The following is a 144,179-nucleotide window of genomic DNA, read 5'->3' on the forward strand; positions in this document are numbered from 1 at the left end:
GCAACGAAGCCTGTGTGTGGACCTTGTGGGCAGACTGTGTTTCACTCAAAGTAACTTCAGGTGCTGCTTCTGTCAGGAGATTTCTGTTTCTCTCTGCCCTGCTTGAGCAGTCTGAGGGAAGGGCCGATCAAGTAGAAGATCGGAATAGCAAAGATTTCACTATTTTACCATGAGCACTGGGCAGAGCCTGTCCACAGTGCGCTCCGACACTCACACTACTTTCTCGGTGTAATAATTTAACCCGCTCCCTGAGCTCGGGGTGTGAGCGGCCCGCGTCCCCCCGGGGTTCATGAACCCGCTCCCCGAGCTCGGGGTGTGAGCGGCCCGCGTCCCCCCGGGGTTCATGAACCCGCTCCCTGAGCTCGGGGTGTGAGCGACCCGCGTCCCCCCGGGGTTCATGAACCCGCTCCCTGAGCTCTCTCATCTGATGTGTTAGCGGTTGCGGCCAAGGTCCGCGCATGCTCAGCTCACACTGCCCGGGTGATTGACGGGAGCTCCGGACCAATAGGAAGAGCGGGGCGGGGCTGGAGGACCGAGCGGGCGGCGGGGCCTCCAACCAATCGGAGTGTGTGAGGGGCGGGGCTTGACCTTTAAGCCTGAACAACAGTGCGGAAGGCCTAGGGTGGAAGACCCAGAAGAGAGTGTCCTAGGCGGGAGGCCCAGCACGGAGAACCCCAGGCAGGAGGCCTAGGGCGGAGCGGCTGGTCGACAGAAGCGGAGTCGGGAGATGCTGTGAGTGAGCATGCTGCACGGTTTCTAAAGGTCGAAGAACGGTCTTGGGCCCGAATGAGTTCCAGCGGCCCCGTCTGTGCTCCATCTGGTGGCAGCTGTGAGGCTTTGTTTCGGTGATGGGATCGGGTTTGTGCGCCGCCATTTGGTGGAGGAAAGACAGACTGTTCCCATCTATAGTATGGTGCTTGAACAGCCATAAGATGGGAAAAGAGAACGGGATAAAAGTAAAAAAGGAAAATAAAAGACAAAACAAGGTATATCGGCAAGGAATAACGAATGTCTTGATGGCTGGGTCCTGTGAGTGATAACAGCGAGAAGGGAATTTGAGTAGTCGTTTTCTTCTTTTACGGGATTTGAGTAAGTGGTCGGTTTCTTTTCTGTGGAAAGGTTGAAGACTGTGGATAAGGATTATGACATTATATGGTTAGATAACATCAAGTGAAGACGAAGAGTTATTAGAGTGCCAATAGGACTGGCATTGAACTAGTATTACTTGTTTTTGAAGAAGTTTCGGGTTCTGGTTAAAAGTAGTTTACTTGAAGTCTTAAGTGATTTTTTGATATGGTTGTGGGATTTTCTATATTGTGTTATTTAGTGTTAAAGCCTTCCTTGAACGAACGAACGCTCTAGTGAACGCACGCATGCGGATACAAATATATGCACGCATACACAATGGAACTTACGTTCGACCGAATGAAGGGCCCGCTCCCCAGGATGGGGGTCACTCGGTGAGCGTGAGGCCTGCCGGACGGATGAACGAATGCACACAGGTAGACAAATGATACGCACGCTGACACATTGGAACTTACGGTCGACCGGATGAAGGGCCCTCGCTCCCCAGGTTAAAGTCGGCTTGGTGAGCGTGAAGCCTGCCGGACAGATGAACGAACACATAGGCATGCACGCAGATAGAAATGGCACACATGTACGCAGTCATGCACATGGAACTTGCGCTTGAGCGGACGAATGGAGGAATGAATGAGTGAATGAACAATGCCAGTTGGACTGGCGTGTACGGATTCTTGGTTTATTAAATAGTTGCAGTTTGTACTGTAAACATTTTTTAAAAAAAGAAAAAAAATGAACCCTGGGGTGACGCGGGCTGCACACGCCCCGAGTGCGGCCCCAGGCCCCATTATTAAAACAGTCAACATTATCCGCTTCACAAACACCCGGGGTGGGCCTCAGGCCCCAAACAAGAGCCTCCGGGCCGGGCGTTTGCCCCGAGCGGGGCGGCAGCTGCGGGGCTTTCTCCCGGTGACAGGCCTGGGGTAACGGCCGCCATCTTGAGAGGCTCAGGGGTTAGCAGGGCGCATACGCGGCCCCCTTGGCCAGGAACCAGGAGGACTCACAGTGATGGCTTTTGTAAACTCCTTTTACAGGCTGTGAGAAGGGCAGCATTTACACACTGCAAAATCAAACCAAACATCACATCAAGATTTGACAGTCACTCCATTCATCAGGACCCAAATATCATCAGCCTGTGAATGTGGAAGGAGAAATGTTTGCCTGTTCTGTCTGTGGGAAAAGATTTCAAACATCAGTGTGATTGGAAAAGCACTGAGACACACATACCCAAGTGAGTGTGTTCCAGTGCACTGACTGTGGAAAGAGCTTTAACCAGTTACACAGCCTGAAAAAACATCGCATCATTCACAGCGGGGAGAAACCGTACACGTGTTCTGTATGAGGACGAGGCTTCAACTGATCGTCCAACCTGGAGAGACACAAGGACACCCGCACCATGGAGAAACTGTGGAAATGTGAGGACTGTGGGAAGGGATTCAATTACCCATCTGAGTTTGAAAACTCCTCGACGCAGTCACACCGGGGAGAGGCCGTTCGCCTGCTCCGTGTGTGGGAAGGGATTCACTAAGTCATCCCACCTGCTGACACACCAACTTGTTCACCTTGATAGAGCTTTTAAATGTGCTGACTGTGAGAAGAGCTTTAAAAGCGCAAAGGATCTGCTGACACACCAACGGGTTCACACTGGGGCGAGGCCATTCACCTGCTCTGTGTGGTAAAGGATTCACTCTATCATCCAGTCTCAAGGCCCACCAACGCACTCACAGCGGAGAGAGGCTGTTCACCTGCTCTGTGTGTGGGAAGGGATTCACTACTTCATCCAACCTGCTGACACACCAACGGGTTCACACTAGGGAGAATCCGTTCACCTGCTCCGTGTGTGGGAAGAGATTCACTCGATCATCTTACCTGGTGAGACACCAGCAAGTTCATAAGTGACTGTAGGGGTAGGATTCTGCTGTTAATCACATCCTATGTTTGTTTCTACCAATGTTATTAACCCCTATAACTGGGCTGTGTTATGTTTGTTATTTCTCCAAGATAAGGGACTAATTGATGTCCATTTTAGGGCCTTTTCTCCTTTTTGAACTCTAGATTAGTTCAGTTCTCATACCTTCGGTTACTCTCATGGACAAGTCCCAGCTCCCCATACCTTCCAGAGTGCCTCTCCTAGCCTTGGTATCCAGGGAAGGTATCGGTAACACACCCGGGATCACTAAACACAAAACCCAGTCTGTTAATCACTTTCAGCTACTGGACTTAGTGTGTGCCCCCCCAGCATCTCTCTCTCCTTCGATCTGTGAATAGAGCATCACGCCTCAGAACCTGGTTTTAAATTTATTCAGCAAATCTATTTACCAGAAGCTCGCAGGGTGATGAGGCAGTGTTGAGGTGCTGCTGTACCAGCCTTGGCTCAGTGGGCAGCACTCTCGCCTCTGAGTCAGAAGGTTGTGGGTTCAAGTCCCACCCTAGAGACTTGAGCACAAGAATCTCGGCTGACACTCCTGTGCAGTACTGAGGGAGTGTTGCACTGTCGGAAGTGCCGTCTTTCGGATGAAACATTAAACCGAGGCCCTGTCTGCGCTCTCGGGTGGAAAAGATCCCATGGCACTATTGAGAAGGAGAGCAGGGGAGTGATTTCTGGTGTCCTGGCCAATATTTATCACTAAAATAAAACAGATGACCTGGTCATTATCACATTGCTGTTTGTGGGAGCTTGCTGTGCACAAATTAGCTGCCACGTTTTCTACATTACAACAGTGACTATGCTTCAAAAGTACTTGATTGGTTGTGAAGTGTTTTGGGGCATCCTGAGGTCATGAAAGAGGCTGTATAAATGCAAGTCTCATCTTTACGTGTGTGAGTGGAATAGATAGGCGTTGCTGCGTCCGCAAACGAGACTCCAGGATGGTGTGTTGCCTTCTGAAGGCTTTGTGTCTTAATGCGAGGAGCATTCGTAATAAGGTGGATGAATTGGCTGTGCAAATAGAGGTAAACTAATATGATTTGGTTGGGATTACGGAAACGTGGCTCAAGGATGGCCAAGGCTGGGAACTCAACATCCAGGGGTATTCGATATTCAGGTAAGCTAGGCAAAAAGGAAAGGGAAATAACAACAGAAAATGCTGGAAAAACTCAGCAGGTCAGGCAACATCCGTGGAGAGAAATTTGAGTTGACGTTTCGGGTTTGACCCTTCTTCAAAACAGGGTTTTCTTCAAAGAAGGGTCAAACCTGAAACGTCAACTCAAATTTCTCTCCATGGATGTTGCCTGGCCTGCTGAGTTTTTCCAGCATTTTCTGTTGTTATTTTGGATTTCCAACATCTGCAGTATTTTGCTATCGTAAAAAGGAAAGGGAGGTGGGGTAGCATTACTGGTTAAAGAAGGGATTAACACAATTGTAAGGAAGGACATTAGCTCTGATGATGTGGAATCTGTATGGGTAGAATTGAGAAATACTAAGGGGCAGAAAACGTTAGTGGGAGTGGTATACAGACCTCCAAACAGTAATGCGGAGGTCAGGGATGCCATTAAAAGGGAAATGAAAGAAGCGTGCAATAAGGGCACAGCAGTCATCATGGGTGACTTTAAGCTACATAGAGATTGGGCTAACCAAATTAGTAACGATACTGTGGAGGAGGAATTCCTGGAGTGTTTACGGGATGGTTTCCTGGACCATTATGTCGAGGAACCAACTGGAGATCAGGCCATCTTAGACTGGGTATTATGTAACGAGAAAGGATTATTTAGCAATCTTGTTGTACGAGGCCCCTTGGGTCGGAGCGATTTATAATATGATCGAATTCTTCATTAAGATGGAGAATGAAGTAGTTGACTGAGACTAGGATCCTAAATTTAAATAAAGGAAACTACGATGGTCTGAGGCGCGAGTTGGGTAGGATTGATTGGGGAATGTCACTCAAAGGGTTGACTGTGGATAGGCAATGGCAAACATTCAAAGACCGAATGGATGAACTACAGAATTTGTTCATCCCAGTTTCGCATTAAAATAAAACAAAAAAGGTGACTCAACCGTGGCTAACAAGGGAAATTAGGGATAGCATAAGATCCAAGGAGAGGACATACAAATTGGCCAGAAAAAGTAATAATCCTTAGGATTGGGAGCAGTTTAGGAGTCAACAAAGGAGGACAAAGGGATTAATTAAGAAGGGGAAAATAGAATATGAGAGTAAGCTTGCAGGGAACATAAAAACTGACTGTAAAAGCTTTTATAGATATGTGAAGAGAAAAAGATTGAAGTCAAGCATAGGTCCCTTGCAGTCAGAATCAGGGGAATTTATAATGGGGAACAAAGAAATGGCAGACCAACTAAATACATATTTTGGTTCTGTCTTCACAAAGGAGGACACAAAAAACCTCCCAGAGATGCCGGGGAACATAAGGTCTGATGAAAGGGTGGAACTGAAAGAAATCAGTATTTGTAGGGAAATGGTGTTAGGAAAATTGATGGGACTGAAGGCCGATAAATCCCCAGGGCCTGATAATCTACATCCTAGGGTACTTAAGGAAGTGGCCCTAGAAATAGTAGATGCATTGCTGATCATCTTCCAACATTCAATGGAACAGTACCCATAGATTGGAGGGTAGCTAATATTACCCCACTATTCAAAAAAGGTGGTAGAGAGAAAACAGGGAATTACAGACCAGTAAGCCTGACATCGGTAGTGGGGGAAATACTAGAGTCCATTATAAAAGATGTAATAGCAGAGCACTTGGAAAACAGTGACAGGATCGGACAAAGTCAACATGGATTCACAAAAGGTACATCATGCTTGACTAATCTACTGGAATTTTTTGAGGATGTAACTGGTAAAATAGATAAGGGAGAGCCAGTGGATGTGGCATATCTAGACTTTCAGAAGGCCTTCGTTAAGGTCCCGCATAAGAGATTAGCGTGTAAAGTTAAGGCACATGGGATTGGGGGCAAGGTATTGACTTGGATAGAGAACTGGTTGGCAGACAGAAAGCAAAGAGTTGGAATAAAGAGGTCTTTTTCTGAATGGCAGGCAGTGACTTGTGGGGTACTGCTGGGATCGGTCCTAGGACCCCAGCTATTCACAAAATATATATATGATCTGGACAAGGGAACTAGATGTAATATCTCCAAATTTGCAGATGACACAAAGCTGGGTGGGCGTGTGTGCTGTGAGGAGGATGTCGAGAAACTCCAGGATGATTTGGACAGGTTGGGTGATTGGGCAGAAGCATGGCAGATGCAGTATAATGTGGATAAATGTGAGGTTGTCCACTTTGGTGGCAAAAACAGGAAGGCAGATTATTATCTAAATGGCAATAGATTGGGAGAAGGGGAAGTGCAACAAGACCTGGGCGTCATTGTGCACCAGTCGCTGAAGGTAAGCATGCAGATGCAGCAGGCGGTTAAGAAGGCAAATGGTATGTTGGCCTTTGTAGCGAGAGGGTTTGAGTACAGGAACAAGGATGTCTTGCTGCAGTTGTACAGGGCCTTGGTGAGACCACATCTTGAGTATTGTGTGCAGTTTTGGTCGCCATATCTGAGGAAGGATGTGCTTGCCATGGAAGGAGTTCAGGTAAGATTCACCAGGCTGATACCTGGGATGGCAGGAATGACTTATGAGGAGAGATTGGGTCGATTGGGCTTGTACTCGCTGGAGTTTAGAAGAATGAGAGGGGATCTCATTGAAACTTATAAAATTCTGACAGGACTGGACAGACTAGATGCAGGAAGGATGTTCCCGATGGTCGGGGAGTCCAGAACCAGGGGACACAGTCTAAGGATAAAGGGTAGGCCATTTAGGACAGAGATGAGGAGGAATTTCTTCACCCAGAGAGTGGTGAACCTGTGGAACGCTCTACCACAGAAGGCGGTGGAGGCCAGTTCATTAAATATATTCAAGAAGGAGTTGGATATATTTCTTAAGGATAAAGGGATATGGGGAGAAAGCAGGGACCGGGTACTGAATTTGGATGATTAGCCATGATCGCACTGAATGGCGGAGCAGGCTCGAGGGGCCAAATGGCCTACTCCTCCTATCTTCTATGTTTCTATGTTACAGGCTGGAGAGAGGAATAATTCAATCTGACACCGAGCTGTGTGATTGGTTCAGTCTCCACTAATATTGACTGTCAGAAATACCCAAGAAGCAGTTTTTGACCAATATCGGCTCCCACAGGGATGAGGAATTCACAGAGTTACAGAGAGTCTGCAGCACAGAAACAGGCCATTCGGCCCAACTGGTCCGTGCCGGTGTTTCTGCTCCACACGAGCCTCCTCCTGCTCCTCTTCATCCAAACTTATCAGCAGATCCTTCTATTCCTTTCTCCCTCGTGTACTTATCGAGCTTCCCCTGTAATGTATCCGTGCTATTCACCTCAACCACTCCATGTGGTAGCGAGTCCCACATTCTCACCACTCTCTGGGTAAAGAATTCCACATTGAATTTATTGGTGACTCTCTTATATTTATGGCCCCTAGTTTTGGATTCCCCCACAGAAGGAAACCTCTTCTCTCCGTCCACCCTATCGAACCTCTTCACAGTTTTAAAGACCTCTATCAGGTCGAGAGAAAAGAGCCCCGGCCTGTCCAGTCTTTCCTGATAAGTACATCCTCTCAGTTCTGGTATAACCCTGTGAATCTTTTTTGCACAGACTCCAGTGCCTTTATATCCTCTTTATAATATGGAGACCAGAACTGTGCAGAGTTCTCCAAGTGTGGTCTAACCAAGGTTCGACACAAGTTTAACAGAACTTCTCTACTTTTCAATTCTATCCCTCTAGAAATGAAGCCCAGTGCTTGGTTTGCTATTTTTAAAGGCCTTATTAAGCTACTCGTCAGAAAACCCCGGGTAAGATACACCCAGCGAGCCCACTCTGAACCCAGTTTGCTGCTCCCTCTGTGCCCAGCACTGCCTGCACCCCCGGCGCACGGAAGTGGAATTTCAAAAGAAGGAAGGAATCTGTCAGCATTTGAAAGGCTTTTAGAAAGAATTCAAGGTGTTTCAGAGAGTTGGGATCTTTCTCTACTCTCGGGGAGTTAGATATCAGCCTTTCTCCTGTGAATATCGAGCTGCCTTATAGGGCCGTGATCATCTTTGAAAGAGCTGCCAATTAATCCCATTCCCCGGCCCTTTCCCCATAGCCCCACAAACTTTTCCTTTAAGTAGATCCAATTCCCTTTTGAAAGTTACTATTGAATCTGCGTCCACCCCCTTTCAGACAGTGCATTCCAGATCACAACAACTCACGGAGTGAAAAATGTCTCATCTGCCCTCTGGCTTTTTGTCCATTATTTGTTGAGACGTGTTTACTTGTTAAATATAGTTTGAGTGGAATTAAATTTAAAACCAGGTTTGCAGGCATGATTCTCTATTCACACATCGAAGGTGAGAGAGATGCTGTGGGGCACACACTAAGCCCAGTAGCTGAAAGTGATTAACAGACTGGGTTTTGTGTTTAGTGATCCCGGGTGTGTTACCGAGACCTTCCCTGGATACCAAGGCTAGGAGAGGCACTCTGGAATGTATGGGGAGTTGGGACTTGTCCATGAGAGAAACCGAAGGTATGAGAACTGAAATAATCTAGAGTTAGAAAGGAGAAAAGGCCCTAAAATGGAGCAGTCAGTAGCAGGACATCAATTCATCTCTTATCTTGGAGAAATCAAATACTCTACACACTGTGTTTGAAACAAAGGTGATTTATTTGACATATTAAACTCCAACCCAGTTATGGGGGTTATTAACATCAGCAGAAACAAACCCCAACTATCAGAATGAACATGGTTCAGTCCTGGATGTGATTAACAGCAGAATCCAACCCCTGCAGTCACTTGTGAACTCGGTGTCTCTCCAGGTTGGACGATCAGTTGAAGCCTTGTCCACACACACAACACATGTACGGTTTCTCCCAGCTGCGAACGGTGCAATGTTTTTTCAGGCTGTGGAACTGGTTAAAGCTCTTTCCACAGTCAGTGCACTGGAACACTCTCACTCGGGTGTCTGTGTCTTGGTGCTTTTCCAGTCACACTGATGTTTGAAATCTTTTCACAGACAAACATTTCTCCTTCCACATTCAAAGGCTGATAATATTCAGGTCCTGATGAATCGAGTGACTGTCAGATCTTGATGTGATGTTTGGTTTGAGTTTCATAAGAACATAAGAAATCGGAGCAAGAATAGGCCATTCGGCCCCTCGAGCCTGCTCCACCAGTCAATAAGATCCTGGCTGATCTTCTACCTCGTCTCCACTTTCCTGCACTATCCCCATATCCCTTGATGCCCTTAATATTCAAAAATCTGTTGATCTCTGTTTTGAATATACTCAACGACTGAGCCTCCACAGCCCTCTGGGGTAGAGAATTCCAAAGATTCACCAGCCTCCGAGAGAAGAAATGTCTCTTCAACTCAGTCCTAAATGGCCGACCCTTATTCTGAGACTGTGACCCCTGGTTCTAGATTCCCCAACCAGGGGAAACATCCTCCCTGCATCTACCCTGTCAAGCCCTGAGAGAGTTTTGTGTGTTTCAGTAAGATCACCTCTCATTCTTCTAAACTCTAGTGAATATAGACCTAGTCTACTCAATCTCTCCTCATAGGACAATATCCCCATCCCAGGAACCAGTCTGGTGAACCTTTGTTGCACTCCCTCTATGGCAAGTATATCCTTCCTTAGGTAAGGAGACCAAAACTGTACACAATACTCCAGGTGTGGTCTCACCAGGGCCCTATATAATTGCAGTAAGATGTCTTTACTCTTATACTCAAATCCTCCTGTAATAAAGGCCAATGTTTCCAGTTTGCATATTTTCCCATATTTCTAATAACCTGTAAAAGGAGTTTACAAAAGTCAGCCCTGTAAGTACAGGATAGAAATTCAGAACATTCTTCCCTGTCCTGTTCCCCAAAACTGTAAATTCTGTATTGCCTGCTCTTTGTGGCGATGGGCTTACAGTTGGGGGTGAGGTTAGCAAACAGTGGGGGGGGGGGGTGACTCTGAGTGTGGAGAGGTTGCACCTGGTGCGCGGCGGGCAATTTGGAAGCTGCTGGCTGCGGACTGTGAGTGGGGGGAGGGGTCCACCGTACGCCATCGTAACACTTTTAAGGTGGCACTGAAAATCTAACCCCAGTAGAACGGCAGCGCAGAGGTGGGGCAGGACCAGAAGTTTAAAATTATCGTACACAGTCCCGTCTACTAAGAGTGTCACCACGCAGTAGCCGCCAATGTCCGCCGACTGGGACTCGGAGGCCATAGCAATCCGCTGGTGCGCAGGCAGGACTGGGAGAGAGCAACGCCGCACCGTGTTGGGGTGGATGAAGCTCTCCGTGCTCCCAGAGTCAAAAAGGCAGATTGTTTCGTGACCATTTACCTTAATGTCCATTGTGGACCGGGCCAGTTGGTGCGGTCTCGCTTGGTCCAGCGTAACGGAGGCCAGCGTAGGGGTCGGTGTGTCGCTGCGGGTATCCGATGAGGCGGTGTTGGGGGCCTGCTGCGTCCCGGCTGGCGTCGCCAATGATCCCCATGTGGCTGGAGGCGTCCAAAATGGCTGCTGTTCCGGTGGTTCGCACATGGCTGGGGAGGCCCAAGATGGCGGCCCAGCACGGCCCACACGCGGCGCTGCTGGGGTTCGGGGTGGCTTTGGCCCTGCAGACGCTGGCGTAGTGTCCCTTCTTCCCGCAGTGCGCTCTGGGGTGTTTGGCCTGGCCACAGAAGTAGCATTTTTGGCCTTGGGACACTGCTGCGGTAGTTGGGCCGTGGCTGGGGTGGCACGGCGCTATGAGACGGTCCTACCGTGTCCCAGGCTGTCGTTCCCCGCGGCGTCCACGGTGCAGGGGAGTAGGCATCCATGCCCCGGTAGGCTGCGTCCAATGATAGTGCGAGTTCAGAGGCCTTGTTGAGGTCGAGGTCACTCTGCTCCAACAGTCGCTGTCGGGTGTAATTGGACCTGTGGCCCGCTACAAAAGCGTCCCGGATAAGTTCCTCTGTACACGGCGGCCTTTACATCCTTACAACCACAGGCCCGGCCAAGCACAGACAGTGGCTGAAGGTATTCCTCGGTCGATTCCCCAGGTTGTTGTTTACGACTCCCCAGGAGGTGCCTGGCGTACACCTCGTTCACTGGGCGCGTGTACTGGTCCTTGAGGAGCTTGATAGCAGCCGTGTACGAGGTCACGTCCTGGATGACCGAGTACGCTCGGTGGTTCACTTTGGAGGTCAGGACATCCAGTTTGTCCTCATCCGATTGACCGTTGCAGCGGAGGCGATCAGGAATTTTTCAAAGCACCTAAGCCAGTGAGCAAACTTGGTGGATGCGTCCGCCTCCCGATGGTGTAAGTCCAGGCATGCTGGTGTGAGGATCTACTCCATTATAAAAAATCTTGTTAATAAAATTGATGCGCTATCAATTACTCAAAAGACTGAGGTTAAGCGAGTAACTAACAGGCTTTTATTAACAAGAGAATGAAAGTGTGCCTCGAGTGGTCGACCAGTCCAGAATATCGAGGGACTGTGGAGCAGTCACCTTTATACCTGGACTCGTGGGAGGAGTCAGCCGAGGCATGTACAGACATGTACACAGTGGAATACAAACTGGTTTACCACACTTACTAACCCCGATAATTGGCTGGAGATTAATATTCTTTAAATATTTAAAAGAAATATTTGCTTGAAACGGAGTGTTTCGAATATTTGATTTCTCCATGATAAGAGACTAATTTAATGTTCTGTTACCGACTTACATTTTTCGGCCTTTTCTTACTCTATTATTTCAGTTCTCATCTCTTTTGCCTTCTACTACATCAAACCCCAAGCTTGTTCCGTTTGAGTACATGGCTTGTGGGTGTCATAGACTGAACTGCAGTGTCTCACTTACACTCATCTGAAATTTCTTTGAACCACCGCTTTACAGAACTATCTTGCATAAGATTAGAAATAGAAACATAGAAGATAGGAGCAGGAGTAGGCCATTCGGCCCCTCGAGCCAGCTCCACCATTTAATGAGATCATGGCTGATCATCCAAATTCAGTACCCTGTCCCTGCTTTCTCCCCAGATCCCTTTAGCCTTAAATATTTCTAACTCCTTCTTGAATATATTTAATGAATTGGCCTCAACTGCCTTCTGTGGCAGAGAATTCCACAGGTTCACCACTCTGGGCAAAGAAATTCCTCCTCATCTCTGTCCTAAGTGGCTTACCCTTTATCTTTAGACTGTGACCCCTGGTTCTGGACTCCCCCACCATCGGGAACATCCTGCATCTAGTCTGTCAAGTCCTGTTAGAATTTTATAAGTTTCAATGAGATCCCCTCTCATTCTTCCAAACTCCAACAAATATAAGCCCAATTGCTCCTCCTAAGTCATTCCTGCCATCCCAGGCATCAGTCTGGTGAATCTTCGCTGAACTCCTTCCATGGCAAGGACATCCTTCCTCAGATAAGGCAACCAAAACTGCACACAATACTCAAGATGTGGTCTCACCAAGGCCCTGTACAACTGCAGCAAGACATCCTTGCTCCTATACGTGAATCCTCTCGCTATGAAGGCCAACATACCATTTGCCTTCTTAACCGCCTGCTGCACCTGCATGCTTACCTTCAGCGACTGGTGCACAAGGACATCCAGGTCTCGTTGCACTTCCCCTTCTCCCAATCTATTGCCGTTCAGATAATCTGCCTTCCTGTTTTTGCCACTGATATACCTATCAATTCATCCAATGAAAAGCGACGAGTTAAGAAAGTAACTATAGGTTTTTATTGGCTAAATAACAGAGCCCACCCTCGTGGGTGATCGGATACAACAAGGAGGAATGCCAGCCAGTCGACTACCTTTATACCTGGGCAGGTAGGTGAAGTCATGGGCGGAGTCAGCAGTGGTCAGCCCAGGTATAGCAGCGTGACAAGAGGCGACCTCGTATAGTGATACAACAGTGTGAACAGTGATAACCATAGAGTAACGATATAACAGTGATAACTATAGTGTAACGATAGTGAACGATAAAAGTGGTTTACCACATTCACCCCTTGTTTAGATTGGAGTCCGGCGGGGTGAAGTGTACTACCAGTTCTAGTATGTCAGTCTGTCCGGAGGCCTCGTAAGCCTTTCTGATCGTCGCAGCGGCGGTGTTGCATTATCCGGTGTTAATGCTGGTGTCTGCGTGGTCGGCGAAGGCTCGTGGGGTTCCGGCATGCCGTCTACCTGGGCTGGAATTGGGGGGGGTGGTGGGGGGGGTGAAGGTGGTGTCTCCGGAGTGCCCGAGGGTGCGAGGTCTCGTAAGGAGACTGTGTCCTCCCACCCGTCTGGGTATGCCACATAGGCGTACTGGGGGTTGGCGTGCAGGAGGTGCACCCTCTCGACCAGGGGGTCTGTTTTATGGGCCCTCACGTGCTTTCGCAGCAAGACGGGCCCCGGAGAGGTCAGCCAGGTTGGTAGCGTGGTTCCCGTAGTCGACTTCCTGGGGAAAGCAAACATTCGTTCATGGGGGGTGGCGTTGATGGCAGTGCAAAGTAGTGACCAGGTGGAATGCAGCGCTGCCGGGAGGACTTCCTGCCAGCGGGAGGTTGGGAGGCCCTTAGACTTTAAGGCTAAGAGGACGGCCTTCCATACCGTCGCGTTCTCTCTTTCCACCTGGCCGTTCCCTCGGGGGTTGTAGCTGGTGGTCCTGCTTGCAGCAATACCTCTCGCTAGTAGGAACTGACGGAGTTCCTCGCTCATGAAGGAGGAGCCCCGGTCACCATGTATATAGTTTGGGAACCCGAACAAGGCGAAGAGGTCGTTCAGGCATTTAATGACCGTGGTACTGGTCATGTCTGGGCAGGGGAAGGCAAAGGGGAAACGGGAGTACTCCTCAACAATGTTGAGGAAGTACACATTACGGTCAGAGGACGGGAGGGGCCCCTTAAAGTCAATGCTCAGGCGCTCGAAGGGGCGGGTGGCCTTGATCAGGCTTGCTCTGTCCGGCCTAAAGAAGTGCGGTTTGCACTCGGCACAGGTCTGGCAGTTCCTGGTCATGGTCCTGACCTCCTCGATGGAGTAGGGCAGGTTGCGGGCCTTAATGAAGTGGTAAAGTCTGGTGACCCCGGGGTGGCAGAGGTCGTTGTGGAGGGTCTGAAGTCTATCACTTTGCACGCTGGCGCATGTAATTCATGACAGAGCATCGGGGGGTTCGTTCAGCTTACCTGGCCGGTACAAGATATCATAATCATAGGTGGAGAGCTCGATTCTCCACCTCAAGATCTTGTCATTCTTGATTTTGCCCCTCAGCTTGTTATTAAACATAAAAGCGACCGAACGTTGGTCGGTAAGGAGGGTAAATCGTTTGCCTGCCAGGTAGTGCCTCCAGCGTCGTACCGCCTCCACAATCGCCTGGGCCTCCTTCTCGACCGACGAGTGTCGGATCTCGGGGGTCCTGTAGGGTCCTTGAAGGCCACCGGTCTCCCCTCCTGGTTAAGGGTGGCGGCTAGGGCGAAGTCGGATGCATCGCTCTCGACTTGGAAGGGGATGGACTCGTCCACTGCGTGCATTGTGGCCTTGGCAATGTCTCCCTTAATGAGGGAGAAGGCTGCGCACGCTTCCTCCGTAAGGGGGAAGGATGTGGACTTCATGAGGGGTCTGGCTTTGTCCACATAATTGGGCACCCATTGGGCATAGTAGGCGAAGAGCCCCAGGGTTCTCTTCAGTGCCTTTGGACAGTGGGGGAGGGGTAGCTCCATGAGGGGGCGCATTCTTTCGGGGTCGGGGCCGATGACTCCGTTCTCTACTACACAGCCGAGGATGGCAAGGCGTTAAACACACATTTATCCTTATTGTAGGTGAGGTTCAGCCGTTGGGCCGTACGGAGGAATCTCTCCAGATTAACATCGTGGTCCTGCCGGTCGCGGCCGCAGATGGTGACGTTATCTAGATAGGGAAACGTGGCGTGCAGCCCGTTCTGGTCAACCATCCGGTCCATCTCCCTTTGGAAGACCGAAACCCCGTTGGTGACGCCGAAGGGAACCCTAAGGAAGTGGTAGAGGCGGCCGTTCGCCTCGAAGGCTGTATACTGGCGGTCCTCAGGGCGGATAGGGAGTTGGTGATAGGCCGACTTGAGGTCGATGGTGGAGAATACCCGGTACTGCGCAATCTGATTGACCATATCAGATATGCGGGGAAGGGGGTATGCGTCCAGCTGGGTGTACCTGTTTATGGTCTGGCTGTCGTCGATGACCAGGCGGTTTTTATTGCCGGTCTTAACGACCACGACCTGGGCACGCCAGGGGCTGCTGCTCCCCTCGATGATGCCCTCCTTCAGGAGACGCTGCACCTCAGAGCTAATGAAAGCTCTGTCCCCGGCGCTGTACCGCCTGCTCTTGGTAGCGACGGGTTTGCAGTCGGGGGTGAGGTTAGCGAACAAGGAAGGTGGTGGGACCTTGAGGGTGGATAGGCCGCAGGTGTTACGCGGTGGGTGGTTTAAAATCTGCTGGTTGTCGACTGTGAGTGGGGGGAGGGGTCCGCCATATGCTAGCGTGACGCTTTGGAGGTGGGATTGGAAGTCTAGGCCTAGTAGGACGGCAGCGCATAGCTGGGGCAGGACGAGGAGTTTAAAATTTTTATACTCCGTACCCTTAACCGACAGGGTCACAACACAGTAGCCGCTGATGTCTGTGGCGTGTGACCTCGATGCCATCGAGATCCGGTTGCGCGTTGGCAGGACAGGGAGGGAGTAGTAGCTCACCGTGTCTGGGTGGATGAAGCTTTCCGTGCTTCCGCTGTCGAACAGACAGGTCGTGGCGTGGCCGTTTACTTTGATGTCCATCATCGACTTGGACAGGTGATGCGGGCGGGCCTGGTCCAGTGTGACGAAGGCTAGTGTATAGCTGAGCGAGTTGTTGTAGTCTGCGGTTGAGGCGGTAGTCGGGTCTAGAGGCACGATGGCGGTCGGGCGTGGTGGGTAAAATGGCGTCTCCCACGAGGTTGGACAAAATGGCGGAGAAGATGGCTGCCCCCATAACTCACATGAGGCACTGCTGGTGTCGGTTGCCTGTATCAAAGATGGCCACCCCATGACTCACGTGGGGATGCTGGCCTCTGTTGCCTTGAAGGAAGATGGCCGCCCCCACAGCTCGCATGAGGCACTGCTGGCCTCTGATGATCCACCTCTGCAGGCCTTAGCGAAGTGGCCTTTCTTCATGCAGTTTGAGCAGGTAGAGTTCCTGGCTGGGCAGCGCGACCTCTGGTGTTTCGCTTGGCCGCAGAAGAAGCAGCCGGCGGCCCGATCGCGGGGGTCCGATGTCGGAGCTGGTACCGGGGGTGGCGGTCTCGATCGGGTCCGGGACGCTGAGGTAGGTCCCAGGGGGGTTGCTGCGGGGGGTATCGCGGTCGGGGTCGGTCCCAAGTCCCAGGGTCGCGAGTTACAGTACCTTGAGTATGCCTCGAGGTCCCGATGGGCCACCTCTAGAGAGAGAGCGAGGGCTGCAGCTTTGTCCAGGTCGAGGTCCCTTGCTTCCAGTAGTCTTTGCCGTGAGTAGTCGGACCGCAGGCCTTTCACGAAGGCATCGCGCACATTGTCTTCAGTATTTTCTGCCGCCGTTACCGCTTTAAAGTTACAGTCTCTGCCGAGTGCTTTTAGCACCCGTAAAAATTCCTCCACGGGCTCTCCTGGCTGTTGCGGGCGGGATCTTAGGAGGTGTCTGGTATACATGGAATTTACCGGGGTTTGGTACTGTCTTTTCAGCCGGTTGATGGCGTCCTCGTATGTTTTAAGGTCCCGGATGAGTGCGAATACTTTAGGGCTCACTTGGGCGTTCAGAACTCTTAGCATGGATTTCTGAGGCACGCCGGATTCTCCCAGGTAGGCTTCGAAGCCGCTCAGCCAGTGTTCGAAGTCGAGGGCTGAGTTTGCTGCCTGTGGGTTTAGGTCCAGGTACGGTGGTCTGAGGGCTCGCAGCCAGGCCGGCTGCTGTGGCTGTTGTAGCTGGGCGTCTGGCTGGTCGTTTGGCTGGTCGTTTGACTGCTCAAGTGTCGACATTTTAAAATTTAGCCAATAAAATTGATATACCTATCAATTCATCCAATGAAAAGCGACGAGTTAAGAAAGTAACTATAGGTTTTTATTGGCTAAATAACAGAGCCCACCCTCGTGGGTGATCGGATACAACAAGGAGGAATGCCAGCCAGTCGACTACCTTTATACCTGGGCAGGTAGGTGGAGTCATGGGCGGAGTCAGCAGTGGTCAGCCCAGGTATAGCAGCGTGACAAGAGGCGACCTCGTATAGTGATACAACAGTGTGAACAGTGATAACCATAGAGTAACGATATAACAGTGATAACTATAGTGTAACGATAGTGAACGATAAAAGTGGTTTACCACAGCCACCAAAGTGGATAACCTCGCATTTATCCACATAAAACTGCATCTGCCCAATCACCCAGCCTGTCCAAATCATACTGGAGTCTCTCGGCATCCTCCTCACAGCACACACGCCCACCCAGCTTTGTGTCGTCTGCAAACTTGGAGATATTACATCTAGTTCCCTTGTCTAGATCATTAATATATAGTGTGAATAGCTGGGGTCCTAGCATCGATCCCTGCGGTACCCCACGAGTCACTGCCTGCCACTCGGTAAAAGACCCATTTATTCCAACTCTTTGCTTCCTGTCTGCCAACCACATCTTTATCCAAGCCAGTACCTGACTGCCAATCCCATGTTATTTAACTTTACACGCTAATCTCTTATGCAGGACCTTATCAAAAGCCTTCTGAAAGTCCAAATACACCACATCCACTGGTTCTCCCTTATCTATTCTACCAGTTACATCCTCAAAAAATTCCAGTAGATTAGTCAAGCACGATTTACCTTTTGTAAATCCATGTTGACTTTGTCCGATCCTGTCAATGTTTTTCAAATGCTCTGCTATTACATCTTTTATAATGGACTCTAGCATTTTCCCCACTACCAATGTCAGGCTTACCGGTCTATAATTCCCCATTTTCTCTCTACCACCTTTTTTGAATAGTGGGGTTACATTAGCTACTCTCCAATCCATGGGAACTGTTCCAGAGTCTATAGAATTTTGGAAGATGACCAGCAATGCATCTACTATTTCTCGGGCCACTTCCTTAAGTACCCTAGGATGTAGATTATCAAGCCCTGGGGATTTATCGGCCTTCAATCCCGTCAATTTCCCTAACACCATTTCCCTACAAATACTGATTTCATTCAGTTCCTCCCTCTCATTAGACCCTATGTTCCCTGACATCTCAGAGGTTATTTGTGTCCTCTTTTGTGAAGACAGAACCAAAGTATGTATTTAATTGGTCTGCCATTTCTTTGTTCCCCATTATAAATTCCCCTGATTCTGACTGCAAGGGACCTACGCTTGACTTCACCAATCTTTTTCTCTTCACATATCTATAAAAGCTTTTACAGTCAGTATTTATGTTCCCTGCAAGCTTACACTCATATTCAATTTTCCCCCTCTTAATTAATCCCTTTGTCCTCCTTTGCTGAATCCTAAACTGCTCCCAATCCTCAGGTTTGCTGCTTTTTCTGGCCAATTTATATGTCTTCTCCTTGGATCTTATGCTAGCCATGGTTGAGTCACCTTTTTTTGTTTTATTTTTATGCCAAACAGGGATGAACAAATTCTGTAGTTCATCCATGCAATCTTTAAATGTTTGCCATTGCCTATCCACCGTCAACCCTTTACGTAATGTTCCCCAATCCATCCTAGCCAACTCGCGCCTCATACCATCGTAGTTTCCTTTATTTAAATTCAGGACCCTATTCTCTGAGTCAAATATTTCACTCTCCATCTTAATGAAGAATTCGATCATATTATGATCGCTTCGCCCCAAAGGGCCTCGCACAACAACATTGCTAATTAATCCTTTCTCATTACATAATACCCAGTCTAAGATGGCCTGATCTCTAGTTGGTTCCTCGACATAATGGTCCAGGAAACCATCCCGTATACACTCCAGGAATTCCTCCTCCACAGTATTGTTACTAATTTGGTTAGCCCAATCTATATGTAGATTAAAGTCACCCATGATGACTGCTGTGCCCTTATTGCACACGTCTCTAATTTCCTTTTTAATGCCATCCCCAACCTCCGCATTACTGTTTGGGGGTCTGTATACAACTCCCACTAGCGTTTTCTGCCCCTTGGTATTTCTCAGTTTTACCCATACAGATTGCACATCATCAGAGCTAATATCCTTCCTTACTGTTGTGTTAATCTCTTTAACCAGCAATGCTACCCCACCTCCTTTTCCTTTTTGCCTATCTTTCCTGAATATTGAATATCCCTGGATGTTGAATTCCCAGCCTTGGTCACCCTGGAGCCATGTCTCCGTAATCCCAATTATATCATATCCGTTTACATCTATTTGTGCAGCTAATTCATCCACCTTATTACGAATGCTCCTCACATTAAGACACAGAGTCTTCAGGCTTGTTTTTTAACACTCTTAGACCTTTTAGAATTATTATTTACTGTAGCCATGTTTGATTTAAACCCTTGATTTCTCTGACTGCCACTTTTGCTTTTCTCCTTCCTGTCTTTTGCTTCTATCCTTGCTTCCCTTTCCTCGGTCTCCCTGCACAGGTTCCCAACCCCCCTGCCATTTTAGTTTAAACCCTCCCCAACAGCACTAGCAAACACTCCCCCTAGGACATCGGTCCCGGTCGTGCCCAGGTGCAAACTGTCCAGTTTGTACTGGTCCCACCTCCCCCAGAACCGGTTCCAATGTCCCAGGAATTTGAATCCCTCCCCCTTATACCATTCCTCTCGCCACGTATTCATCTGAAATATCCTTCTATTTCTACTCTGCTAGCACGTGGCACTGGTAGCAAACCTGAGATTACTACCTTTTGAGGTCCTATTTTTTAATTTACCTCCTAACTCCCTATATTCAACTTTAAGAACCTCATCCTGGATTTTACCTATATCGTTGATACCTATATGCACCACGACAACTGACTGTTCACCCTCCCCCTCCAGAATGCCCTGCAGCCGCTCCGAGACATCCTTGACCCTTGCACCAGGGAGGCAACGTACCATCCTGGAGTCTCGTTTGCGGCTGCAGAAATGCCTATCTATTCCCCTTACAATAGAATCCCCTATTACTATAGCTCTCCCACTCTTTTTCCTCCCGTTCTGTGCAGCAGAACCACCCACGGTGCCAGGATGTTGGCTGCTGCTGCCTTCCCTCCGATAAGCCATCTCCCTCAACAATATCCGAAGTGGTATATCTGTTTGAGAGGGGGCTGGCCACAGGGGACCCCTGCACTACCTGCCTGCGCCTACTACTCTGCCTGGTGGTCACCCATTCTCTTCCTGCTTGTGCAGCCTTTACCTGCAGTGTGACCAACTGATTAAACGTGATATCCTTGACATCCTTAGCATCGCAAATGCTCCAGTATGTATCCATTCGCAGCTCCAGCGCCGCAATGCCGTCTGCCCGTAGCTGCAGCTGGACACACTTCCCGCACACATGGTCGTCAGGGACACAGGATGTGTCCCTGATTTCCCACATAGTGCAGGAGGAGCATGCCACGAGGCCGAGCTGTGCTGTCATGACTTACCCTTCAATTAATTTAAATTAAATCAAATCAATACCACCAATTACACTACAATTAAATGATATACTCAAGGGCCCTTGGTTACTAGCACTCCCCGATACACAATAGAGACCTTAGAAACTATAACCACAAAAATTAAGACCGTCTAAACTTTATAAACTATTAACCTTAACTGTAAAACTATGGAGTAGTATAAATACTCACCTGGCCGTACTCACCCAATCAGCTGCTTCCTCTTGCCCGAGTCACTCTTTGAATCGTGGCGTGGCTCTGGAACGCCACCGCCGGTCTGCGAGATTGACTGGCCTTTGAGGAAAAAACCCACGAAAGTGAGTTTAAATACTCACTACTCTCCTGTTGCTCCCAACACCGGCCTCTTCCTATAGGGTGAAAAGTTAGGAAAAACAAAGGCGAAGCAAAGGGAGCTCCTCCTTCCACTCCTTACCTAACCCTGACTCACCCAACTCGCAGCACTCTGGTGAAACCAAAATCAGTTATTTTCTGTATCATTTATCACGTTTTTGGATCCGATTTTAGTAGAACGCCTCCACACATACTGCATATGACAATCTTTGAAATGTTCTGATCTTTGCTGATTTTAATGGTCTCGTTGATTTAATCTCTTGTTACTAACATATCTTGCACTATTTCTTTAATTGAGGTAATTGTTTCAAATACTTCCTTTATCAGGTCTTTAGTTCCTCCATTGATCTGTCAATCCTTGGTTAGGGGTTAGTGGTTGGGGTTAGTGGTTATTGGTTAGTGGTTGGGGCTAGTGGTTATTGGTTAGGATTGGGGTTAGTGGTTGGGGCTAGTGGTTATTGGTTAGGATTGAGGGTCAGTGGTTGGGGCTAGTGGTTATTGGTTAGGATTGAGGGTTAGTGGTTGGGGGTAGTCAATAGGATGTTGGCCTTGGGAGTTAGGGATTAGTGATAGAAACCACTAATGACAACGCCAGCGTCCTTTTTCATTTAATTTTTTTAACCTTGCGCAGATGAGTCACGAAACAGCCTCATGAATTGTTCATTCAAGGAATCTTCCTTCTGGCCCGAGTCCAATTTTACCCCTTTCACAGTTCTACATTTCTCACAGAACAAGATATCAGCGACAAGAAAGGCGGATCCAGGTGTTGTGCAGCTTACATCCAAACATCAGCCTGCCTGAAAAGGGTTTCTGACAACTTGTCATCAGGCCCCACCAGTTGCCATCTGATTCCACCAGCACATCTTCAACCATTACCCACCATTCACCATCATGACCATTCCACATACTGAGGCTCTCTGATTCCCATTTTATAGTCTGTGTAAGTGGTCCCTGGATTTGGTGTCACAATGTAAGTGGTCCCTGGATTTGGCCTCGGGGAGGAAGCTCACTGTCTCCACCTCCCCATTCCAGTCCTTCATTCAGCAGCTTCTGATCTTTTTCTGGGCTCTCTTTTCCCAGCCTTGGTGTTATGCTCCTTTTTAATGCAGGCGAAGTGGGACCTCTCCCCACCGAGCCCCCTCTGCTGCTCCATTTCCCTGCTGCACCTTTTGTGCTCGGGTATTTCCCATTGAGCTGCAGAGAAGAGCCGAGGACCCGCTGCAGAGTGAGTGAAGGGGACTGAAAGACAGGCACGGGCTGAGCGCTCAAACACCCTGGGGAAAGAGAGCGCGAAAAAGTCAGGCTGTGATTGGAGGATCAGTGAACACGTGCGGGAGAGGCAGAACTCAGTGCTCACCCCAACTCCTCTTTCACCCCTACTCTCCAACCCGCCTCACCCCAACTCCTCTTTCACCCCTACTCTCCAACCCCTTCACCCCAACTCCTCTTTCACCCCTACTCTCCAACCCCCTCACCCCAACTCCACTTTCACCCCTACTCTCCAACCCCTCACCCCAACTCCACTTTCACCCCTACTCTCCAACCCCTCACCCCAACTCCACTTTCACTCCTACTCTCCAAACTCCCTCACCCCAACTCCTCTTTCGCCCCGACTCTCCCGCCCCTGCTCTCGCGCGCCCCCCCCCCCCCCCGCTCTCGCGCCCCGCCCCGAGTCTCCCGTATTTACAAATGATTTTAGAGGCTCTTTGAGTTGGGATCTTTCTTTATTCTGTCCACTCGAGGAGTGTCATTACAGACTTTCTCCTGTGAATATAGAGCTGGAGTATTGGGCAGTGATGTGTTTACTTGTTCATTTTGTTGACTTTAAAAATTGAGTCTTGTGGTTTCAGACACCAGATAATCAAGCTCACAACAACAGATTGTCTTTCACTGACTTTATTAACAGCAGTGCAAAGATACAGACAGAGTATAGTTACCTGATCCGGAAAACAGAGGTAATACAGTGGATTCGGAGCTCTCTTCTCCCCAGGTCTGTTCTAACAAGCTGCGACTACACTGGCGATATTTATGTTTAACTTGTTTACTACATCATTGACCTGGCCCTGCCCAAACCATAACCACAAGGATATCTGTGCATTGTTCTGACTGTGACCACAAGGCTGTGTCACTAACTCACACTCGCACTCGCACTCGCACTCACTTTACACATCCCCTTTCTACACAATTGCAGCCGACATGAGCAAGGACGTGACATCAAAGGTGAGAGAGCTGCTGTGGGTCACACGCTAAGCCCAATAGCTGACAGATTAACAGACTGAGTTTTGTGTTTAGTGATCCCGGGCGTGTTACCGATACCTTCCCCGGATACCAAGGCTGGGAGAGGCACTCTGGAATGTATGGGGAGCTGGGACTTGTCCATGAGAGTAACCGAAGGTATGAGAACTGAAATAATCTATATTTAGACAGGAGAAAAGGCCCAAAAATGGAGCAGTCGGTAACAGGACATCAATTAGTCTCTTGGCTTGGAGAAAACAAATATTTGACAGTGTATTTGAAACAAAGCTGATTTATTTGACAGGAATCAAAATATTAAACTCCAGCCCAGTTATAGGGTTATTAACATCAGCAGAAACAAACCCCAACTGTCAGAATGAACATGGTTGAGTCCTGGATGTGATTAACAGCAGCAATAACAGCAGAATCCAACCCCGCAGTCACTTGTGACCTCGCTGGTGTTTCAGCAGGTTGGACGAACGAGTGAATCCCTTCCCACACACAGAGCAGGTGAACGGCCCCTCCCCAGTGTGAATATGCCGGTGTCAGAAGGTGGGATGAACGAGTGAATCCCTTCCCACATGTGGAGCAGGTGAATGGCCTCTCCCCAGTGTGAGTGCGTTGGTGTTTCAGCAGATCCCTTCTGCTTTTAAAGCTCTGCTCACAGTCAGAACAATTAAATGGTCTCTTCTCGGTGTGAACAAGGTGATGTGCAGCGAGGGTGGATGACTGAGCGAATCCCTTCCCAAACACAGAGCAGGTGAACGGCCTCTCCCCAATGTGAGTGCGTTGGTGTTGCATCAGATACTTTCTGCTTTTAAAGCTCTGCTCACAGTCAGCACATTCAAATGGTCTCTTATTAGAGTGAACAAGTTGGTGTGCAGTGAGGCTGGAGGAGTTCGTGAATCCCTTCCCACACACTGAGCAGGTGAATGGCCTCTCCCCAGTGTGACTGCGTCGATGAGTTTCCAGCTCAGATGGGTAATTGAATCCCTTCCCACAGTCCCCACATTTCCACGGTTTCTCCATGGTGCGAGTGTCCTTGTGTCTCTCCAGGTTGGATGATCAGTTGAAGCCTCATCCACACACACAACACGTGTACAGTTTCTCCCCACTGTGAACGGTGCGATGTTTTTTCAGGCTGTGTAACTGGTTAAAGCTCTTTCTACAGTCCGTGCACTGGAATACTCTCACTCGGGTGTGTGGGTCTCGGTGCTTCTCCAGTCACACTGATGTTTGAAATCTTTCCCCTCAGACAGACCAGAGAAACGTTTCTCCTTCCACATTCAAAGGCCGATGATATTCGGGTCCTGATGAATGGAGTGACTCTGTCAGATCTTGACATGATGTTTGGTTTGAGTTTCCCATCTGCAAATCCTCCCCTTCTAACACCCTGTAAAAGGAGTTTACAAAAGTCATCACTAAGTACAGGATAGAAATTCAGAACAGACAATTCTAGTTTCTATGGAACATTCTTTCCTCTCTTGTTCCCCGAAAGCTATAAATCCCCGTCCCACACACGCTCCCTCCTCCCTGTGCTAAAATCCAAGCCCATCGCACCATCTCCAAATTTTTTCCTGAGCTTCCAGTTTTCTTCCTCCTCCTGAAGGTGCTGACTCTGGCTGGGTTCAGTTTTACACTCACTGGTTCCCCTCCCTCTCCTCCCCTGAAGGTGCTGACTCTGGCTGGGTTCAGTTCTACACTCACTGGTTCCCCACCTTTCGAATTGCTTCGGGCACTTTATTAAACACACACACAACAGAAGCACTTTAATCTGATGGGAAATCACTGACTCACGAGCAGCCAGCGGTGTGGAGCCTCCTGAGAGTCCGGCCCCTTTACAGCCAGTATTTACAGGAGCTGGAGCACGGCAAAGAGTCTCATTGAAATTAGTGATATATTTATTCACACAAACCAAGCCCCAAAATAATGAATAATTTCTCCTTTATTTACAGACGACCCCTGACCATCACCATTTCTTCTCCATTTACAGGTGCTCCCTGATCACTTACCATTTCTCCTCCATTTACAGACTGCCAAGGTCCGCGCATGCTCAGCTCGCCATCTGTTGTTCAGGTTTAAAGGTCAATCCCCGCCCCTCACACACTCGATTGGTTGGAGGACCCGCTGCACGCTTGGTCCTCCAGCCCCGCCCCGCTCTTCCTATTGGTCCGGAGCTCCCGTCCATCACGTGTGAGCTGAGCATGCGCGGACCTTGTCAGCAGCCGCTGACACATCAGGTGAGAGAGCTCAGGGAGCGGGTTCATGAACCCCGGGGAGACGCGGGCCGCTCACACCCCGAGCTCGGAGCGGGGTCATGAACCCCGGGGGGACGCGGGCTGCTCACACCCAGAGTGTGGCCCCAGGCCACGTTATTAAAACACTCAACATTATCCGCCCGGCGCTTCCCGGTTTCTCCCGATTCGCTCAGCAAAGGGGCCCCGCGCCAAACTCCGGGACAGACAGGAAGTCGGGGAGCGTCTGTAAATGGAGGAGAAATTATTCATCATTTTGCTTGGTTTGTGTGAATAAATATATCACTGATTTGAATTAGACTTCTCTCTGCCCCAACTCCTGTAAATACTGGCTGGAAAGGGGCCGGACTCTCGGGACGCTCCACACCACTGGCTGCTCGTGTGTCCGTGATCTCCCATCAGATTAATGTGCATCTGCTGTGTGTGTGTTTAACGAAGTGTCCAAAGCAATTCAAAAGGTGGGGAACCAGTGAGTGTAGAACTGAACCAAGCCAGAGTCAGCACCTTTAGGAGATGGAGAGAAGTTGACTGAAAGGAAAAATGTTGGCGATGGTGCGATGGGTTTGGATTTCAGCACAGGGAGGAGGGAGAGTGTGTGGGACGGGGATTTATAGCTTTGGGGAAACGAGAGGAAAGAATGTTCCATAGAAACTTGAGTTGTCTGTTCTGAATTTCTATCCTGTACTTAGTGATGACTTTTGTAAACTCCTTTTACAGGGTATTAGAAGGGGAGGATTTGCAGACGGGAAACTCAAACCAGTCATCAGGTCAAAATCTGACAGTCACTCGATTCATCTGCACCTGAATATCATCGGCCTGTAAATGTGGAAGGAGAAATGTTTGCCAGTTCTGTCTGTGGGAAAAGATTTCAAACATTAGTGTGACTGGAAAAGCACCGAGACACACACACCCGAGTGAGAGTGTTCCAGTGCACTGACTGTGGAAAGAGCTTTAACCAGTTACACAGCCTGAAAAAACATCGCACCGTTCACAGCGGGGAGAAACCGTACACGTGTTCTGTGTGTGGACGAAGCTTCAACCGATCGTCCAACCTGGAGAGACACAAGGACATCCGCACAACGGAGAAACCGTGGAAATGTGGGGACTGTGGGAAGGGATTCAATTACCCATCCCAGTTGGAAACTCATTGGCGCAGTCACACTGGGGAGAGGCCGTTCACCTGCTCCGTATGTGAGAAGGGCTTCACTAAGTTGAGATGCCAAAAATAGTGGGGAACCAAGGGGTTAATGAGAGTGAGAAACTTAAAGTAATTAATATCAGTCACGAAAAAGTACTTGAGAAAGTAATGGGACTAAAAGCCGACAAATGCCCTGGACCTGACGGCCTACATCCGAGGGTTCTTAAAGAGGAGGCCGTGGAGATGGTGGATGCATTGGTCGTGATCTTCCAAAATTCACTAGATTCTGGAAAGGTCCTCGTGGAATGGAAGGTAGAGTGGATACAGAGAGAATGTTTCCACTTGTGGGGAAGAGGAGAACTCGAGGCCATCAATATAAGATAGACACCAAGAAATCCAATAGGGAATTCAGGAGAAACTTCTTTACCCAGAGAGTGGTGAGAATGTGGAACTCGCTACCACAGGGAGTGGTTGAAGCGAACAGTATCGATGCATTTAAGGGGAGGCTGGACAAGCAGATGAGGGAGAAGGGAATAGAGGGTTATGGTGATAGATTTAGATGAGGAAAGATGGGAGGAGGCTCGAGTGGAGCATAAAAGCTGGCATGGACTGGTTGGGCCGAATGGCCTGTTTCTGTGCCGTATATCCGGTGTAATCCTGTGTAATTCTAACAGTCTCAGTTTTGCAATTTTCAATTCACTATTCCCTGTAACCCGATTGTTAAAATCTGAGCCAGTGTGTTGAGACAAAGAGCCTTGTGTCCAATAAAGGGAATAAAGGCCACTGACCAGTCACCATTTCTCCTCCATTTACAGACGCTCCCTGACCGGTCGCCATTTCTCCTCCATTTACAGACGCTCCCTGACCGGTCGCCATTTCTCCTCCATTTACAGACGCTCCCTGACCGGTCGCCATTTCTCCTCCATTTACAGACGCTCCCTGACCGGTCGCCATTTCTCCTCCATTTACAGACGCTCCCTGACTTCCTGTCTGTCCCGGAGTTTGGTGCGGGGGCCCCTTTGCTGAGGGAACAGGCGGGTGGATAATGTTCACTGTTTTTATAATCGGGCCTGGGGCCGCACTCGGTGCAGTGAGGAAGGAAATGCAGTGGGTGTTGTGGAGATGGATTGTCAAAAGGTGTTTGATAAGGTGACGGACGGGAGGCTTGTTGATCAAATTAAGGCTCACTGTATTCAAGGGAGTGGGGCAGCGTGGATAGGAAGTTGGGTAAAGGGCAGAAAACAGAGTAGTGGTTAATGGATGTTCTTCAGACTGGAGATGTGTGAGGTAATAGATTTAGGAGGAAGAAAAACATTGGAAATGTACATGAAATGGTAAAACTTTGAAAGGAGTGGAGGAGCAGAGAGACTTAGGGTGTAAGATTCTAGCTAATGCCTCGTCTTATTAACTTGCAGGTTCAAACACTCCCAGGGCAGGTACAACACGGGTTAGATACAGAGTAAAGCTCCCTCTACACTGTCCCATCAAACACTCCCAGGGCAAGTACAGCACGGGTTACAGTCCGAGTAAAGATCCCTCTGTGATTCTGCAATTATTTATACAGGAGATCCCCAGTACCCACATTCCTGATTATCCAGCAGAATTTTCACAGGGATAAACCCTGCAAGAGACTTCACTGCATTGACACTAATCTCCTGTGTGATATACTCACTGGAGTTTAGAAGAATGAGAGGTGATCTCATGGAATCATACAAGATTCTGATGGGGATTGACAGGGTAGATGCTGAGAGGTTGTTTCCCCTGGCTGGACTGTCTAGAACTAGGACTCATAGTCTCAGTATAAAGGGTCGGCCATTTAAGACTGAGATGTGGAGGAATTTCTTCACTCAGAGGGTTGTGAATCTTTGGAATTCTCTGCCCCAGAGGGCTGTGAATGCTGAGTCTTTGAGTATATTCAAGGCTGAGATAGATAGATTGTTGGACTCTAGGGGAATCAAGGGATATGGAGATAAGAACATAAGAAATAGGAGCAGGAGTAGGCCAATCGGCCCCTCGAGCCTGCTCCGCCATTCAATAAGATCATGGCTGATCTGATCCTAACCGCCAATCCACTATCACAGAACCATCTCCTGAATCTAACACAATTAGACACACGAAATAGGAGCAGGATCAGGCTACATGGCCCCTGGGCCCGCTCCGCTACCCACAGGGCCATGACCGATCCGAACCTAGACTCATGTCCAAATTCCTGCCCGCTCCCCATAACCCTTAATTCCCTTTACTTCTAGGAAACTGTCTATTTCTGTTTTAAATTTATGTAATGATGTACCTTCTACAGCTTTTTGGGGCAGCATATTCCATGGACCTACCACCCTCTGAGTGAAGTAGTTCCTCCTCATCTCAGTTTTGAAAGAGCAGCCCCTTATTCTAAGACTATGCCCCCTAGTTCTTGTTTCACCCATCATCGGGAACATCCTCCCCGCATCCACCCGATCCAACCCCTTCACAATCTTCAATGTTTCAATAAGATCGCCTCTCATTCTTCTGAACTCCAATGAGTAGAGTCCCAATCTACTCAACCTCTCCTCATATGTCCATCCCCTCATCCCCGGGATTAACCGAGTGAACCTTCTTTGTACTGACTCGAGAGCAAGTATGTCCTTTCTTAAGTATGGACATAAAACTGTATGCAGTATTCCAGGTGCGGTCTCACCAATACCTTGTACAACTGAAGCAATACCTCCCTATTTTTATATTCTATCCCCCTAGCAATGAAAGCCAACATTCCATTGGCCTTCTTAATCACTTGCTGCACCTGCATACTAACCTTTTGAGTTTCGTGCACCAGGGCCCCCAGATCCCTTTGTACTTCAGTACTTTCCAGTTTCTTGCCATTAAGATAATAACTTGCTCTACGATTTTTTTCTGCCGAAGTGCATAACCTCACACTTTCCAGCATTGTATTCCATCTGCCAAATCTCTGCCCACTTACTTAGCCTGTCGATGTCCCCTTGCAGGTTTTTTATGTCCTCCTCACTCACTACTTTCCCTCCCATCTTAGTATCATCTGCAAACTTTGATATGTTACACTCGGTCCCCTCCTCCAAATCGTTAATATAGATTGTAAAGAGTTGGGGACCCAGCACTGACCCCTGCGGAACACCACTAGTTACTGATTGCCAGTCTGAGAATGAACCATTTATCCCAACTCTCTGCCTGCTGTTAGACAGCCAATCCTCTATCCATGCCAGAATATTACCCCCAATCCCGTGATTTTTTATCTTAAGCAATAATCTTTTGTGTGGCACCTTGTCAAATGCCTTTTGGAAGTCTAAATACACTACGTCCACTGGTTCCCCTTTATCCACCCTATATGTTACTTCCTCAAAGAACTCCAGCAAATTTGTTAAACATGACTTCCCCTTCATAAAATCATGCTGACTTTGTCCTATTAAATTATGATTATCCAAATGTCCTGTTACTGTCTCCTTAATAATGGACTCCAAAATTTTACGGGATTGGGCGGGAAAGTGGAGTTAGAAACATAGAAGATAGGAGCAGGAGTTGGCTATTCGGCTCCTCGAGCCTGTTCCACCATTCAATGAGATCATGGCTGATCATCCAAACTCAGTACCCTATCCCTGCCTTCTCCCCATATCCCTTGATCCCTTTAGCCTTTAAGCAATATATCTAACTCCTTCTTGAATATATTTAATGAATTGGTTTCTGTGGTAGAGAATTCCACAGGTTCACCACTCTGGGTGAAGAAATTCCTCCTCATCTCTGTCCTAAATGGCTTACCCCTTATCTTTAGACTGTGACCCCTGGTTCTGGACTCCCCTGCCATCGGGAACATCCTTCCTGCATCTAGTCTGTCTAGTTCTGTTAGAATTTTATAAGTTTCAATGAGATCCCCTCTCATTCTTCTAAACTCCAGCGAGTATAAGCCCAATCGACCCAATTTCTCCTCATACTTCATTCCTGCCATCCCAGGTATCAGTCTGGTGAATCTTCGCTGCACTCCCTCCGTGGCAAGAACATCCTTCCTCAGATAAGGCGACCAAAACTGCACACAATACTCAAGGTGTCGTCTCACCAAGGCCCTGTACAACTGCAGTAAGACATCCTTGTTCCTGTACTCAAACCCTCTCGCTACGAAGGCCAACATACCATTTGCCGCCTTAACCGCCTGCTGCACCTGCATGTTTACCTTCAGCGACTGGTGCACAAGGACACCCAGCTCTCATTGCACTTTCCCTTCTCCCAATCTATTGCTGTTCAGATAATAATCTGCCTTCCTGTTTTTGCCACCAAAGTGGATAACCTCGCATTTATCCACATTATACTGCATCTGCCAATCACCTAACCTGTCCAAACCATACTGGAGTTTCTGGGCATCCTTCTCACAGCACACACGCCCACCCAGCTTTGTGGCGTCTGCAAACTTGGAGATATTACATCTAGTTCCCTCGTCCAGATCATTAATATATATTGTGACTAGCTGGGGTCCTAGGACCAATCCCTGCGGTACCCCACTAGTCACTGCCTGCCACTCGGAAAAAGACCCATTTATTCCAACTCTTTGCTTCCTGTCTGCTAACCAGTTCTCTATCCAAGTCAGTACCTTGCCCCAATCCCATGTGCCTTAACTTTACAGGCTAATCTCTTCTGCAGGACCTTATTGAAAGCTTTCTGAAAGTCCAAATACACCACATCCACTGGTTCTCCCTTATCTATTCTACCAGTTACATCCTCAAAAAATTCCAGATTAGTCAAGCATGAGTTGAGGTCGATGATCAGCCATGATCTTATTGAAGGCTTGAGGGGCCCAATGGCCCACTCCTGCTCCTATTTCTTATGTTCTTAACCCCACAGTCACTGACACCAATCTCCTCCTGTCTGATATAAACCAGCCCCACAGTCACATACACCAATCTCCAGTGTATGTCAGACTGAAGTTGTTTACAATCCTGATGAGCTTTTACGCTATTCCTAGTTGAGTTCGAGATCTCCAATGAAACACTCCACACAACTTCATCCCCCTGAGCACAGGCTTTATTTTAATATGTAGATTCTACAGTAATACAACTCCTATACTAAATCAGTGCAAAATATTTACATGGGAGATTCTAAGAAGGACTATTTATTGTAATATTTACAATATTAGTTATATATAATAATCTAACAAGCTGTATCCATGAATTCAGACTTTGATCATTGCCAAGCCTGAGAGGCACGAAAGGATGTTCGACTCTTTTAAAATGCCAATTAGAATGACATTGTCATCAATCGATGTCACATTACCGAGAGGGCCCCCTTTTTTAAAGGGGCACAAACAATCAACTCCAAATTATAATTAAATCAGATCTGAATACTGTTGCTGATGTTGACAATTGACTCCAGTCCCTCCGATGCCCACCGGTCATGGAAGGCCTCCAGCGTCCCGGCGGACACCACGTGCTCCCTCTCCAGGGACAGCCCGAAGGATGTTCCACCTTGGCTGTAGCCGTCAGCTTTCTTCTTCTCGGGGTGCTCTCTGACCTGAGCTGCAAACTGTTCCTGTATTTAAAGCCCAATCAGGTACAGCCCATGTGACCCTGGTTACCTCGGCCAATTAAACCATTGAGCTGAAAGACATTCATCAAACAAAGCATTCCATTGGATGGCTGTTTAGGGTTCATCGAGTAACCGCTTCCTGTTCATTGGAGCTACGAGGAATCTGCGAGTCAGAACAATGTCAGAGTTTGCTTTTACTGGGGCATTTCAAGAAACAAATGGCCTTCACAGTTCGGCTCAGTCCACACAGGCAGAGTTCTCAGCTCTGCTGGTTCTGTTCACACGAGGTCTGTTTCAGCTTAAAAGGGATAATTAGAGCCTGTTCTGTCTGAGGTGATTACAAGCTAATAGTTCACTAGACATGGGTCTTTAATACAAAGTTTACTCATATTAAACATACATGTACATAAAACTAGGAAGACTTTACTTTTATGACTCTATTTCATATTAAATCTGATCTAATAAAACCCAGCTTTCTTACCGTCCACTCCTGGAGGCCCCACTCCCTGAGCCTACAACCTTCAGCAGGGTCAGTGCTGGAGTTCCACAGCAGGAGTGATCCCAGAGTAACTGTCGGGATCGCATCCCCGTGGATGTTCCGGTCATGTATTTTTAGTTATCCTGGTGTCTAATACACACATCAATAAAACAGGGAATTCCTGGAAACAAGCTGCAAGTCCTTCTTTATCTAGCGATCAAATGTCTGTTGTATAATTGTACCAGCAGTTAACAGGCTCCTGTGAACTCCTCCCTCTGCTATTTTAATGTAGGCTTTAACCAATTTATTTTAAACGGGTTTATATTAAATGGGTTAATGCCTGCCTTAAAATAGTAGACTCAGGACTGTCACACAATCATGTTAAATCTTCGTGGAATAATTACCTGTGATTTTTAGACTGGAAACTTAAACCTGCCGTGTCACTTTCAGTCAGGAGCAGATCGCAGTTTGACACCAATCTCTGATTTGACAGCACGTTTCCAGCGTTCACCGTTGTTCTTCCTGACTCTTGTAAAGGAGCCTTCTGTTCTGTGCCTAGGAGCTCTGAATCATGGAAGAGAGCGGCTGGGACACAGTTCTTACACGCCTCAAGATTAACTCACACGGGGACTTTGCTGTCAGTGAAGAGAGACGATAAAGACCAAAGTGCCGTTTGCCCCTCTCGGTGTGGCCCTGAAGGACTGTGTCCAGGCTGAAGTTCTGTTCCCGCCGTACGATCCTCCCCCAGATTGTCCTTTCTGAGCTCCAGCCAGGTGATGCTAAACACTCAGGTGGGAAAGAGAAAATCTATAACAATGTGTTTTAAACAAAGCTGATTATTTGACATTTATAAAAGAAAGACTTGCATTTCTATAGCGCCTGTCACGACCTCAGGACATCCCAAAGCACTTACAGGCAATGAAGTACTTTTGAAGTGGAGTCACGGTTGTAATGTGGCAGCCAATTTGCATACAACAAACTCCCACAAACAGCAACATGATAATGACCAGGTAATCTTATTTTTTTTGGTATGTTGATTGAAGGATAAATATTGACCAGGACACCGGGGATAACTCCCCTGCTCCTCTTCGAAATAGTGCCATGGGATATTTTACATCCACCTGAGAGCGCAGACGGGGCCTCAGTTTAACGTCTCCAGAATATTAAATTCCAGCCCAGTTATAGGGTTATTAACATCAGCAGAAACAAACCCCAACTGTCAGAATGAACACGGTTCAGTCCTGGATGTGATTAACAGCAGCAATAACAGCAGAATCCAACCTCTGCAGTCACATGTGAACTCGCTGGTGTCTCAGCAGGTTGGATGAATCAGTGAATCTCTTCCCACACACAAAGTGAATGGCCTCTCCCCAGTGTGAACATGCTGGTGTTTCAGTAGTTGGGATGAATGGGCGAATCCTTTCCCACACATGGAGCAGGTGAATGGCCTCTCCCCAGTGTGAACTCGCTGGTGTGTCAGCAGATCCTTTTTGCTTTTAAAGCACTTCTCGCAGTCAGAACATTTAAAAGGTCTCTCATCAGTGTGAACAAGCTGGTGTTTAGTAAGCTGGGATGACTGAGCGAATCCCTTCCCACACACGGAGCAGGTGAACAGCCTCTCCCCTGTGTGGGTGCGCTGGTGTACAGTGAGGTCAGATGATCGCCTGAACCCAGTCCCACAGTGAGAGCACCTGAACGGTCTCTCATCAGTGTGAACACGTTGATGACACGTCAGTTCCCTGGAACTTTTATAGCACTTCGCACAGTCCGGGCATTTAAAAGGTCTCTTGTCAGTGTGAACTCGCCGGTGTTTCAGCAGGGCAGAGGAATGAGTGCATCCCTTCCCACACTCGGGGCAGGTGAACAGTGTCTCCCCGGTGTGACTGCGTCGATGAATTTCCAGCTCAAACGGGTAACTGAATCCTTTCCCACAGTCTCCACATTTACACGGTTTCTCCCCAGTGTGACTGCGCTTGTGTCTCGACAGGCCAGATGATCGACTGAAGCCTCGTCCACATTGAGAACACGTGTACGGTTTCTCCCCGCTGTGAACGGTGCTTTTTGCTTCCATGCTCAAATCTGATGATATTCAGGTCCCAATGAATCAAGTGACTATGTCAGATCTTGATGTGATGTTTTATTTGAGTTTCCCGTCTTCAAATTCTCCCCTTCTAATACGTGTAAAATGAATTTAAAACGGGAAAAGGGAGCGTGAGAGAGAACACACAAAAACACAAAGGCAAGTTGTGAAATTGAGCTCGATGAATCTGGTCATTTGTGGGGTCGGCACCAGAAAAAAGTGACCATGAAAGCTGCCGGATTGTCGTAAAATCCCAACTGATTCACTGATGTCCTTCAGGGAAGGGAACCTGCCACCTGGTCTGGGCCTACACATGACTCTGGCCTCTATGGGAGGAGAGAGAGAGAGAGAGAGGTGGGAGGGGTCAAAGGAGAGAGACTTTATACATCTGCAGCTCGACAACAACTTTGACAAAAACTCCCAAACCCGCAACCTCCAGCTCGTAGAAGGACAAGGGAAGCAGGTACATGGGAACACAATCACCACCAAGTTCCCCTCCGAGTCACTCACCATCCTGACTTGGACAAATATCACCGTTCGTTGCTGAGTCAAAATCTGGTAACACCTGGCATTGTGGGAGTATCTTCACCACACGGACTGCAGCCGTTCAAGAAGGCGGCCCACCTTCTCAACGGGACACTGGGGATTGGCAAAATATGCTGGCCTTGCTAGCGATGCCCATATCCCAAGAATTAATTTTTAAAATCTGTATGTAAAACGGATTAAAAGCCTTTACAGAAATAATTGTTCCTAAAACAATACTCTTTTACACTGTGCGAACAGTGTCTGCTTAGCAACCTAATCTCCCCCAGAATCCACCTCCCTTGACAGTCCCACATTGGAAATTGTTGGGTCCTCCTGGGCTCAGAAGTACTGGGTGTTAAACCCAGCAGCTTCTCCTCCATCTCCACTCCAGCTCAAACTGAAGCAACAAAAAGACCTGCACAGGCGGCCAGGAACCGACTTCCGTCAGCCTGCAATAAATCTCTTCCCGACAGCCGCTGACTAATGGCGGCCACAGCACCCACAATTCCCCGCACCCCAGAAACCGCTCTGATTCTGATTGAGTTTTTTGATGAGGTAACAGAGAGGGTTGATGAGGGCAATGCACTTAATGTGGTGTACATGGATTTCAAAAAGGCGTTTGATAAAGTGCCACATAATAGGCTTGCCAGCAAAGTTGAAGCCCATGGAATAAAAGGGACAGTGGCAGCATAGATACGAAATTGGCTAAGTGACAGAAAACAGAGAGTAGTGGTGAACGGTTGTTTTTTGGACTGGAGGAAGGTACACAGTGGTGTTCCCCAGGGGTCGGTACTAGGACCACTGCTTTACTTGATATATATTAATGACTTAGACTTGGGTGTACAGGACACAATTTCAAAATTTGCAGATGACACAAAACTTGGAAGTATAGTGAACAGTGGGGAGGATAGTGATAGACTTCAAGAAGACATAGACAGGCTGGTGGAATGGGCGGACAGGTGGCAGATAAAATTTAACGCAGAAAAGTGCGAAGTGGTACATTTTGGTAGGAAGAACGAGGAGAGGTAATATAAACTAAAGGGTACAATCCTAAAGTGGGTGCATGAACAGAGAGACCTGGGGGTATGTGTGCACAAATCGTTGAAGGTGGCAGGGCAGGTTGAGAAAGCGGTTAAAAAAGCATACCGGATCCTGGGCTTTATAAATAGAGGCTGTAGGGGTTGTTGGTTGGGTGGTCGGTTTGGCCCGGGCCTGACCCAGTGGACGTTTTCGAGGCGTCCCCACACTCTCACTCAGTTCTGACACTGGGATCCTACCAGGCAGCTGATGCGCAGAATAACAGTGCCGATGGATTGGAGGGTAGCTAACGTTACCCCACTATTCAAAAAGGGGGGTAGGGAAAAAGCAGGTAATTACAGACCTGTAAGCCTTACATCAGTTGTGGGCAAAATGCTGGAGTCCATCATTAAGGATGAAATAGCGGAGCACTTAGCAAATGGGGACAGGATAGGACAGAGTCAACATGGATTTACAAAGGGTAAATCGTGCTTGACTAATCTATTGGAATTTTTTGAGGGAGTAACTGGTAGAATAGATGGGGGAGAGCCAGTAGATGTGGTGTACCTGGACTTCCAAAAGGCCTTCGATAAGGTCCCACATAAAAGATTAGCATGGAAAATTGAGGCTCATGGGATAAAGGGGAAAGTTTTGGCGTGGATAGGGAACTGGCTGTCAGATAGAAAACAGAGAGTTGGAATAAACGGCTCATTTTCTGAATGGCAGGCAGTAACAAGTGGGGTACCACAGGGATCTGTCCTGGGCCCCCAGCTGTTCACAATTTACATTAATGACCTGGATCAGGGAGTCGGATGCAGCATTTCCAAATTTGCAGACGACACTAAACTAGGAGGGGGGGTGGGCTCAGAGGAAGAGACCAGGAAGCTCCAGAGCGATTTGGACAGACTGGGCGATTGGGCGGATAAATGGCAGATGCACTATAATGTGGACAAGTGCGAAGTTATCCACCTTGGGTGCAGGAACGGGAGGGCAAATTATTATTTAAATGGCAATAGATTGGGAGAGGGGGAAGTACAGAGAGACCTGGGTGTTCTTGTACACCAGTCACTGAAGGCGAGCATGCAGGTGCAACAGGCGGTCAAGAAGGCAAACGGTATGCTGGCCTTCATAGCAAAAGGGTTAGAATACAGGAACAGGGATACCTTGCTGCAGCTGTACAGGGCACTGGTGAGACCACACCTCGAGTACTGTGTACAGTTTTGGTCGCCTCATCTGAGGAAGGATGTTCTTGCCATGGAGGGGGTGCAGCGGCGATTCACCAGGCTGATACCAGGAATGGCGGGAATGACCTATGAGGAGAGACTATGTAGTTTAGGGATGTACACACTGGAGTTTAGAAGATTGAGAGGGGACCTCATAGAAGTGTATAAAATTCTGACAGGTCTAGACAGACTGGATGCAGAAGGAATGTTTCCCTTGGCGGGTGAGAACAGAACTAGAGGACATAATTTAAGGATAAGGGCTAAACCATTTAGGACAGAGATGAGGGGGAATTTCTTCACTCAGAGAGTGGTGAACCTGTGGAACTCATTGCCACAGAGGGCAGTGTACGCCAGCTCATTAAATATATTTAAGAGGGAATTAGATATATTTCTACGGGCAAAAGGGGTTAAGGGTTACGGAGAGAAGGCGGGGACGGGATACTGAATTAAAGGATCAGCCATGATCTCATCGAATGGCGGAGCAGGCACGAAGGGCCGAATGGCCTACTCCTGCTCCTATCTTCTATGTATCTATGTATCTATGAGACAGGCAAGCAGGTGAAAGGTTAAAATAATAACAGTTTTATTGAGAGAAAAATAAAACAAAACAAGCAAGCAGAGAAATTAATTGGTTCAACGATACTAAACCAAGGCTACAGCTCTATACACTTTAAAAAGAGAAAAAAAAGGAATACTATATATTCAAAACAGCGGGCACGCGAGTGCGGGAAGGAGTACGACACATCGAGGGGTATCACACATTAACACTCCCCTTAGCCTTATCCCCACCTCCTACACTATCCCTAACCTAGGTCGAACTAAAGGGGGGTCAGACTCTCATGCTCACCCAACGCATTGGAACAAAGGCCTTTAGGTTGTCCTGGGACTGCAGCTTTAGTTGGTCTGGCCTGGTAAAGTTCAGTGTGCACTGGCCACACACTCTCCCGTCAGTCAGGTAGTGGATCTTCCTCCTTGGCTGGGCGAAAAGGCTTCCCTCCTGGGTCGGGCTGCGCCATTTAGCGAGGCCCGCACTGGGCTCCGGTCTGTACCGGGATGGTGCACTCCGTCCCGTGTCTTCCTGGTTCCACTCTGAATCCCTGCCTGAGGTGGTGGGCACGGGGGGGGGGGAACAGTCAGGTTTAAAGCAGGAGGCAGTATGGACCGGGAGCTTCGCCTGCTTACCAAAGCATAGGCCTGCTGCGCATAGCCTTCCCCATCTTGGAGACTGCTTCTCCCAGTAGAGTCCTTGAAGTTTCCCTTTTGCAGCGAAGTCCCAGGATGAAATCGAAGTGAAGTGTAGAAGCTGTCTCTCCCGAAGTGTGTTCCAAGTCGAAGTGTCTCCAACTGCACTTTCTGTCTGCTTACTAAAAACAGTTATACTCTCTCGATCTGCCTTGCCTCCCCCAGATCGAGAGGTGTCCCAGGTTACTTCGTTAACTGTAAATGGCTGCAAAACGGCCGATTTCCCACTAACGGCCTTATCACCAGCCCTCATTGTTTTTGGTTTCAGTCACACAATGGTGTCTCTGGTGCCTAGTTCTCTAAAACGGTTTCTGATATGATTGGATCTGTTAGGATGGGCCCAATGATGGTTTTAACTAGCTTAACCCTGATTGCAGTGCAACCAGGTTCATTGTTCTTACCGGCCTACTGGCGACTTGCTATTACATATTCAATTCCATGTCTGGCCTGGAATCCACATAGGGACTGTGGAATTCCAGGCCCTGTCTCCAGTCTTGTTGCTGGGGAGAAAATTGACTCGCTTCCAGCAGCTTTCTGGTCACGTGTCCCAGAACTCCATTTTGTACGTTTAAAAAGTGGCCAACTTTGTTTGATTTGGAAAGCATGCGAGGTGGGGGAATTTTGCAAACTCCCGACAAGGCATAGAGTCAAAAAGCAAGGAAGTTATGATGAATCTTTATAAAACACTGGTTCGGCCTCAACTGGAGCATTGTGTCCAATTCTGGGCACCGCACTTTATGAAGGATGTGAAGGCCTTAGAGAGGGTGCAGAAAAGATTGACAAGAATGGTTCCAGGGATGAGGGACTTTAGTTACGTGGATAGACTGGAGAAGCTGGGGTGGTTCTCCTTAGAGCAGAGAAGGTTGAGAGGAGATTTGATAGAGGTGTTCAAAATCATGAGGGGTCTAGACAGAGTAGATAGAGAGAAACTGTTCCCATTGGCGGAAGGGTCGAGAACCAGAGGACACAGATTTAAGAAGATTGGCAGAAGAACCAAAGGCGACATGAGGAAAAACTTTTTTACGCAGCGAGTGGTTAGGATCTGGAATGCACTGCCTGAAAGGGTGGTGGAGGCAGATTCAATCACAGCTTTCAAAAGGGAATTGGATAAATACCTGAAGTAAAGAAATGTGCAGGGTTACGGGGAAAGGGCGGGGAGTGGGACTAGCTGAAGTGGTCTTGCAGAGAGCCGGCACGGGCTCGACGGGCCGAATGGCCTCCTTCTGTGCTGTAACCATTCTATGATTCTATAAAATATTAGAAAGTTTGTGCCACAGAAGCACAGGGTTTATCTGCTTTTATTGATGAATTTATAAAGCCTCTATTAAAACCTGAGCCAGTGTGTTGTGAGACAAAGAGCCTTGTGTCCAATAAGGGGAATAAAAGCCCACAGCCTCCCCTGGCCCGGGCCCTGAACAAGGGACTGGAGAAACTCGCTGCCCTGCGGATCAGACAATCAGCCGGCGCTAGTCCCGCACCTCGGGCTCCCCGATTGGTTGGAGGACCTGCCGCTGGCTCGCTCCTCCAGCCCCGCCCCGCTCGCTCCCTATTGGTCAGAAGCTCCCGTCAATCAGGCCGCGGGCCCGGATCACGTGTCCCCGAGGAGATCACGTGCACCGTCCAACTGACGCCGCTCGGTCCGGGGCCTCACAGACTCTCAGGTTTTTCTATTTCTCTTTATTCTCTCCCGAACCACCCCTCACCCCACCACCCACCCCGCCCCGCGCGATTCTCCACCCAATCGGAGCGGAGAAAACTCACTTTGCGTCACCGATCGCGACTCTGTAACCGATACTAAGGCTTTTCCCCGGAATGCCCCGCGCTGACTCCGTCCGACAGGGTCCCAGTGCACAGGCGCAGCTCCGAGTGGGGGAGGGGGGTTGGTCTCCTCTGGGCATGCGCGGTTGTTACCCTTGGTGACCGGGAGGGGGCGTTGTGGCAGACTCGGCGCAAACCGCCGTCCCGCGTGCGCATGCGCGGACTCCTGACTGTCAATCAACCATCAGCCAGAAGAGGTCGCTGGTGAGACCAGTGAAGAAAGAAAGACTTGCATTTCTATAGCGCCTTTCACCACCACCGCACGACCCAAAGTGCTTTACAGCCAATGAAGTACTTTTTGAAGTGTAGTCACTGTTGTAATGTAGGAAACATGGCAGTCAGTTAGCGCACAGCAAGCTCCCACAAACAGCAATGTGATAATGACCAGATAGTCGATCTTTTTGTTATGTTACTTGAGGGATACACATTGGCTAGGACACCGGGGATAATTCCCCTGCTCTTTCCCACATTACAACAGTGACTACACCTCAAAAGTGCTTCATTGGCTGTAAAGTACTTCAAGACATCTGGTGGTCATGAAAGGCACTATATAAATGCAAGTCTTTCTTTCTCGAAATAGTGTCATGGGATCTTTTATATCCACCTGAGAGAGCAGATGGGGCCTCAGTTTAACATCTCATCCAAAAGACGGCACCTCCGACAGTGCCGCACTCCCTCAGCACTGCACTGGAGTGCCAGCCTGGATTTTTGTGCTCAAGTCTCTGGAGTGGGACTTGAACCCACAACTTTCTGACTCAGAGGTGAGAGCGCTACCAACTGAGCCACAGCTGACACTAAAGAACAAGCAGTTCTGACGAAAGGTCATTGACCTGAAACGTTAACTCTGTTTCTCTCTCCACAGATGCTGCCTGACCTGCTGATTCATCAGGACCTGAATATCATCGGCCTTTGCACATGGAAGGAGAAAGCAGCAATCGCAGCGATGACAAACCGCACACGTGTTCGGTGTGTGGACGTGGATTCAGCCGATTGCCTGACCTGGCGAGACACGTGCGCCGTCACACTGGGGAGAAACCGGGTAAAGGTGGGGACGGCGGGAAGGGATTCAGTTCCCCGTCTGCAATAGAAGTTCAACGGCGCAGTCACACCAGGGACAGTCCGTTCACCTGCTCCGTGTGTGGAAAGGGATTTGTTCGTTCATTCAACCTGCAAACACACCAACGAGTTCACACTGACGAGAGACCATTTCAGTGTTCTGACTGTGGGAAGAGCTTTAAAAGCCCCGGGGATCTGACGCGACACCAGCTTGTTCACACTGACGAGAGAGCATTTCAGTGTTCTGACTGTGGGAAGAGCTTTAAGAGCCTCTGGGAGCTGAAGCGACACCAGCAAGTTCACACTGGGGAGAGACCATTTAGCTGTTCTGACTGTGGGAAGAGCTTTAATATCCCCCAGGAGCTCAAGCGACACCAGCGAGTTCACACTGGGGAGAGGCCGTTCACCTGCTCCGTGTGTGGGAAGGGATTCACTCAGTCATCCAACCTGCAGAGACACCAGCGCCTCCACACTGGGGAGAGGATATTCATCTGCCCCGAATGTGGGAAGGGATTCACTGTTTCATCCACCCTGCAGACACACCAGCGAGTTTACACTGATGAGAGATCCTTTAAATGTTCTGACTGTGGGGAAAAGCTTTAAAAACTCCGAGCGTTAAAGTCGCCAAGGAGGATCAGCTTGTCGCCCGTTGGGACTCGGGTCAGGGATTGTTCGAGGCTGGAGTAGAATTCCTCTTTGGTCTTGTCTGGGGCTTCCAATGTTGGGGCGTACGCACTGATGACCGTAGCACACTTGTTCCGGGCTGGGGTGAGCCGAAGAGTCATGAGGCGCTCATTTATACCGCTAGGAGAGTCTCTGAGATGCCCAACCAGTTCATTTTTTATGGCGAAGCCTACCCCATGGAGGCGGCATTCTTCTTTAGGTTTGCCTTTCCAGAAGAAGGTGTAGCCACCACCTTGCTCCTTGAGCTGGCCTTCCCCTGCCCGCCGGGTCTCACTTAGGGCAGCGATGTCAATGTCGAAACGACTGAGCTCCCGGGCAACGATAGCAGTATGGTGTTCCGGTCTGTCACTGTTGGGGTTGTGATGCGCTATCAATTACTGAGAAAGACTGGAAGTTAAGAGAGTAAGAAACAGGCTTTTATTAGCTAAAGAACGAAGGCATGCCTCTAGTGGTCGACCGGTCCTGAATGCCTGGGGAACTGCAGAGCAGCCGCCTTTATACCAGGGCATATGGGTGGAGCCAGGGGCGGAGCCAGCTGAGGCATGCACAGACAGGTACAACAATGGGCAAGAGTGAACAACAGTGATGTGAACAACAGTGGAGTGAACAACAGTGGTTTACCACATTCACCCCTTGCTTAAAAAATGAGTCCGACGGGGTGAAGTGTATTAAAAGTTCGTATAATTAAGTCTTTTTGGGGGTCTTGTATGCCGTCGTGATCGTCGTGGCGATGGCTGAGGTGGTGCAGCTTCCGACGCCGAGTCCCGCGTGGGCCGGAGCACTGGCGTGTCGTCCTCATGAGTGTTCAGTTGGTTGGTGATCAATGACGGGTCACGGGGCCACGGCGTGCCGTCTACAGGGGTTAGGTATGGGTCCGTTGCCGCCGGTGCATTGTGGGTAGCGGTGAAGGGCAATGGTAGTGGGTAGTGGGTGATGTTGGTTTCAGGGGCCCCCGAGGGTGCGAGGTCTCGTATGGAGACTGTGTCCTCCCGCCCATCCGGGTACGCAACGTAGGCATACTGAGGGTTGGCGTGGAGGAGATTGACCCTCTCAACCAGGGGGGCCGTTTTATGCGTCCTCATGTGCTTCCGAAGTAGGACGGGCCCTGGAGACATCAGCCATGGTGGTAGCGAGGTCCTCGATGTGGACTTCCTAGGGAAGACGAAAATTTTTTCATGAGGGGTGGCGTTAGTGGTAGTACAGAGCAGTGACCGAATGGAGTGGAGCGCATCGGGGAGGACATCCTGCCAGCGGGAGGTTGGAAGGCCCTTAGATTTTAAGGCTAGCAGGGCGGCCTTCCAAACTGTCGCGTTCTCTCTTTCTACCTGTCCGTTCCCCCGGGGGTTGTAGCTGGTGGTCCTGCTCGTGGCAATACCTCTCACGAGCAGGTACTGGCGGAGTTCGTCGCTCATAAACGATGAGCCCCGGTCGCTATGGATATAGCTGGGGAAACCGAACAAGGCGAAGAGGTCGTTCAGGCATTTAATGACCGTAGCACTGGTCATGTCTGGGCAGGGGATGGCAAACGGAAAACGGGAGTACTCGTCGATGATAGTGAGGAAGTACGCGTTGCGGTCAGAGGAGGGGAGGGGCCCTTTAAAATCGACGCTCAGGCGCTCAAAGGGGCGAGTGGCTTTTATCAGGTGTGCTCTGTCTGGCCTATAAAAGTGCAGTTTGCACTCGGCACAGACTTGGCAGTTCCTGGTCATGGTCCTGACCTCCCCGATGGAGTAAGGCAGGTTGCGGGCCTTGATGAAATGGAAGAACCTGGTGACCCCCGGGTGGCAGAGGTCATTGTGGAGGGCCCGCAGTCTATCAACCTGTGCGTTGGCACATGTACCTCGCGATAGAGCATCCGGGGGCTCATTGAGTTTCCCGGGCCGGTGCACGATATCGTAATTGTAGGTGGAAAGTTCAATTCTCCACCTCAAAATCTTGTCGTTTTTGATTTTGCCCCTCTGCTTGTTATTAAACATAAAAGCAACTGAACGCTGGTCAGTGAGTAGGGTGAATCGTTTTCCGGCCAGGTAATGCCTCCAATGTCGCACAGCATCCACAATGGCCTGGGCCTCCTTTTCGACAGAGGAGTGTCTGATTTCGGAGCCTTGGAGGGTTCGTGAAAAGAAGGCCACGGGCCTTCCCGCCTGGTTAAGGGTAGCGGCCAGGGCAAAGTCGGACGCATCGCTCTCCACCTGGAAGGGGATGGACTCGTCCACCGCGTGCATGGTGGCTTTAGCAATGTCCTCTTTGATACAGTGGAAGGCTAAGCAGGCCTCTGCCGCCAGGGGAAAAGAGGTGGACTTGATAAGTGGACGGGCTTTGTCCGCATAATTAGGGACCCACTGGGCGTAGTAGGAGAAAAATCCCAGGCATCTCTTCAGGGCCTTGAGGCAGTGGGGCAGGGGAAGGTCCATAAGGGGACGCATCCGGTCGGGGTCGGGGCCGATGACTCCGTGTTCCACAACACAGCCTAGGATAGCGAGGCGGGTTGTGCGGAATATGCACTTCTCCTTGTTATACGTAAGGTTTAGGAGTTGGGCAGTGCGGAGGAATTTGTCGAGGTTGGCGTCATGATCCTGCAGGTCATGGCCGCAGATGGTCACATTGTCCAGGTAGGGAAAAGTGGCCTGCAACGCATTCTGGTCAACCATCCGGTCCATCTCCCTTTGGAAAACGGAGACCCCGTTGGTGACGCCGAAGGGAACCCGATGGAAGTGGTAGAGGTGGCCGTTTACCTCGAAGGCAGTATACTGGCGGTCCTCATAGCGGATAGGGAGTTGGTGATATGCTGACTTAAGGTCAATGGTGCAGAATATGCGGTATTGTGCGATCTGATTGACCATATCAGATATGCGGGGGAGGGGGTATGCGTCCAGTTGGGTATATCGGTTAATTGTTTGGCTGTAGTCAATGACCAGGCGCTGCTTCTCGCCGGTCTTGACGACCACAACCTGGGCTCGCCAGGGGCTGGTGCTAGCTTCAATAATCCCCTCCTTCAGGAGCCGCTCCACCTCAGATTTAATAAAAACTCTGTCACCAGCGCTGTATCGCCTGCTTTTGGTGGCGATGGGCTTACAGTCGTGGGCGAGGTTAGCGAACAACGGGGGGGGGGGTGACTTTAAGCGTGGAGAGGCTGCAAAAGGTGCGCGGCGGGCAATTTGAAAACTGCTGGTTGCAGACTGTGAGTGGGGGAAGGGGTCCACCGTACGCCATCGTGACACTCTTAAGGTGGCACTGAAAATCCAACCCCAGTAGAACGGCAGTGCAGAGATGGGGCAGGACAAGCAGTTTAAAGTTTCTGTATTCTGTGCCCCTCACCGAAAGGGTCACCACGCAGTAGCCGCCGACGTCCGCTGAATGGGACTTGGAGGCCATAGAGACCCGGTGGCGCGCTGGCAGGACGGGGAGAGAGTAACGCCGCACCGTGTCGGGGTGGATAAAGCTCTCCATGCTCCCGCAATCGAAAAGGCAGGTCGTGGCGCGGCCGTTTACCTTAATGTCCATCATGGACCTGGCTAGTTGGTGAGGTCTAGATTGGTCCAGTGTAACGGAGGCCAGCGTAGGGTCAGGCGTGTCGCTGCAGTCATCAGGTGAGGCGGTGGGTGAGTCGGGGGCCCGTTGCAAAAATGGCGGCCGGAACGGATCACCCACGGTCGATGGTGTCCAAGATGGCGGCGCCCATGATCCACACGCGGCTGGAGGCGTACAAGATGGCGTCCAAGATGGCAGCGTCCAAGATGGCGACCCGCTCGATCCACACGCGGCACTGCTGGAGTTTGGGGTAGGTTTAGCCTTGCAGACACTGGCGTAGTGCCCTTTCTTCCCACAACCAGAGCAAGTAGTGTTTTTCGCCAGGCAGCGCGCTCTGGGGTGTTTGGCTTGGCCACAGAAGTAACACTTCGGGCCCCGGGACATCGCTGCAGAAGTTGGGCCGTTGGCGGGATGTGACAGGGGTGGCGCGGCGCAGGGTGGCGGTCCTACCGTGTCCCAGGATGGCGGCGCCCGCGCCATCCACGATGCGGCTGCGCGGTCAGGGGAGTAGGCGTCCATATTCCGGTGGGCCACGTCTAGCGAGAGTGCGAGGGCCGTGGCCTTCTTCAGGTCGAGTTCGCCCTGCTCCAACAGTCTCTGCCGGGTGTAGTTGGACCTGAGGCCCGCGATGAAGGCGTCCCGGACAAGTTGCTCCGTGTACACCACGGCCGACACCTCTTTACATTTGCAGGCCCGGCCGAGCACCTTCAGCGCCTGTAGGTATACCTCCATCGATTCCCCGGGTTGCTGTTTGCAGGACCCCAGGAGGTGTCTGGCGTAAACCTCATTTACCGGGCGTGCGTACTGTTCTTTAAGGAGGTCAAGAGCACCCTTGTAGGTAGTCGCATCTTGGATGAGCGAATAAGCTTGGTGGTTCACCTTGGAGGTCAGAATTTTTAGTTTGTCGTCATCGTTTTGAACAGTGTCGACGGAGGCTTCTATGTAAAATTCGAAGCATAGCAGCCAGTGTGCGAACTTGGTAGATGAATCCGCCTCTTGAGGGTCTAGTTCCAGGCCTGCTGGTTTGAGGATTTGCTCCATCAAAAAAGTTTAGCTAATAAAATTGATGCGCTATCAATTACTGAGAAAGACTGGAAGTTAAGAGAGTAAGAAACAGGCTTTTATTAGCTAAAGAACGAAGGCATGCCTCTAGTGGTCGACCGGTCCTGAATGCCTGGGGAACTGCAGAGCAGCCGCCTTTATACCAGGGCATATGGGTGGAGCCAGGGGCGGAGCCAGCTGAGGCATGCACAGACAGGTACAACAATGGGCAAGAGTGAACAACAGTGAAGTGAACAACAGTGGAGTGAACAACAGTGGTTTACCACATTCACCCCTTGCTTAAAAAATGAGTCCGACGGGGTGAAGTGTATTAAAAGTTCGTATAGGAGATCCAGGAGCCAATAAGCCGCAAGCGCAAGGCATTCCTGATCTGGAAACAGTAACATACCTCGAGAGTAAGAAAGCAGCTCTACAGACGCCTGAAGGCCGAGATCCAACAAAAAACTCGTGACCTAAAGAACAGGTGGTGGGTGGAGAAAGCGCAGGAGATCCAGCAGCTAGCCGACAACCACGACGTGCGTGGATTCTTTAGCGCAGTCAGGATCATCTACAGCCCAAGCACCCAAGGCCCTTCCCCACTGCGGGCCAAGAACGGAGAGGTACTCATCAAGGACAGAGAGGCAGTCAGCGCCTGCTGGAAGAAGCACTTCGAAGATCTCCTTAACCACGACTCTCTCTTCAATGCGAGTGTCCTCAACTCCATCCCACAGCATGCTACTCACCACCTTCTCAGTACAACCCCAGTCCGGCATGAGGTTGAAAAGGCCATCTGACAACTGAAGAACAACAAGGCCTCAGGAGCAGATGGATTCCCCACCGAGGCACTAAAGCATGGCAGAGAAGCACTACTGGTGCGAATTCATGAAGTCATTTCTCTTATCTGGAAGGAGGAGAGCATGCCAGGGGATCTCAGAGATGCCGTAATTGTGACCATCTTCAAGAAAGTTGACAAGTCCGATCGCGGTAATTACAGAGGAGTTTCCCTGCTGTCTGCCACAGGGAAAGTCGTCGCAAGAATCCTCCTCAATCGCCTTCTCCCAGTGGCCGAAGAGCTCCTCCCAGAGTCGCAATGCGGATTCCGCCCACTAAGGGGCACAATGGAAATGATCTTCACCGCACGTCAATTACAAGAGAAATGCAGGGAACAGCACCAGCCACTGTACATGGCCGCCTTTGACCTCACAAAGGCCTTCGACACTGTCAACCGTGAGGGATTATGGAGCGTCCTCCTCAAATTCAGCTGCCCTCAAAAGTTTGTCACCATCCTCCGCCTGATCCTGACCAACGGTTCCACCACAGACCCAATTCACGTACGAACCGAGGTCAAGAAAGGCTGTGTCATCGCACCAATGCTCTTCTCGATCTTCCTTGCTGCAATGCTCCATCTCACCCTCAGTAAGCTCCCCACTGGAGTGGAGCTAATCTACAGAACAAACGGGGAACCTCCGTCGCCTCCATTCCAGATCCAAGGTCATCCTATCCTCTGTCGTCAAATTACAGTATGCAGACAACGCTTGCATCTGCACTCACTCGGAGGTCGAACTCTAAACCATCGTCAACACCTTCACTGAAGCATACGAGAGCATGGGCCTTACACTAAACATCCATAAGACGAAGGTCCTCTACCAACCTGCCCCCGCCACACAGTACTGCCCCCCGATTATCAAAATCCACGACAAGGCCTTCGACAACGTGGACCATTTTCCATACCTCAGGAACCTACTGTCAACAAGGGCAGACGTCGATGACGAAGTCCAACACAGCCTTCAGTGTGCCAGAGCAGCCTTCGGTCGCCTGAGGAAGAGAGTGTTTGAAGACCAGGACCTCAAACCCAGCACTAAGCTCATGGTCTACAGAGCAGCAGTGATATCCGCCCTGCTTTATGCCTCAGAGACATGGACCATGTACAGCAGGCACCTCAAAGCACTAGAGAGGTACCACCAATGCTGCTTCTGCAAGATCCTGCAAATCCATTGGCAGGATAGGCGCACCAACGTCAGTGTTCTCGCTCAGGCCAACATCCCCAGCATCGAAGCTTTGACCACGCTCGATCTGCTCCGATGGACGGGTCACATCGTCTGCATGCCCGATACGAGACTCCCAAAACAAGTGCTCTACTCGGAGCTCCGACGCGGCAAGAGAGCCCCAGGTGGGCAGAGGAAATGCTTCAAGGACACCCGCAAAGCCTCCTTGAAAAAGTGCAACATCCCCACCGACACCTGGGAATCCCTGGCCCAAGACCACACAAAGTGGAGGAGAAGCATCCGGGAAGGCGCCGAACACCTCAAGTCTGTTCGCCAGGAGCAAGCGGAAGCCAAGCGCAGGCAGCGCAAGGAGCGCACATCAACCCAAGCACCCCACCCACCCGTCTCTTCGACCACCGTCTGCCCCACCTGTGACAGAGACTGTGGTCCCACAGTGGACTCATCAGTCACCTGCGAACTCATTTTTACTGTGGAAGCAAGTCATCCTCGGTTCCGAGGGACTGTCTAAGAAGAAGAAGAAAAGCTCCGGGGAGTTGAAGCGACACCAACACCTACACACTGGGGAGAGGCAATTCACCTGCTCCGTGTGTGGGAAGGGATTCGCTCGGTCCTCCAACCCGCTGTCACATCAGCGAGTTCACACTGGAGAGAGACCATTCACCTGCTCCATGTGTGGGAAGGGATTCACTCAGTCATCCAACCTCCTGTCACACCAGCTTGTTCACACTGACGAGAGACCCTTTAAATGTTCTGACTGTGGGAAGAGCTTTAAAAGCTCGAAGAGCCTTAAGAGACACCAGCGTCTTCACATTGATCATAGAATCTAACAGCACAGAAGGAGGTGATTCGGCCCATCGTGTTTGTGCCGGCTCTTTGAAAGAGCTGTCCAATTTAGTCCCAAACCCCAGCTTTATCCCCAGAACTCTACAAACTAGTCCTCTTCAAGTACATGTCCAATTACTGTTTGAAAGTTCCTGTGGAACCTGATTCCAGCATCCTTTCAGATAGTGCGTTCAGATCTTAACAACTCTCTGTGTGAAAACAATTCTCCTCATTTCCCCTCTAGTTCTTTTAGCAACTATTTTAAATCTGTGACCTTTGGTTACCGACCCACTTGCCAGAGTGAACAGTTTCTCCCTACTTGCTCGATCAAAACCCCTCATCATTTTGAACACCTCTATTAGGTTTCCTCTTAACCTTCTCTGCTCTAAGGGGAACAATCCCAGCTTCTCCAATCTCTCCACATAACTGAAGTCCCTCATCCCTGGTGCCATCCTGGTCAACCTCCTCTGTACCCTCTCCAAGGCCTTGACATCCTTCCTAAAGTGTGGTGCCCAGAACTGTACACAAGACTCCAGCTGAGGCCAAAACCCTGCAGCTGTACAAAACCCTGGTTAGACCACACCTGGAGTACTGTGAGCAGTTCTGGGCCCCACACCTTAGGAAGGATATATTGGCCTTGGAGGGAGTGCAGCGTAGGTTTACCAGAATGGTACCCGGACTTCAAGGGTTAAGTTACGGGGAGAGATTACACAAATTAGGGTTGTATTCCCTGGAATTTAGAAGGTTAAGGTGTGATCTGATGGAAGTTTTCAGGATATTAAGGGGAACAGATAGGGTAGATAGAGAGAAACTATTTCCGCTGGTTGGGGATTCTAGGACTGGGGGCATAGTCTAAAAATTAGAGCCAGACCTTTCAGGAGTGAAATTAGGAAACACTTCGACACACAAAGGGTGGTAGAAATTTGGAACTCTCTTCCGCAAATGGCAATTGATGCGAGATCAATTGTTAATTTTAAATCTGAGATTGATAGGTTTTTGTTAACCAAAGCTATTAAGGGATATGGGCCAAAGGCGGGTGTATGGAGTTAGGTCACAGATCAGCCATGATCTCATTGATTGGCGGAACAGGCTCGAGGGGCTGAATGGTCTCCTCCTGTCCTATGTTCCTAGTGATTTGTAAAGGTTTAGTGTAACTTCCTTGTTTTTGTATTCAATGGCCCTATTTACAAAGCCAAGTATCCCATACGCTTTCTGAACCACCTCACCAACTTGCCGTGGCACTTTCAAATATTTGTGAATATGGACCCCCCGGTTCCTCTTCTCTTGCACCCCCTCAAAATAGTCCCATTTCGATTATACGGCCTCTCCCTGTTGTTTCTCCCAAAGTGCATCACTTCACACTTATCATTTAATTTCATCTGCCTTGTGTCTGCTCATTTCACAGTCTGTCTCTCTCCTCCTGAAGTCTGCTACTACTATACTCACTATTTACTACATTGCCAAGTTTTGTATCATCCGTAAACTTTGAAATTGTACACCTATACCCAAGTCCAGGTCAGTTATATATAACAAGAAAAGCAATGGTCCTAATCCTGACCTCTGGGGGACCCCACTGCATACTTCCCTCCAGTCAGAAAAACATCCCTCAGCACTGCTCACTGTCTCCTCTCCCTTAGCCAATTATATACCCAAATTACCATCAGTCCTTTAATTCCCTCTGCTTCTATTTTCTGAGTAAGTCTCTTGTGTGGTACTTTATCAAATGCCTTTTGAAAGTCCATATATACAACATCTGCTGCACTACCTTCATCAACCCTCTGTTACTTCATCAAAGAACTCAATCAGGTTAGTCAGACACGATTTACCTTTAACAAATCCATACTGGCTGTCCCTTATTAACCCATGCTTCTCCAAGTGAGAATTAATTTTGTCCTTGACAATGGTCTCTAGTCGTTCACCCATCACTGACATTAGACTGATTGGCCTGTAGTTACCAGGTTTATCTCTCTCCCCTTTTTTAAACAGGGTGTAACATTTGCAATCCTCCAGTCTTCTGGCACCACTCCCATATATCTGAGGGAGATTGAAAGATTGTGGTCAGAGCTTCTGCTATCTCCACCCTAGCTTCCCTCAGCAACCTAGGATGCATCCCATCTGGACCGGGTGACTTGTTAACTTTGAGTGATGACAACCTATTTAGCACCTCCATTCTATCCATTTTTATCCAATTTCTCTACTCCCCCCTCCTCTACTGCGACATTAACTTCATCCTCTTCTTTTGTGGAGACAGATGCTAAGTACTCATTCAGTACCTCAGCCATGCCCTCTGCCTCCGTATGATGAGCTCCTATTTGGTCCCTAATCGGCCCCACCATTCCTTTAACTATCCTTTAACTTTTCATATGTTTATAAAAGATTTTTGGGTTCCCTTTTACGTTACCCACTAATCTTTTCTCGTATTCTCTCCCTTGTGTCAACTGTGTCTCAGTGGGCAGCACTCTCTAGGTGGGAGGGGCTAGGAGTGAGCCAGGTGTGACTGGTTGCCTAATTGCAGCTGGGTGTTGGAGGGAGTTTTGTAAAAAGTTGGTGGAGGGTTTTGTTGTGTTGTTTTCAGGTTTTAGGGCCTTTTTGGCCCACAAAAAACAGCCAGATGGCGGCTGAGGGGTCCGGAGCACTGGGCCCCTCAGAGGACAATATTGCCGAGATGAATTTTATTAGGGAAGAAACTGTGGTGGGAAGGGGGAAAAAAAGGCCCAAAGATTTGGGCCGGGACCTCAGGAGGTTTGGTAAAGAAAATACGGTGGTGGTGCAATGTGAAGATAAGAAGATTCGAGCCTGGGATATAATCCAGGTGTTCATGAGGACTGTGGTGAAGGAAGCTGTTTTGCCTGCCGACCAAAACCAAATGTGGGATTTGAGTTGACGGTCAGTGGCCGTGAGGAGGTGGAAAAACTGCTGCTCAGTCTGAAAGTTGGGGAGAAATTCTTGGAGGTGACTGCTATATTCAGAGGAGGTGGCGGTTTCATTTTTGAACTTGCCTGTGTACATCGAGGACGAAGTGCTGAGCAAAAAGTTGGAGTCGTGGGACATTAAAATCTGTTCCGAAATAAAGAGGAGGTACTATCCGGGAACACGGGTAGCAGACGGAACCCGGTATGTAAAGGTGCGGTTCCCAGAGGGGGTGAGGTCTTTGCCGTACAGTATGAAGTTCGAGACACTGGAAGGAGTGCAGTACTTTTGTGTGCTGCACGATAACCAAGTAAAGGTGTGTTACTGTTGTCTGGGACATGACCATCTCGTAAGAAACTGTCCTGATTTGTATTGTTATAATTGCGGTGAGTTGGGACATATCGCGCGGAGCTGCAAGGCGAAGAGCTGTGGGGGGTGTCGTAAAGGCCCCACCCGCTGTGAGTGTGTGGCAGAAGGGAGCGAAATGAGTGATGAGGAGATGGGAGAAGGAGCAGGAGAGGAGTGTAGAACAGCCGGAGGTGCGGTGCAGTCGGAGGACACAGCCGGTAAAATGAAGGAAAAAGGAGCACAGGAAGAGGCAGAGGATGGTGGAGCGGAGATCGAGATGGAGATGGCGGAAAACACGGCGAGTGCTATGGAGGAGAACAAAGACAGCAGCGGGCAGCGAGGGTCGAGTGCAGACTCGAGCCTTAGTGCAGTTCAGCTCCCCCTGGGGAGTCTGGTGTCTGCGGGGGGAGAGGAGGCAGGAGCGGGGTGTGTGGTGGAAGTGAGTGCCCTGGGGAGAGGCGGGGAGTTGGATATTTTGGTGAGCGGGAGGGGGCAGGGTTGGGCAGAGGGTGCAAGAGGCAGGAGCCTTAAAGGGACAGCAGAATGGGATCGGCAAGATAGAGACGTCAGAAGGGAACAATTTAGGTGCGCCATTGTCCCATGGAGTGAGGGAACAAGGTGCAAGGGTCAGAGGTGGAGATGTGGTTGAAGGGGGCGGCACAGTGGGAGAAACTGCGATAGCAGGAAGACTATGGGAGATGAAGTATCTGACGGGAAGCAAGATTATGTATCTGACGGGGAGCAGGCACAGGGGGTTGCAGAAGAGCTTGAGTGTGAGGAATTAGAGGGGGACAGAGATATGGAAGTCGGGGATGGGGTGGCATCATGTGGAAAGGGAAAGGTTAGTGAGGGGCAGAAGGAGGGAGAAAGGGCAGCTCCTGGGTCCAAACTTAAGGCAAGGAAGAGGCTGAAACAGCAGGGAGCGGTCAAACAGGAGGGGAAAAAGAGCCGGAGGCTGCAGGAAAAAGCAACAGCTGCCTGAAAAGTTGAGAAGGAGCATGAGAGGAGGGAAGAGCCAGAGATTAAATGATGGGGAGATTATTGGGCATACTTCCCTTCTTGGGAGATTATTGGGCATACTTCCCTTCTTTGGAGCCATGATTACATTGGTCTCAATTAATGTGAACGGACTGAGGGGTGGGAAGAAATTGCAGCAGTTGTTGCAGGGTTTTAAAGCCACGGACTTGTGTCTGCAAGAAACCTTTTGGGATGAGGATATTCTAGAAAGAGTTCAGAAGGTTTGGAAGGGAGAGGTGTTTGCAAGTTGTGCAAATAATAACCGTAGAGGGGTGGCTGTTTTGGTGAGTCCGTCCATAGAAGAGAACGTTGCTTTGGTGGACAAGGACACTGAGGGGAGATTTTTATGGCTAAGGGTAAAAATGGAGGGATTTAATTGCGATCTCTTTAATATCTATGCACCGAATGACCATTGCAAGCGTCGCGAGTTTTTTCGGGGGTTATTCACTGAAGCAGCAGAGGTGGAAAATCCTTGTATAGTGGGGGATTTTAATGTATTTTTATCTTGGATGGACATTTCAGCCCAGATGACCTTTAAAGATGATAACTCCAGAGGGATGAATGTAAAAATGATGGCAAATTTAAATTTGAGAGACTTATGGAGGGACCGGAACCCCATAAAAAGGGAGTTCTCCAGAACTGTTTAGGTGGGTGATGTTTTAAAACAGAGCCGAATAGATTTTGTGTTAATGCAGGAAGGGTTAAGTTCAGAGGTGATGGAAATTTATTATAAAGAAGTATTTTTTAGTGATCACTCGGCTTTGGTTCTTAGAATTAGGAACAGCAGAGTTAAGATCGGTTCAGGGGTGTGGATTTTAAACAATCAATACCTGAAGGAAAGTGCTTATAAAGAAGGGATTATAAATATAATAAAGAATGCTCAGAAGGAACCTTTGTTCTTGAAAGAAAGAAGAATTTGGTGGGACAATTTCAAATATGAGGTAAAAGTTTTTTTGGTACGTTATGGGAAAAAGAAGGTGGCAGCTAACCGGCGTCGAGAAGAGAATATAAGCAAAAGGTTTACGGATGTCTGTGAAGCAGTTGACGGAGGGGATAAGGGAGCTGAGACTAAGTTCCGGGTGCTAAAGGAAGAGTGGGAATTATTGCAAGCTGAAAAATGCAAAGGGGCCATTCTCCATGCAAAGGCTAGAGATGCATTGGAGGGCGAAAGATGCACTAGATATTTTCTAGAGCAAGAGAAGCTGCGACAGAGATTATCGTTAATTGAAGAGTTGAAGGTTGGGGAGAAGATCATTCATGAAAGTGAGGAGATTTTGGAGGCGGCTAGCAGCTTTTATCAAGAGCTATATACAAAAGAAGACATTTCCAATTTGGAGATGGAGAAGGTTACTGCTTTTATTGAAAAGGGTTTAAAGGAGGATGAGAGAAGCATATGTGATAAAGAAGTAGGATTAGCAGAAATAAAAATAGCAATAAGTGGAATGAAGGTGGGGAAAAGCCCAGGGTCCGATGGACTAAGTGTAGAATTTTATAAGGAATTTTTCGAGATTTTAAGTCCATTGCTCTTAGAAGTTTTTAAGGAAATTAAAATTGTGGGAAGCCTGACCCCATCTATGAGGAGAGGTATCATAAGCTTAGCTTATAAAAATAGAGGATAGACGGGATCTGAAGAATTGGAGGCCCATCACACTATTAAATGTGGATTATAAGATCTTGGCAAGGGTTATGGCAAATCGTTTGAAGGAGGTGTTACCGGAGATAGTTTGGCCCCCTCAGTCCTATGGAGTCATAGGCCGGGACATCGCAGACTCTGTGGTCTCAATCCGAGATGCGATAGAGCTCATGGAAGAGAGTGGGAGGGAGGGTTATGTATTAAAGATAGATCAAGAGAAAGCCTTTGATAGGGTCTCTCATGAGTTTTTATTGAAGGTTTTGGAAGCATTTGGGTTCAAGGAAAATTTTATTCAGTGTATAAGGATTTTTTATTCAAACATATTTAGCTGTGTTAAATGTAATGGTTTTTTATCTAAGTATTTTCCGATACAGAGATCAGTGAGACAGGGTTGTCCCCTGTCCCCATTGCTGTACACATTGGTAGCAGAACCATTAGGTTACATGATGCGAAAGAAACAAGGTGTAGTTGGGATTGTGGTACCCAGTTCTGGGCTGGTGTCGGTGATGCACCAATATGCAGATGACACAACCTTAACATTGAGAAATGGGGAGTCAGTGAGGAAAGCTATGGAGGTAGTGGAGGAATATTGTAGAGCTTCAGGAGCCAGAGTGAATTATAGTAAGTCTCAATGCCTGGTTGCAGGGAGGGGTAGGGGGGAATGGTTGGGGGAATGTCCCTTTAAAGTGGTGGAGGTTTTGGAAGTTCTGGGGGTGCTTATGGGGTGCAAGACAGACAGGGAAGAAGTGGATCGATTAAATTGGGAACCGAAGGTTATGAAAATTAAAAAGATTTTGGGAAGATGGGAAAGAAGGTGGTTGAAAGTGCAAGGAAGAGCGACAGTGGTGTCTGCTCTCCTGCTATCTAAGCTATGGTACTTATTGACGGTGGAGGATATTCCTGAGTGGGCAGAAAAGTCCATCCGAGAGGCTTGTGTGAGGTTTTTATGGGAAGGGACACCAGCCTTGGTGGCTTACAATACCATCATTGGACGGAGAAATCAGGGAGGACTCAATTTCCCAGATATTGATTTGAAGAAAAAATCCTTTAGAATCAAATGGGTGAAGAGATTTCTTCAGAAGTCAAATACAAGTTTTTGGAAGAGTTGTTTTGAGCATTTTTTAAAACGAAGTGGGATAGGAGGGCAGGGGATATTGTATATGGAATACAATAATATGTTTTTGAAATCGATTAAACTTCTCCCTAGGTTTTATAAGGGGGTTGTTGAGACTTGGGCTCAATTTTTAAAAAGTGTGCAGTTTATGCCTAAGGGGGCTGAGGAATTTTTAGAACAGCCCTTATTTTTGAACAGGTGGGTCAACATCGAAGGAGAGGTTTTATTTAATCAAGCTTTTATAAAAGCTGGGATTATATCTGAAAGATGTATTGTACGAGGTGATTCCAGGTTGGTTGCCGGAAGCGATAGTGAGGGACATGGTGTGGGAGGAAGATCAGGAGGTAGAAGGAAAAGCAATAGGAATCATGTATAATAAGATTGTGAGGGCAATGCCACAGGATTGGATGGAAGAAATAAATGCGGAAATCTCCAAAGGAAGTAAAATGCGTCCTGCTTTTCCAAGCTTTGTACTGGAGAAAGGGGGAGAGTTAGTCCAATTTGACAACTGTAATACTCGAGATTTCTATGAGGTATTCAGAGAATGGAGATTCAAGACACCTGCTGGTCAGGAGTTTTGGCAGGGTATATACCCACAGCTGGACTTCAACAGGATTTGGAAGGGAGTGTGGGCGAATTTTAAATGCCCAGAATGGATTGAACTAGATTTCAAATTGGCTCATAACCAGATTTTTACCATGACGGTCTTGTGCAAGATTGGACGAGTGGAGGCGGCAACTTGCCCAATGTGTGGGACACAGGATGAGACTCTGTCCCATTTACTGGTGTTATGTCCGCAATTAAATGACTTTAAGTACTATGTTCGACAGTTGTGTGAAGCTTTTTTGCTGGGTGGGGACCGAACGGCAAGAAGGGGAATCCCGTGGGACTCAATTTTGAGATGGGGATTGCAGGAGAGTCTGCCCGAGTCTAGCGGAGCGGCAATTAATTTAATGTTCAGTTTGGCTAGATTCGTGATTGTGCAAAGAAGGAATGCTCTGTTTTTTAAGGGGAGGAGAATCAATCTAAGAGTATTTTAAATATAAGCTAAAAGATCATTATAAGGCTCTGTGGATGTTTTATTCAGAAAGGAATTTAAGGACAGTATTTTACAACCAATTTTTAAAGTACAATCGGTTAATATATGTTACAGGTGACAAATTAAACTTCAGGTTTTGATGTTAAAATGTGGTGGCAGAATGGCTGTGCAGAGCGGTGGAATTGATTTGTATCATACAATGTAGTGATCACGATGTTGTAAATGTTTTTAATGTTCAATAAAGTATAATAATTAAAAAAAAGTGGGTAGCACACTTGCCTCTGAGTCAGAAGGTTGTGGGTTCTAGTCCCACTCCAGGGACTTGAGCACATAAAGCTAGGCTGACACTCCAGTGCAGCGCTGAGGGAGTGCTGCACTGTCTGAGGTGCTGTCTTTCTGATGAGACTTTAAACCGAGGCCCCGTCTGCTCTCCCAGGTGGATGTAAAAGATCCCATGGCACTATTTTGAAGAAGAGTAGGGGAGTTATCCCCGGTGTCCTGGCCAATATTTATCCCTCAACCAACATAACAAAAACATTGCTGTTTGTGGGAGCTTGCTGTGTGCAAATTGGCTGTCGTGTTTCCCACATTACAACAGTGATTACACTCCAAAAGTACTTCATTGGCTGTAAAGAGCTTTGAGATGTCTGGTGGTCGTGAAAGGCGCTATATAAATGCAAGTCTTTCTTTCATATATCCTTTTTCAATTTCCCCCCACTCTCTCTATTCTCCTGGCTTTTGACTGTATTCTGTACCTGACATTTGTCGCAAACCTCCGTTTTCTGTTTAATTCTAACCTCGATATCCTTTGTCATCCAGGGAGCTCGAGCTTTGAACGCCCCATCTTTCCTCCTTATGGGAATATGCTTGGTTTGTACCCGGTGTCAAATTTTGTTTTATAACGTGAAGTGTGTTGGGACATTTTACTACATTAAAGTTGTTGTTATTGTCTGAAACTAACAAATTCCACAGTATTTTTACTCCCAAATATTAAATATTTTGTTCCACGAGGTTTATCTGCTTTTATTCATGAATTTTAAAAGCCTATAGTAAAACCTGAGCCAGTGTGTTGTGAGACAAAGAGCCTTGTGTCCAACAAGGGGAATAAAGGCCCACAGCCTCCCCTGACCCCGGACCCTGAACAAGGGACTGGAGAAACTCGCTGCCCTGCGGATCAGACAATCAGCCGGCGCTAGTCCCGCCCCTCGGGCTCCCCGATTGGTTGGAGGACCAGCTGCCGGCTCGCTCCTCCAGTCCTGACCCGCTCCCTCGCTATTCGTAGAAAGCTCCCGTCAATCAGGCCGTGGCCCCGGGTCACATGTCCAGGAGGAGATGACGTCACTGAGGCCGCGTGCCCCTATCACGTGTCCTTGAGGAAGTCTGACCCGCTCCGTGAGGCTGAAACCGCTCCGTTCGCTTCCCGGGACGCTCGGACTCCCAGGTTTGTGTTTACCGTCATTTATTTCCCCGTCTTTCCGCTCGTCCATCCAGCTGAAAAAACTCGCTTTCCGCCGGTAATTCCGACTCTTCAACCGTTAACGACCGTTACCCAGAGTGTAGCCCCTGAGCATGCGCACTAGCAGCTGGTCCTGGGACTCTGCTCCTGAGCATGCGCACTAGCAGCTGGTCCTGGGACTGCTGAGTTTTTCCAGCGTTTTCTGTTCTTATTTTGGATTTCCAGCATCCGCAGTATTTTGCTATCGAGAGAGCTCAGGGAGCGGGTTCACGAACCCCGGGGGGACGCGGGCTGCTCACACCCCGAGCTCAGGGAGCAGGTTAATAAACCCCGGGGGACGCGGGCTGCTAACACCCCGAGCTCAGGGAGCAGGTTCATTAACCCCGGGGGGGACGCGGGCTGCTCACACCCTGAGTGCGGCCCCAGGCCCCATTACTAAAACACTCAACATTATCTGCTTCACAAACACCCGGGGTGGGCCTCAGGCCCCGAACAAGAGCCTCCGGGCCAGGCGTTTGACCCGAGTGGGGCGGCAGCTGCGGGGCTTTCTCCCGGTGACAGGCCCGGGGTAACGGCTGCCATCTTGAGAGGCTCAGGGGGCAGCAGGGCGCATGCTCGGCCCCGTTAGCCAGGAACCAGGAGGAGAGAATCTTGTCAATTTCTATCCTGGACTCAGTGATGGCTTTTGTAAACTCCTTTTACAGGCTGTGAGAAGGGCAGCATTTACACACTGCAAAATCACACCAACAACAACTTACCTTTATATAGCACCTTTAAAATATCACAGTAGGGCAGTCAGACAATAATTGGCACACATACTTTGCTTGTGGTCCAGTGCACTGACACAAAGTTCCTTCACAACTGTAACAATTTTATTACGGTTGCTGTGAAGGCTGAGCTCACTCTGCTCGTACACCTGGTCTCCAAAGGAGGCAAAACAGGATTAATGCTGCCGAGCTCCGCTCTCCATGTCTCTCCATGGCTGAAGGGTCTGTAACCCTGTCAGGGGCGCCCCTGCCACAGGACTCAATATCCACCACTGGTGCACTGTGTCTGCAGTATGTACAGTCTACAAGATGACCACAGTCAGGCCTTGTGGAGTCAAGGGCCAGGCAGCAGAATGGATGAAAAGATCGCAACAAACTTCCCTTAACTCCAACCCTCTGATTTCTGTTATGTAGCCATCTTTCCATCCATTCTGCTGCCTGGCCCTTCACTCCACACGGCCTGACCTTGGTCATCTTGTTGATCTTACATACTGTTTATGGATAGCAAGCTGGTCAGAAAACGGAGAGTAGGGGTTGGGAGTAGCTACTCAGACTGGCAAAAGGCGGGAAGTGGTGATCCACAGGGATCGGTGCTGGGATCACTGTTGTTCATAAACGATTTGGACTCGGGAATCAGAAGTACAATTTCAAAGTTTGTCAATAACACCAAATTGGGAGGTAGAGTTAATACTGAGGAAGACAAAACGCAAGAAGACATTAATAAATTTCAGAATGGGCGTGTAATTGGCAAATGAATTTCACTATAGATCAGTGTGAGGTGGTGTGTTTTGGTGAGAAGAATAAGGAGGCCACGCACTACTTGGACAAGGGGGTGAAATTGGGTTGCTTTGCGCCTCCCGCGATATTCAGCGGGAGGTTAGCGGCGGCGGTAGCCAGTAGTACCCCGCGGCACTGCACCGCCGGCAATGACGTCATCGCCATGCGCAGCACCCCGGCTGCAACCTTGGGTTGTGACCCCTGACCTGTCGCCAGACGATATGTCCAACAGGGTCAGGGGTCGATCCTGCAGCCACGGCGGTGCCACTTAAAGGGCAGGTGTCGGGCGGCAACTTTTTATTTTGGCCGACTGCCAGCACCTGCCCCCTTCCCCTTCTTTGGGGTGTCGGCCGCGATCGCTCAGCCCAGCGCTCCTCTTGATCCGACACCCCGCTCCCCGGTGGTCCAGCAGGGCCCCGGTGTGCGCAGTGCTAGGCCCCTCCCCTTTAATCAGGGAGAGAGGTCTGCTATGACACGGTGCTATGTGCCGATGGGCGTAGCGCTGTTGCACGAAGTGCCGCGAAATTTACTGGTAGCGCCTCAAGAGGGAGGGGAGCGCTTCCAGTAGCACCCCGCCTCCTGCCTGGGGCGCTACCACTGAATTTAATGTGAAGGGCGCTAACTTTTTCGGGGCGCTATAATTAGCCCCGGCGACGTTAGTGACTCAAAGTGGGCGCCACCGAATTTCCCCCCTAAGAGTCTAAATGGGCTGGAGGAGCAGAGGGATCCAGGGATACAGATACACAAATCACTAAAAGTAGCGACACAGGTTAATAAGGCCATTAAAAAAAAAAGCACTGGGGTACATTCCTAAAGGAGCCTTCTATGTGCCTAGGAGCTCTGAACGATGGCAGAGAGCGGCTGGGACACGTTTCTCATACGCCTCGAGATTAACCCACACGGAGCCTTTGCTGTCAGTGAAGAGAGACGAGAAAGACCAAAATGCCATTTGCCCCTCTCAGTGTGGCCCTGAAGGACTGTGTCCAGGCTGAAGTTCTGTTCCCGCCGTATGATCCTCCCCCAGATTGTCCTTTCTGAGCTCCAACCAGGTGATGCTAAACACTCAGGTGGGAAAGACAAAAATCTACAACAATGTGTTTAAAACAAAGCTGGTTTATTTGACATCTATCCAGAATATTAAAACTCCAGCCCAGTTATAGGAGTTATTAACATCAGCAGAAACAAACCCCAACTGTCAGAATGAACATGGTTCAGTCCTGGATGTGATTAACAGCGGCAGTAACAGCAGAATCCAACCCCTGCAATCACTTGCGAACTCGCTAGTGTTTCAGCAGGGTGGATGACTGAGTGAATCCCTTCCCACATGTGGAGCAGGTGAACGGACTCTCTCCCGTATGGGTGCGCTGGTATACAGTGAGTTCAGATGATCGCCTGACCCCAGTCCCGCAGTGAGAGCACCTGAACGGTCTCTCGTCAGTGTGAACACATTGATGGCACGTCAGTTCCCCGGAACTTTTATAGCACTTCCCACAGTCCGGGCATTTAAAAGGTCTCTCATCAGTGTGAGCGCGCTGATGATTCAGCAGGTTGGAACTGAGTGAATCCTTTCCCACACTCGGAGCAGGTGAACGGCCTCTCCCCAGTGTGAACTCGCTGGTGTATCAGTAGGTGGGATGAATTAGTGAAACCCTTCCCACACTCAGAGCAGGTGAACGGCCTCTCCCCGGTATGACTGCGCTTGTGTGTCGATAGGCCAGAGGATCAGTTGAAGCCTCATCCACACACACAACACGTGTACGGTTTCTCCCCGCTGTGAACGGTGCTTTTTGCTTCCATGTTCAGAGGCCGATGATATTCAGATCCGATGAGTCGAGTGACTCTGTCAGATCTTGACGTGATGTTTGGTTTGAGCTTACCGTTTGTAAATCCTCACCTTCTAATGCCCTGTAAAATTAATTTAAAACAGGGAGCATGAGAGAGAACCCACAAGAAAACAAAGGCAGGTTGTGAAATTGAGCTCAATGAATCTGGTCATTTGTGGGGCCGGCACTAGAAAAAAGTGACCATGAAAGCTGCCGAATTATCATAAAAACCCAACTGGTTCACTGATGTCCTTCAGGGAAGGGAATCTGCCACCTGGTCTGGGCCTACACAAGACTCTGACCTCTATGGGAGGAGAGAGAGAGAGAGGTGGGAGGGGGAGGGGGCGAAGGAAAGGAACTTTATACATCTGCAACTCGACCAGAACTTTGACACAACATCCCAAACCTTCACCACCTAGAAGGACAAGGGCAGCTGTTGCATGGGAGCACCATCATCTCCAAGATCCCCTCCAAGTCACACACCATCCTGACTTAGACATATTCATCGTTGCTGGGTCAAAATCCTGGAACTCCTTACCGAACAACATTGTGGGAATACCTTCACCACACAGAGTGCAGCAGTTCAAGAGGAAGGCGCACCAAACCCTTTTCAACAGGAAACTGGGGATTGGCAATATATAGGCCAAGGCTGGGAACTCAACATCCAGGGCTGGGAACTCAACATCCAGGGGCAAAAAGGAAAGGGAGGTGGGGTAGCATTGCTGGTTAAAGAAGGGATTAACACAATTGTATGGAAGGATATTAGCTCTGATGATGTGGAATCTGTATGGGTAGAACTGAGAAATACCAAGGGGCAGAAAACGTTAGTGGGAGTGGTATATACACCTCCAAACAGTAATGTGGAGGTTGGGGATGGCATTAAAAGGGAAATTAGAGAAGCGTGCAATAAGGGCACAGCAGTCATCATGGGTGACTTTAATCTACATATAGATTGGGCTAACAAAATTAGTAACAATACTATGGAGGAGGAATTCCTGGAGTGTTTACGGTATGGTTTCCTGGGCCAATATGTCGAGGAACCAAGTAGAGATCAGGCCATCTTAGACTGGGTATTATGTAACAAGAAAGGATTAATTAGCAATCTTGTTGTACGAGGCCCCTTGGGTCGGAGCGATCATAATATGATAGAATTCTTCATTAAGATGGAGAATGAAGCCGTTGACTCAGACGAGGGTCCTGAATTTAAATAAAGGAAACTACGATGGTCTGAGGCGTGAGTTGGATAGGATTGATTGGGGAATGTCACTCAAAGGGTTGACGGTGGATAGGCAATGGCAAACATTCAAAGACCGAATGGATGAACTACAGAATTTGTTCATCCCAGTTGGCATAAAAGTAAAACAAAAAAGGTGACTCAACCGTGGCTAACAATGGAAATTAGGGATAGCATAAGATCCAAGGAGAGGACATATAAATTGGCCAAAAAAAGCAGTAAACCTGAGGATTGGGAGCAGTTTAGCATTCAACAAAGGAGTACAAAGGGATTAATTAAGAAGGGGAAAATAGAATATGAGAGTAAGCTTGCAGAGAACATAAAAACTGACTAAAAGCTTTTATAGATATGTGTAGAGAAAAAGATTGGTGAAGTCAAGCATAGGTCCCTTGCAGTCAGAATCAGGGGAATTTATAATGGGGAACAAAGAAATGGCAGGCCAATTAAATACATATTTTGGTTCTGTCTTCACAATGGAGGACACAAATAACCTCCCAGAAATGTCGGGGAACATAGGGTGTGATGAAAGGGTGGAACTGAAAGAAATCAGTATTTGTAGGGAAATGGTGTTAGGGAAATTGACGGGATTGAAGGCCGATAAATCCCCAGGGCCTGATAATCTACATCCTAGGGTACTTAAGGAAGTGGCCCGAGAAATAGTAGATGCATTGCTGATCATCTTCCAAAATTCTATAGATCCTGGAACAGTTCCTGTTGTGTCCGTGTGTTAATAGAGACACTGAAGACAGGAGTTGGTTTCACAGGTGTTTACTGAACAAAGTCTGGAGGGGAACTAACTGATACAACACAATATACAGGCTTATATAGCCCAAGTGGCCATTACCGGAATTACAGTACACAGGGGGCACTTAAAGGCACATACACTACAATTCCTCCCCTTTTAGCCAACCAGTACATAATATTTTAAGTAATCATTAATTAAATGTTACAAGAAAAATAATCTACACATTGCTGCAGTTAATCAATTATAAGTCAGTCTCTCTGGAGGCTTCCTGACTCGGTCCAGAAAACGCCTCGGTGGTGCAGTAGTTTCTGGTGGTGTAGTAGGTTCTTTTGGCAAGGCTGATTCGGCTTGAATGCCAGTGTCGGGTTCATCGGATTCCAGTATCACCGGATCGGAGGTAGATACTATGGGTATCTCTACTTCATCATTAGGCGTATAGAGTTGTGGCGCAGGTTGTCCCTTTTCGGATGACTCTATGATTTGGTCAGTATGGCGCCTTATTATGCTTTCTCCGATGTCCACGGTATACATCAGTGGTCCTAGTTGTGTGCAGATAGTTCCAGGCTGCCATTTCTCGGTACGGTAGTCCCGGGCCAAAACTTGTTGACCTATCTGGAAGGTTCTAGTTGGCCTTTCATTCATGCCTTGAAATTGCCGGTTCTCCACGTCCCTTCTGATGTTTGGCTTGATCAAATTCAGCCGGCATCTTAGGCTTCTATTGAAGAACATCATGGCGGGAGTTTGGTTTGTAACCATATGTGTTGCATTCCTGTATGCGAACAAGAAGTTATCCACCTTGTGCTGAAGTTTTATGTCTTCATTACCCATGGCCTTTATGGCCTTCTTGAAAGTCTGGACAAACCTTTCAGCCAATCCATTGGTGGCAGGATGGTATGGGGCGGACGTGTAGTGCTTACCCCATTGTTTTTTTAAGAACTTCCTGAATACTTCGGACACAAATTGCGGTCCATTATCAGAACAGATCTGTTCCGGCAGCCCATTCCTGGCAAATATGGTCCTTAATACTGTGATTTTTTTTCCGTGGTGGTGGAGGACATCTTTATTACCTCCGGCCACTTGGAGTGTGCATCCACCGCGATTAAGAACATTGAGTCCATAAATGGACCAGCAAAGTCGATGTGTACCCTTTGCCAGGGAGATGAGGGCCACTCCCATGGATGTAGAGGGGCTTGTGGTGGAGCGTTTTGGACCTTCTGGCATCCTAGACAGCTCTTGGTCATTTCTTCGATGTCTCCATCGATACCTGGCCACCATACAAACGCCCTGGCTAGGTTCTTCATTTTCACTCCACCCAGATGCCGCTCGTGAAGTTCCTTTAGAACTTTATCCTGGAGTTTGGGTGGAATCACCACTCTGGATCCACACATTAAGGTTCCTCGGCACACTGACAACTGTTCTCTTCTTTGCGAGAATGCTGGCAACAGTGGTTCACCATGTGCTGGCCATCCCTTCACTGTTAAATCGTAGACTCGTGAGAGAGTCGGTTCATTTCTAGTTTCCCTTTCAATGGCAGAATTTGTTACTGGTAGACATTGGACTATGGTAGAGTGGAAAATCTCCACTGGGTCTACGGTAGGTGCTTCTTCTACCATTGGCAATGGTAGGCGCGATAAACTGTTAGCATTCCCATGCTGTTTTGATCCTTTGTATTCGATGTTATATTGGTGTGCCCTAGAAAAAGGGACCACCTCTGTAGCCTTTGCGCTGTTATAATGGGAACACCCTTTTTAGGGTTGAATATGGAGATGAGGGGTTGATGGTCAGTTAACAAGGTAAATTTTTGTCCGTGTAGGTAATGGTTGAATTTCTTCACTCCCCATACCAGGCTGAGTGCTTCCCTGTCGATTTGGGCATAGTTACGCTCAGGTGAGTTCAATGAGCGTGACGCAAAAGCTATCGGCCGTTCCGAGCCATCAGGGAATTTATGCAATAATACTGCTCCTACGCCGTAAGGGGATGCATCGCACGCCAGTCTGATTGGCAGTGATGGGTTGTAATGAGCCAAAACTTCCTTGGACGTGATTAAGTCTTTGCATTTATGGAAGGCACGTTTACAGTCTTCGCTCCATTTCCAAATTACTCCTGTTTGTAGCAGTTCATTAAGAGGGTGCAGAAGAGTTGATAAGTTCGGTAAAAATTTATGATAGTCATTTATTAATCCCAGGAACGACCTTAATTGTGAAACATTTTCAGGTGCTGGGGCTTTTATGACTGCTTCAATTTTTTCAGGTGACTTATGCAACCCTTCCTTATTAATTATGTGGCCACAATATGATATTTGATTCTGGAAAAATTTTCACTTGGGGCGATTTGCTCGTAGGCCCCGTTCTCTCAGCCTAGTGAGCACCTGCTCCAAATTGGCAAGGTGCTCGTTGTCGTTTTCTCCTGTTACAAGGATGTTGGCTAGGTAGCATTGAGTCCCCGGAATCCCTTGGAGGACTTGCTCCATAGCTCTTTGCCAGATAGCAGGAGTGGATGCTACTCCGAAAACCAGTCGATTGTACTGGTACAGGCCTTTGTGTGTATTTATCGTGAGATACTTTTTAGAGGCCTCTTCAACCTCCATCTGTAGATATGCCTGTGCCATGTCAATTTTGGTGAAACGTTTCCCTCCGGATAGTGAGGCGAAAATATCTTCTATCCTCGGAAGAGGATACTGTACCGTGTGAAGGACCGGGTTTACAGTCACCTTGAAGTCTCCACAGATGCGAATTTTTCTCTGTTCTTCAGATTTATCATTATTCAACGTTTTCTTCATGACTGGGATGATGGGTGTTGCCCACTCACTCCAATCTATTTTGGATAATACGCCTGCCTTTTCCAAATTCTCCAGCTCTGCCTCGACTGCTGGACGAATTGCGTATGGCACCGGTCTTGCCTTAAAAAACTTGGGAATTGCCGCATCTTCTACTTTTATTGAGGCACTGATGCCTTTCAAGGTTCCTAGTTTCTCTTGAAACACTTCTTTGGCGTTGGCCAAGATGTCTTTTAATTGTTCAGGTATGACGCCATCATCGTTTTTTTCCTTACTGGTCACCGTCAGTGCCTGAATGGAGTGCCAGTCTAAACGTATTTTCCTGATCCATTCACGTCCCAACAGCGGTGGACTGCAATCTTGTAGAACGTATAAATACAACTTTTGTATTTCCTTGCCGTTGTATACAACAGGCACCCTTATTTTTCCTTTGGGGTATACTTTCTGCCCCGTATATGTTTTCAAGATAATGGATGTGTCTTTTAAAGGTATATGCGGAAATAGCCGCTCGTAATCCCGTCGATTTATGATGGTCAGAGCTGATCCTGTATCTAGCTCCATTTTAACTGCGGACCCTGCTATCGTGAGGGTAACCCAAATGGTCTGGTAATCTTCTTTGGCAATTACATTATGTAATTTGAGACAGCTTAGTCTCTTGTTTTCGGAGTCGCTATCGCTCTTCTGGTCTTCAGAGCTACTGCCCGTCATCATTTGTACCTTTCTGTACTTTATTGATTTTTTTTTCCTGTCCGTGGATTTTTTTTTTCCAGATCGGCATACTCGTGCAATGTGTCCAATCTTTCCGCATTGCCTGCATGCTTTGTCCTTGAACCAGCAGTACCTCTGGTCATGGGTGGATCTGCCGCAGCGATAACATCTCTCGAAACCCTGTGTCATTTCATGGGTGCCGAAGTCCTGTGTCTTTTGTTGTATCTCTGCAGCTCCTCTTGCGGCTGCTTCATATGATACAGCCATACTGAAAGCCTTGTCCAGTGTTAAATCTTTCTCAGAAAGCAGCCTTTTCTGTGTTCCTTCACTTAGGAGACCGCAGGCGAATTTGTCTCGAAGATAATCTGCCAGTCCTGCCCCGAATTGGCAGTGCTTTGATAGCTTTCTTAATTCGGTGAGGTAATCAGCGTTACTTTCATTCTTGTGTTGATTCCTCTTGAAGAATTTGAATCGTTCCGCTATCAGCAGCGGTGTTGGGTTTAAGTGCTCCTGTAGGGTATCAACAATTTCTTTAAAATTCTTGTCCTTTGGTTTGGCTGGAGTGATTAAGTTTCGTAACAGCCTGTATGTCTTTGCGCCCATTAGATTTAGAAGTACTGACTCATTTTTTTCATTTTCTATTCCATTTGCGGTGCAATATACCTCCACTCTTTCCACATATGTGGTCCAATCCTCTATATCATTATCAAAAGCATCAATATTGCCAGACTTAGGCATCCTGGAAAGAAACCTTGATGTCCTTGAGGTGCTGCCGAATTTCAGGTAAGTCCGTTTCCAATTCGTCGCCACTGTTGTGTCCGTGTGTTAATAGAGACACTGAAGACAGGAGTTGGTTTCACAGGTGTTTACTGAACAAAGTCTGGAGGGGAACTAACTGATACAACACAATATACAGGCTTATATAGCCCGAGTGGCCATTACCGGCATTACAGTACACAGGGGGCTCTTAAAGGCACATACACTACAGTTCCCATGGATTGGAGGGTAGCTAATGTTACCCCACTATTCAAAAAAGGTGGTAGAGAGAAAACGGGGAATTACGGACCGGTAAGCCTGACATCAGTAGTGGGGAAAATGCTAGAGTCCATTATAAAAGATGTAATAGCAGAGCACTTGGAAAACAGTGACAGGATCGGACAAAGTCAACATGGATTTACAAAAGGTAAATCGTGCTTGGCTAATCTACTGGAATTTTTTGAGGATGTAACTGGTAAAATAGATAAGGGAGAACCAGTGGATGTGGTGTATTTGGACTTTCAGAAGGCTTTCGATAAGGTCCCGCATAAGAGATTAGCGTGTAAAGTTAAGGCACATGGGATTGGGGGCAAGGTATTGACTTCGACAGAGAACTGGTTGGCAGACAGAAAGCAAAGAGTTGGAATAAACGGGTCTTTTTCCGAGTGGCAGGCAGTGACTAGTGGGGTACCGCAGGGATCAGTCCTTGGACCCCAGCTATTCATAATATATATTAATGATCTAGACAAGGGAACTAGATGTAATATCTCCAAGTTTGCAGACGAGACAAAGCTGGGTGGGCGTGTGTGCTGTGAGGAGGATGCCGAGAAACTCCAGGATGATTTGGACAGGTTGGGTGATTGGGCAGAAGCATGGCAGGTGCAACATAATGTGGATAAATGTGAGGTTATCCACTTTGGTGGCAAAAACAGGAAGGCAGATTATTATCTGAATGGCAGTAGATTGGGAGAAGGGGAAGTGCAACGAGACCTGGGTGTCCTTGTGCACCAGTCGCTGAAGGTAAGCATGCAGGTGCAGCAGGCGGTTAAGAAAGCAAATGGTATGTTGGCCTTCATAGCGAGAGGGTTTGGGTACAAGAACAAGGATGTTTTGCTGCAGTTGTACAGGGCCTTGGTGAGACCACATCTTGAGTATTGTGTGCAGTTTTGGTCGCCTTTTCTGAGGAAGGATATTCTTGCCATGGAAGGAGTTCAGCGAAGATTCACCAGGCTGATACCTGGGATGGCAGGAATGACGTATGAGGAGAGATTGGGACGATTGGGCTTGTACTCGCTGGAGTTTAGAAGAATGAGAGGGGATCTCATTGAAACTTACAAAATTCTGGCAGGACTGGACAGACTAGATGCAGGGAGGATGTTCCCGATGGTCGGGGAATCCAGGACCAGGGGTCACAGTCTAAGGATAAGGGGTAGGCCTTTTAGGACAGAAATGAGGAGGAATTTCTTCACCCAGAGAGTGGTGAACCTGTGGAATTCTCTACCACAGAAGGCAGTAGAGGCCAATTCATTAAATATATTCAAGAAGGAGTTGGATATATTTCTTAAGGCTAAAGGGATCAAGGGGTATGGGGAGAAAGCAGGGACCGGGTACTGAACTTGGATGATCAGCCATAATCGCATTGAATGGCGGAGCAGGCTAGAGGGGCCGAATGGCCTACTCCTGCTCCTATCTTCTATGTTTCTATGTTAGTAGTGGTGAACAGTTGTTTCTCGGACTGGAGGAAGGTACACAGTGGTGTTCCCCAGGGGTCGGCACTAGGACCACTGCTTTTCTTGATATATATTAATGACTTAGACTTGGGTGTACAGGGCACAATTTCAAAATTTTCAGCTGACACAAAACTTTGAAGTATAGTGATCAGTGGGGAGGATAGTGATTGACTTCAAGAGGACATAGACAGGCTGGTGGAATGGGCGGACACATGGCAGATAAAATTTAACGCAGAAAAGTGCGAAGTGACACATTTTGGTAGGAAGAACGAGGAGAGGTAATATAAACTAAAGGGTACAATCCTAAAGTGGGTGCATGAACAGAGAGACCTGGGGGTATGTGTGCACAAATCATTGAAGGTGGCAGGGCAGGTTGAGAAAGCGGTTAAAAAAGCATACCGGATCCTGGGCTTTATAAATAGAGGCATAGAGTCCAAAAGCAAGGAAGTTATGATGAACCTTTATAAAACACTGGTTCGGCCTCAACTGGAGTAATGTGTCCAGTTCTGGGCACCGCACTTTAGGAAGGATGTGAGGCCTTAGAGAGGGTGCAGAAAAGATTTACAAGAATGGTTCCAGGGCTGAGGGACTTCAGTTACGTGAATAGACTGGAGAAGCTGGGGTTGTTCTCCTTAGAGCAGAGAAGGTTGAGAGGAGATTTGATGGAGGTGTTCAAAATCATGAGGGTTCTAGACAGAGTAGATAGAGAGAAACTGTTCCCATTGACGGAAGGGTCGAGAACCAGAGGACACAGATTTAAAGTGATTGGCAGAAGAATGCACTGCCTGAAAGGGTGGTGGACGCAGATTCAATCACGGCGTTAAAAAGAGAATTGGATAAGTATCTGAAGGAAAGAAATTTGCAGGGTTACGGGGAAAGGGCGGGGAGTGGGACTCGCTGAAGTGATCTTGCAGAGAGCCGGCACAGGCTCGACGGGCCAAATGGCCTCCTTCTGTGCTGTAACCATTCTATGATTCTATAAAATATTAGAAAGTTTGTGCCACAGAAGCATGGGGTTTATCTGCTTTTATTCATGAATTTAACAAGTCTCTATTAAAACCTGAGGCAGTGTGTTGTGAGACAAAAAGCCTTGTGTCCAATAAGGGGAATAAAGGCCCACAGCCTCCCCTGGCCCCGGGCCCTGAACAAGGGACTGGAGAAACTCGCTGCCCTGCGGATCAGACAATCAGCCGGCGCTGGTCTCGCCCCTCGGGCTCCCTGATTGGTTGGAGGACCCGCCGCCGGCTCGCTCCTCCAGCCCCGCCCCGCTCGCTCCCTATTGGTTGGAAGCTCCCGTCAATCAGGCCGCGGGCCCGAGTCAAGTGTCCCCGAGGAGATCACGTGCTCCATCCAACTGATGCCGCTCGGTCCGGGGCCTCGCGGAATATTTCTCTTTATTCTCTCCCGATCCACCCCTCCCCCCCCCACCCCGCGCGATTCTCCACCCAATCGGAGCGGAGAAAACTCGCTTTGCGTCATCGATCGCGACTCTGTAACTGACACCAAGGCCTTTCCCCGGAATGCCCCGCGTCGACTCCGTCCGACAGGATCCGAGTGCGCAGGCGCAGCTCCGAGTGGGGGAGGTGGTTTGGTCTCCTCTGGGCATGCGCGGTTATTACCCTTGGTGACCGGGAGTCGCTGTGCCGGACTCAGCCCAAACTGCCGACCCGCGTGTACATGCGTGGACTCTCGCTGTTAATCCTCCTCAGTCCCTGGGGATTGAGGATGACGTTTCCACTAACAATGAGTTCTCAGGTGACTGATGAGTCCAGTGTGGGACCTACAGTCTCTGTCACAGGTGGGGCAGACGGTGGTTGAAGGGGCGGGTGGGTGGGGTGCTTGGGTTGACGTGTGCTCCTTGCGCTGCCTGCGCTTGGCTTCTGCTTACTCCCGGCGAAGAGACTCGAGGTGTTCGGCACCTTCCCGGATACTTCTCCTCCACTTTGTGCGGTCTTGGGCCAGGGATTCCCAGGTGTCGGTGGGGATGTTACACTTTTTCAAGGAGGCTTTGAGGGTGTCCTTGAAGCGTTTCCTCTGCCCACCTGGGGCTCTCTTGCCGTGCCGGAGCTCCAAGTAGAGCACTTGTTCTGGGAGTCTCGTATCGGGCATGCGGACAGTGTGACCCGTCCATCGGAGCTGGACACGGAGCCAAGCTGTCAATCAGCCATCAGCCAGATGTGTCTCAATGCGAGGAGCATTGGTAATAAGGTGGATGAATAAGCTGTGCAAATAGATGTAAACGGATATGATATAATTGGAATTATGGAGACATGGCTCCAGGGTGACCAAGGCTGGGAATTCAACATCCAGGGGTATTCAATATTCAGGAAAGACAGGCAAAAAGGAAAAGGAGGTGGGTAGCATTGCTGGTTAAAGAGGAGAATAACACAATAGTAAAGAAGGATATTAGCTCTGATGATATGGAATCTGTATGGGTAGTGCTGAGAAATACCATGGGGCAGAAAACGTTAGTGGGAGTTGTATACAGGCCCCCAAACAGTAATGCTAAGGTTGGGGATGGCATTAAATGGGAAATTGGAGACGCGTGCAATAAGGGCACAGCAGTTATCATGGGTGACTTTAATCTACATATAGATTGGGCTAACCAAATTAGCAACAATACTGTGGAGGAGGAATTCCTGGAGTGTATACGGGATGGTTTCCTGGACCAATATGTCGAGGAACCAACTAGAGATCAGGCCATCTTAGACTGGGTATTGTGAAATGAGAAACGATTAATTAGCAATCTTGTTGTGCGAGGTCCCTTGGGGCGGAGCGATCATAATATGATAGAATTCTTCATTAAGATGGAGAGTGAAGTATTTGACTCAGAGACATGGGTCCTGAATTTAAATAAAGGAAACTATGATGGTATGTGGCGCGAGTTGGCTAGGATGGATTGGGGAACGTTACTTAAAGGGTTGATGGTGGCTAGGCAATGGCAAACATTTAAAGATCGCATGGATGAACTGCAGAATTTGTTCATCCCTGTTTGGCATAAAAATAAATCAAAAAAGGTGACTCAACTGTGGCTAACAAAGGAAATTAGAGTTTGCATAAGATCCATGGAGAGGACATATAAATTGGCCAGAAAAAGCAGCAAACCTGAGGATAGGGAGCAGTTCAGGATTCAGCAAAGGAGGACAAAGGGATTAATTAAGAGGGGGGAAATAGAGTATGAGAGTAAGCTTCTGGGGAACATAATAACTGACTGTTAAAGCTTCTATAGATAAGTGAAGAGAAAAAGATTGGTGAAGTCAAGCGTAGCTCCCTTGCAGTCAGAATCAGGGGAATTTATAATGGGGAACAAAGAAATGGCAGTCCAATTAAATACATACTTTGTTTCTGTCTTCACAAAGGAGGACACAAATAACCTCCCAGAGATGTCGGGGAACATAGGGTCTAATTAGAGGGAGGAACTGAATGAAATCAGTATTTGTAGGGAAATGGTGTTAGGGAAATTGACGGGATTGAAGGCCGATAAATCCCCAGGGCCTGATAATCTACATCCTAGGGTACTTATGGAAGTGGCCCTAGAAATAGTAGATGCATTACTGGTCATCTTCCAAAATTCTATAGACTCTGGAACAGTTCCCATGGATTGGAGAGTAGCTAATGTTACCCCACTGTTCAAAAAAGGTGGTAGAGTGAATACGGGGAATTATAGACCGATAAGCCTGACATCAATAGTGGGGAAAATGCTGGAGTCCATTATCAAAGATGTAATAGCAGAGCACTTGGAAAACATTGACAGGATTGGACAAAGTCAACATGGATTTACAAAAGGTAAATCGTGCTCGACTAATCTACTGGAATTTTTTGAGGATGTATCTGGCAGAATAGATAAGGGAGAACCAGTGGATGTGGTGTATTTGGACTTTCAGAAGGCTTTCGATAAGGTCCCGCATAAGAGATTAGCATGTAAAGTTAAGGCACATGGGATTGGGGGCAAGGTATTGACTTGGATAGAGAACTGGTTGGCAGACAGAAAGCAAAGAGTTGGAATAAACGGGTCTTTTTCCGAGTGGCAGGCAGTGACTAATGGGGTACCACAGGGATCAGTCCTTGGACCCCAGCTGTTCACAATATATATTAATGATCTAGACAAGGGAACTAGATGTAATATCTCCAAGTTTGCAGATGACATAAAGCTGGGTGGGCGTGTGTGCTGTGAGGAGGATGCCGAGAAACTCCAGTATAATTTGCACAGGTTGGGTGATTGGGCAGATGCATGGCAGATGCAATATAATGTGGATAAATGTGAGGTTATCCACTTTGGTGGCAAAAGCAGGAAGGCAGATTATTATCTGAACAGCAGTAGATTGGGAGAAGGGGAATTGCAATGAGACCTGGGTGTCCTTGTGCACCAGTCGCTGAAGGTAAGCATGCAGGTGCAGCAGGTGGTTAAGAAGGCAAATGGTATGTTGGCCTTCATAGCGTGAGGATTCGAGTACAGGAGCAAGGATGTCTTGCTGCAATTGTACAGGGCCTTGGTGAGACCACACCTTGAGTATTGTGTGCAGTTTTGGTCGCCTTACCTGAGGAAGGATGTTCTTGCCATGGAAGGAGTTCAGCGAAGATTCACCAGGCTGATACCTGGGATGGCAGGAATGATGTATGAGGAGCGATTGGGTCGATTGGGCTTGTACTCGCTGGAGTTTAGAAGAATGAGAGGTGATCTCATTGAAACTTATAAAATTCTGACAGGACTGGACAGACTAGATGCAGGAAGGATGTTCCCGATGGTCGGGGAGTCCAGAACCAGGGGTCACAGTCTAAGGATAAGGGGTAAGCCATTTAGGACAGAGGTGAGGAGGAATTTCTTCACCCAGAGAGTGGTGAACCTGTGGAATTCTCTACCACAGAGGGCGGTGGAGGCCAGTTCATTAAATATATTCAAGAAGGAGTTAGATGTGTTTTTTAAGGCTAAAGGGATCAAGGGATATGGGGAGAAGGCGGGGACAGGGTACTGAATTTGGATGACCAGCCATGATCTCATTGAATGGCGGAGCAGGCTCGAGGGGCCGAATGGCCTACTCCTGCTCCTATCTTCTATGTTTCTATAAGAGGTCGCTGGTGAGACCAGTGAAGAAAGAAAGACTTGCATTTATAGAGCGCCTTTCACCACCACCGGACGTCCCAAAGTGCTTTACAGCCCATGAACTACTTTTGAAGTGTAGCCACTGTTGTAATGTACGAAACACAGCAGCCAATTAGCGCACAGCAGGCTCCCACAAACAGCAATCTGATAATGACCAGATTATCTATGTTTTTTGTTATGTTGATTGAGGGATAAACACATTGGCTAGGACACTAGGGATAACTCCCCTGCTCTTATTCAAAATAGTGCCATAGAATTGTATACGTCCACCTGAGAGAGCAAGTCTCTTATGTGGTACTTTTGAAAGTCCATATATATAAAACATCTACTGCACTACCTTCATCAACCCTCTGTTACTTCATCAAAGAACTCAATCAGGTTAGTCAGACACGATTTACCTTTAACAAATCCGTACTGGCTGCCTTATTAACCCATGCTTCTCCAAGTGAGAATTAATTTTGTCCTTGACAATGGTCTCTAGTCGTTCACGCACCACTGACATTAGACTGATTGGCCTGTAGTTACCAGGTTTATCCCTCTCCCCTTTTTTAAACAGGGGTGTAACATTTGCAATTCTCCAGTCCTCTGGCACCACTCCCATATATCTGAGGGAGATTGAAAGATTGTGGTCGGAGCTTCTGCTATCTCCACCCTAACTTCCCTCAGCAATCTAGGATGCATCGCATCTGGACCGGGTGACTTGTTAACTTTGAGTGACAACCTATTGAGCACCTCCTTTCTATCCATTTTTATCCAATTTCTCTACTCCCCCCTCCTCTACTGCGACATTAAATTCATCCTCTTTTGTGAAGACAGATGCTAAGTACTCATTCAGTACCTCAGCCACGTCCTCTGCCTCCGTGTGATCATAATACAGTCAAGCAGAGTCAGCATGGTTTTATGAAAGGGAAATCACGTTGACAAATTTGCTGGAGTTCTTTGAGGATGTAACGAGCAGGGTGGATAAAGGGGAACCAGTGGATGTGGTGCATTTGGATTTCCAGAAGGCATTCGCTAAGGTGCCACATAAAAGGTTACTGCACACGATAAGAGCTCACGGGGTTGGGGGTAATATATTAGCATGGATAGAGGATTGGCTAACTAACAGAAAACAGAGAGTCGGGATAAATGGGTCATTTTCAGATTGGCAAAATGTAAGAAAAATTTAAAAAAGCAAATTATTATTTAAATAAATGGGGAAAGATTACAAAATGCTGCAGTACAGAGGGACCTGGGGGTCCTTGTTCATGAAACACAAAAAGTTAGCATGCAGGTACAGCAAGTAATCAGGAAGGCAAATGAAATGTTGGCCTTTATTGTAAGGGGGTTGGAGTATAAAAGCAGGGAAATCCTGCTACAACTGTACAGGGTATTGGTGAGACCACACCTGGAGTACTGCGTACAGTTTTGGTCTCCTTATTTAAGGAGGGATATACTTGCATTGGAGGCAGTTCAGAGACGATTCACGAGGTTGACTCCGGAGATGAAAGGGTTGACTTATGAAGAAAGGTTGAGCAGGTTGGGCCTATACTCATTGGAGTTTAGAAGAATGAGAGGTGATCTTATTGAAACATATAAGATACTGAGGGGCTCGACAAGGTAGATGCGGAGAGGAAGTTTCCCCTCGTGGGGAAATCTAGAACTCGGGGGCATAGTTTCAGAATAAAGGGTCGCCCTTTTAGAACTGAGATGAGGAGGAATTTCTTCTCTCAGAGGGTTGTAAATCTGTGGAGTTCTCTGCCCCAGAGAGCTGTGGAGGCGGGGTCATTGAATACATTTAAGGTGGAGATAGACAGATTTTTGACCAATAAGGGAGTGATGGGTTATGGGAAGCGGGCAGGGAAATGGAGCTGAGCCCAAGATCAGATCAGCCATGATCTCATTAAATGGCAGAGCAGGCTCGAGGGGCCAAATGGCCGACTCCTGCTCCTATTTCTTATGTTCTTATGATGAGCCCCGCTAATCGGCCCCACCATTCCTTTAACTATCCTTTTACTTTTCATGTGTTTATAGAAGATTTTTGGGTTCTCTTTTATGTTATCCCCTAATCTTTTTTCATATTGTCTCTTTGCCCTTCTTATATCCTGTTTCATTTTCCCCCGCACTCTCTGTATTCTGCCTGGTTTTTGACTGTATTCTGTACCTGACATTTGTTGTAAACCTCCTTTTTCTGTTTTATTTTAACCTCCATATCCTTTCTCATCGGGAGCTCTAGCTTTGAATGGCCCATCTTTCCTCCTTATGGGAATATGCTTGGTTTGTACCCGAACTATCTCAGCCCTGAAGGCCTGCCATTGGTCATTCACTGTTTTCCTGGACAATCTTTGTTTCCAGTCCACCTGTGCTCGATCCTTTCTCAAATCACTGAAATTGGCTCTCTTCCAGCTGGGTATTTTCACCGTTGATTTTTCTTTGTCCCTTTCCATAACTACTTTAAACCTACTGATATTGTGATCACTGTTAACCAGATCCCTCCTGCCCCAGAACGATGAGAGACCCTTTAAATGTTCTGACTGTGCAAAGAGGTTTCAGAGTTCATCCAACCTGCTGAGTCACCAGCGAGTTCACACAGATCTTCAAAGAAAGGAAGATGTTTTAGAAAGGCTGGCGACACTAAAAGTTCGCAGCCGTCTCTGAGTAGTGTCCCTTTAATTACAATCTCGCAAAACAAGGAGAATCACTGTTCCTTTAACTACCACAAATCCCTGTGTGGAGGAGAGGGGGAGATACAGTCTGTCCCAGTAACTCGCAGAACAGAATTAACGACCCTGTCCCATAAGGGCTTGTCCCTCCCCCACTCCCTCTTTTTCCTCAAGTGTCTCATTCTTAAAACTCTCATTCTTGTTTTCAAATCCCTCCGTGGCCTCGCCCCTCCCTATCCCTGTAATTTCTTTCAGCCCCTACAACCATCCGAGATATCTGCGCTCCTCTAATTCTGCCCTCTTGAGCATCCCCGATTTTAATCGCTCCACCATTGGCGGCCGTGCGTTCAGTTGCCTGGGCCCTAAGCTCTGGAATTCCTTCCCTAAACCTCTCCATCTCTCCACCTCTCTCTCCTTCTTTAAGATGCTCCTTAAAACCTACTTCTTTGACCAAGTTTTTGGTCATCTGTCCGAATATCTCCTTATGTGGCTCGGTGTCAATTTTTGTTTTACAACGATCCTGTGAAGAGCCTTGGGATGTTTTACTACATTAAAGGCGCTTTATAAATACAAGTGGTTGTTGTTGTTTCATGAAACTAATAATAAATTCCCCAGAGGGAAGAAAAAACTTGTACTTTTACTCCCAAATATTAAAAAGTTTATTCTTCAGAAGCATCCAGGTTTATCTGCTTTTATTTATGAACTTAAAAAGTCTCTATTAAAACCTGAGCCAGTGTGTTGTGAGACAAAGAGCCTTGTGTCCAATAAGGGGAATAAAGGCCCACAGCCTCCCCTGGCCCCGGGCCCTGAACTTGTTCTCACATTGAACAACTTCTCCTTTGAGTCCACTCATTTCCTCCAAATCAAAGGTGTTGCTATGGGTACCCGCATGGGTCCCAGCTATGCCTGCCTTTTCATGGGATATGTGGAACACTCTTTGTTCCAGTCCTACTCGGGTCTCCTCCCTCACCTCTTTTTCCGGTACATTGAAGACTGTATCGGTGCCGTTTCCTGCTCTTGCCCTGAACTAGACAATTTCATTCACTTTGCCTCCAATTTCCACCCTTCCCTCACCTTCACATGGTCCATCTCTGACTCTTCCCTTCCCTTCCTCGACTTCTTCGTCTCCATCTCTGGGGATTGGTTATTGACCAACATTCACTACAAGCCCACTGACTCCCACAGCTACCTGGACTACACTTCCTCCCACCCCGCCTCCTGTAAGGACTCTATTCCATTCTCCCAGTTTCTCCGTCTCCACGGCACCTGCTCCGACGATGCCACCTTCCACACCAGTGCTTTTGACATGTCTTCCTTTTTTCCTCAACCGAGGATTCCCCTCTACCGTGGCTGACACAGCCCTCGACCGTGTCCGTTCTATCTCCCACACTTCTGCCCTCACCCCTGCCCCTCCCTCCCGGAACCACGAAAGGGTTCCCCTTGTCCTCACCTTTCACCCCACCAGCCTCCACACTCAACGGATCATCCTCCGCCATTTCCGCCACCTCCAAAGTGATCCCACCACCAAACGTATCTTCCCCTCCCCTCCCCTTTCAGGAGTCCATAGGGACCGCTCCCTCCGAGACACCCTAGTCCACTCCTCTATCACCCCCAGCACCCCTTCCCCATCGCCTGGCACCTTCCTGTACAAGCGCAGGAGATGTAACACCTGCCCTTGTACCTCCCCCCTTCCCACTGTCCAGGGCCCCAAACACCCCTTCCAGGTGAAACAGCGATTTACTTGTACTTCTTGCAATCTAGTATACTGTATTCGCTGCTCACGATGTGGTCGTCTCTACATTGGGGAGACCAAACGCAGATTGGGTGACCACTTTGCGGAACACCTCCGTTCAGTCCGTAAGGGTGACCCCGAGCTTCTGGTCGCCTGTCATTTTAATTCACCACCCCATTCCCACTCAGACCTCACTGTACTCGGGCTCTTGCATTGTTCCACGGAAGCTCACCGTAAACTTGAGGAACAGCACCTCATCTTCTGATTAGACACTTTACAGCCTTCCGGACTCAATATCGAGTTCAACAATTTCAGATCATAACCTCAGCCCCTATTACATTTTTACTTATATTTTTTATCCACACCTTTGTTTTGGTTTTCCCCCCCCCCCTTTCCTTTTTGTTCTCTCTCTCCCACATGGCAGCTGTCTCCCATTCTGCCAGAACATTTCACACCTAATCTAGAGCTGTCTTTTGTCTCCACTAGTCCTATCACCATCTCGTCTCGTTTTGAATACCTCTTAATGTCGCTTATTCTCTTTTGTTTTCTCCCAGCCTGGCCTCTTAATCTATTTCATTCCCTGTGCTTCTTTAGTCTTGACAAAGGGTTTTCACCCGAAATGTTGACTCTATTTTCTCTCCACGGATGTTGCCTGGCCTGCTGAGTTTTTCCAGCATTTTCTGTTGTTATTTCGGATTTCCAGCATCTGCAGTATTTTGCTATCGTACAAGGGACTGGAGAAACTCGCTGCCCTGCGGATCAGACAATCAGCCGGCGCTAGTCCCGCCCCTAGGGCTCCTTGATTGGTTGGAGGACCCGCCGCCGGCTCGATCCTCTAGCCCCACCCCGCTCGCTCCCTATTGGTCGGAAGCTCCAGTCAATCAGGCCATGGGCCCAGGTCACGTGTCCTTCACCGACTTTACAAAGAAAGCCTCGCATGATCGCCGGGCGGAGCTGCAGGTCGGCGGGAGCGGGATCGGGAGATTTTAATTCACCGCACCACTCCCACTCAGACCTCACCGTCCTCGGCCTCTTGCATTGTTCCACGGAAGCTCACCGTAAACTCGAGGAACAGCACCTCATCTTCCGATTAGACACTTTACAGCCTTCCGGACTCGAGCCATATGGTATGTTGGCTTTCGTAGCGAGAGGGTTTGAGTACAGGAACAAGGGCGTCTTGCTGCAGTTGTACAGGGCCTTGGTGAGACCACATCTTGAGTATTGTGTGCAGTTTTGGTCGCCTTATCTGAGGAAGGATGTTCTTGCCATGGAAGGAGTTCAGCGAAGATTCACCAGACTGATACCTGGGATGGCAAGAATGATGTATGAGGAGAGATTGGGACGATTGGGCTTGTACTCGCTGGAGTTTAGAAGAATGAGAGGGGATCTCATTGAAACTTATAAAATTCTGACCGGACTGGACAGACTAGATGCAGGAAGGATGTTCCCGATGGTCGGGGAGTCTAGAACCAGGGGTCACAGTCTAAGGATAAGGGGTAAGCCATTTAGGACAGAAATGAGGAGGAATTTCTTCACCCAGAGAGTGGTGAACCTGTGGAATTCTCTACCACAGAAGGCAGTAGAGGCCAATTCATTAAATATATTCAAGAAGGAGTTGGATATATTTCTTAAGGCTAAAGTGATCAAGGGGTATGGGGAGAAAGCAGGGACCGGGTACTGAACTTGGATGATCAGCCATGATCGCATTGAATGGCGGAGCAGGCTCGAGGGGCTGAAAGGCCTACTCCTGCTCCTATCTTCTATTAATAAACTGTGGGTAGGCCGCGCCGCAGGGTTTATAAAGTTGGAGAACGGCCTCAGGCCCGAATGAGGTCCAGCAGCCAAATGTGTTCTACCGGACGGCAGCTGTGAGGCTTTTTCTCGGTGACAGGCCCGGGTTAGGCGCTGCCATCTTAGTGGAGGAAAGACAGACCTGTTCCCCCTGCTGCACGGCGCATGTGCGGCCATCTTCGTACAGGAACAGGGAGTGGGCGGGACTTCAGGGTCCCAGTGATCAGGAGGGACCATCATTGACTTATTGATTTTATTCTAACTCTCCACACAGCGGGTGGAGAACTGAACCCAACCAGAGTAGAGGGAGGGGGAAAACTGGGAGTGGAGGAAAGAAATGTTGGAGATGGTGCGATGGGTTTGGATTTCAGCACAGGGAGGAGGGAGAGTGTGCGGGATGGGGATTTACAGCTTTGGGGGAACAAGAGAGGAAAGAATGTTCCATAGAAACTAGAATTTTCTGTTCTGAATTTCTATCCTGTACTTACAGTGATGACTTTTGTAAACTCCTTTTACAGGGTATTAGAAGGGGAGGATTTACAGACAGGAAACTCAAACCAAACATCACAACAAGATCTGACAGAGTCACTCCATTCATCGGGACCTGAATATCATCGGCCTTTTGCTCTGTTCTGTCTGTGGGAAAAGATTTCAAACACCGACTGGTAAAGCACCGAGACACACACACCCGAGTGAGAATGTTCCAGTGCACTGACTGTGGAAAGAGCTTGAACCAGTTACACGGCCAGAAAAAACATCGCACCATTCACAGCGGGGAGAAACCATACACGTGTTGTGTGTGTGGACGAGGCTTCAACTGATCGTCCAACCTGGAGGGACACAAGGACACCCACACCACGAAGAAACCGTGGAAATGTGGGGACTGTGGAAAGGGATTCCGTTGCCCATCCTACCTAGAAACTCATCGACGCAGTCACACCGGGGAGAGGCCGTTCACCTGCTCCACGTGTGGGAAGGGATTCACTCACTCATCCTACCTGATCAGACATCAGCGAGTTCACACTGGAGAGAAACCGTTTTCCTGCTCCGTGTGTGGAAATGGATTCACTCATTCATCCACACTGCTGAGACACCAGCGAGTTCACACTGGGGAGAGGCCATTCACCTGCTCCGTGTGTGGGAAGAGATTCACTCAGTCATCCACCCTGCGGAAACACCAGCTTGTTCACTCTGATAAGAAACCTTTTAAATGTTCTAAGTGTGAACTGAGCTTTAAAAGTGCAAGTCGTCTGCTGAGACACCAACGCACTCACACTGGGGAGAGGCCGTTCACCTGCTCCGAGTGTGGGAAGAGATTCACTCAGTCATCCAACCTGCTGACACACCAGCGAGTTCACACTGACGAGAGACATTTTAAATGCTCGGACTGCGGGAAGTGCTATAAAAGTTCCAGGGAACTGACATTCCATCAACGTGTTCACACTGATGAGAGACCGTTCAGGTGCTCTCACTGCGGGACTGGGTTCAGGCGATCATCTGAACTCACTGTACACCAGCGCACTCACACTGGGGAGAGGCCGTTCACCTGCTCCGTGTGTGGGATGGGATTCACTGATTCATCCAACCTGCTGAAACACCAGCGAGTTCACACTGACAAGAGACCTTTTAAATGCCTGGACTGTGGGAAGTGCTATAAAAGTTCTGGGGAACTGATGCGCCATCAATGTGTTCACACTGACGAGAGACCATTCAGGTGCTCTCACTGCGGGACTGGTTCAGGCAATCATCTGAACTCACTGTGCACCAGCGCACCCACACTGGGGAGCGGCCGTTCACCTGCTCTGAGTGTGGGAAGGGATTCACTCAGTCATCCCACCTCACTGATCATCAACTTGTTCACACTGATAAGAGACCTTTTATATGTTCTGAATGTGAGAAGAGCTTTAAAAGCAAAAGGAAACTGATACAACATGAACGCACTCACACTGGGGATTGGCCGTTCACCTGCTCCGTGTGTGGGAAGGGATTCGCTCACTCATCCACCCTGCTGAGACACCAGCGAGTTCACAAGTCTGCAGGGGTTTGATTCTGCTGTTATTGCTGCTGTTAATCAAATCTAGGACTGAACCATGTTCATTCTGACAGTTGGGGTTTATTTCTCATGATGTTAATGACCCCTATAACTGGGCTGGAGTTTAATATTCTGGATATGTGTCAAATAAATCAGCTTTGTTTTCAATGCATTTTTGTAGATTTTTGTCTTTCCCACCTGAGTGTTTAGCATCACCTGGCTGGAGCTCAGAAAGGACAATCTGGGGGAGGATCGTACGGCAGGAACAGCACTTCAGCCTGGACACAGTCCTTCAGGGCCACACTGAGAGGGGCAAATGGCGCTTTGGTCTTTCTCGTCTCTCTTCACTGATAGCAAAGTCCCCATGCGGGTAATCTTGAGGCCTGTAAGAAATGTGTCCCAGCCGCTCTCTTCCATGGTCCAGAGTTCCTAGGCACGGAACAGAAGGCTCCTTTACAACTGTGTTTAGAGTCAGGAAGAACGGCGAATGCTGGAACTGTGCTGTCAAATCAGAGATTGGTGTCAAACTGCGATCAGTTCCTGACTGAAACTGAAACATAGTGGGAGTGGTATATAGACCTCCAAACAGTAATAGAGGTTGGGGATGTCATTAAAAGGGAAATTAAAGAAGCGTGCAATAAGGGCACAGCAGTCATCATGGGTGACTTTAATCTACATATAGATTGGGCTAACCAAATTAGTAACAATACTGTGGAGGAGGAATTCCTGGAGTGTTTACAGGATGGTTTCCTGGACCAATATGTCGAGGAACCAACCAGAGATCAGGCCATCTTAGACTGGGTATTATGCAACGAGAAAGGATTAATTAGCAATCTTGTTGTACGAGGCCCCTTGGGTCGGAGCGATCATAATATGATCGAATTCTTCATTAAGATGGAGAATGAAGTAGTTGACTCAGAGACTAGGGTCCTAAATTTAAATAAAGGAAACTACGATGGTCTGAGGCGTGAGTTGGGTAGGATTGATTGGGAAATGTCACTCAAAGGGTTGACGGTGGATAGACAATGGCAAACATTCAAAGACCGAATGGATGAACTACAGAATTTGTTCATCCCAATTTGGCATAAAAATAAAACAAAAAAGGTGACTCAATCGTGGCTAACAAGGGAAATTAGGGATAGCATAAGATCCAAGGAGAGAACATATAAATTGGCCAGAAAAAGCAATAATCCTGAGGATTGGGAGCAGTTTAGGATTCAACAAAGGAGGAGAAAGGGATTAATTAAGAAGGGGAAAATAGAATATGAGAGTAAGCTTGCAGGGAACATAAAAACTGACTAAAAGCTTTTATAGATATGTGAAGAGAAAAAGATTGGTGAAGTCAAGCGTAGGTCCCTTGCAGTCAGAATCAGGGGAATTTATAATGGGGAACAAAGAAATGGCAGGCCAACTAAATACATATTTTGGCTCTGTCTTCACAAAGGAGGACACAAATAACCTCCCAGAGATGCCGGGGAACATAGGGTCTGATGAAAGGGTGGAACTGAAAGAAATCAGTATTTGTAGGGAAATGGTGTTAGGAAAATTGATGAGACTGAAGGGCGATAAATCCCCAGGGCCTGATAATCTACATCCTAGGGTACTTAAGGAAGTGGCCCTAGAAATAGTAGATGCATTGCTGGTCATCTTCCAGAACTCGATAGACTCTGGAACAGTACCCATGGATTGGAGGGTAGCTAATGTTTCACTATTCAAAAAACATGGTAGAGAAAAAGCGGGGAATTATAGACCGGTAAGCCTGACATCGGTAGTGGGGAAAATGCTAGAGTCCATTATAAAAGATGTAATAGCAGAGCACTTGGAAAGCATTGACCGGATCGGACAAATTCAACATGGATTTACAAAAGGTAAATCATGCTTGACTAATCTACTGGAATTTTTTGAGGATGTAACTGGTAAAATAGATAAGGGAGAACCAGTGGATGTGGTGTATTTGGATTTTCAGAAGGCTTTAGATAAGGTCCCGCAAAAGAGATTAGCGTGCAAAATTAAGGCACATTGGATTGGGGGCAAGGTATTGACTTGGATAGAGAACTGGTTGGCGGATAGAAAGCAAAGAGTTGGAATAAATGGCTGTTTTTCCAAGTGGCAGGCAGTGACTAGTGGGGTACCGCAAGGATCGGTCCTAGGACCCCAGCTGTTCACAATATATATTAATGATTTGGATGAGGGAATTGGATGTAATATCTCCAAATTTGCAGACAACACAAAGCTGGGTGGGAGGGTATGCTGTGAGGAGGATGTTGTGAAACTCCAGTACGATTTGGACAGGTTGGGTGATTGGGCAGAAGCATGGCAAATGCACTATAATGTTGATAAATGTGAGGTTATCCACTTTGCTGGCAAAAACAGGAAGGCAGATTATTATTTGAATGGCAATAGATTGGGAGAAGGGGAAGTGCAAAGAGACCTGGGTGTTCTTGTGCACCAGTCGCTGAAGGTAAGCATGCAGGTGCAACAGGTGGTTAAGAAGGCAAATGGTATGTTGGCCTTCGTAGCAAGAGGGTTCGAGTACAGGAACAAGGATGTCTTGCTGCAATTGTACAGGGCCTTGGTGAGACGACACCTTGAGTATTGTGTGCAGTTTTGGTCGCCTTATCTGAGGAAGGACGTTCTTGCCATGGAAGGAGTGCAGCGAAGATTCACCAGGCTGATACCTGGGATGGCAGGAATGACGTATGAGGAGAGATTGTGTCGACTGGGCTTATACTCACTGGAGTTTAGAAGATTGAGAGGGGATCTCATCGAAACCTATAAAATTCTGTCAGGCCTGGACAGACTAGATGCAGGAAGGATGTTTCCGATGGTCGGGGCGTCCAGAACCAGGGGTCGCAGTCTAAGGATAAGGGGTAAGCCATTTAGGACTGAAATGAGGAGGAATTTCTTCACCCAGAGAGTGGTGAACCTGTGGAATTCTCTGCCACAGAGGGCAGTGGAGGACAGTTCATTAAATATATTCAAGAAGGAGATAGATATATTTCTTAAGGCTAAAGGGATCAAGGGATATGGGGAGAAAGCAGGAACAGGGTACTGAATTTGGATGATCAGCCATGATCTCATTGAATGGCGGAGCAGGCTCGAGGGGCCGAATGGCCTACTCCTGCTCCTATCTTCTATGTTTCTTTGTTTCTATGAGCGCCTCATGACTCTTTGGCTCACCCTAGCCCGGGACCAGTGTGCTCCGGTCATCAGTGCGTACGCCCCAACACTGGAAGCCACAGACGAAACCAAAGAGGAATTCTACTCCAGCCTCGAACAATCCCTGTCCCGAGTCCCAACGGGCGACAAGCTGATCCTCCTGGGCGACTTTAACGTTGGAGTTGGAAGGTACACAGACCTCTGGGAGGTGTGATTGGCAGAGAGGGGGTAGGGAAAGCCAACTCCAACGGTACCCTCCTCCTGACGAAATGCTTAGAACATGGCCTTGTCATAACCAAAACCTTGTTCCGGCAGAGAGACAAGTACAAGGCTTCATGGCAGCACCCTTGCTCCAAGCAGTGGCATCTGCTGGATACGTCATCATCCGGGTGAGGAACCGCAAGTACGTCCTCATCACCCGCGCCATGACAGGAGCTGACGGCTGCTGGACAGACCACCGCCTAATCCACTCTGTCATCTCCATCAATGTAGCCCCAAAACTGTGGCGGCAACAGAAACAATGCCGCAGGAAAATCAATGCTGGAGCACTCAAAGACCCTGCTAAGAAAGCCCTATTCAGCCTGCGCCTCACACCCAACCTGACGACTCCCAGTGATGCAGAGACACAGAGTGTCCACAGCGCCTTGTCTGCACTCAAGGCCTCCGTAATCGGCACCTGTGAAGAGACGCTCGGTCACTCGACCAGGAAACACCAAGACTGGTTTGACGAGAACGACCAGGAGATCCAGGAGCTAATGAGCCACAAGCACAAGGCATTCCTGATCTGGAAACAGCAACAGAACTAGAGAGTAAGAAAGTAGCTCTACATTGATCAGAAACTGAACTGGACCAGCCATATAAACACTGTGGCTACAAGAGCAGGCCAGAGGCTGGGAATTCTGCAGCGAGTGTCTCACCTCCTCACTGCCTGTGCTGCCTCTCCCTCTAACTTAACCTCACTGTATGTATTTAACTTACTTATATATGTATAACCTACCTGTTGGGGCCGTTGCCCCTTTAACTTACCTTTTAGGGCCATTGCCCCTTTAAGACGCGCCTTAGCGTGCTGACGTCACGTCACGTACAACGTAGCGTGCTGACGTCACGGCACGTACGACGTGACGTGCGTGAGGTGGCTGCCGGCCCGACTCGGCCTTCCAGAAAGGCTGCCGGCACAGCCCGGCCTAGCGTCTTTGGCCGCATCTACCAGCCGCCGGGAGCGACGCGATCTTCCGCTCCCGCGGCAAGCATCGGCTCAGCCTGGCCTCCAGCTCCCGCTCCCGACTTCGGCCTCCACGGCCAGAAACGCGACCACGCGCATCATGTGACGCCCCAAGCGCGGACAACGCTACCGAGCGTGATGAGGTCATCACGCTCCCCACAGGACTGCTACGTAGTCCTCGTGGAGCCCTCGCTGGGACACAGACCTACACCACGGTGCTCCTACAGCAGCACAGGCTCTGGGCAGTTGTATTATCCCCATGCTTGAGTCTTGGAAATTGTTTGTCTGTAAGTATTTTAGAATGCTATGGATGATTAATGTGCACTGTATGTTGTAGAAAATGTTTAGTTGTAACTTTTCTCTGCCTAGCTGATTAACTAGTAGCTGTATTTTCATACACTATGTACAGGGCTAATTTAAAGAGAATGCCTCCCAGTTTACTAAATGTACTGTGTTGCTCAGGCGTACCTAAATCTGTGTATACATATCAGTTATGCGCCTGTATACTAATGTGTGCTTCCATTTCTGTGTTGTATTTCAGTTTTACAATTAGAATCGTTCAGTAAAGTGTTACAAGAAAAGTCAAGCCTTGTGATTTTATTGGAAGATATCGAGTTGTTCGCTATCTGTCTAGCTCTGCAGAGAAACGCGTTGCGAGGGCAGAACAGTAAAAAGACAACAGCACAGCGGGCTCAAGCGCAGGAAGATACCACTCAGCTACCATGAGTCTACGCTCAGGAAAACAATATACCCTAGAGGACGTCGACCAGTCAAGCGAGAAGCATGAGCCTCTCCTAGCAAACGATGCCAAGTCACAGCCCTCTAAAGTATCCCCTAGGTCATCTCGGCGGTCCAGCAGACCGTCGTCATCGACAGCTTCTGCAGCCGCCAAAGCACGTGCCAAGGCAAAAGCTGCCCAGGCTCAATTGTCCTTCGCTGAAAAAGAAGCTGACCTTATGAAGCAGAGAGCCGACCTCGAAGCTAGTATGATGAAGCAGAAAGCTGACCTTATGAAGCAGAGAGCCGACCTCGACGCTAGTGTGATGAAGCAGAGAGCTGACCTCGACGCTAGTGTGATGAAGCAGACAGCACAGTCCTCTAAAGTATCCACTAGATCATCTCGGCAGTCCAGCAGACCGTCGTCATCGACAGCTTCTGCAGCCGCCAAAGCACGTGCCAAGGCAAAAGCTGCCCAGGCTCAATTGGCCCTTGCTGAAAAAGAAGCTAGGGTTATGAAGCAGAGAGCTGACCTCGCTGCCAGTCTCCACATTCTCCAAAGCCAGAGAGCTGCCGCTAAAGCTAAAGCCGCAGCTTATGAAGAAGGTGAGGAGAACAAAGGCGGGGAGCCCAGCCAGGAAACATATGTTCTGGGACAGCCCCTCAGTCCAGTGCAACGTACAAGTGAGTGTGTCCAACAACACTCCAAATTGTTCTCCAAGGAAACATCCAACTATCTCAACGCAGAACCAGCTACTCAACACAGTAGCAAACAGCCTGTTTTTGGAGACACTGAGCTTAAAGGAGAAGAAACAAGCAAGACTTACCTACAGAGACCTCCACAGCACTCGGCCAATCCAGCCAAGCAGTCCTCACCCGAGCCACAGGGTACACAGGACCTCGCTGGGTGCCTTATCCGCCGAGAGTTGTTGAGTTCGGGCCTTCTGGAGTTAGATGGCCGTCCTGAAAGTTGTTGGTCATGGAAAGAGCCCAACCTGAGACTACACAAGGTAGCATCGAACAGTGGACAGGTGATGGAAGCCTTCCCTGCAGAGGACCGTGCCAAGGATCTGAAGGATTTGCACCTTGGAGTGGATCCTCCCCCCCTTCAACGGAGCCTGGGGCTCTCCTGGAACCTGGAAACAGACAGCGTCACATTCCTGGTGTCCCGTGAAGAAAGGCCATTCACACGGAGAGACATCCTGTCCACAGTCAACAGTTTGTACGACCCTTTGGGGTTCGTAGCTCCCATAACAATGCAAGGAAAAGCATTTGTACGGGAACTCTCATCGGATCAGAGTGAGTGGGATGCTCCACTCCTCCCTGAAAAAGAAGCAAAATGGAACCTACAGTTGATCAGAGACAAGATTGACATCGATGTGGGCGCCGTCAAGTTCTTCACGGACAGCAAGATTGTACTTGGTTACATCCACAACTCCACAAGAAGGTTTTACGTGTATGTTTCCAACTGGGTGACTCGTATCAGACGATCCACTCACCCTGACCAGTGGTGCTATGTCCCCACGGACCTGAACCCTGCAGACCATGCTACCAGGTCTATACCAGCAGCACACCTACAGCAAAGCAGTTGGTTCTCGGGCCCCTCTTTCCTGTCTAATGTCAACACAGAGGAGACTCCTGAGTCCAATCCCTTCACCCTTGTGGAGCCTGAAGCTGATACCGAGATTCGGCCTGAAGTTACGACCCTGGTCACCAAAGCCTCAGAATCTCAGTTGGGCTCACAAAGCTTCGAGCGATTCTCAAGCTGGAGAACACTCTGCCGAACCACAGCCCGACTCATTCATGTAGCAGCATCCTTCAAGGGGAATTCGGACAACATAGAACGCAAAGGATGGAAATGTTCTAAAGAAGTATCCAGCACAAGTGAGCCATCACAAGCCAAAGGTGTGATCATTCGCTCTGTCCAGCATGATGTCTTCAAGGAGGAATTCAAATGTCTTGAAGAGGGACAGACATTCCCCAAGCAAAGAGGAGAGTATTTGTCCACCCTACAGAGCCGTAGGAAATGGACAGAAGACAAGCCAAACGTCAAAGTGAGAGACGTTGTCTTGCTGAAAGACAGCCAAGCACGCAGAAATGAATGGCCAGTGGGCCTGGTTGTCAAAACTCTGCCGACCAGGGACAAGAGGGTCCGCAAGGTGGAGGTGAAGATTGTCAAGGAGGGGCCTATCAAAGTGTTTCTGAGGCCAGTCTCAGAGATCCTCCTTTCTGAAGTAACCTAGAGAACGAACTCTGAGTATGTTGCAGCCAAAGGACGTTTTCTTCAGGTTTATTTTGTATCTGTAGTGGTACAATGGAATTGTACCAAGCGGGGAGTGTGCTGCCTCTCCCTCTAACTTAACCTCACTGTATGTATTTAACTTACTTATATATGTATAACCTACCTGTTGGGGCCGTTGCCCCTTTAACTTACCTTTTAGGGCCATTGCCCCTTTAAGACGCGCCTTAGCGTGCTGACGTCACGTCACGTACAACGTAGCGTGCTGACGTCACGGCACGTACGACGTGACGTGCGTGAGGTGGCTGCCGGCCCGACTCGGCCTTCCAGAAAGGCTGCCGGCACAGCCCGGCCTAGCGTCTTTGGCCGCATCTACCAGCCGCCGGGAGCGACGCGATCTTCCGCTCCCGCGGCAAGCATCGGCTCAGCCTGGCCTCCAGCTCCCGCTCCCGACTTCGGCCTCCACGGCCAGAAACGCGACCACGCGCATCATGTGACGCCCCAAGCGCGGACAACGCTACCGAGCGTGATGAGGTCATCACGCTCCCCACAGGACTGCTACGTAGTCCTCGTGGAGCCCTCGCTGGGACACAGACCTACACCACGGTGCTCCTACAGCAGCACAGGCTCTGGGCAGTTGTATTATCCCCATGCTTGAGTCTTGGAAATTGTTTGTCTGTAAGTATTTTAGAATGCTATGGATGATTAATGTGCACTGTATGTTGTAGAAAATGTTTAGTTGTAACTTTTCTCTGCCTAGCTGATTAACTAGTAGCTGTATTTTCATACACTATGTACAGGGCTAATTTAAAGAGAATGCCTCCCAGTTTACTAAATGTACTGTGTTGCTCAGGCGTACCTAAATCTGTGTATACATATCAGTTATGCGCCTGTATACTAATGTGTGCTTCCATTTCTGTGTTGTATTTCAGTTTTACAATTAGAATCGTTCAGTAAAGTGTTACAAGAAAAGTCAAGCCTTGTGATTTTATTGGAAGATATCGAGTTGTTCGCTATCTGTCTAGCTCTGCAGAGAAACGCGTTGCGAGGGCAGAACACTGCCCAAAGCCTTTCCACCATCTACAAGGCACGTCAGGAGTGTGATGGAATACTCTCCACTTGCCTGGATGAGTGCAGCTCCATCAACACTCAAGAAGCTCGACACCATTCAGGATAAAGCAGCCCGCTTGATTGGCACTCCATCCACCACCTTCAACATTCACTCCCTCCACCACCGGCGCACTGTGGCTGCAGTGTGTACCATCTACAAGATGCACTGCAGCAACTCGCCAAAGCTCCTTCAACACCACCTTCCAAACCCGCGACCTCTACCACTTAGAAGGACAAGGGCAGCAGACGCATGGGAACATCACCACCTACAAGTTCCACTCCAAGCCACACACCATCCTGACTTGGACCTGTATCGCCATTCCTTCACTGTCGCTGGGCCAAAATCCTGGAACTCCCTTCCTAACAGCGTTGTGGGTGTACCTACACCATATGGACTGCAGCGGTTCAAGAAGGCGACTCACCACCATCTTCTCAAGGGCAATTAGGGATGGGCACTAAATGCAGGCCTAGCCAGCGACACCCACATCCCATCAATTAATTAAAAAAAAGACGCCTGAAGGCCGAGGTCCAACAAAAAACTCGCGACCTAAAGAACAGGTGGTGGGTGGAGAAAGCGCAGGAGATCCAGCAGCTAGCCGACAATCACGGCGTGTGTGGATTATTTAGCACAGTCAAGACTGCCTACAGCCCAAGCACCCAAGGTCCTACCCCACTGCGGGCCAAGAATGGAGAGGTACTCATCAAGGACAGGGTGCGCAGTCAGTGCCCGCTGGAAGGAGCACTTCGAAGATCTCCTTAACCGAGTCTCTGTCTTCGACGAGAGTGTCTTCAACTCCATCCCAGCCCAGCATGAGGTTGAAAGGCCATCCGACAACTGAAGAACAAGACCTCAGGAGCAGATGGAATCCCTGCCGAGGCACTAAAGCATGGTGGAGAAGCACTATTGGTGCGAATTCATGAACTCATTTCTCTTATCTGGAAGGAGGAGAGCATGACAGGGGATCTCAGAGATGCCGTAATTGTGACCATCTTCAAGAAAGGTGACAAGCCCGATTGCGGTAATTATAGAGGAGTTTCCCTGCTGTCTGCCACAGGGAAAGTCATCGCAAGAATCCTCCTCAATCGCCTTCTCCCAGTGGCTGAAGAGCTCCTCCCAGAGTCGCAATGCGGATTCCGCCCACTAAGGGGCACAATGGACATGATCTTCACCGCGCGCCAATTACAGGAGAAATACAGGGAACAGCACCAACCGCTGTACATGGCCTTCTTTGACCTCATAAAGGCCTTTGACACTGTCAACTGTGAGGGATTATGGAGTGTCCTCAAATTCGGCTGCCCTCAAAAGTTTGTCACCACCCTCCGCCTGCTTCACGACGACATGCAAGCCATGATCCTGACCAACGGTTCAGCCACAGACCCAATTCATGTATGGACCAGGGTCAAGCAAGGCTGTAATCGCACCAACGCTCTTCTCAATCTTCCATGCGGCAATGCTCCATCTCACCCTCAGTAAGCTCCCCGCTGGAGTGGAGCTAATTTACAGAACAAATGGGAAACTGTTCAACCTCCGTCGCCTCCAGTCCAGATCCAAGGTCGTCCCATCCTCTCTCGTCGAATTACAGTATGCAGACAACGCTTGCGTCTGCGCTCACTCGGAGGTCGAACTCCAAACCATCGTCAACACCTTCACCAAAGCGTATGAGGGCATGGGCCTTACACTAAACATCCGTAAGACAAAGGTCCTCTACCAACCTGCCCCCGCCACACACTACTTCCCCCTGATTATCAAAATCCATGACAAAACCTTGGACAAGGTGGACCACTTTCCATACCTCGGGAGCCTACTGTCAACAAGGGCAGACCTCGATGATGAAGTCCAACTCTGCCTTCAGTGTGCTAGTGCAGCCTTCGGTCGCCTGAAGAAGAGAGTTTTTGAAGACCAAGACCTCAAACCCGGCACCAAGCTCATGATCTACAGAGCAGTAGTAATACCCGCCCTCCTGTATGCCTCAGAGACATGGACCATGTACAGCAGGCACCTCAAAGCACTGGAGAGGTACCACCAACGCTGCCTCCGCAAGATTCTGCAAATCCATTGGCAGGATAGGCGCACCAATGTCAGTGTTCTTGCTCAGGCCAACATCCCCAGCATCGAAGCTTTGTCCATGCTTGATCAGCTCCGATGGACGGGTCACATCGTCCGCATGCCCGATACGAGACTCCCAAAACAAGCGCTCTACTTGGAGCTCCAAAACGGCAAGAGAGCCCCAGGTGGGCAGAGGAAATGCTTCAAGGACACCCTCTAAGCCTCCTTGAAAAAGTGCAACATCCCCACCGACACCTGGGAATCCCTGGCCCAAGACCGCACAAAGTGGAGGAGAAGCATCTGGGAAGGTGCCGAACACCTCGAGTCTCTTAGCTGGGAGCAAGCGGAAGCCAAGCACAAGGAGCGCACGTCAACCCAAGCACCCCACCCACCCGTCCCTTCAACCACCATCTGTCCCACCTGTGACAGAGACTGTAGGTCCCGCATTGGACTCATCAGTCACCTGAGAACTCATTTTTAAGGTGGAAGCAAGTCATCCTCAGTTGCCTAAGAAGAAGAGGTGTAAAACTGCGATCTGTTCCTGACTGAAAGTGAAACAAGTTTAAGTTTCCAATGTAAAAATGATTGGCAATTATTCTATGAAGATTTAAAGTATTTGTGTGACAGTCCTGAGTCTACCATTGTAAGGCAGGTTAAAATATAAATTGGTTAAAGTCTGCATTAAAATAGCAGACGGAGGAGTTCACAGGAGCCTGTTAACTGCTGGTACAATTATACAACAGACATTTGATCTCCAGATAAAGAAGGACCTGCAGCGTGTTTCCAGGAATTCCCTGTTTTATTGATGTGTGTGTGTTAGACACCAGGATAACTAAAAATACACGACCCAGAACATCCACGGGGATGCGATCCCAACAGTTACTCTGGGATCACTCCCGCTGTGGAACTCCACCACTGACCCTGCTGAAGGTTGTAGGCTCAGGGAGTGGGGTCTCCAGGAGTGAAGTGTAAGGAAGCTGGGCTTCAGTATCCTGACAAATATATGGCGAGGAACCAGAGGAATCCTTACTAAGGAACCATCTGGGGTTTTACCGGCCAGCGTAAGTCTCGGGGTGAATGATGTCTGACTCCCCGAACTGTCTTACATTGAACCCAGTTCAGATCAAGGTGAGTTCAGTTTACAGGAGAATAGGGACAAATATCACCCACAATTGAGGGAGTCAGAAGCAGCCATTAGAGAAGCTCAGAGATCTTTTGGAAGATGCTGCACAATTGTAATAATTATAAAAGCTTTTCCAACTACGTCAGGAGTCAGAAGACAGAGTTACACGGAGTTACATAGAATTACAGAGTCTACAGCACAGGAACAGGCCATTCGGCCCAACTGGTCAATGCCGGTGTTTCTGCTCCACACGAAGTCTCCTCCCACCACTCTTCATCTAACCCTATTAGCATATCCTTCTATTCCTTTCTCCCTCATGGGCTTATCTACCTTCCCCATGAATGTATCTGTGCTATTCACCTCAACTACTCCTTGTGGTAGCACGTTCCACATTCTTACCTCTCTTTGGGTAAAGAAGTTTCTCCTGAATTCCCCATTGGATTTATTAGAGACTGTGTTATATTTATGACCTGTAGTTTTGGACTCCCCCACAAGTGGAAACATTTTCTCCAGGTCCACCCTCTATAACCTTTTCATCATCTTAAAGACCTCGATCAGGTCACCCATCGGCCTTCTCTTTATTCTAGAGATAAGAGCCCCAGCCTGTTCAGCCTTTCCTGATAAATATATCCTCTCAGTTCTGGGATCATCCTTGCAAAGCCTTTTTCCACCTTCTCCAGTGTCTCTATAACCTTTTTATAATATGGTGACCAGAACTGTGCACTGTACGCCAAGTGTGGTCTAACCAATGTCCTATACAAGTTTAACGTAACTTTTCTGCTTTTCAATTCTATCCCTCTAGAAATGAACCCCAGTCCATTGTTTGCTCCTGTTATGGCCTCATTAACCTGCGTCGCTACTTTTAGTGATTTGTGTATCTGGACCCCGAGATCCCTTTGTTCCTCTACCCCATTTAGATTCTTATTTTCCAAGTAGTTTGTGGCCTCCTTATTCTTCCTACCAAAATGCACCACCTATCTTAAAATTAATTTGCCAATTACCCTCCCATTCTGCAAGTTTGTTAATGTCTTCTTGCATGTTGTCAGTCTTCCTCGGTATTAACTCTACCTCCCAATTTGGTGTCATTGACAAATTTCGAATTTGCACCTCTGATTCCCGAGTCCAAATCGTTTCTGTAAATGGTGAACCACAGTGGCCCCAGCACCAATCCCTGTGTAACACCACTTCCCACCTTTTGTCAGTCTGAGTAGCTACTCCTAACCCCTACTCTCTGTTTTCTGTTTTGTAACCAGCTTGCTATCCATAACAGTTTGTAAGATCGACAAGATGATCCAGGTCAGGCCGTGTGGAGTGAAGGGCCAGGCAGCAGAATGGATGGAAAGCTGGCTACAGAACAGAAATCAGGATGGGCGGGGCCCATGGGGGGTCACTCTGGCTGCCTGCCTCTCTCCCGTGGTCTTGTCCCTGCCCGAGTGGACCTGGAGAGGGAGCAGGCGGTGTCCACCGGTTCACTTGATACCTTCCTCGACCGGTGGGCACAAAAGGTATCAAGAGACGATAATCAATCCTCACAATCACATTGTGATGTAATTATTAATTGTGTGTGTGTCACAAATACATTTCTTCTATTCTGATACAAAAGCTCTACTAGACATGTTAAACTACAAGTTATTTAATCAGGGCTGCAGCTGCTGAAAGGTTGACTGTACTGAGGTTTGTGGCCAGAGCTGGCAGACGTGTTGTTCTGAAGTCTGATGTCTCACACCTGAAGAGTCTGTTTATGTCGTGTTGTAATGACCTTTTTCTGTTGCCTGGTGTCAGAAATAGAAATCAAAGGGAGATGATGCCCCACTCTGTTAATCAACTCTTTGACACATTCCCATGCATTTCCTTTCTTAATTTACAAAGATCACAACTCCATTAGTGAACAATGGATTGCCAGTCTGCCACTTTTTATTGAGGCTTGAAAGGATTCGCTGTGAAGCTACACTTGCCCATCTGTCTGTGTGTCACTGTGTTTGGATTGTGTTAGACAACAGTCCTAAAATCTCGCCTACATCCATTACAATTTTTGAAATGTTAGATTGTATTTGGAAGAAGTTGAGTTTAAACCTGCCAATTCTGAAATTGGGAGCTGTTAATGATTTCTGTTTTTCATGTAACTATATAGTGATGTGATCAGTCAAAGCAAATTAAAAGATGCTGCTATTTACTGAACACAACTGAATAATTCTACAAGGATGCTATCGCAGTCTTCCTCAGTATTAACTACACCCCCCAATTTTGTGTCATCAGCAAATTTTGAAATTGTACTTCTGATTCCCAAGTCCAAATCATTCATGTAAATGGTGAACAACAGTGGTCCCAGCACCGATCCCCGTGGAACACCACTTCCCACCTTCTGCCCGTCTGAGTAAATACATTGAAATCATCCTGTCTCCATTCCCGTGCTGAGGGGATTACTGTACCAGACAGGAGGGGCAACACTTGGGAACTCTCAATTCTCCACCAATTCCCATTCCCCTTCTTTCTGGTGGATAATGGAGGTGCCACTGTGTGTAATGTGCAAGTCAGTAAGAATTATGAGTGAGGATTAATCAGCACTTTCTAATTGGAGATGTTAATCAGTGGAAACTTTCAGGCACTGAATTGTAGATTTTGTACCAAAGATCAATTTAGGATTGAAGTAAAAGTTCATAATTTTATTGTAAAATAATTCAGGGACTCTCATCAGAAATTAAGGGGAAAGATCAGACAGCGATTCTTAAACAATCACTGCAGCCCCGACAAGTCAATCAGCTATATATCCAGAATATTAAACTCCAGCCCAGTTATAGGGGTTATTAATATCAGCAGAAACAAGCCCCAACTGTCAGAATGAACATGGTTCAGTCCTGGATGTGATTAAGAGCAGAATCCAATCCCTGCAGTCACATGTGAACTCGCTGGTGTGTCAGCAAGTTGGATGAACGATTAAATGCCTTCTCACACACGGAGCAGGTGAACAGCCTCTCCCCAGTGTGAACTCGCTGGTGTGTCAGCAGTTTGGATGACTGATTAACTCCCTTCCCACACACTGAGCAGGTGAACGGCCTCTCCCCAGCGTGAACTTGCTGGTGTGTTAGCAGGTGGGAAGACCGAGTGAACACTTTCCCACACACGGAGCAGGTGAACAGTCTCTCCCCAGTATGAACTCGCTGGTGTAGAATGAGGTTGGATGACTGCATGAATCTCTTCCCACAGTGAGTGCAGCTGAATGGTCTCTCGTCAGTGTGAACTCGCTGATGTGTCTGGAGAATGCACAAGCGAGTGAATCCCTTCTCACACACGGAGCAGGTGACAGCCTCTCCCCAGTGTGACTGCGTTGATGAGTTTCCAGCTCAGATGGGTAATTGAATCCCTTCCCACAATCCCCACATTTCCACAGTTTCTTCGTGGTGCAGGTGTCCTTGTGTCTCTTCAGGTTGGACAATCAGCTGAAGCCTCGTCCACACACGGAACACGTGTCCGGTTTCTACCCGCTGTGAATGGTGCAATGTTTTTTAAGGCTGTGTAACTGGTTAAAGCTCTTTCCACAGTCAGTGCACTGGAACACTCTCACTCGGGTGTGTGTGTCTTGGTGCTTTTCCAGTCACACTGATGTTTGAAATCTTTTCCCACAGACAGAACAGACAAACATTTCTCCTTCCACATTCAAAGGCCGATGATATTCAGGTCCTGATGAATGGAGTGACTCTGTCAGATCTCGATGTGTTGTTAGTTTGAGTTTGCGGTGTGTAAATGCTGCCCTTCTCACAGCCTGTAAAATGAGTTTACAAAAGCCATCACTGTGAGTCCAGGATAGAAATTGACAAGATTCTCTCCTCCTGGTTCCTGGCCAAGGGGGCTGCGCATGCGCCCTGCTGCCCCCTGAGCCTCTCAAGATGGCAGCCGTTAACCCGGGCCTGTAACCAGGAGAAAGCCCCGCAGCTGCCACCCCGCTCGGGGTGAACGCCCGGCCCGGACGCTCTTGTTTGGGGCCTGAGGCCCACCCTGGGTGTTTCTGAAGCGGATAATGTTCAGTGTTTTAATAATGGGGCCTGGGCCCGCCCTCGGGGTGTGTGCAGCCCGGGTGCCCCCGGGGTTTATTTTTATTTTTAATTTTTTGAGTCAAACATATTTATTTAAATATGGTAGTACTTGTTACAACTCATCAATTACATAATAAATCCATTACTATTCTGCCCTTGCAGCACGTTCCTATGCAGAGCTAGACAGGTGGCTAACAACTTGATATCTTCCCATAAAAATCACAAGGCTTGACTTTTCTTGTAAAACTTTACTGAAAGATTCTTATTGTGAAACTGAAATACAACACAGAAATGGAAGCACACATTAGTATACAAGCACATAACTGATATGCATACACAAATTTAGGTACGCCTGAGCAACACAGTACATTTGGCATGTAAATTACCAAACACGTGGAAACACAGCTTACTGTGAATATACATTTAGCAAACTGGAAGGCATTCTCTTTAAATTAGCCCTGGAGATAGTGCATCAAAATACAGCTACTAGTTAACCAGCTAGACAGAGAGCGAGCACTTCACGGCTAGCTGAGAGCAGCGAGGAGGAGCCCGGCTTAAAAACCGGCGGCAGTTGCGAGGCCCGACAACTCGGAGCAGCAGAGAGCAGCGAGGAGGAGCCCGGCTTAAAAACCGGCGGCAGTTGCGAGGCCCGACCACTCGGAGCAGCAGAGAGCAGCGAGGAGGAGCCCGGCTTAAAAACCGGCGGCAGTTGCGAGGCCCGACCACTCGGAGCAGCAGAGAGCAGCGAGGAGGAGCCCGGCTTAAAAACCGGCGGCAGTTGCGAGGCCCGACCACTCGGAGCAGCAGAGAGCAGCGAGGAGGAGCCCGGCTTAAAAACCGGCGGCAGTTGCGAGGCCCGACCACTCGGAGCAGCAGAGAGCAGCGAGGAGGAGCCCGGCTTAAAAACCGGCGGCAGTTGCGAGGCCCGACCACTCGGAGCAGCAGAGAGCAGCGAGGAGGAGCCCGGCTTAAAAACCGGCAGCAGTTGCGAGGCCCGACCACTCGGAGCAGCAGAGAGCAGCGAGGAGGAGCCCGGCTTAAAAACCGGCGGCAGTTGCGAGGCCCGACCACTCGGAGCAGCAGAGAGCAGCGAGGAGGAGCCCGGCTTAAAAACCGGCGGCAGTTGCGAGGCCCGACCACTCGGAGCAGCAGAGAGCAGCGAGGAGGAGCCCGGCTTAAAAACCGGCGGCAGTTGCGAGGCCCGACCACTCGGAGCAGCAGAGAGCAGCGAGGAGGAGCCCGGCTTAAAAACCGGCGGCAGTTGCGAGGCCCGACCACTCGGAGCAGCAGAGAGCAGCGAGGAGGAGCCCGGCTTAAAAACCGGCGGCAGTTGCGAGGCCCGACCACTCGGAGCAGCAGAGAGCAGCGAGGAGGAACCCGGCTTAAAAACCAGCGGCAGTTGCGAGGCCCGACCACTCGGAGCAGCAGAGAGCAGCGAGGAGGAGCCCGGCTTAAAAACCGGCGGCAGTTGCGAGGCCCGACCACTCGGAGCAGCAGAGAGCAGCGAGGAGGAGCCCGGCTTAAAAACCGGCGGCAGTTGCGAGGCCCGACCACTCGGAGCAGCAGAGAGCAGCGAGGAGGAGCCCGGCTTAAAAACCGGCGGCAGTTGCGAGGCCCGACCACTCGGAGCAGCAGAGAGCAGCGAGGAGGAGCCCGGCTTAAAAACCGGCGGCAGTTGCGAGGCCCGACCACTCGGAGCAGCAGAGAGCAGCGAGGAGGAGCCCGGCTTAAAAACCGGCGGCAGTTGCGAGGCCCGACCACTCGGAGCAGCAGAGAGCAGCGAGGAGGAGCCCGGCTTAAAAACCGGCGGCAGTTGCGAGGCCCGACCACTCGGAGCAGCAGAGAGCAGCGAGGAGGAGCCCGGCTTAAAAACCAGCGGCAGTTGCGAGGCCCGACCACTCGGAGCAGCAGAGAGCAGCGAGGAGGAGCCCGGCTTAAAAACCGGCGGCAGTTGAGAGGCCCGACCACTCGGAGCAGCAGAGAGCAGCGAGGAGGAGCCCGGCTTAAAAACCGGCGGCAGTTGCGAGGCGTACCAAATCAACAGCAGAGGAGAGGGGTAAATAGTAATCAGTGTGTGACGTCACCAGGGAGCAGCTGGTGCAGTCGGGAGAGCAGGAGGCCAGTAACTCTTATATAGGTGGAGCTGTTGCTAAACCCGAAACACTACAGTGTAGTGTCTCCCACCCTTCCACCTCCTCTAACCTTTTAGGGGTTAGGGGAAGTTGAAAAGGTAGGTTCAATTTATTTTATTTCAGGAGCCTAACCTAGGTGGAAAAGGTTCCAGGACAGGAGGCGGCAGTGAAAATACAACACCAGAAAACAGGTAGGTGACTGGTTGGTGAGTACTTTCACAAACTTATTCTAAGTAGAATTCAATAATTAAGCTAAATCGTAGTAAATAAAAAGGTATTGTAAGGGTTAAGTCATGGAAGGGCAGCTCAGACCCGTGTCATGCTCCTCCTGTGCCATGTGGGAAATCAGGGACACTGTCCCTGACAACTATGTGTGCAGGAAGTGTGTCCAGCTGCAGCTCCTAGCGGACCGCATGGCGGCGCTGGAGCTGCGAATGGACTCACTCTGGAGCATACGCGATGCTGAGGATGTTGTGGATAGCACATTCAGTGAGTTGGTCACACCGCAGGTAAAGGCTAGCTCAGACAGTAAATGGGTGACCAAAAGGCAGGGTAAAGGCAGGAAGGTAGTGCAGGAGTCACCTGCGGTCATCTCCCTCCAAAACAGGTTTACCGTTTTGGGTACTGTTGGGGGAGATGACTTATCAGGGGAAGGCACCAGCAGCCAGGTTCAGGGCACCATGACTGGCTCTGCTGCACAGAAGGGCGGGAAAAAGAGGGATAGGGCTATAGTGATAGGGGATTCAATTGTAAGGGGGATAGATAGGAGTTTCTGTGGCCGAGACCGAGACTCCAAGATGGTATGTTGCCTCCCTGGTGCAAGGGTCAAGGATGTCTCGGAGCGGGTGCAGAGCATTCTGAAGGGGGAGGGGGATCAGCCAGTTGTCGTGGTACATGTAGGTACCAACGATGTAGGTAAAAAGAGGGAGGAGGTCCTACAAGCTGAATTTAGGGAGTTAGGAGCTAAATTGAAAAGTAGGACCTCAAAGGTAGTAATCTCTGGATTGCTACCAGTGCCACAAGCTAATAAGTTTAGAGAGAGTAAGATAGATAAGCTAAATACGTGGCTTGAGCAGTGGTGCAAGGGAGAGGGATTTAAATTCTTGAGGCATTGGAACCAGTTCTTGGGGAGGAGTGACCTGTACCAAGGGGACGGTCTACACCTGAACTGTGAGGGAGCTGATGTCCTCGGGGTAATATTTTCTAGGGCGGTTCGGGAGGATTTAAACTAATTTGGCAGGGGGATGGGAACCTAGGTAGTGGAAAAGAGGGAAGTCATATGAAGTCAGAAATAGATGGTAGAAAGGTGAGAAGCAATAAGCAAAGGAGAGAAACACAAAGGGCCAAACTAATTCATAATGAGAGTGTGAAAAAAGCAAGCCTGAAGGCTTTGTATCTTAATGCTAGAAGCATTAGGAACAAGGTGGATGAATTAGTTGTGGAAATAGAGGTAAACAAGTATGATTTGATTGGGATTACAGAAACGTGGCTGCAGGGTGGGCAAGGCTGGGAACTTAACATCCAGGGATATACAATATTTAGGAAGGATCGGCAAAAAGGTAGGGGAGGTGGGGTAGCATTGCTGGTAAAGGAGGGGATTAATGCAATGGAAAGGAAGGATATTAACTCGGATGAAACGGAATCTGTATGGGTAGAAATGAGAAATAGCAAGGGGAGGAAAACGTTAGTGGGTGTGATATATAGGCCTCCAAATAGTAATATGGAGGTGAGGGAAGGCATAAAAAGGGAAATTAGAGAAGCGTGCGATAAGAGCACAGCTGTCATCATGGGTGACTTTAATTTACATATTGATTGGACTACCCAAATTAGTAAAAATTCTGAGGAGGAGGAATTCCTGGAATGTTTTCGGGACGGTTATCTGGACCAATATGTCGAGGAGCCGACTCGAGATCAGGCCATTTTAGACTGGGTATTGTGCAATGAGAAGGGACTTATCAGCAATCTTCTTGTACGAGGCCCCTTGGGTCAGAGCGATCATAATATGATCGAGCTCTCAGTCGAGATGGAGAGTGAGGAAATTGAATCAGAGACTAAGGTCCAGAACTTAAATAAAGGGAATTACGAGGGTATGAGACGGGAATTGGGTAAGATTGATTGGGTGGTGTTTCTGGGGGGATTGACAGTGGATAGACAATGGCAAGCATTCAAAGATAGAATGGAAGAATTCCAGAACATGTTTATACCGGTTTGGCATAAAAATAAACCTAAAAAGGTGACTCAACCGTGGATAACGAGGGAAATTAGGGACAGCATAAAATCAAAAAAAAGGGCATATCAACTGGCAAAAAAAAGCACCAGACCGGAAGATTGGGGGCAGTACAGGATACAGCAAAAGAGGACAGAGGGATTAATCAGGAAGGGGAAAATAGAATACGAAAGTAAACTTGCAGCAAACATAAAGACAGACTGCAAAAGCTTTTATCGGTATATCAGGAGGAAAAGACTGGTAAAATCCCAAGTCGGTCCCTTGCAGTCCGATTCGGGAGAATATATAATGGAGAATAAGGAAATGGCAGACCAATTAAACTCATACTTTGGTTCTGTATTCACAAAGGAGGACACAAATAACCTCCCAGGAATATCGGCAAACATAGGGACTAATGAGAGGGAGGAGCTGACAGAAATTAGTATCTCTAGGGATATGGTGTTGGGTAAGTTGAGGGGACTGAAGGCCGACAAATCCCCGGGGCCTGATAAACTACATCCTAGGGTACTTAAGGAGGTGGCCCTGGAGATAGCAGATGCTCTAAGGATCATCTTCCGGAACTCCATTGACTCGGGAACAGTACCCGTGGATTGGAGGGTAGCTAATGTTACCCCAATATTTAAAAAGGGGGGTAGAGAGAAAGCAGGGAATTATAGACCAGTAAGCCTTACATCGGTTGTGGGCAAAATGCTAGAGTCCATTATTAAGGATAAAATAGCGGAGCACTTGACAAATGGGGAAAGGATCGGACAGAGTCAACATGGATTTACAAAGGGTAAATCGTGTTTGACTAATCTGCTGGAATTTTTTGAGGAAGTAACTGGTAAAATAGATGGGGGAGAGCCAGTGGATGTGGTGTACCTTGACTTCCAGAAAGCCTTCGATAAGGTTCCACACAAAAGATTATCATGCAAAATTAAGGCTCATGGAATTGGGGGCAAAGTATTAACGTGGATAGAGAACTGGCTGGCGGATAGAAAACAGAGAGTTGGAATAAACGGCTCGTTTTCGGAGTGGCAGGCAGTGACCAGCGGGGTGCCGCAAGGATCTGTCCTGGGACCCCAGCTGTTCACAATATATATAAATGATCTGGATCAGGGAATTGGATGCAATATTTCCAAATTCGCTGACGACACTAAACTAGGAGGAGGGGTGGGCTCTGATGAGGATGTCAGGAGGCTACAGTGCGATTTGGACAGGTTGGGGGAATGGGCGGATACGTGGCAGATGCACTATAATGTGGATAAATGCGAGGTTATCCACTTTGGGGGTAAAAACAGGAGGGTAGATTATTATCTAAATGGCAATAGATTGGGAGATGGGGAAGTGCAGAGGGACCTGGGTGTTCTTGTGCACCAGTCACTGAAGGAGAGCATGCAGGTGCAACAGGCGATAAAGAAGGCAAATGGTATGTTGGCCTTCATATCAAGGGGGTTCGAGTATAGGAATAGGGATACCTTACTACAGCTGTACAAGGTGCTGGTGAGACCGCATCTGGAGTATTGTGTACAGTTTTGGTCGCCCCATCTGCGGAAGGATGTTCTTGCCATGGAAAGAGTGCAACGGCGATTCACCAGGCTGATACCTGGAATGGCGGGAATGACCTACGAAGAGAGATTAAATAGTTTGGGCTTGTACTCACTGGAGTTTAGAAGATTGAGAGGGGATCTCATCGAAACATATAAAATTATGGCAGGCCTGGACAGGCTGAATTCAGAGAGAATGTTTCCAATGGCCGGGGAGCACAGAACCAGGGGCCACAGTCTAAAAATAGCGGGCAAATCATTTAAAACAGAGATGAGGAAGAATTTCTTCACTCAAAGAGTGGTGAGCCTGTGGAATTCCCTGCCACAGAGGGCTGTGAAGGCTAATTCAATAAATATTTTCAAGAGAGAATTGGATATATTTCTGAAGGCTAAGGGGATTAAGGGTTACGGAGAAAAGGCGGGGACGGGGTACTGAACTGGTAAGATCAGCTATGATCTCAGACAAAGATCAGCCATGATCTCATTGAATGGCGGAGCAGGCTCGAAGGGCCGAATGGCCTACTCCTGTTCCTATCTCTATGTTTCTATGTTTACTTACAGAGAAAAGTTACAAACTAAACATTTTCTGCAAAATATAGTGTACACTAATCATCTATAACATTCTCAAGTACTTACAGACAAATAATATCCAAGACTCAAGCGTGGCAACAATATAACTTCCCAGACCATGTGTGGCTGTAGGCCTGTGATGTACAGTAGTTTACTGCACTTACTGTGCTTTACTGCACTTTACTGCACTTTTACTGCAGTTGCTAGGTACCAAATATCCACTAGGTGGCGGCACACAATAGGAATCGACCCAACTTACTCAAACCCCTGAATTAACTGGAAAACTAACATAAATTGCTAAAGAAAGACAGCACACGCCCCACTTGGTACCGCTACAGATACAAAATAATCCTAAAGAAAACGTCCTTTGGCTGCAAACATACTCAGAATCCTTTCTCTAGGTTTCTTCAGAAAGGAGGACTATGATCTCTGAGACTGGCCTCAGAAACACTTTGACAGTACCCTCCTTGACAATCTTCACCTCCACCTTGCGGACCCTCTTGTCCCTGCTCGGCAGAGTTTTGACAACCAGTCTCACTGGCCATTCATTTCTGTGTGCTTGGCTGTCTTTCAGCAAGACAACATCTCCCACTTTGACATTTGGCTTGTCTTCTGTCCAATTCCTACGGCTCTGTAGGGTGGACAAATACTCTCCTTTCCATCTCTTCCAGAAAGTGTCGGCAAGACACTGGACTTGCTTCCACTGCTTCCCGTGCAGCTCAGATATGTCGAAGTTTCCAGAGGGGGCTGAAATAGCACTCATCTTTTGACCCAGGAGCATCGCTGGGGTGAGGACTGCAGGCATGTCTGGGTCGGTGGACACCGGCACCAGGGTTCTCCTGAGTGAGCAGAGGCGCTTCATAGCTTGTTCCCTGTTACTCGGAAGATGGCGTCTAGGAGAGTGAAATGGTAAGGGTGCCACCCAGCTGTGTCCATTGTCCTGGTAAACCTCCTCATCCATGATGGTTAGGAAAGCTTTGTCGTCCATGGATAGTGCTGGCTTGTCATCATTCTTGGACCTTTCAAACACTGAGCATCCTAGGCTGTCTGTGCTCACAGTGGGGCCTGCCTCTTCCTCACAGGCAGAGGAGGTTGACCTATGATGCTGCGTCATGTCATCGTAGTCTTCCTTTACCTGGATCCTGTTTGGGCATGGGCTGAGACAGGATGTGCGACCGTTATGCAACACGTTTGCTTTTTAGACGTTGACATCTGCTGGTTTGTGGACTGTTCCCATCCCAGGTCAAGCCGCTGCGCATAAGGAGCATTGTGGGGCCCGTTGATTTGCTCACGCACCTTGTGCACCCTTAAGATGTCTCTTCCCAAGAGCAGGAGGATTGGAGCATCCGGGTCCACAGCTGGAATCTTGTTGGCAACTGGCTGTAGGTGGGGCTGATGGCGTGCGACCTCTGGGGAGGGAATTTACCGTCCTATCATCTGGCATCATGTCACACTCAATTAAGGTGGGGAGGGGAAGCTGTAGTTTCCCATCCATGGACTCGATCATGAAGTTGCCAACTCTCCTACCCGTAGTCTCTGTTGTCCCTGAACAGGTTTTTAGCATGTACGGAGCTGCGCTGGCCTTGACTTCAAAGAGATTGAAGAATTCTGTCTTCGCTAGAGACTTGTTACTTTGCTCATCAAGCACTACGTACATCTTGGTTGCCTTCTCCTTTCTCCCTGCAGGATATGCTTTAACCAAGCAGATTTTGGAGCATGAGCGTGGGCTGCTTTCATTTCCACAAACCTCTGTACACTTGGAGGTGACTGAAGAAGATGTGCTTTCACTTTGCTCCCCGCTATCCTCTTTGTCAACCGCAGCACTCTCGGTGGTTGAAGGAGGAGGACCTGGATACAGGGCTGCGATGTGTTTTTCACTGTTGCACTCAAAGCACTTGATTGTCGCCTTGCAGTCTTTTGCCATGTGCATAGTCGACCCACAACACCTGAAGCAGATGCGATTCTCTTTCAGGTATGATTTGCGCTCATCAATAGGCTTGTCTCTAAAGCTTCGACACTTTTTGAGTGGGTGGGGCTTCTTGTGTATTGGACACTGACGATCTGGGTCATCCACTTTATTCCCAGCAGAACTGGATTGGTTGACTGAGGGTTCAGCTGGAACATCTGTTTTGTGCATGCTCACAGAGGCTTTGTTGCTGTACTTTGTGGGTTTCTCTGTTCTCGAAGGAGCGTAACTGCTGGAGGTGGAGAAAGTGAAACTTGGATCATTCCTCACCTTTGCCTGTTGTTGGACGAACCTGGAGAAGTGAGAGAAGGGGGGAAATGCCACTCCATTGTCCTCCTTGTACTTGGATCCCTTAGCTATCCATTTCTCTTGAAGGTTGTAGGGGAGCTTTTCCACTATTGGGTTTACCCCACGAGCTGTATCCAAATACGAGAGGCCTGCCAGGTAACCTTCTCCCTTAGCACACTCCAGTTCGAGGAGAATGTCACCCAGTTCTCGGAGCTCGACATTATCTTTGTTGGTTAGCTTCGGAAAGTCCTCAATCTTCTTGAGCAGTGCATGTTCAATGACTTCTGGTGTCCCATAACAGTCTTCGAGACATTGCCAAACCAGGTTGAGGCCTGCTGTGGGATTGCGGACGTGCGCTGAGCGAATTCTCTTCGCCTGTTCTGACGACTCAGCTCCGAGCCACTTTGTCATCAAATCTAGTTCTTCTCTGGCTGACAGATTCAAGTCCTTGGTGGTACTCAGGAAGGATGCTTTCCATGACCAATAATTTTCAGGACGGTCATCAAATTCTAGAAGACCTGAACTTAACAATTCTCGGTGGATGAGGTACCTAGCGAGGTCTTGTGCACCTTATGGCTCGGGTGAGGACTGCTTGGCTGGATTGGCCGAGTGCTGTGGAGGTCTCTGCAGGTAAGTCTTACTTGTTTCTTCTCCTTTAAGCTCAGTGTCTCCGAAAACAGGCTGTTTGTTACTGTGGTGAGTAGCTGGTTCTGCGTCGAGATACCTGGATGTTTCCTTGAAGAACAATTTGGAGTGTTGTTGGACATACTCACTTGTATGTTGCACTGGACTGAGGGGCTGTTCTAGAACATATGCTTCATGGCTGTGCTCCCCGCCTTCGTTCTCCTCACCTTCTTCATAAGCTGCAGCTTCAGCGGCAGCGGCAGCTCACTGGCTTTGGAGAATGTGGAGACTGGCGTCGAGGTCAGCTCTCTGCTTCATCACACTAGCTTCTTTTTCAGCGAAGGATAATTGAGCCTGGGCAGCTTTTGCCTTGGCACGTGCTTTGGCGGCTGCAGAAGCTGTCGATGACGATGGTCTGCTGGACCGCCGAGATGATCTAGAGGATGCTTTAGAGGACTGTGACTTGGCATCATTTGCTCGGAGAGGCTCATGCTTCTTGATTGGCTGGTCGACGTCCTCTATGGTATATTGCCTTCCTGAGCGTCGACTCATGGTAGCTGAGAGGTATCTTCTTGTGCTTGAGCCCGCTGTGCTGTTGTCTTTTCACTATTCTGCCCTTGCAGCGCGTTCCTATGCAGAGCTAGACAGGTAGCTAACAACTTGATATCTTCCCATAAAAATCACAAGGCTTGACTTTTCTTGTAAAACTTTACTGAAAGATTCTCATTGTGAAACTGAAATACAACACAGAAATGGAAGCACACATTAGTATACAAGCACATAACTGATATGCATACACAAATTTAGGTACGCCTGAGCAACACAGTACATTTGGCATGTAAATTACCAAACACGTGGAAACACAGCTTACTGTGAATATACATTTAGCAAACTGGAAGGCATTCTCTTTAAATTAGCCCTGTACATAGTGCATCAAAATACAGCTACAAGTTAACCAGCTAGACAGAGAGCGAGCACTTCACGGCTAGCTGTGTAAGTTTGCTTACAGAGAAAAGTTACAAACTAAACATTTTCTGCAAAATATAGTGTACACTAATCATCTATAACATTCTCAAGTACTTACAGACAAATAATATCCAAGACTCAAGCGTGGCAACAATATAACTTCCCAGACCATGTGTGGCTGTAGGCCTGTGATGTACAGTAGTTTACTGCACTTACTGTGCTTTACTGCACTTTACTGCACTTTTACTGCAGTTGCTAGGTACCAAATATCCACTAGGTGGCGGCACACAATGGGAATTGACCCAACTTACTCAAACCCCTGAATTAACTGGAAAACTAACATAAATTGCTAAAGAAAGACAGCACACGCCCCGCTTGGTACCGCTACAGATACAAAATAATCCTAAAGAAAACGTCCTTTGGCTGCAAACATACTCAGAATCCTTTCTCTAGGTTTCTTCAGAAAGGAGGACTATGATCTCTGAGACTGACCTCAGAAACACTTTGACAGTACCCTCCTTGACAATCTTCACCTCCACCTTGCGGACCCTCTTGTCCCTGCTCGGCAGAGTTTTGACAACCAGTCTCACTGGCCATTCATTTCTGTGTGCTTGGCTGTCTTTCAGCAAGACAACATCTCCCACTTTGACATTTGGCTTGTCTTCTGTCCAATTCCTACGGCTCTGTAGGGTGGACAAATACTCTCCTTTCCATCTCTTCCAGAAAGTGTCGGCAAGACACTGGACTTGCTTCCACTGCTTCCCGTGCAGCTCAGGTATGTCGAAGTTTCCAGAGGGGGCTGAAATAGCACTCATCTTTTGACCCAGGAGCATCGCTGGGGTGAGGACTGCAGGCATGTCTGGGTCGGTGGACACCGGCACCAGGGTTCTCCTGAGTGAGCAGAGGCGCTTCATAGCTTGTTCCCTGTTACTCGGAAGATGGCGTCTAGGAGAGTGAAATGGTAAGGGTGCCACCCAGCTGTGTCCATTGTCCTGGTAAACCTCCTCATCCATGATGGTTAGGAAAGCTTTGTCGTCCATGGATAGTGCTGGCTTGTCATCATTCTTGGACCTTTCAAACACTGAGCATCCTAGGCTGTCTGTGCTCACAGTGGGGCCTGCCTCTTCCTCACAGGCAGAGGAGGTTGACCTATGATGCTGCGTCATGTCATCGTAGTCTTCCTTTACCTGGATCCTGTTTGGGCATGGGCTGAGACAGGATGTGCGACCGTTATGCAACACGTTTGCTTTTTAGACGTTGACATCTGCTGGTTTGTGGACTGTTCCCATCCCAGGTCAAGCCGCTGCGCATAAGGAGCATTGTGGGGCCCGTTGATTTGCTCACGCACCTTGTGCACCCTTAAGATGTCTCTTCCCAAGAGCAGGAGGATTGGAGCATCCGGGTCCACAGCTGGAATCTTGTTGGCAACTGGCTGTAGGTGGGGCTGATGGCGTGCGACCTCTGGGGAGGGAATTTACCGTCCTATCATCTGGCATCATGTCACACTCAATTAAGGTGGGGAGGGGAAGCTGTAGTTTCCCATCCATGGACTCGATCATGAAGTTGCCAACTCTCCTACCCGTAGTCTCTGTTGTCCCTGAACAGGTTTTTAGCATGTACGGAGCTGCGCTGGCCTTGACTTCAAAGAGATTGAAGAATTCTGTCTTCGCTAGAGACTTGTTACTTTGCTCATCAAGCACTACGTACATCTTGGTTGCCTTCTCCTTTCTCCCTGCAGGATATGCTTTAACCAAGCAGATTTTGGAGCATGAGCGTGGGCTGCTTTCATTTCCACAAACCTCTGTACACTTGGAGGTGACTGAAGAAGATGTGCTTTCACTTTGCTCCCCGCTATCCTCTTTGTCAACCGCAGCACTCTCGGTGGTTGAAGGAGGAGGACCTGGATACAGGGCTGCGATGTGTTTTTCACTGTTGCACTCAAAGCACTTGATTGTCGCCTTGCAGTCTTTTGCCATGTGCATAGTCGACCCACAACACCTGAAGCAGATGCGATTCTCTTTCAGGTATGATTTGCGCTCATCAATAGGCTTGTCTCTAAAGCTTCGACACTTTTTGAGTGGGTGGGGCTTCTTGTGTATTGGACACTGACGATCTGGGTCATCCACTTTATTCCCAGCAGAACTGGATTGGTTGACTGAGGGTTCAGCTGGAACATCTGTTTTGTGCATGCTCACAGAGGCTTTGTTGCTGTACTTTGTGGGTTTCTCTGTTCTCGAAGGAGCGTAACTGCTGGAGGTGGAGAAAGTGAAACTTGGATCATTCCTCACCTTTGCCTGTTGTTGGACGAACCTGGAGAAGTGAGAGAAGGGGGGAAATGCCACTCCATTGTCCTCCTTGTACTTGGATCCCTTAGCTATCCATTTCTCTTGAAGGTTGTAGGGGAGCTTTTCCACTATTGGGTTTACCCCACGAGCTGTATCCAAATACGAGAGGCCTGCCAGGTAACCTTCTCCCTTAGCACACTCCAGTTCGAGGAGAATGTCACCCAGTTCTCGGAGCTCGACATTATCTTTGTTGGTTAGCTTCGGAAAGTCCTCAATCTTCTTGAGCAGTGCATGTTCAATGACTTCTGGTGTCCCATAACAGTCTTCGAGACATTGCCAAACCAGGTTGAGGCCTGCTGTGGGATTGCGGACGTGCGCTGAGCGAATTCTCTTCGCCTGTTCTGACGACTCAGCTCCGAGCCACTTTGTCATCAAATCTAGTTCTTCTCTGGCTGACAGATTCAAGTCCTTGGTGGTACTCAGGAAGGATGCTTTCCATGACCAATAATTTTCAGGACGGTCATCAAATTCTAGAAGACCTGAACTTAACAATTCTCGGTGGATGAGGTACCTAGCGAGGTCTTGTGCACCTTATGGCTCGGGTGAGGACTGCTTGGCTGGATTGGCCGAGTGCTGTGGAGGTCTCTGCAGGTAAGTCTTACTTGTTTCTTCTCCTTTAAGCTCAGTGTCTCCGAAAACAGGCTGTTTGTTACTGTGGTGAGTAGCTGGTTCTGCGTCGAGATACCTGGATGTTTCCTTGAAGAACAATTTGGAGTGTTGTTGGACATACTCACTTGTATGTTGCACTGGACTGAGGGGCTGTTCTAGAACATATGCTTCATGGCTGTGCTCCCCGCCTTCGTTCTCCTCACCTTCTTCATAAGCTGCAGCTTCAGCGGCAGCGGCAGCTCACTGGCTTTGGAGAATGTGGAGACTGGCGTCGAGGTCAGCTCTCTGCTTCATCACACTAGCTTCTTTTTCAGCGAAGGATAATTGAGCCTGGGCAGCTTTTGCCTTGGCACGTGCTTTGGCGGCTGCAGAAGCTGTCGATGACGATGGTCTGCTGGACCGCCGAGATGATCTAGAGGATGCTTTAGAGGACTGTGACTTGGCATCATTTGCTCGGAGAGGCTCATGCTTCTTGATTGGCTGGTCGACGTCCTCTATGGTATATTGCCTTCCTGAGCGTCGACTCATGGTAGCTGAGAGGTATCTTCTTGTGCTTGAGCCCGCTGTGCTGTTGTCTTTTCACTATTCTGCCCTTGCAGCGCGTTCCTATGCAGAGCTAGACAGGTAGCTAACAACTTGATATCTTCCCATAAAAATCACAAGGCTTGACTTTTCTTGTAAAACTTTACTGAAAGATTCTCATTGTGAAACTGAAATACAACACAGAAATGGAAGCACACATTAGTATACAAGCACATAACTGATATGCATACACAAATTTAGGTACGCCTGAGCAACACAGTACATTTGGCATGTAAATTACCAAACACGTGGAAACACAGCTTACTGTGAATATACATTTAGCAAACTGGAAGGCATTCTCTTTAAATTAGCCCTGTACATAGTGCATCAAAATACAGCTACAAGTTAACCAGCTAGACAGAGAGCGAGCACTTCACGGCTAGCTGTGTAAGTTTGCTTACAGAGAAAAGTTACAAACTAAACATTTTCTGCAAAATATAGTGTACACTAATCATCTATAACATTCTCAAGTACTTACAGACAAATAATATCCAAGACTCAAGCGTGGCAACAATATAACTTCCCAGACCATGTGTGGCTGTAGGCCTGTGATGTACAGTAGTTTACTGCACTTACTGTGCTTTACTGCACTTTACTGCACTTTTACTGCAGTTGCTAGGTACCAAATATCCACTAGGTGGCGGCACACAATGGGAATTGACCCAACTTACTCAAACCCCTGAATTAACTGGAAAACTAACATAAATTGCTAAAGAAAGACAGCACACGCCCCGCTTGGTACCGCTACAGATACAAAATAATCCTAAAGAAAACGTCCTTTGGCTGCAAACATACTCAGAATCCTTTCTCTAGGTTTCTTCAGAAAGGAGGACTATGATCTCTGAGACTGACCTCAGAAACACTTTGACAGTACCCTCCTTGACAATCTTCACCTCCACCTTGCGGACCCTCTTGTCCCTGCTCGGCAGAGTTTTGACAACCAGTCTCACTGGCCATTCATTTCTGTGTGCTTGGCTGTCTTTCAGCAAGACAACATCTCCCACTTTGACATTTGGCTTGTCTTCTGTCCAATTCCTACGGCTCTGTAGGGTGGACAAATACTCTCCTTTCCATCTCTTCCAGAAAGTGTCGGCAAGACACTGGACTTGCTTCCACTGCTTCCCGTGCAGCTCAGGTATGTCGAAGTTTCCAGAGGGGGCTGAAATAGCACTCATCTTTTGACCCAGGAGCATCGCTGGGGTGAGGACTGCAGGCATGTCTGGGTCGGTGGACACCGGCACCAGGGTTCTCCTGAGTGAGCAGAGGCGCTTCATAGCTTGTTCCCTGTTACTCGGAAGATGGCGTCTAGGAGAGTGAAATGGTAAGGGTGCCACCCAGCTGTGTCCATTGTCCTGGTAAACCTCCTCATCCATGATGGTTAGGAAAGCTTTGTCGTCCATGGATAGTGCTGGCTTGTCATCATTCTTGGACCTTTCAAACACTGAGCATCCTAGGCTGTCTGTGCTCACAGTGGGGCCTGCCTCTTCCTCACAGGCAGAGGAGGTTGACCTATGATGCTGCGTCATGTCATCGTAGTCTTCCTTTACCTGGATCCTGTTTGGGCATGGGCTGAGACAGGATGTGCGACCGTTATGCAACACGTTTGCTTTTTAGACGTTGACATCTGCTGGTTTGTGGACTGTTCCCATCCCAGGTCAAGCCGCTGCGCATAAGGAGCATTGTGGGGCCCGTTGATTTGCTCACGCACCTTGTGCACCCTTAAGATGTCTCTTCCCAAGAGCAGGAGGATTGGAGCATCCGGGTCCACAGCTGGAATCTTGTTGGCAACTGGCTGTAGGTGGGGCTGATGGCGTGCGACCTCTGGGGAGGGAATTTACCGTCCTATCATCTGGCATCATGTCACACTCAATTAAGGTGGGGAGGGGAAGCTGTAGTTTCCCATCCATGGACTCGATCATGAAGTTGCCAACTCTCCTACCCGTAGTCTCTGTTGTCCCTGAACAGGTTTTTAGCATGTACGGAGCTGCGCTGGCCTTGACTTCAAAGAGATTGAAGAATTCTGTCTTCGCTAGAGACTTGTTACTTTGCTCATCAAGCACTACGTACATCTTGGTTGCCTTCTCCTTTCTCCCTGCAGGATATGCTTTAACCAAGCAGATTTTGGAGCATGAGCGTGGGCTGCTTTCATTTCCACAAACCTCTGTACACTTGGAGGTGACTGAAGAAGATGTGCTTTCACTTTGCTCCCCGCTATCCTCTTTGTCAACCGCAGCACTCTCGGTGGTTGAAGGAGGAGGACCTGGATACAGGGCTGCGATGTGTTTTTCACTGTTGCACTCAAAGCACTTGATTGTCGCCTTGCAGTCTTTTGCCATGTGCATAGTCGACCCACAACACCTGAAGCAGATGCGATTCTCTTTCAGGTATGATTTGCGCTCATCAATAGGCTTGTCTCTAAAGCTTCGACACTTTTTGAGTGGGTGGGGCTTCTTGTGTATTGGACACTGACGATCTGGGTCATCCACTTTATTCCCAGCAGAACTGGATTGGTTGACTGAGGGTTCAGCTGGAACATCTGTTTTGTGCATGCTCACAGAGGCTTTGTTGCTGTACTTTGTGGGTTTCTCTGTTCTCGAAGGAGCGTAACTGCTGGAGGTGGAGAAAGTGAAACTTGGATCATTCCTCACCTTTGCCTGTTGTTGGACGAACCTGGAGAAGTGAGAGAAGGGGGGAAATGCCACTCCATTGTCCTCCTTGTACTTGGATCCCTTAGCTATCCATTTCTCTTGAAGGTTGTAGGGGAGCTTTTCCACTATTGGGTTTACCCCACGAGCTGTATCCAAATACGAGAGGCCTGCCAGGTAACCTTCTCCCTTAGCACACTCCAGTTCGAGGAGAATGTCACCCAGTTCTCGGAGCTCGACATTATCTTTGTTGGTTAGCTTCGGAAAGTCCTCAATCTTCTTGAGCAGTGCGTGTTCAATGACTTCTGGTGTCCCATAACAGTCTTCGAGACATTGCCAAACCAGGTTGAGGCCTGCTGTGGGATTGCGGACGTGCGCTGAGCGAATTCTCTTCGCCTGTTCTGACGACTCAGCTCCGAGCCACTTTGTCATCAAATCTAGTTCTTCTCTGGCTGACAGATTCAAGTCCTTGGTGGTACTCAGGAAGGATGCTTTCCATGACCAATAATTTTCAGGACGGTCATCAAATTCTAGAAGACCTGAACTTAACAATTCTCGGTGGATGAGGTACCTAGCGAGGTCTTGTGCACCTTATGGCTCGGGTGAGGACTGCTTGGCTGGATTGGCCGAGTGCTGTGGAGGTCTCTGCAGGTAAGTCTTACTTGTTTCTTCTCCTTTAAGCTCAGTGTCTCCGAAAACAGGCTGTTTGTTACTGTGGTGAGTAGCTGGTTCTGCGTCGAGATACCTGGATGTTTCCTTGAAGAACAATTTGGAGTGTTGTTGGACATACTCACTTGTATGTTGCACTGGACTGAGGGGCTGTTCTAGAACATATGCTTCATGGCTGTGCTCCCCGCCTTCGTTCTCCTCACCTTCTTCATAAGCTGCAGCTTCAGCGGCAGCGGCAGCTCACTGGCTTTGGAGAATGTGGAGACTGGCGTCGAGGTCAGCTCTCTGCTTCATCACACTAGCTTCTTTTTCAGCGAAGGATAATTGAGCCTGGGCAGCTTTTGCCTTGGCACGTGCTTTGGCGGCTGCAGAAGCTGTCGATGACGATGGTCTGCTGGACCGCCGAGATGATCTAGAGGATGCTTTAGAGGACTGTGACTTGGCATCATTTGCTCGGAGAGGCTCATGCTTCTTGATTGGCTGGTCGACGTCCTCTATGGTATATTGCCTTCCTGAGCGTCGACTCATGGTAGCTGAGAGGTATCTTCTTGTGCTTGAGCCCGCTGTGCTGTTGTCTTTTCACTATTCTGCCCTTGCAGCGCGTTCCTATGCAGAGCTAGACAGGTAGCTAACAACTTGATATCTTCCCATAAAAATCACAAGGCTTGACTTTTCTTGTAAAACTTTACTGAAAGATTCTCATTGTGAAACTGAAATACAACACAGAAATGGAAGCACACATTAGTATACAAGCACATAACTGATATGCATACACAAATTTAGGTACGCCTGAGCAACACAGTACATTTGGCATGTAAATTACCAAACACGTGGAAACACAGCTTACTGTGAATATACATTTAGCAAACTGGAAGGCATTCTCTTTAAATTAGCCCTGTACATAGTGCATCAAAATACAGCTACAAGTTAACCAGCTAGACAGAGAGCGAGCACTTCACGGCTAGCTGTGTAAGTTTGCTTACAGAGAAAAGTTACAAACTAAACATTTTCTGCAAAATATAGTGTACACTAATCATCTATAACATTCTCAAGTACTTACAGACAAATAATATCCAAGACTCAAGCGTGGCAACAATATAACTTCCCAGACCATGTGTGGCTGTAGGCCTGTGATGTACAGTAGTTTACTGCACTTACTGTGCTTTACTGCACTTTACTGCACTTTTACTGCAGTTGCTAGGTACCAAATATCCACTAGGTGGCGGCACACAATGGGAATTGACCCAACTTACTCAAACCCCTGAATTAACTGGAAAACTAACATAAATTGCTAAAGAAAGACAGCACACGCCCCGCTTGGTACCGCTACAGATACAAAATAATCCTAAAGAAAACGTCCTTTGGCTGCAAACATACTCAGAATCCTTTCTCTAGGTTTCTTCAGAAAGGAGGACTATGATCTCTGAGACTGACCTCAGAAACACTTTGACAGTACCCTCCTTGACAATCTTCACCTCCACCTTGCGGACCCTCTTGTCCCTGCTCGGCAGAGTTTTGACAACCAGTCTCACTGGCCATTCATTTCTGTGTGCTTGGCTGTCTTTCAGCAAGACAACATCTCCCACTTTGACATTTGGCTTGTCTTCTGTCCAATTCCTACGGCTCTGTAGGGTGGACAAATACTCTCCTTTCCATCTCTTCCAGAAAGTGTCGGCAAGACACTGGACTTGCTTCCACTGCTTCCCGTGCAGCTCAGGTATGTCGAAGTTTCCAGAGGGGGCTGAAATAGCACTCATCTTTTGACCCAGGAGCATCGCTGGGGTGAGGACTGCAGGCATGTCTGGGTCGGTGGACACCGGCACCAGGGTTCTCCTGAGTGAGCAGAGGCGCTTCATAGCTTGTTCCCTGTTACTCGGAAGATGGCGTCTAGGAGAGTGAAATGGTAAGGGTGCCACCCAGCTGTGTCCATTGTCCTGGTAAACCTCCTCATCCATGATGGTTAGGAAAGCTTTGTCGTCCATGGATAGTGCTGGCTTGTCATCATTCTTGGACCTTTCAAACACTGAGCATCCTAGGCTGTCTGTGCTCACAGTGGGGCCTGCCTCTTCCTCACAGGCAGAGGAGGTTGACCTATGATGCTGCGTCATGTCATCGTAGTCTTCCTTTACCTGGATCCTGTTTGGGCATGGGCTGAGACAGGATGTGCGACCGTTATGCAACACGTTTGCTTTTTAGACGTTGACATCTGCTGGTTTGTGGACTGTTCCCATCCCAGGTCAAGCCGCTGCGCATAAGGAGCATTGTGGGGCCCGTTGATTTGCTCACGCACCTTGTGCACCCTTAAGATGTCTCTTCCCAAGAGCAGGAGGATTGGAGCATCCGGGTCCACAGCTGGAATCTTACTGGCAACTGGCTGTAGGTGGGGCTGATGGCGTGCGACCTCTGGGGAGGGAATTTACCGTCCTATCATCTGGCATCATGTCACACTCAATTAAGGTGGGGAGGGGAAGCTGTAGTTTCCCATCCATGGACTCGATCATGAAGTTGCCAACTCTCCTACCCGTAGTCTCTGTTGTCCCTGAACAGGTTTTTAGCATGTACGGAGCTGCGCTGGCCTTGACTTCAAAGAGATTGAAGAATTCTGTCTTCGCTAGAGACTTGTTACTTTGCTCATCAAGCACTACGTACATCTTGGTTGCCTTCTCCTTTCTCCCTGCAGGATATGCTTTAACCAAGCAGATTTTGGAGCATGAGCGTGGGCTGCTTTCATTTCCACAAACCTCTGTACACTTGGAGGTGACTGAAGAAGATGTGCTTTCACTTTGCTCCCCGCTATCCTCTTTGTCAACCGCAGCACTCTCGGTGGTTGAAGGAGGAGGACCTGGATACAGGGCTGCGATGTGTTTTTCACTGTTGCACTCAAAGCACTTGATTGTCGCCTTGCAGTCTTTTGCCATGTGCATAGTCGACCCACAACACCTGAAGCAGATGCGATTCTCTTTCAGGTATGATTTGCGCTCATCAATAGGCTTGTCTCTAAAGCTTCGACACTTTTTGAGTGGGTGGGGCTTCTTGTGTATTGGACACTGACGATCTGGGTCATCCACTTTATTCCCAGCAGAACTGGATTGGTTGACTGAGGGTTCAGCTGGAACATCTGTTTTGTGCATGCTCACAGAGGCTTTGTTGCTGTACTTTGTGGGTTTCTCTGTTCTCGAAGGAGCGTAACTGCTGGAGGTGGAGAAAGTGAAACTTGGATCATTCCTCACCTTTGCCTGTTGTTGGACGAACCTGGAGAAGTGAGAGAAGGGGGGAAATGCCACTCCATTGTCCTCCTTGTACTTGGATCCCTTAGCTATCCATTTCTCTTGAAGGTTGTAAGGGAGCTTTTCCACTATTGGGTTTACCCCACGAGCTGTATCCAAATACGAGAGGCCTGTCAGGTAACCTTTTCCCTTAGCACACTCCAGTTCGAGGAGAATGTCACCCAGTTCTCGGAGCTCGACATTATCTTTGTTGGTTAGCTTCGGAAAGTCCTCAATCTTCTTGAGCAGTGCGTGTTCAATGACTTCTGGTGTCCCATAACAGTCTTCGAGACATTGCCAAACCAGGTTGAGGCCTGCTGTGGGATTGCGGACGTGCGCTGAGCGAATTCTCTACGCCTGTTCTGACGACTCAGCTCCGAGCCACTTTGTCATCAAATCTAGTTCTTCTCTGGCTGACAGATTCAAGTCCTTGATGGTACTCAGGAAGGATGCTTTCCATGACCAATAATTTTCAGGACGGTCATCAAATTCTAGAAGACCTGAACTTAACAATTCTCGGTGGATGAGGTACCTAGCGAGGTCTTGTGCACCTTATGGCTCGGGTGAGGACTGCTTGGCTGGATTGGCCGAGTGCTGTGGAGGTCTCTGCAGGTAAGTCTTACTTGTTTCTTCTCCTTTAAGCTCAGTGTCTCCGAAAACAGGCTGTTTGTTACTGTGGTGAGTAGCTGGTTCTGCGTCGAGATACCTGGATGTTTCCTTGAAGAACAATTTGGAGTGTTGTTGGACATACTCACTTGTATGTTGCACTGGACTGAGGGGCTGTTCTAGAACATATGCTTCATGGCTGTGCTCCCCGCCTTCGTTCTCCTCACCTTCTTCATAAGCTGCAGCTTCAGCGGCAGCGGCAGCTCACTGGCTTTGGAGAATGTGGAGACTGGCGTCGAGGTCAGCTCTCTGCTTCATCACACTAGTGTCGAGGTCAGCTCTCTGCTTCATCACACTAGCTTCTTTTTCAGCGAAGGATAATTGAGCCTGGGCAGCTTTTGCCTTGGCACGTGCTTTGGCGGCTGCAGAAGCTGTCGATGACGATGGTCTGCTGGACCGCCGAGATGATCTAGAGGATGCTTTAGAGGACTGTGACTTGGCATCATTTGCTCGGAGAGGCTCATGCTTCTTGATTGGCTGGTCGACGTCCTCTATGGTATATTGCCTTCCTGAGCGTCGACTCATGGTAGCTGAGAGGTATCTTCTTGTGCTTGAGCCCGCTGTGCTGTTGTCTTTTCACTATTCTGCCCTTGCAGCGCGTTCCTATGCAGAGCTAGACAGGTAGCTAACAACTTGATATCTTCCCATAAAAATCACAAGGCTTGACTTTTCTTGTAAAACTTTACTGAAAGATTCTCATTGTGAAACTGAAATACAACACAGAAATGGAAGCACACATTAGTATACAAGCACATAACTGATATGCATACACAAATTTAGGTACGCCTGAGCAACACAGTACATTTGGCATGTAAATTACCAAACACGTGGAAACACAGCTTACTGTGAATATACATTTAGCAAACTGGAAGGCATTCTCTTTAAATTAGCCCTGTACATAGTGCATCAAAATACAGCTACAAGTTAACCAGCTAGACAGAGAGCGAGCACTTCATGGCTAGCTGTGTAAGTTTGCTTACAGAGAAAAGTTACAAACTAAACATTTTCTGCAAAATATAGTGTACACTAATCATCTATAACATTCTCAAGTACTTACAGACAAATAATATCCAAGACTCAAGCGTGGCAACAATATAACTTCCCAGACCATGTGTGGCTGTAGGCCTGTGATGTACAGTAGTTTACTGCACTTACTGTGCTTTACTGCACTTTACTGCGCTTTTACTGCAGTTGCTAGGTACCAAATATCCACTAGGTGGCGGCACACAATGGGAATTGACCCAACTTACTCAAACCCCTGAATTAACTGGAAAACTAACATAAATTGCTAAAGAAAGACAGCACACGCCCCGCTTGGTACCGCTACAGATACAAAATAATCCTAAAGAAAACGTCCTTTGGCTGCAAACATACTCAGAATCCTTTCTCTAGGTTTCTTCAGAAAGGAGGACTATGATCTCTGAGACTGACCTCAGAAACACTTTGACAGTACCCTCCTTGACAATCTTCACCTCCACCTTGCGGACCCTCTTGTCCCTGCTCGGCAGAGTTTTGACAACCAGTCTCACTGGCCATTCATTTCTGTGTGCTTGGCTGTCTTTCAGCAAGACAACATCTCCCACTTTGACATTTGGCTTGTCTTCTGTCCAATTCCTACGGCTCTGTAGGGTGGACAAATACTCTCCTTTCCATCTCTTCCAGAAAGTGTCGGCAAGACACTGGACTTGCTTCCACTGCTTCCCGTGCAGCTCAGATATGTCGAAGTTTCCAGAGGGGGCTGAAATAGCACTCATCTTTTGACCCAGGAGCATCGCTGGGGTGAGGACTGCAGGCATGTCTGGGTCGGTGGACACCGGCACCAGGGTTCTCCTGAGTGAGCAGAGGCGCTTCATAGCTTGTTCCCTGTTACTCGGAAGATGGCGTCTAGGAGAGTGAAATGGTAAGGGTGCCACCCAGCTGTGTCCATTGTCCTGGTAAACCTCCTCATCCATGATGGTTAGGAAAGCTTTGTCGTCCATGGATAGTGCTGGCTTGTCATCATTCTTGGACCTTTCAAACACTGAGCATCCTAGGCTGTCTGTGCTCACAGTGGGGCCTGCCTCTTCCTCACAGGCAGAGGAGGTTGACCTATGATACTGCGTCATGTCATCGTAGTCTTCCTTTACCTGGATCCTGTTTGGGCATGGGCTGAGACAGGATGTGCGACCGTTATGCAACACGTTTGCTTTTTAGACGTTGACATCTGCTGGTTTGTGGACTGTTCCCATCCCAGGTCAAGCCGCTGCGCATAAGGAGCATTGTGGGGCCCGTTGATTTGCTCACGCACCTTGTGCACCCTTAAGATGTCTCTTCCCAAGAGCAGGAGGATTGGAGCGTCCGGGTCCACAGCTGGAATCTTGTTGGCAACTGGCTGTAGGTGGGGCTGATGGCGTGCGACCTCTGGGGAGGGAATTTCCGTCCTATCATCTGGCATCATGTCACACTCAATTAAGGTGGGGAGGGGAAGCTGTAGTTTCCCATCCATGGACTCGATCATGAAGTTGCCAACTCTCCTACCCGTAGTCTCTGTTGTCCCTGAACAGGTTTTTAGCATGTACGGAGCTGCGCTGGCCTTGACTTCAAAGAGATTGAAGAATTCTGTCTTCGCTAGAGACTTGTTACTTTGCTCATCAAGCACTACGTACATCTTGATTGCCTTCTCCTTTCTCCCTGCAGGATATGCTTTAACCAAGCAGATTTTGGAGCATGAGCGTGGGCTGCTTTCATTTCCACAAACCTCTGTACACTTGGAGGTGACTGAAGAAGATGTGCTTTCACTTTGCTCCCCGCTATCCTCTTTGTCAACCGCAGCACTCTCGGTGGTTGAAGGAGGAGGACCTGGATACAGGGCTGCGATGTGTTTTTCACTGTTGCACTCAAAGCACTTGATTGTCGCCTTGCAGTCTTTTGCCATGTGCATAGTCGACCCACAACACCTGAAGCAGATGCGATTCTCTTTCAGGTATGATTTGCGCTCATCAATAGGCTTGTCTCTAAAGCTTCGACACTTTTTGAGTGGGTGGGGCTTCTTGTGTATTGGACACTGACGATCTGGGTCATCCACTTTATTCCCAGCAGAACTGGATTGGTTGACTGAGGGTTCAGCTGGAGCATCTGTTTTGTGCATGCTCACAGAGGCTTTGTTGCTGTACTTTGTGGGTTTCTCTGTTCTCGAAGGAGCGTAACTGCTGGAGGTGGAGAAAGTGAAACTTGGATCATTCCTCACCTTTGCCTGTTGTTGGACAAACCTGGAGAAGTGAGAGAAGGGGGGAAATGCCACTCCATTGTCCTCCTTGTACTTGGATCCCTTAGCTATCCATTTCTCTTGAAGGTTGTAGGGGAGCTTTTCCACTATTGGGTTTACCCCACGAGCTGTATCCAAATACGAGAGGCCTGTCAGGTAACCTTCTCCCTTAGCACACTCCAGTTCGAGGAGAATGTCACCCAGTTCTCGGAGCTCGACATTATCTTTGTTGGTTAGCTTCAGAAAGTCCTCAATCTTCTTGAGCAGTGCGTGTTCAATGACTTCTGGTGTCCCATAACAGTCTTCGAGACATTGCCAAACCAGGTTGAGGCCTGCTGTGGGATTGCGGACGTGCGCTGAGCGAATTCTCTTCGCCTGTTCTGACGACTCAGCTCCGAGCCACTTTGTCATCAAATCTAGTTCTTCTCTGGCTGACAGATTCAAGTCCTTGGTGGTACTCAGGAAGGATGCTTTCCATGACCAATAATTTTCAGGACGGTCATCAAATTCTAGAAGACCTGAACTTAACAATTCTCGGTGGATGAGGTACCTAGCGAGGTCTTGTGCACCTTATGGCTCGGGTGAGGACTGCTTGGCTGGATTGGCCGAGTGCTGTGGAGGTCTCTGCAGGTAAGTCTTACTTGTTTCTTCTCCTTTAAGCTCAGTGTCTCCGAAAACAGGCTGTTTGTTACTGTGGTGAGTAGCTGGTTCTGCGTCGAGATACCTGGATGTTTCCTTGAAGAACAATTTGGAGTGTTGTTGGACATACTCACTTGTATGTTGCACTGGACTGAGGGGCTGTTCTAGAACATATGTTTCATGGCTGTGCTCCCCGCCTTCATTCTCCTCACCTTCTTCATAAGCTGCAGCTTCAGCGGCAGCGGCAGCTCACTGGCTTTAGAGAATGTGGAGACTGGCGTCGAGGTCAGCTCTCTGCTTCATCACACTAGTGTCGAGGTCAGCTCTCTGCTTCATCACACTAGTGTCGAGGTCAGCTCTCTGCTTCATCACACTAGCTTCTTTTTCAGCGAAGGATAATTGAGCCTGGGCAGCTTTTGCCTTGGCACGTGCTTTGGCGGCTGCAGAAGCTGTCGATGACGATGGTCTGCTGGACCGCCGAGATGATCTAGAGGATGCTTTAGAGGACTGTGACTTGGCATCATTTGCTCGGAGAGGCTCATGCTTCTTGATTGGCTGGTCGACGTCCTCTATGGTATATTGCCTTCCTGAGCGTCGACTCATGGTAGCTGAGTGGTATCTTCTTGTGCTTGAGCCCGCTGTGCTGTTGTCTTTTCACTATTCTGCCCTTGCAGCGCGTTCCTATGCAGAGCTAGACAGGGAGCTAACAACTTGATATCTTCCCATAAAAATCACAAGGCTTGACTTTTCTTGTAAAACTTTACTGAAAGATTCTCATTGTGAAACTGAAATACAACACAGAAATGGAAGCACACATTAGTATACAAGCACATAACTGATATGCATACACAAATTTTGGTACGCCTGAGCAACACAGTACATTTGGCATGTAAATTACCAAACACGTGGAAACACAGCTTACTGTGAATATACATTTAGCAAACTGGAAGGCATTCTCTTTAAATTAGCCCTGTACATAGTGCATCAAAATACAGCTACAAGTTAACCAGCTAGACAGAGAGCGAGCACCTCATGGCTAGCTGTGTAAGTTTGCTTACAGAGAAAAGTTACAAACTAAACATTTTCTGCAAAATATAGTGTACACTAATCATCTATAACATTCTCAAGTACTTACAGACAAATAATATCCAAGACTCAAGCGTGGCAACAATATAACTTCCCAGACCATGTGTGGCTGTAGGCCTGTGATGTACAGTAGTTTACTGCACTTACTGTGCTTTACTGCACTTTACTGCACTTTTACTGCAGTTGCTAGTTACCAAATATCCACTAGGTGGCGGCACACGATGGGAATTGACCCAACTTACTCAAACCCCTGAATTAACTGGAAAACTAACATAAATTGCTAAAGAAAGACAGCACAATTACAATCATTAGCCGCAATAAAACAAAGCCTTAGAAACATAGAAACATAGAAGATAGGAGCAGGAGTAGGCCATTCGGTCCCTCGAGCCTGCTCCGCCATTCAATGAGCTCATGGCTGATCATCCAAATTCAGTACCCTGTCCCTGCCTTCTCCCCATATCCCTTGATCCCTTTAGCCTTAAGAAATATATCCAACTCCTTCTTGAATATATTTAATGAATTGGCCTCCACTGCCTCACCACAGGTTCACCACTTTCTGGGTGAAGAAATTACTCCTTATCTCTGTCCCTTTATCCTTAGACTGTGACCCCTGGTTCTGGACTCCCCGACCATCGGGAACATTCTTCCTGCATGCAGTCTGTCCAGTTCTGTTAGAATTTTATAAGTTTCAATGAGATCCCCTCTCATTCTTCTAAACTCCAGCGAGTATAAGCCCAATCGACGCAATCTCTCCTCATACATCATTCCTGCCATCCCAGGTATCAGTCTGGTGAATCTTCGCTGCACTCCCTCCATGGCAAGAACATCCTTCCTCAGGTAAGGAGACCAAAACTGCACACAATACTCAAGGTGTGGTCTCACCAAGGCCCTGTACAATTGCAGCAAGAAATCCTTCTTCTTGTACTCGAACCCTCTCGCTATGAAGGCCAACATACCATTTGCCTTATTAACCACCAGCTGCACCTGCATGCTTACCTTCAGCGGCTGGTGCACAAGGACACCCAGGTCTCGTTGCACTTCCCCTTCTCCCAATCTATTGCCATTCAGATAATAATCTGCCTTCCTGTTTTTGCCACCAAAGTGGATAATCTCACATTTATCCATGTTATATTGCATCTACCATGCTTCTGCCCAATCACCCAACCTGTCCAAATCATACTGGAGTTTCTCGGCATCCTCCTCACAGCACACACGCCCACCCAGCTTTGTGTCATCTGCAAACTTGGAGATATTACATCTAGTTCCCTCGTCTAGATCATTAATATATATTGTGAATAGCTGGAGTCCTAGGACTGATCCCTGCGGTACCCGACTAGTCACTGCCTGCCACTCGGAAAAAGAGCCATTTATTCCAACTCTTTGCTTTGTCTGCCAACTAGTTCTTTATCCAATTCAGTACCTTGCCCCCAATCTCATGTGCCTTAACTTTACACGCTAATCTCTTATGCGGGACCTTATCGAAAGCCTTCTGAAAGTCCAAATACACCACATCCACTGGTTCTTCCTTATATATTCTACCAGTTACATCCTCAAAAAATTCCAGTAGATTAGTCAAGCATGATTTACCTTTTGTACATCCATGTTGACTTTATCCGATCCTGTCACTGTTTTCCAAGTGCTCTGCTTTACATCTTTTATAATGGATTCTAGCATTTTCCCCACTACCGATGTCAGGCTTATTGGTCTATAATTCCCTGTTTTCTCTCTACCACCTTTTTTGAATTGTGGGGTAACATTAGCTACCCTCCAATCCATGGGAACTGTTCTGGAGTCTATCGAATTTTGGAAGATGACCAGCAATGCATCTGCTATTTCTAGGGCCACTTCCTTAAGTACCCTAGAATGTAGATTATCAGGCTCAGGGGATTTATCGGCCTTCAATCCCATCAATTTCCCTAACACCATTTCCCTACAAATACTGATTTCTTTCAGTTCCTCCCTCTTATTAGACCCTATGTCCCCCGACCTCTCTGGGAGGTTATTTGTGTCCTCCTTTGTGAAGACAGAACCAAAGTATGTATTTAATGGGTCAGCCATTTCTTTGTTCCCCATTATAAATTCCCCTGATTCTGACTGCAAGGGACCTACAGTTGACTTCACCAATCTTTTTCTCTTCACATATCTATAAAAGCTTTTACAGTCAGTTTTATGTTCCCTGAAAGCTTACTCTCATACTCTAATTTTCCCCTCTTAATTAATCCCTTTGTCCTCCTTTGCTGAATCCTAAACTGCTCTCAATCCTCAGGTTTACTGCTTTTTCTGGCCAATTTATATGTCTTCTCCTTGGATCTTATGCTATCCCTAATTTCCCTTGTTAGCCACGGTTGAGTCACCTTTTTTGATTTATTTTTATGCCAAACAGGGATGAACAAATTCTGTAGTTCATCCATGTGATCTTTGAATGTTTGCCATTGCCTATCCACCGTCAACCCTTTGAGTAACATTCCCCAATCAATCCTACCCAACTCGCGCCTCATCCTATCATAGTCTCCTTTATTTAAATTCAGGACCCTAGTCTCTGAATCAACTACTTCACTCTCCATCTTAATGAAGAATTCTATCATATTATGATCGCTCCGACCCAAGGGGCCTCGCACAAGAAGATTGCTAATTAATCCTTTCTCATTACATAATACCCAGTCTAAGATGGCCTGATCTCCACTTGGTTCCTCGACATATTGGTCCAGGAAACCATCTCATATACACTCCAGGAATTCCTCCTCCACAGTATTGTTACTAATTTGGTTAGCCCAATCTATTTGTAGATTAAAGTCACCCATGATAACTGCTGTGCCCTTATTGCACGCATCTCTAATTTCCCATTTAATGCCATCCCCAAATTCCGCATTACTGTTTGGAGGTCTGTATACCACTCCCACTAACGTTTTCTGCCCCTTGGTATATCTCAGTTCTACCCATACAGATTCCACATCATCAGAGCTAATACCCTTCCTTATAATTGTGTTAATCCCCTCTTTAACCAGCAAAGCTACCCCACCTCCTTTTCCTTTTTGCCTATCTTTCCTGAATATTGAATACCCCTGGATGTTGCGTTTCCACCCTTGGTCACCCTGGAGCCATATTTCCGTAATCCCAGTCATATCATATCCGTTTACCTTTATTTGCGCAGCTAATTCATCCACCTTATTACGAATGCTCCTCACATTAAGACACAAGGCCTTCAGGCTTGTTTTTTTAACACTCTTACACCTTTTAGAATTATTATTTACTGTGGCCATGTTTGATTTAAACCCTTGATTTCTCTGTCTGCCACCTTTGTTTTTCTCCATCCTTTCTTTTGCTTCTATCCTTGTTTCCCTTTCCTCTGTCTCCCTGCTCAGGTCCCCAACCCCCTGCCATTTTAGTTTAAACCCTTCCCCAGAGCAGCTTTAGGGTTAACAGTATAAATGCAGTGGTACATTTTACAGATAAACCAACAATATTAACAGTACAGGTACCCATAGTGAAAAACAATTTTACACCAGTTCTATTGGCAATCTAGTGATGCTTCATTTTTGCTTGGTATTACCTGTTGTCCTTTTTTTATATTTTAACATTCAAGTACAACAGTACTTATACAACTCATCAATTACATAGTAAATCCATTAAATTCATTGACCACAATAAAAAGGATAAAGCCTCAAAAAACAGCTTCATGGTCAACAATATAAATACAATAATACATTTTTACAGGTAAATCAATAATGTTTACAGTACAAACTGCCACTATTTAATAAACCAAGAAAAGAAAGAACTTGTATACGCCAGTCCTACTGGCATCGCTCAATCATTCGGTCATTCATTCCTCCGTTCGTCCATTCGCTCAAGCGTAAATTCCATTGTGCATGTCTGCGTGCGTGCGTGTCATTTGTCTACCTGCATCCGTCCAGACAGGCCTCACCCTCACCCAATAGGATGCCGACCTTCATCCTAGGGAGCGAGGGCCCTTCATTCGGTCAAACGTAAGTTCCATTGTGTATGCGTGTGTGCGTGCGTATTATTTGTGTCTGCATGCGTGCATTCACTTGAGCGTTCGTTCGTTTGTACATTAAGGAAGGCTTTAACACTAATAACACCACAATATACAAAGTCCCATAACCATATCAGAAATCAATTAAAACTTCAAGTAAACTACTTTCAACCAGAAACCCGAAACTTCTTCAACAAAACAAGTAATTACCAGTTCTACGCCAGTCCTATTGGCACTCTAATAACTCCTCGTTTTCACTTGATGTCATCTAACCATATAATGTCATGACCCTTGTCCACAGCCTTCAACTTTTCCACAGAAAATAAGCCGACCACTTTCTCAAATCCCGTAAAGAACATAAGAACATAAGAAATAGGAGCAGGAGTAGGCCAATCAGTGCCTTGAGCCTGCTCCGCCATTCAATAAGATCATGGCTGATCTGATCCTAACCGCCAATCTACTATCACAGAACCATCTCCTGAATCTAACAGAATTAGACACACGAAATAGGAGCAGGATCAGGCTACACGGCCCCTGGGCCCGCTCCACTACCCACAGGGCCATGACCGATCCGAACCTAGACTCATGTCCAAATTCCTGCCCGTTCCCCGTAACCCTTAATTCCCTTTACTTCTAGGAAACTGTCTATTTCTGTTTTAAATTTATGTAATGATGTAGCTTCTACAGCTTTTTGGGGCAGCATATTCCATGGACCTACCACCCTCTGAGTGAAGTAGTTCCTCCTCATCTCAGTTTTGAAAGAGCAGCCCCTTATTCTAAGACTATGCCCCCTAGTTCTTGTTTCACCCATCATCGGGAACATCCTCCCCGCATCCACCCCCTTCACAATCTTCTATGTTTCAATAAGATCGCCTCTCATTCTTCTGAACTCCAATGAGTAGAGTCCCAATCTACTCAACCTCTCCTCATATGTCCATCCCCTCATCCCCGGGATTAACCGAGTGAACCTTCTTTGTACTGACTCGAGAGCAAGTATGTCCTTTCTTAAGTATGGACACCAAAACTGTACGCAGTATTCCAGGTGCGGTCTCACCAATACCTTGTACAACTGAAGCAATACCTCCCTATTTTTATATTCTATCCCCCTAGCAATGAAAGCCAACATTCCATTGGCCTTCTTAATCACTTGCTGCACCTGCATACTAACCTTTTGAGTTTCGTGCACCAGGGCCCCCAGATCCCTTTGTACTTCAGTACTTTCCTGTTTCTTGCCATTAAGATAATAACTTGCTCTACGATTCTTCCTGCCAAAGTGCATAACCTCACACTTTCCAGTATTGTATTCCATCTGCCAAATCTCTGCCCACTTACTTAGCCTGTCTATGTCCCCTTGCAGGTTTTTTATGTCCTCCTCACTCACTACTTTCCCTCCCATCTTAGTATCATCTGCAAACTTTGATATGTTACACTCGGCCCCCTCCTCCAAATCGTTAATATAGATTGTAAAGAGTTGGGGACCCAGCACTGACCCCTGCTGAACACCACTAGTTACTGATTGCCAGTCTGAGAATGAACCATTTATCCCAACTCTCTGCCTTCTGTTAGATAGCCAATCCTCTATCCATGCCAGAATATTACCCCCAATCCCGTGATTTTTTATCTTAAGCAATAATCTTTTGTGTGGCACCTTGTCAAATGCCTTTTGGAAGTCTAAATACACTACGTCCACTGGTTCCCCTTTATCCACCCTATATGTTACTTCCTCAAAGAACTCCAGCAAATTTGTCAAACATGACTTCCCCTTCATAAAACCATGCTGACTTTGTCCTATTAAATTATGATTATCCAAATGTCCTGTTACTGTCTCCTTAATAATGGACTCCAAAATTTTACCTACCACAGATGTTAGGCTAACCGGTCTATAGTTTCCAGCCTTCTGTCTACTGCCCTTTTTAAATAAGGGTGTTACATTAGCAGTTTTCCAGTCTGCCGGGAGCTTTGCTGAATCCAGGGAGTTTTGGAAAATTATTACCAATGCATCCACAATCCCTACCGCCACTTCCCTCAAGACCCTAGGATGTAAGCCATTATGTCCAGGTGATTTATCCACCTTGAGTCCCATTATTTTACCGAGTACCACTTCCTTAGTGATTTTGATCGTGTTTAGCTCCTCCCCCCCTATAGCCCCCTGTTTGTCCAGTGTTGGGATATTCTTCGTGTCCTCTACTGTAAAGACTGATACAAAGTATTCATTCAGTGTTTTTGCCATCTCCATATTTCCCACCATTAATTTCCCGGTCTCATCCTCTAAGGGACCAACATTTACTTTAGCCACCTTTTTTCTTTTTATATAACTATAAAAACTCTTACTATCTGCTTTTTTTTTGTTGCTAATTTACTTTCATAATCTATCTTCCCTTTCTTAATCAATCTTTTTGTTATTTTTTGCTGTCTTTTAAAGTTTTCCCAATCCTCTATCCTCCCACTAGATTTGGCTACCTTATACGCCCTTGTTTTTAGTCGAATACTATCCTTAATTTCTTTACTTAGCCACGGATGGCTGTCTTTTCTTTTACACCCTTTTCTTCTCAGTGGAATATATTTTTTTTGGAAGTTGTAAAATAACTCCTTAAATGTATCATCTTACCTTTTAATCTATTTTCCCAATCCACTCTACTCAATTCCACTCTCATACCTTCATAGTCTCCTTTATTCAAGCTTAGCACGCTTGTTTGAGATCCCAACCTTCTCACCCTCTAATTGAATATGGAATTCAACCATGTTATGGTCACTCATTCCAAGGGGATCCTTTACTAGGACATTTTTAATTAATCCTGTCTCGTTACACAGGACCAGATATAAGGTTGCTTGCCCCCTGGTCGGTTCCGTTACATACTGCTCAAGAAACCCATCCCTAATACACTCAATGAACTCATCCTCAAGGCAGCCCTGCCCAATTTGATTTGTCCAATTAATATGATAGTTAAAATCCCCCGTAATTATAGATGTTCCCTTATTACAAGCGTCAACTATTTCCTGATTGATACACCGTCCAACAGAGTTGCAACTGTTCGGAGGCCTATAGACTACGCCCACTAGTGTTTTTTTCCCCTTATTATTCCTTATCTCCACCCAAACTGTTTCATTATCCTGATCTTTTGACCCAGTATCATTTCTCTGTATTACAGTGATTCCTTCCTTTATTAACGTAGCCACCCCACCTCCCCTTCCTTCCTGCCTGTCCTTCCTGATCGTTAAATAACCTGGTATGTTTAATTCCCAGGCATTGTCACCCTGCAGCCTTGTTTCTGTAATGGCCACAAGATCATACCCACATGTAGTTATTTGTACCATTAACTCGTCTATTTTGTTACGAATGCTATGTGCAGTCAAATAGAGAACTTTCAAATATGTTTTGTGACACTTAGTTCCTGCTTTTGCCCTTTTTATTACTTTACCTTTTACTCCATACCTTCTGCCCCTTCCTGACATGCTCTGGTTTTTAATTTCCCCACTGCTACCTAAGTCTATGACCTTCTCTGTTGTCATTTTTATTATTTGCTCTCTAGGAACCTCCCCCCCACTAGTTAGTTTAAAGCCCTCTCTACAGCCCTAGTTATATGATCCGCCAGGACTCTAGTCCCAGCACTGGCCAAGTGAAGCCCCTCCCAACGGAACAGCTCTCTCCTGCCCCAGTACTGGTGCCAGTGTCCCAGGAAGCAAAACCCATTTCTCCCACACCAGTCTTTGATCACTCAAATTTTCTTCCTCTTGCTGCTGTCACTCACAGGACCCAGCCATCAAGACATTCATTATTCCTTGCCGATATTACTTTGTTTTGCCTTTTATCTTTCTTTTTATTTTCCTTTTTCAGTTTTATTCCATTCTCTTTTCCCATCTTATGACCGAATATAAATACAATAATCAATTTTTACAGGTAAATCAATAATGTTTACAGTACAAACTGCCACTATTCAATAAACCAAGAAAAGAAAGAACCCGTATACGCCAGTCCTACTGGCATCGCTCAATCATTCGGTCATTCATTCCGCCGTTCGTTCGTTTGTTCGCTCAAGCGTAAATTCCATTGTGCATGTCTGCGTGCGTGCGTGTCATTTGTCTACCTGCGTATCATTTGTCTACCTGTGTGTATGCATATCATTTGTCTACCTGTGTGTATGCGTATCATTTGTCTACCTGTGTGTATGCGTATCATTTGTCTACCTGTGTGTATGCGTATCATTTGTCTACCTGTGTGTATGCGTATCATTTGTCTACCTGTGTGTATGTGTATCATTTGTCTACCTGTGTGTATGCGTATCATTTGTCTACCTGTGTGTATGCGTATCATTTGTCTACCTGCGTGTATGCGTATCATTTGTCTACCTGCGTGTATGCGTATCATTTGTCTACCTGTGTGTATGCGTATCATTTGTCTACCTGTGTGTATGCGTATCATTTGTCTACCTGTGTGTATGCATATCATTTGTCTACCTGTGTGTATGCGTATCATTTGTCTACCTGCGTGTATGCGTATCATTTGTCTACCTGCGTGTATGCATATCATTTGTCTACCTGTGTGTATGCGTATCATTTGTCTACCTGTGTGTATGCGTATCATTTGTCTACCTGTGTGTATGCGTATCATTTGTCTACCTGCGTGTATGCGTATCATTTGTCTACCTGTGTGTATGCATATCATTTGTCTACCTGTGTGTACGCGTATCATTTGTCTACCTGTGTGTATGCGTATCATTTGTCTACCTGCGTGTATGCATATCATTTGTCTACCTGTGTGTATGCGTATCATTTGTCTACCTGTGTGTATGCATATCATTTGTCTACCTGTGTGTATGCGTATCATTTGTCTACCTGCGTGTATGCGTATCATTTGTCTACCTGCGTGTATGCGTATCATTTGTCTACCTGTGTGTATGCGTATCATTTGTCTACCTGCGTGTATGCATATCATTTGTCTACCTGTGTGTATGCGTATCATTTGTCTACCTGTGTGTATGCGTATCATTTGTCTACCTGTGTGTATGCGTATCATTTGTCTACCTGTGTGTATGCGTATCATTTGTCTACCTGTGTGTATGTGTATCATTTGTCTACCTGTGTGTATGCATATCATTTGTCTACCTGCGTGTATGCGTATCATTTGTCTACCTGTGTGTATGCGTATCATTTGTCTACCTGTGTGTATGCATATCATTTGTCTACCTGTGTGTATGCGTATCATTTGTCTACCTGTGTGTATGCATATCATTTGTCTACCTGCGTGTATGCATATCATTTGTCTACCTGTGTGTATGCGTATCATTTGTCTACCTGCGTGTATGCATATCATTTGTCTACCTGTGTGTATGCGTATCATTTGTCTACCTGCGTGTATGCGTATCATTTGTCTACCTGTGTGTATGCGTATCATTTGTCTACCTGTGTGTATGCGTATCATTTGTCTACCTGTGTGTATGCGTATCATTTGTCTACCTGTGTGTATGCGTATCATTTGTCTACCTGCGTGTATGCATATCATTTGTCTACCTGTGTGTATGCGTATCATTTGTCTACCTGTGTGTATGCGTATCATTTGTCTACCTGTGTGTATGCGTATCATTTGTCTACCTGTGTGTATGCGTATCATTTGTCTACCTGTGTGTATGCGTATCATTTGTCTACCTGCGTGTATGCGTATCATTTGTCTACCTGTGTGTATGCATATCATTTGTCTACCTGCGTGTATGCGTATCATTTGTCTACCTGTGTGTATGCGTATCATTTGTCTACCTGCGTGTATGCATATCATTTGTCTACCTGTGTGTATGCGTATCATTTGTCTACCTGCGTGTATGCGTATCATTTGTCTACCTGTGTGTATGCGTATCATTTGTCTACCTGTGTGTATGCGTATCATTTGTCTACCTGTGTGTATGCGTATCATTTGTCTACCTGTGTGTATGCGTATCATTTGTCTACCTGCGTGTATGCGTATCATTTGTCTACCTGTGTGTATGCGTATCATTTGTCTACCTGCGTGTATGCGTATCATTTGTCTACCTGTGTGTATGTGTATCATTTGTCTACCTGTGTGTATGCGTATCATTTGTCTACCTGCGTGTATGCGTATCATTTGTCTACCTGTGTGTATGCATATCATTTGTCTACCTGTGTGTATGCGTATCATTTGTCTACCTGCGTGTATGCATATCATTTGTCTACCTGTGTGTATGCGTATCATTTGTCTACCTGTGTGTATGCGTATCATTTGTCTACCTGTGTGTATGCGTATCATTTGTCTACCTGTGTGTATGCGTATCATTTGTCTACCTGTGTGTATGCGTATCATTTGTCTACCTGTGTGTATGCGTATCATTTGTCTACCTGCGTGTATGCGTATCATTTGTCTACCTGTGTGTATGCGTATCATTTGTCTACCTGTGTGTATGCGTATCATTTGTCTACCTGTGTGTATGCGTATCATTTGTCTACCTGTGTGTATGCGTATCATTTGTCTACCTGTGTGTATGCGTATCATTTGTCTACCTGTGTGTATGCGTATCATTTGTCTACCTGCGTGTATGCGTATCATTTGTCTACCTGTGTGTATGCGTATCATTTTTCTACCTGTGTGTATGCGTATCATTTGTCTACCTGCGTGTATGCGTATCATTTGTCTACCTGTGTGTATGCGTATCATTTGTCTACCTGCGTGTATGCGTATCATTTGTCTACCTGTGTGTATGCGTATCATTTGTCTACCTGCGTGTATGCGTATCATTTGTCTACCTGCGTGTATGCATATCATTTGTCTACCTGCGTGTATGCGTATCATTTGTCTACCTGTGTGTATGCGTATCATTTGTCTACCTGTGTGTATGCGTATCATTTGTCTACCTGTGTGTATGCATATCATTTGTCTACCTGTGTGTATGCGTATCATTTGTCTACCTGTGTGTATGCGTATCATTTGTCTACCTGTGTGTATGCGTATCATTTGTCTACCTGTGTGTATGCGTATCATTTGTCTACCTGCGTGTATGCATATCATTTGTCTACCTGTGTGTATGCGTATCATTTGTCTACCTGCGTGTATGCATATCATTTGTCTACCTGTGTGTATGCATATCGTTTGTCTACCTGTGTGTATGCGTATCATTTGTCTACCTGTGTGTATGTGTATCGTTTGTCTACCTGTGTGTATGTGTATCATTTGTCTACCTGCGTGTATGCGTATCATTTGTCTACCTGTGTGTATGCGTATCATTTGTCTACCTGTGTGTATGTGTATCATTTGTCTACCTGCGTGTATGCGTATCATTTGTCTACCTGTGTGTATGCATATCATTTGTCTACCTGTGTGTATGCGTATCATTTGTCTACCTGCGTGTATGCGTATCATTTGTCTACCTGTGTGTATGCGTATCATTTGTCTACCTGTGTGTATGCGTATCATTTGTCTACCTGTGTGTATGCGTATCATTTGTCTACCTGCGTGTATGCATATCATTTGTCTACCTGCGTGTATGCATATCATTTGTCTACCTGCGTGTATGCATATCATTTGTCTACCTGTGTGTATGCGTATCATTTGTCTACCTGCGTGTATGCGTATCATTTGTCTACCTGTGTGTATGCATATCATTTGTCTACCTGCGTGTATGCGTATCATTTGTCTACCTGCGTGTATGCGTATCATTTGTCTACCTGCGTGTATGCATATCATTTGTCTACCTGTGTGTATGCATATCATTTGTCTACCTGTGTGTATGCGTATCATTTGTCTACCTGCGTGTATGCGTATCATTTGTCTACCTGCGTGTATGCGTATCATTTGTCTACCTGTGTGTATGCATATCATTTGTCTACCTGCGTGTATGCATATCATTTGTCTACCTGTGTGTATGCGTATCATTTGTCTACCTGCGTGTATGCGTATCATTTGTCTACCTGCGTGTATGCGTATCATTTGTCTACCTGCGTGTATGCGTATCATTTGTCTACCTGTGTGTATGCATATCATTTGTCTACCTGCGTGTATGCATATCATTTGTCTACCTGTGTGTATGCGTATCATTTGTCTACCTGTGTGTATGCATATCATTTGTCTACCTGCGTGTATGCGTATCATTTGTCTACCTGTGTGTATGCATATCATTTGTCTACCTGCGTGTATGCGTATCATTTGTCTACCTGTGTGTATGCATATCATTTGTCTACCTGTGTGTATGCGTGCGTTTGTTTATCAGTCCAGACAGGCCTCACGCTCACCCAGTAGGAGGCCAAATTCTCCTGATGATCTGATAAACCAATCAGCTTCTCCCCTGGACACAGGTCCTGAAGGACAGGGAGTGTCTCTGATATTTTGGTCGGTGTCGTTGATCAAGTTTAAACACCTCGCTCACATCTCCTCTCACCCTGCTTTGTTCTAATGAGAAGTGCCCCAGTTTCTCTCGTCTCTCCTCCTGGGAAAGAGAAGTTTGCCTCAGTTAGAAACTCAAACAGGCGCTTCACTGCAGTCAGGCCATCATGAGGAAATATTTCTTTACCCAGCGAGTTATTATGATCTGAAATGCACTGCCTGAAAGGGTGGAGGAAGCAGATTCAAGAGTAACTAGGAGTGAAAGAAGAGTTGGGGTGAGGGGGGTTGGAGAGTAGGAGTGAAAGGGGAGTTGGGGTGAGGGGGTTGGAGAGTAGGGGATAAAGAGGAGTTGGGGTGAGGGGGGTTGGAGAGTAGGAGTGAAAGGGGAGTTGGGGTGAGGGGGTTGGAGAGTAGGGGTGAAAGAGGAGTTGGGGTGAGGGGGGTTGGAGAGTAGGGGTGAAAGAGGAGTTGGGGTGAGAGGTGTTGGAGAGTAGGGGTGAAAGAGGAGTTGGGGTGAGGGGGGTTGGAGAGTAGGGGTGTAAGAGGAGTTGGGGTGAGGGGGGTTGGAGTGTAGGAGTGAAAGAGGAGTTGGGGTGAGGGGGGTTGGAGAGTAGGGGTGAAAGAGGAGTTGGGGTGAGGGGGGTTGGAGAGTAGGGGTGAAAGAGGAGTTGGGGTGAGGGGGGTTGGAGGGTATGGGTGAAAGAGGAGTTGGGGTGAGGGGGGTTGGAGGGTATGGGTGAAAGAGGAGTTGGGGTGAGGGGGGTTGGAGAGCAGGGGTGAAAGAGGAGTTGGGGCGAGGGGGGTTGGAGAGTAGGGGTGAAAGAGGAGTTGGGGTGAGGGGGGTTGGAGAGCAGGGGTGAAAGAGGAGTTGGGGCGAGGGGGGTTGGAGAGTAGGGGTGAAAGAGGAGTTGGGGTGAGGGGGGTTGGAGAGTAGGGGTGAAAGAGGAGTTGGGGTGAGGGGGGTTGGAGGGTAGGGGTGATAGAGGAGTTCGGGTGAGGGGGGTTGGAGAGCAGGGGTGAAAGAAGAGTTGGGGTGAGGGGGGTTGGAGAGTAGGGGTGAAAGAGGAGTTGGGGTGAGGGGGTTGGAGAGTAGGGGTGAAAGAGGAGTTTGGGTGAGGGGGGTTGGAGAGTAGGGGTGAAAGAGGAGTTGGGGTGAGGGGGGTTGGAGAGTAGGGGTGAAAGAGGAGTTGGGGTGAGGGGGGTTGGAGGGTATGGGTGAAAGAGGAGTTGGGGAGATGGGGGGTTGGAGAGCAGGGGTGAAAGAGGATTTGGGTGTGGGGGCTGGAGAGTCGGGGTGAAAGAGGAGTTGGGGTGAGGGGGGTTGGAGAGTAGGGGTGAAAGAGGAGTTGGGTGTGGGGGCTGGAGAGTCGGGGTGAAGGAGGAGTTGGGGTGAGGGGGGTTGGAGAGTAGGGTTGAAAGTGGAGTTGGGGTGAGGGTTTGGAGAGTAGGGGTGAAAGAGGAGTTGGGGCGAGGGGGTTGGAGAGTAGGGGTGAAAGAGGAGTTGCGGTGAGGGGGTTGGAGAGAAGGGGTAAAAGAGGAGTTGGGGTGAGGGGGATTGGAGTGTAGGGGTGAAACAGGAGTTGGGGTGATGGGTTAGGAGAGTAGGGGTGCAAGAGGAGTTGGGGTGTGGGGTTGGAGAGTAGGGGTGAAAGGAGTTGGGGTGAGGGGGTTTGGAGAGTAGGGGTGAAAGAGGGGTTGGGGCGAGCGGGTTAGAGAGTACGGGTGAAAGAGGAGTTGGGGCGAGGGGGTTGGAGAGTAGGGGTGAAAGAGGAGTTGGGGTGAGGGGGTTGGAGAGTAGGGGTAAAAGAGGAGTTGGGGTGAGGGGGATTGGAGTGTAAGTGTGAAATAGGAGTTGGGGTGACGGGTTTGGAGAGTAGGGGTGAAAGAGGAGTTGGGGCGAGGGGGATGGAGAGTAGGGGTGAAAGTGGAGTTGGGGTGAGGGGGTTGGAGAGTAGGGGTAAAAGGATTTTGGGTGAGGGGGGTTGCAGAGTAGGGGTGAAAGAGGAGTTGGGGTGAGAGGTGTTGGAGAGAAGGGGTGAAAGTGGAGTTGGGGTGAGGGGGTTGGAGTGTAGGGGTAAAAGGATTTGGGGTGAGGGGGGTTGGAGAGTAGGGGTGAAAGAGGAGTTGGGGTGAGAGGTGTTGGAGAGTAGGGGTGAAAGAGGATTTGGGGTGAGGGGTTTGGAGAGCAGGGGTGAAAGAGGAGTTGAGGTGAGGGGGGTTGGAGGGTATGGGTGAAAGAGGAGTTGGGGTGATGGGGGGTTGGAGAGCAGGGGTGAAAGAGGATTTGGGGTGAGAGGTTGGTGAGTAGGGGTGAAAGAGGAGTTGGGGTGAGGGGGGTTGGGGAGTAGGAGTGAAAGAAGAGTTGTGGTGAGGTGGGTTGGAGACTAGGAGTGAAAGAGGTGTTGGGGTGAGGGAGTTTTGAGGGTAGGGGTGAAAGAGGAGTTGGGGTGAGGGGGTTGGAAAATAGGAGTGAAAGAGGAGTTGGGGTGAGGGGGGTTGGAGAGTAGGGGTGAAAGAGGAGTTGGGGTGAGGGGTGTTGGAGAGTAGGGGTGAAAGAGGCGTTGGTGTGAGCGGGTTGGAGAGTAGGGGTGAAAGAGGAGTTGGGGTGAGAGGTGTTGGAGAGTAGGGGTGAAGGAGGAGTTGGGGTGAGGGGGTTTGGAGAGTAGGGGTGAAAGAGGAGTTGGGGTGAGAGGTGTTGGAGAGTAGGGGTGAAAGTGGAGTTGGGGTGAGGGGGTTGGAGAGTAGGGGTGAAAGAGGATTTGGGGTGAGGGGTTTGGAGAGTAGGGGTGAAAGAGGAGTTGGAGTGAGGGGGGTTGGAGAGTAGGGTTGAAAGAGGAGTTGGGGTGAGGGGGGTTGGAGAGTAGGGGTGAAAGAGGAGTTGGGGTGAGGTGGTTTGGAGAGTAGGGGTGAAAGAGGATTGGGGTGAGGGGGGTTGGAGAGTAGGGGAGAAAGAGGAGTTGGGGTGAGGGGTTTGGAGAGTAGGGGTGAAAGAGAAGTTGGGGTGAGGGGATTTGGAGAGTAGGGGTGAAGGAGGAGTTGGGGTGTGGGTGGTTGAACAGTAGGGGTGATAGTGGAGTTGGGGTGAGGGTTTGGAGAGTAGGGGTGAAAGAGGAGTTGGGGCGAGGGGGTTGGAGAGTAGGGGTGAAAGAGGAGTTGCGGTGAGGGGGTTGGAGAGAAGGGGTAAAAGAGGAGTTGGGGTGAGGGGGATTGGAGTGTAGGGGTGAAATAGGAGTTGGGGTGATGGGTTAGGACAGTAGGGGTGCAAGAGGAGTTGGCGTGAGGGGTTGGAGAGTAGGGGTGAAAGAGGAGTTGGGGCGAGGGGGATGGAGAGTAGGGGTGAAAGTGGAGTTGGGGTGAGGGGGTTGGAGAGTAAGGGTGAAAGAGGGGTTGGGGCGAGCGGGTTAGAGAGTACGGGTGAAAGAGGAGTTGGGGCGAGGGGGTTGGAGAGTAGGGGTGAAAGAGGAGTTGGGGTGAGGGGGTTGGAGAGTAGGGGTAAAAGAGGAGTCGGGGTGAGGGGGATTGGAGTGTAAGTGTGAAATAGGAGTTGGGGTGACGGGTTTGGAGAGTAGGGGTGCAAGAGGAGTTGGCGTGAGGGGTTGGAGAGTAGGGGTGAAAGAGGAGTTGGGGCGAGGGGGATGGAGAGTAGGGGTGAAAGTGGAGTTGGGGTGAGGGGGTTGGAGAGTAGGGGTAAAAGGATTTGGGGTGAGGGGGTTTGGAGAGTAGGGGTGAAAGAGGAGTTGGGGTGAGAGGTGTTGGAGAGTAGGGGTGAAGGAGGATTTGGGGTGAGGGGTTTGGAGAGTAGGGGTGAAAGAGGAGTTGGGGTGAGGGGGGTTGGAGGGTATGGGTGAAAGAGGAGTTGGGGTGATGGGGGGTTGGAGAGCAGGGGTGAAGGAGGCTTTGGGGTGAGAGGTTGGTGAGTAGGGGTGAAAGAGGAGTTGGGGTGAGGGGGGTTGGGGAGTAGGAGTGAAAGAAGAGCTGTGGTGAGGTGGGTTGGAGAGTAGGAGTGAAAGAGGTGTTGGGGTGAGGGAGTTTTGAGGGTAGGGGTGAAAGAGGAGTTGGGGTGAGTGGGTTGGAGAATAGGAGTGAAAGAGGAGTTGGGGTGAGGGGGGTTGGAGAGTAGGGGTGAAAGAGGAGTTTGGGTGAGGGGGTTGGAGAGTAGGGGTGAAAGAGGAGTTGGGGTGAGGGGTGTTGGAGAGTAGGGGTGAAAGAGGAGTTGGGGTGAGGGGTGTTGGAGAGTAGGGGTGAAAGAGGAGTTGGTGTGAGCGGGTTGGAGAGTAGGGGTGAAAGAGGAGTTGGGGTGAGAGGTGTTGGAGAGTAGGGGTGAAGAAGGAGTTGGGGTGAGGGGGTTTGGAGAGTAGGGGTGAAAGAGGAGTTGGGGTGAGAGGTGTTGGAGAGTAGGGGTGAAGGAGGAGTTCGGGTGAGGGGGGTTGGAGAGTAGGGGTGAAAGAGGAGTTGGGGTGAGAGGTGTTGGAGAGTAGGGGTGAAAGTGGAGTTGGGGTGAGGGGGTTGGAGAGTAGGGGTAAAAGTATTGGGGTGAGGGGGGTTGGAGAGAAGGGGTGAAAGAGGAGTTGGGGTGAGAGGTGTTGGAGAGTAGGGGTGAATGAGGATTTGGGGTGAGAGGTTTGGAGAGTAGTGGTGAAAGAGGATTTGTGGTGAGGGGTTTGGAGAGTAGTGGTGAAAGAGGAGTTGGGGTGAGGGGGGTTGGAGAGTAGGGGTGAAAGAGGAGTTGGGGTGAGGGGGTTTGGAGAGTAGGGGTGAAAGAGGAGTTGGGGTGAGGGGGGTTGGAGAGTAGGGGTGAAAGAGGAGTTGGGGTGAGGGGTTTGGAGAGTAGGGGTGAAAGAGAAGTTGGGGTGAGGGGATTTGGAGAGTAGGGGTGAAGGAGGAGTTGGGGTGTGGGTGGTTGGAGAGCAGGGGTGATGGTGGAGTTGGGGTGAGGGGGGTTGGAGAGTGGGGGTGAAAGAGGAGTTGGGGTGTGGGGGTTGGAGAGTACGGGTGAAAGAGGAGTTGGGGTGAGGGGGGTTGGAGCGTAGGGGTGAAAGAGGAGTTGGGGTGAGGGGGTTGGAGAGTAGGGGTGAAAGAGGTGTTGGGGTGAGGGGGGTTGGAGAGTAGGGGTGAAAGAGGAGTTGGGGTGAGGGGGGTTGGAGAGTGGGGGTGAAAGAGGAGTTGGGGTGTGGGGGGTTGGAGAATAGGAGTGAAAGAGGAGTTGGGGTGAGGGGTGTTGGAGTGTAGGGGTGAAAGAGGAGTTGGGGTGAGGGGGGTTGGAGAGCAGGGGTGAAAGAGGAGTTGGGGTGAGGGGTGTTGGAGAGTGGGGGTGAAAGAGGAGTTGGGGTGTGGGGCGTTGGAGAGTAGGGGTGAAAATGGAGTTGGGTTGAGGGGGGTTGGAGAGTAGGGGAGAAAGAGGAGTTGCGGTGTGGGGGGTTGGAGAGTAGGGGTGAAAGAGGAGTTGGGGTGATGGGATTGGAGTGTAAGGGTGAGAGAGGAGTTGGGGCGAGGGGGGTTGGAGAGTAGGGGTGAAAGAGGAGTTGGGGTGAGGGGGTTGGAGAGTAGGGGTGAAAGAGGAGTTGGGGTGAGGGGGTTGGAGAGTAGGGCTGAAAGAGGAGTTGGGGTGAGGGGGTTGGAGAGTATGGGTGAAAGAGGAGTTGGGGAAGGGGGGATGGAGAGTAGGGGTGAAAGAGGAGTTGGGTCAGACGGTTGGTGAGTAGGGGTGAAAGAGGAGTTGGGGTGAGGGGGGTTGGCGAGTACGTGTGAAAGAGGAGTTGGGGTGAGGGGGTTGGAGAGTAGGGATGAAAGAGGAGTTGGGGTGAGGGGTTTGGAGAGCAGGGATGAAAGAGGAGTTGGGGTGAGGGGCGTTGGAGGGTAGGGGTGAAAGAGGAGTTGGGGTGAGGGGGTTGGAGAGTAGGGGTGAAAGAGGAGTTGGGGTGAGGAGGGGTTGGAGAGTAGGGGTGAAAGAGGAGTTGGGTTGAGGGTGTTGGAGAGTAGGGGTGAAAGGAGTTGGGGTGAGGGGGGTTGGAGAGTAGGGGTGAAAGAGGAGTTGGGGTGAGGTGGGTTGGAGAGTAGGGGCGAAAGAGGAGTTGGGGTGAGAGGTGTTGGAGAGTAGGGGTGAAAGAGGAGTTGGGGTGAGGGGTTTGGAGATTAGGGGTGAAAGAGGAGTTGGGGTGAGGGGGTTGGAGAGTAGGGGTGAAAGAGGAGTTGGGGTGAGGGGGGTTGGAGACTAGGGGTGAAAGAGGAGTTGGGGTGAGGGGGGTTGGAGAGTAGGGGTGAAAGAGGAGTTGGGGTGAAAGGTGTTGGAGAGTAGGGGTGAAAGAGTAGTTGGGGTGAGGGGTTTGGAGAGTAGGGGTGAAAGTGGAGTTGGGGTGAGGGGGGTTGGAGAGTAGGGTTGAAAGAGGAGTTGGGGTGAGGGGGGGTTGGAGA

The 144,179-nt window shown here is 48.3% G+C and overlaps 2 protein-coding genes and 1 pseudogene across 4 annotated transcripts; all 3 read left to right on the forward strand.

Annotated features, from left to right (window-relative positions):
• Window positions 1-572: 572 nt before the first annotated feature.
• Window positions 573-44,219, forward strand: LOC147119011 (uncharacterized). Of its 3 annotated transcripts, none has more exons than XM_085984741.1 (2): window positions 573-1,089; window positions 41,348-44,219. In XM_085984741.1, the coding sequence occupies exon 2, from the start codon at window positions 41,401-41,403 to the stop codon at window positions 42,142-42,144; it is 744 nt and encodes a 247-aa protein (XP_085840867.1). In that variant the 5' UTR covers window positions 573-1,089; window positions 41,348-41,400; the 3' UTR covers window positions 42,145-44,219. The 3 variants fall into 3 exon arrangements, with proteins under 3 accessions (XP_085840867.1, XP_085840868.1, XP_085840869.1); XM_085984742.1 differs by having other exon boundaries at window positions 573-986; XM_085984743.1 differs by having other exon boundaries at window positions 573-732.
• A 1,716-nt stretch (window positions 44,220-45,935) lies between these two features.
• LOC147119012 (uncharacterized) lies at window positions 45,936-83,649 on the forward strand (annotated as a pseudogene).
• A 4,203-nt stretch (window positions 83,650-87,852) lies between these two features.
• On the forward strand, window positions 87,853-90,108 carry LOC147119013 (uncharacterized). The gene is made up of 3 exons (XM_085984009.1): window positions 87,853-88,424; window positions 88,679-90,065; window positions 90,100-90,108. The coding sequence occupies exons 2-3, from the start codon at window positions 88,860-88,862 to the stop codon at window positions 90,106-90,108; spliced, it is 1,215 nt and encodes a 404-aa protein (XP_085840135.1). The 5' UTR covers window positions 87,853-88,424; window positions 88,679-88,859.
• Window positions 90,109-144,179: the final 54,071 nt, after the last annotated feature.

This window comes from Somniosus microcephalus, chromosome 4 (assembly GCF_052327205.1).
Source record: "Somniosus microcephalus isolate GS21.2 chromosome 4, FLI_Smic_1.0, whole genome shotgun sequence".
NCBI classification, from domain to species: Eukaryota; Metazoa; Chordata; class Chondrichthyes; order Squaliformes; family Somniosidae; genus Somniosus; species Somniosus microcephalus.

Excerpts from the sequence above, each read along its gene's own strand:
- LOC147119013 (XM_085984009.1), top strand. The coding sequence starts at position 88,860 with ATGAGTCTACGCTCAGGAAAACAATATACCCTAGAGGACGTCGACCAG.
- LOC147119011 (XM_085984741.1), top strand. The coding sequence starts at position 41,401 with ATGGAAGGAGAAAGCAGCAATCGCAGCGATGACAAACCGCACACGTGT.